This window comes from Meles meles, chromosome 10 (assembly GCF_922984935.1).
Source record: "Meles meles chromosome 10, mMelMel3.1 paternal haplotype, whole genome shotgun sequence".
NCBI classification, from domain to species: domain Eukaryota; kingdom Metazoa; phylum Chordata; class Mammalia; order Carnivora; family Mustelidae; genus Meles; species Meles meles.
The window spans coordinates 6,315,538-6,424,529 of record NC_060075.1 but is presented as its reverse complement, the minus strand read 5'-3'; the positions used below and the strand labels follow the sequence as shown (position 1 = coordinate 6,424,529).

At 56.7% G+C, this 108,992-nt stretch overlaps 7 protein-coding genes across 15 annotated transcripts; 6 read left to right on the top strand and 1 right to left on the bottom strand.

Moving 5' to 3' along the window:
* The first annotated feature begins 1,332 nt into the window (after positions 1-1,332).
* ZNF862 (zinc finger protein 862) lies at positions 1,333-6,680 on the top strand. 2 transcript variants are annotated; one of them, XM_046020049.1, is made up of 3 exons: positions 1,333-2,175; positions 3,710-4,268; positions 6,605-6,680. In XM_046020049.1, exon 1 carries the CDS (start codon positions 1,681-1,683, stop codon positions 2,107-2,109), a length of 429 nt encoding a protein of 142 aa, XP_045876005.1. In that variant the 5' UTR covers positions 1,333-1,680; the 3' UTR covers positions 2,110-2,175; positions 3,710-4,268; positions 6,605-6,680. The 2 variants fall into 2 exon arrangements, with proteins under 2 accessions (XP_045876005.1, XP_045876004.1); XM_046020048.1 differs by lacking the exon at positions 6,605-6,680 and having other exon boundaries at positions 3,710-5,886.
* A 259-nt stretch (positions 6,681-6,939) lies between these two features.
* Positions 6,940-13,027, top strand: ATP6V0E2 (ATPase H+ transporting V0 subunit e2). Of its 2 annotated transcripts, none has more exons than XM_046020051.1 (4): positions 6,940-7,179; positions 8,518-8,565; positions 10,586-10,700; positions 12,617-13,027. In XM_046020051.1, the coding sequence occupies exons 1-3, from the start codon at positions 7,076-7,078 to the stop codon at positions 10,677-10,679; spliced, it is 246 nt and encodes an 81-aa protein (XP_045876007.1). In that variant the 5' UTR covers positions 6,940-7,075; the 3' UTR covers positions 10,680-10,700; positions 12,617-13,027. The 2 variants fall into 2 exon arrangements, with proteins under 2 accessions (XP_045876007.1, XP_045876006.1); XM_046020050.1 differs by having other exon boundaries at positions 11,325-13,027.
* A 6,323-nt stretch (positions 13,028-19,350) lies between these two features.
* On the top strand, positions 19,351-33,420 carry LRRC61 (leucine rich repeat containing 61). 2 transcript variants are annotated; one of them, XM_046020042.1, is made up of 3 exons: positions 19,351-19,643; positions 21,234-21,367; positions 23,799-27,610. In XM_046020042.1, exon 3 carries the CDS (start codon positions 23,837-23,839, stop codon positions 27,041-27,043), a length of 3,207 nt encoding a protein of 1,068 aa, XP_045875998.1. In that variant the 5' UTR covers positions 19,351-19,643; positions 21,234-21,367; positions 23,799-23,836; the 3' UTR covers positions 27,044-27,610. The 2 variants fall into 2 exon arrangements, with proteins under 2 accessions (XP_045875998.1, XP_045875999.1); XM_046020043.1 differs by lacking the exon at positions 23,799-27,610 and adding an exon at positions 31,966-33,420 and having other exon boundaries at positions 19,360-19,643.
* A 174-nt stretch (positions 33,421-33,594) lies between these two features.
* RARRES2 (retinoic acid receptor responder 2) lies at positions 33,595-37,171 on the bottom strand. Of its 4 annotated transcripts, none has more exons than XM_046020046.1 (6): positions 37,086-37,171; positions 35,849-36,046; positions 35,501-35,605; positions 34,499-34,594; positions 34,014-34,139; positions 33,595-33,712 (listed from the first exon to the last, which is right to left on the bottom strand). In XM_046020046.1, the coding sequence occupies exons 2-5, from the start codon at positions 36,020-36,022 to the stop codon at positions 34,023-34,025; spliced, it is 492 nt and encodes a 163-aa protein (XP_045876002.1). In that variant the 5' UTR covers positions 36,023-36,046; positions 37,086-37,171; the 3' UTR covers positions 33,595-33,712; positions 34,014-34,022. The 4 variants fall into 4 exon arrangements, with proteins under 4 accessions (XP_045876002.1, XP_045876000.1, XP_045876001.1 ...); XM_046020044.1 differs by having other exon boundaries at positions 36,994-37,145; XM_046020045.1 differs by having other exon boundaries at positions 37,015-37,142.
* Positions 37,172-52,694: 15,523 nt separating this feature from the next.
* On the top strand, positions 52,695-57,950 carry REPIN1 (replication initiator 1). The gene is given in 4 exon segments (XM_046021263.1): positions 52,695-52,830; positions 53,505-53,702; positions 55,111-56,246; positions 56,248-57,950. Coding segments are annotated over 3 exon segments (1,887 nt in total). The 5' UTR covers positions 52,695-52,830; positions 53,505-53,545; the 3' UTR covers positions 56,842-57,950.
* A 462-nt stretch (positions 57,951-58,412) lies between these two features.
* ZNF775 (zinc finger protein 775) lies at positions 58,413-79,379 on the top strand. Its single transcript, XM_046020657.1, has 5 exons — positions 58,413-61,163; positions 65,221-65,242; positions 70,413-70,482; positions 77,012-78,133; positions 78,171-79,379. The coding sequence occupies exons 1-5, from the start codon at positions 61,033-61,035 to the stop codon at positions 78,608-78,610; spliced, it is 1,785 nt and encodes a 594-aa protein (XP_045876613.1). The 5' UTR covers positions 58,413-61,032; the 3' UTR covers positions 78,611-79,379.
* Positions 79,380-85,079: 5,700 nt separating this feature from the next.
* Positions 85,080-92,305, top strand: LOC123952290 (zinc finger and SCAN domain-containing protein 2). 3 transcript variants are annotated; one of them, XM_046021637.1, is made up of 3 exons: positions 85,080-85,337; positions 87,605-88,464; positions 90,097-92,305. In XM_046021637.1, exon 2 carries the CDS (start codon positions 87,633-87,635, stop codon positions 88,242-88,244), a length of 612 nt encoding a protein of 203 aa, XP_045877593.1. In that variant the 5' UTR covers positions 85,080-85,337; positions 87,605-87,632; the 3' UTR covers positions 88,245-88,464; positions 90,097-92,305. The 3 variants fall into 3 exon arrangements, with proteins under 3 accessions (XP_045877593.1, XP_045877591.1, XP_045877592.1); XM_046021635.1 differs by lacking the exon at positions 85,080-85,337 and adding an exon at positions 85,360-85,499; XM_046021636.1 differs by lacking the exon at positions 85,080-85,337 and having other exon boundaries at positions 85,669-88,464.
* Positions 92,306-108,992: the final 16,687 nt, after the last annotated feature.

Below are 108,992 nucleotides of genomic sequence, written 5' to 3'. Positions count from 1 at the left end.
CCTCTCTCTCTCTGCCTGCCTCTCTGCCTACTTGTGATCTCTCTCTCTCTGTCAAATAAATAAAGTATTTTTTAAAAAAAGGATATGTGTTCAGTCTACCGCACTTTAACAGTGTATGTGATTACATTTTTATTAGTGAATATCAGATACACACATGCACGTGTAACAGATATAAATATATACATGCATCACGTGATCCGCAAGCTGCGGGGTGGCGGTGATGATTCTGGCTGCGGCGCACCGGGCCTTGTGTCAGGCTCTGCTGGGCAAAGACGAGCAAGAAACTACCTCCGCCTTCCAAGTGTCAAGTAGGGAAACAGGGACAATGCGGGACAAAGGGGGCCCTTTGATGAGCAGATGTGCTCACAGGACCCGTGGCACAGCTGATGGGGCTCGTGCGGGAGGCCCTGCTTGTGAGGAGCTGTGTGACCCGCGGGCCCGGGAGCCGCCCTTCTTGCCTCCAACTCCGGTTTCCAGGGGCAGCACCACTGGTCTGTGCAAGCTCGCTGTTCTGCATCTCTTAGTCGGGGCTTACTAGCTCGCAGCTGCTGCGTAGACTCCTTCTTTCTGAGGCTCGTGAGACTTACAGATGTTTAACCTCATTTCTTTGCTGCCTCGAAAGAGGATTAAAGTCACCTGTTTATCCAGTAGCATCTATGGCCAAGGTGGCTGATTAAGCTTATGAGCCGCTGATGTCCCAGGATCGCAGGGGGGCTGCGTGCTGCTGGACCGCTGCACGGACGCCTCGGACCAGGCCTGCGTGGGGATTTATCTCCGCTACTTTAAGGGGACGGAGGTGAAAGAGTCGTACATCACCTTGGCCCCTCTCCACAGTGAGACGGTGGACGGCTACTTTGAGACCGTGGTCTCTGCCCTGGACGAGCTGGACATCCCCTTCCGGAAGCCGGCTGGGTGGTGGGCCTGGGAACCGACGGCTCCACCGTGCTGAGCAGCAGAGGGAGCCTGGTGGAAAAGTTCCAAGAGGTCATCCCCCAGCTGCTGCCCGTCCACTGTGTCGCCCACCGGCTGCACCTGGCCGTGGTGGACGCGTGTGGGGGCATCGATCTGGTGAAGAAGTGTGAGCGACACATTCGCACGGTCTTCAAGTTCTATCAGTCCTCCAACAAGAGGCTGAACGGGCTGCAGGAGGGCGCCGGGCCCCTGGAGCAGGAGATCCTCCGTCTCCAGGACCTGAACGCCGTGCGCCGGGTGGCCAGCAGGAGGCGCACGCTGAACGCGCTCGTCGTGAGCTGGCCGGCCCTGGCAGGGCACCTCCAGGCGGTGGCGGAAGCGGGGGCCCAGACGGGGCACAGGGCCAAGGGCCTGCTGAAGCTGATGAAGAGCTCCCACTTCGTCAAGTTCTGCCACTTCCTTTTGGACTTCCTGAGCATCTACAGGCCCCCGTCGGAGGTGAGCCAGAAGGAGATGGTGCCGATCACAGAGGTGAACTCGGCGCTGGGACCGGCCTACGTAGCCCTGGAGACCCTGCGTCACCAGGCGGGTCCCAAGGAGGACGAGTTCAAGGCCGGCTTCCGAGAGGGGCGGCTGCACGGCATCTCCCTGGACAGACAGGAGGGGGCGGGATAGCGCTTCCAGGCGGACCGGGAGAAGGTGATCGTCACGGGGATCGAGTACCTCCAGCGAAGGTTTGACACAGCCCGGCCCCCGCAGCTCAAGAACATGGAGGTGTTTGACACCGTGGCCTGGTCAAGTGGGCTGGAACTGGCCAGTTTCGGGAACGAGGATATTCTGGCCCTTGCCAGGTCCTTCGAGCTCTCGCTCCCCGCGGGATACAGCAAGGAGGCGCTCCTGGAGGAGTGGCTGGGGCTGAAAGTCACGGGCAGGAACCTCCCGTTCTCCATGCTCTGTAAGAACGCCCTGGCGCAGGGCTGCCGCTTCCCCCTGCTGAGCAGGCTCGTGGCCGTGGTGGTCCGCGTGCCCGTGTGCACCGCCTGCTGCGAGCGGGGCTTCAGTGCCATGAACTGGATCAGGACCGACGAGAGGACCAAGCTCTCCAACGAGGTGATCAACATGCTCATGATGACAGCGGTGAATGGGGTGGCCGTCACGGAGTACGACCCACAGCCCGCCATCCAGCCTGGTACCTGACCTCCTCCGGCCGGCGGTTCAGCCACGTCTACGCGTGCGCCCGAGTGCCGCCCCGCGCCCACGCACGTAAGCACCCGTGACAGGGTCTCCCGGCGCAGGAGAGCAAGGGAAGCCAGTCTGAGCTTCGTGATCCCACGCTGACCTTGAAGTCTGGGACAGTCTGGCAATGGCAGCTGTCACCTGAGGCTTGGTCTCGGGCATCCCCAGTGGGTGCTCCGGAGGCGACCCGTGCTCTCGGCTTCTGATCCAGAGAGGGAGGTGGGGCACGCGCGCGCGCACACACACACACCAGCTGGCAGAGCGTACGGCTAGGAGTGGGTATCTTGCGAGCCACTCTGCCCCAGGCAGGCTCAGATTTTGGCTCTGCTCGCTGCTGCGTGACCTCGGGCCAGCTCACCTTGTTGCGCTTTGGTGTTGCTCCGGCAGAGGGTACAGCATCTGGCACCCTGTGGAGGTCCAGCCCACTGCCCCAAGTAACCGGAGCACGAGACACGTTCTCCGCGGGGCTGGGTAGACTCTTTCGGGAGGGAAGAAGTCAGTGCGGCGGCTGGGTGGTGGAGAGGGCTGGGGCTTGCCGGGTGGGGAGGGGATCCTTGACGAGCGGGGCCTCACTGCCCCCCCCCCCCCCCCCCCCGAGCGCTAGACTGGAGGGCTGGCGTCGGACCTGGCTGGAGGGGAAACTACGTTCCGTGGCAGGTGAGTTACTGGGTCTGAGACAAGACATTTTCCTCTGTCCAAGCAGTCCCGGAAAACCAAAGAGGCTCTCCAGGCTGTTCACGTTTTCCTTCCCAGTGACGGCAGTGAAGTTTCTTCCTTGACACTTTCTTATTTCTGGAAACCTTCCAGCGCTCGTGCTCTCCTGGGCTGCTGCCGGGTCTGTGGTCGGCAGGGGACCGGGTCTCAGGATTGACAGAGGCTCCGCAGGAAGCAGGGTGGCCCCGGCCCCATTGCTGGGCAAGGCGAGGGGCCCAGGCTCGAGGTGGACAGAAGAGACAGGGAGGACCGGCGTGGGGAGGCAGGCGGCGCGCCCTTCACGCACGCATTCGCTGCGTCAGCTGCTCCCCGCGTCCAGTCCCGTGGGGGTGAAGGAGAACACACTCAGGTGTGTTCTCACTGGCGTGGTGGGCTTGGTACCCCTGAAGCAAATAGAGGACACCACCCAGTTTGATAGGATGAGACCCTCCTTCCTAGGCAGGGTTCTCAACCTCTGCACTCTCGGCACTGAGGGCCGGATCAGTCCTTGCCGTGGTGCCTGGCCTGTGCCTGGTGGGATCTTCAGCATCCCTGACCTGCACCCTGTACACCCGCTGGGTCCCCACAGCACTCACCCAGTTGTAGTGACCGGAAGTGTGTCCAGGCATTGCCATGTGTCTCCTGGAGGGCAGAGTCGCCCCGGGTGAGACCCACACCCCAGGGCGAGAGAAGACCAGAGCAGGACTCGAGCCAGCCTGCCGAGAGCGGCCACCGTCCCGTCTCCAGCCTATTCTGTGTGCCGTCCTCACCGAGCATACCTTGGGGTACAGCTGACGTGGGAAAGGAATCGTCATCCAGTCTGTTTTCCCCTCAGTGTAATTGTGGGTTCTCTTTCCTCTCGCACAAGGAGCGGGGCTCAGGAAGGAGAAGACGGGGCCATTCTATATGGAGGAGGCTGTGATCCAGAAGCCACCCATCCCAGCCTACAGGCAGCCAGCGGAGACCCTGAAGGACTGCATTGTGGACCCTCCTGACAGACTCCTGTACCCCCGTACCAGCCAAGAGGCCCCTGAGCTGTCCTGACGGAGAGTTCCCATAGGAGCAGGGCTCCTAGGGATTGCCTTGGAGACCTCCCTGCTGCCCTGCCCCTTGGAATCGTGGTGACAGGCTCTCTGCAGAATCTAGGCTGCCCTAGAATCTTCCTTTGCGGGGACTCTCTAAGTACCAGGAGTGGGCAGTGACAAGACGATTAAGCCCACCTCCCAGAGAGGCACGGGATTCAGGAGCGCAGCCTGTTTACCAAGGCCCCTCTCTAAGCAGCGGTGACCCCACAGCACTGAAACAGGCAGAAAGGTCCCCACCTCAGATTCATCTTCCAGGTGCTTCAGGAAATGATCCTATCAGGAAAGATGCCCCCATGTTCTGGGGGCAAGAGGACTTCTCTGACGTGGGAGAGACTGTTGAGGGTAAGGGCTAAAAGGAGCATCCCAGCCCCGCAGGATGGTGCGGGAGCGTTGCAGGGAGGCAGTGGCACGGAGGAGGTGCCTGGGGACCGGCGGAGGGTGACCAGGCTCTGTGGACAACTGGCCTGGCTCTGGGATCTGTGACTCCGGCTCCATGGCAGACACAGGGAAGCCTCCACAACAGACGGGAGGCTCACAGCAGAGAATTCCTCCCCCTCTTCCCAGGGCCTCCCTTAGGATGAGCCAAGCAAAACCCTTTGCACAAAGCCCTCAAGAGAGACCACTGTCCTGTAGCCCCAGGACCACGGAGGAAAGTCTTTCTGGGGGTGAGCTGCTGCCTCCCACCGGGGGCAGCCCTTCTGTGTGACCTGCACGGGTGCTGGACGTGAGCCCAGGCTCCGGAGGGGCGGACACGTCCACGCTTGCCCCAGGGAGGCTTACTGTCCAGCCCCCGCTCTGGTGCAGGCAGAGGTTCAACCATAATTAATCCCTTCCTCTTTTCTGTGCCTCAATTTCCCTCTCCATGACATGGCAGCAGAGAATCCAAGTGCCTGCTGGCTCCTGGTCTGCGGACGGTGCCTCCAGCTCCCCGAAAGACAGACCTCGGGAAGCACAGAGCGGACTTAGCTGCCTTCAGCCCTTGTCCCTGTCCCTTGCTACCAACGTCCTCACTGTGGGAAGATGTGCTCCCTAAGTATGCCGCTCTTCCCAAAGTTGCTCTGGGACCCAGCCAAGGAATCACTAGGGGCGCTTGTTAAATATGGCCCCCCATACCTGCCTGATCAGATCTGTGGGACTGGGGCTCAGGGATGGTCCATTGTCCGCAGGATCCTCCAGGAACTTTGTGGGTCCACTCAAACTTGAGGACCCCCACCCCATCTCCCCTGCCTCCCAGAAGTGAAGCACTTTCCCTTCCAGGGCAGCTTCATTTTAGGGGCAGGATCCAAGCCTGCTTATCTGGTGGGGATGTTGTGGGGCCTAGGTCCTGCCTTCCCAACCACGGGTGGGAAATGGGGAGGTTAGAGGGAAGGGCTTCTTCGCGCCCCAATTTTCGAGTTTCAGACAGGCCGGCAGTGGTGCTGCATCCCAGCCTCGCACCTGGCGGCCCTGTCCTCTGCTCCAAGTACAAGGTGTCTGGCCCTCAGCCAGCAGTCTGTCCTCCTCCCAGTCCTAAGGTGGTGCTGGGATCCAGTGTCCCCCAGTACCCGATGTTTCCGACTCTCCCTTCCCGCCACCCACCCTCAGCACTTAGCCTTAGTGCCCTCGCCTTCCTGTTTTCAGCTGGGGGCCAGAATTCGCCCTCACTCTCTGCCTTTAATTTAGCCTGTGGAACTGTCTCTCTCCCAGTCCCGTGGTCTGGGGTCTGAGGTATACACAGGCCCCTGCAGCTACAGCTGTGGCCACCCCATCGGCATGGGAGCCCGGCCCTCCCTCCCCCATCCACGTAAGGTTCTATGGGGAGTTCAGGGATCTGCCGGAGGCTAGGTGTTGTGGGTGTGAGGTGGTGGGATGGAAGAGAGAAAGACCCTTCAAAGTGGGGGTTGTCACCCTACACCCTATTCCTAGATTCCAAATTGAGGTGACTTTCTGGCAAGCCTCCTCCTCATGGCCTCTTCCATTCTTTAAGAATCCTCAGAGCACGAGGCCAGTCCCTCCAGCAGTGTTGTGTGTGAGTTCCACACACACAATGCCCTGTGCCACTCCAGGCACGGAGGTGGAGGCCAGGTAGGGAAGCATCCGGCCTCCACATCCATGTACTAAGGAAGAGCGCACTGCCAGCTTTTGAGAAGGTCGGGCCCCTTGGAGAAGGTGACTGAAAATGCTGTCTGTCATAGAGGTTTGCACTATCCACATTTCTCGTGGGGCGCAGGCGTGCTAGCTAATGGCAAAGAGGACTACCCAACTTTTTGTGCAGGGCCCAGGGCTGACATGTGGTGAGCGCCAGCCTGAACTCTGTTTTGTTTCAAGACACTCCCTGCATTTCAAACCCAGGGCCTGGAGATGCCCTTGTTGGAGAGCCGTCCTATTTTTGCCTTGCAAGAAAGCAAGCTGAAGGGCACGGGAAATAGAAGGGGCGAGGCTTTTGCCAGAGTCCGAGCTATGCCTCCACCCTCCTTCCCGTCCTGTAATCTTCATAGCATCTCCTCTGATCCTGGCATCCCCCCACCCCGTAACTGCTGCCCACAGCGTCTGACGTTCTGAATTAACCAGCACTGTAACCGATGGTTGGTTCCAGTAGCCATAGAGACCGGGCGGGAGGGAGGGACCTCAGCCCCCCCGTCCTTGCCAGACACCTCAGTGTAATCTACTCCCGACTTCTGCTTCTCTCTCAAGCACAGGTGGAGTTCCTAGGGTGCTAAGTATTTGGAAGACAGTGGGAAGACTGGCCAATTGCCTGCCTGGTGCAGGTGTCCGTCAGCAAGGGATGCTCAGGGTGATTGGCAAGGGGAGGTCCTCTCCTCTTCTGGATTCAAAGAGGTGCAGATGAGGTTTAAAAAAACCATGTTTGATTCTCAGCATTTTGCTACCTGAATAAAGCTGAGTTTATTTGGACACACGTCTCTGCCCTGTAAGTCCCGCGGGTCAGAGCTTATCAGAAGCTGATCCGAGCTACCTAAACCCGGCGGCTCGGAAGGCCCGCCCCCGCCGGAGAGACGCGCTCGCGCCTGCGCGGGGCCGACTGCGCGCGCTCCCGTGCGCCGCCGGGTCCTGCTGCGCATGCTCGGCGCCCACCGACCGTCTGGGACCCCGCGCACCCGAGTGTCTGCGGTTCGGCGCTGCACCCCAGCCTGAGCATCCCGCGCCTGGCCATGACGGCTCATTCCTTCGCCCTCCCGGTCATCATCTTCACCACGTTCTGGGGGCTCATCGGCATCGCCGGGCCCTGGTTCGTGCCCAAAGGACCCAACCGCGGGTAAGGATGGCGCGCGGGCCCGGTCTCCCTGCGGACCCCTCCCCGGGCGGCGGCGGGCGCTGCAGCGAGCGCTGGGCCGAGGCCTGCCGGGCGCCGCACTCCTGCTGGTCTGCACTGGCCGCGCGCAGTTCGGAACAGGCGCGCGGTCGGAGCCAAAGGGCAGAGCCCGTGGTGCTTTAGAAAGGTGGAGAGCCGACTGTCACGGGAGGCAGTTAAGGCCCCCTCCTCCTGTAGCCGGTGATGCTGGAGGCCGTGGCTGGCGTCTGATACGGTTTGCCCACCCCTCGCCGGCGGTGACCTTGAGCGAATGTTACCCCTTCAAGCCTCGCTTCCTTCATAGGTAAAATGATGCTGTACCTGCCTTCTAAGGCTGCTGTGAGGGTTACCCGAGATAATGCTTGCAAAACTCTTACCAGCCCGTCGCACGTGTTATGCATCGAATAATTTTTAGCGGGTATTATTGTTTTTTGAAGGGCCTTAGCAGATTTCTCTATCTGTTGCACCGCTTATCAGCGTCTGCATCATTTTACCCTCGGTTAGGAAGTGCTGTCTCCTCTTGATTACAAGTTCCTCTGGGTGAATTGTCTCCTTCGCCACGGTAGATCCACGAGGCTTAGTAATGTGGAAGGAATGGATCAAATGTAATTTTCTGGCACTTTCAGGTGCTTTAGACCAGGGGTCCTGGGGCCTGGTCTGGATTAGGTTTAGCTTTGGCTGGAGGCCGCTTGGACATATGGGCGAGGTCTCTGGTCTTCAAGATCTGCGGGGCCCAGGGTCCCACCACGTCACTTTGCGAACCATTTTAGTCTCTCCCCTCTCCTGCAAACCCTGGTGAGTTCTGTCTAACTGAAGTCTCTCCTGCTGCATTTTAAGCTTCTGTCTCCAGTCCTCTTTGTGTGGACACAGGTAGCTAGTTCCTGCTCCCTTTACCACTAACCCTGCCTCAGAAATGGCTCACAGGCTCCTTGCCTCCTGCCAGCTTCTGTGTTCCATCCCCGTGCCCCATGAAGTTTGCATTCCAGAGACCACAAATGCAGCAGGGTGGGTGTCTCCATCTCCATGAAGATGGAGAAAGCGTGGGTGTGGAGAAGGAGATGAAGGGAGTTCGCAACGCAACTTGGGTGTGGGCAAGATGTGTTTCCCCTGAGGTGACCCTTGGAGTTTTTATCTTCCGTCTTAACAATTCTCACCCTGAAGAGAACTCAGCCTCCTGTGTTCAGCGGCATCAGGAAGGGGCAGGAAAGGAGCCGACCCCAGGAGCTCTTTCTCTGGCTCCGGCCAGGCCTGTCGAGGGTTCTGGTTCCACCCATCCTGACCTGCCTGTCCCTTCCATTGCAGAGTGATCATCACCATGCTGGTGGCCACCGCCGTCTGCTGTTACCTCTTGTGAGTACTACTCCCCGGCTCACAGTCGTCCCTCCTCTCCCTAGCCTCCTCTCCCCTCTGTCCTGGTGGTGACAGATTCCACTTCTTCTTTTTTTTTTTTTTTTAATATTTTATTTATTTATTTGACAGAGAGAGAGGTCACAAGCAGGCAGAGAGGCAGGCAGAGAGAGAGGGAGAAACAGGCTCCCCACTGAGTGGAGAGCCCGATGTGGGGCTCGATCCCAGGACCCTGAGATCATGACCTGAGCCGAAGGCAGAGGCTTAAACCACTGAGCCACCCAGGCGCCCCCAGATTCCACTTCTTAAAGGCTGAATCCATAAAGCCTGGGAAAGAAGGTGGTTTGGTATGGCAGAGAGAGCGATGGGCTGGAAATCGTGGGCTCTGGGGTCCGCTTACGATTGTGTCACCTGAACAGGCTTTGTCCAGTCTGTAGGCTGCAGTGGGCCAGCTCCGTCTGGGCATCAGAATCTCCTGGAGAGAGTGTAAAATGCAGCTTTTAGGCCCACGCCCTAGACCCACCCAATCACAGTTTGCAAAGGTCTGCACTTAGGAGTCCGTATTTTTAATACCTGCTCCTGGGTGTCTGTGACACAGCCAGTTTTGAACCACCAGATGGGCGGGGGTCTTCTAACTTGGGACAGGGTGGCCCTGGGGATATCAAAGGAGAGTTCCAGGGGATCCAAGGACCTGGACAGAGTGAGGGAGTCCATGTTCAGGTCCCGAATGTCCAGATATTCTCTTCTTAAACTACCATTCACCAAAGCCCCTCCCCCGTTACAAGAAAGGACACCCCTCCTTCCACCCAGGCCTTTCACGTCACCTTGTGTTTAAGTCATCCTACCTGCCAACCCAGGGAATAAGGCCAAGTTCTGGTTTTGAGGGAAGCCCCTCCCGTGGTCAGTCAAGCCACGTGACCCCTGTATGGCTTCCCATCGTCCCGGGTCTCATCCACTCTTTTTGTGGGTTAGGCTTGACATAGCTGGGGTGTTCTGAATTCCGAACAGTCAAAATAGGACAGGTAAGAGTGATGAGCTACTGATTCTTCGAAAGGTGACACATTGTTTTAAAGTAACTGGAATAACAAATCGATAAACGAAAGCGCCTGGAAAATTTCTCAAGACTGCCAAATTCGTCAAAATGCATAGCTCAAGGCCCACCCTTAAAAACAGTACGTGACTGCTTTCAGATTTGGGTTATGTTTTGTAGTTAAAACCTGTTTTATAGGGGCGTCTGGGTGGCTCAGTGGGTCAAAACCTCTGCCTTTGGCTCAGGTCATGATCCCAGGGTCCTGGGATCGAGCCCCACATCGGGCTCTCTGCTCAGTGGGGAGCCTGCTTCCCTTCCTCTCTCTCTGCCTGCCTCTCTGCCTACTTGTGATCTCTGTCTATCAGATAAATAAATAAAATCTTTAAAAACACACAAAAAAACTATTTTCTCTAATTGGATCACGAACCATTTATTCCTATTAGCTAGTTCTCTCCTTTCACTTTATCTCATGTTAACGATTTTCGACCTCCTATTAACAACAAAAAAATGAAACTTGTTAAAAGTAATGACGACTCTGAGATGTGCGCTCACACACGGGGGAGGAAGTGGACGGGTTTCACGGTTCTCCCCAGACCGAGCATCTCTGAGACCCACTGTGCTGTTTCTCGGTCCTTCGGGGATTGGCAGAACGTCCTCATCGGTCCCAGGGAGGGCCTCGGAGGGGCTGGGGTTTGCTGGCTCAGAGACCGGGACGGAGCAGGTGGTGGCTGGGAACCGGCCCGTGCTCGGGCTCTGCACGATTACAAATACTGAATGGACATCTGGGGAAAGGAGGCTGGCTTCTGAGCAGGGGCACAGAGGTGGAAAACGGGGGCAGCTTAAGAGAAAGCTGCACTAGAAATTACGTTTGCAACACATCAACTCGGGGATAATGCCGAGGACAAAACCCGTGGCTGGGTTGGCATGTGACCAGAGGCAGAGGGCAGGGTCCTGCCGCGTCCTGGCTCACCCTCACTGTGCTGTCCCTGGCAGCTGGCTCATCACTATCCTGGCTCAGCTGAACCCCCTTTTCGGGCCGCAGCTGAAGAATGAGACCATCTGGTACGTCCGCTTCCTGTGGGAGTGACCACTGCCGCTTCGGCCCCAGGTACCAGGGGGGCCCAGGCCGTGCGGGTGGGAAAGGGGACTGAGGTGTGGGAGAAGAGCTGGCAGGGCAGTCATTAGAGTTCCTGTTCACTTCATTTTATTTTGTTTTTTATTTGAGAGCGCCCGGCCGGGGGCGGGGCGGGGGGAGGCAGAGGGAGAAGGAGTAGCAGGGAGCCCTCTGCAGGACTCGATCCCAGGACTCTGGAATCATGACCTGAGCCCCCAGGTGCCCTAAGAGTTCGTGCTCAGATTCAGGCACTCATTTACTGGACGAGAAAAGACAAAGACACAGAGCACCTGATACTGTCCCCGCCTGGCGCCATGCAAGGCGTCAGGGACTGAGGGAAGACCAGGGTCCTCGGGCGGCCGGTCAGGCCGAGCCACGGTGGTGGGTCCGCGCACTGCAGACGGGGTGGGGGGGGCCAGGGTGCAGCATCTCTTCTGGATGAGGGAGCGTTGGGGCACGGGGCCTTGAGACACTGACCGGAGAGAGGGACATTTGAAGTGGGCCAAGTGGCCGAGGCAGAGGCAGGGACAAGGAAGTTCTCCAGGGAGGACGTGGGAAGGGGTTGGGGGGGGGTCTCCACAGCCAGGAGGTGACCTCTTCATGTGATGTGCTTTTCAGGTGCCCCAGCTCCCTGGATGACTTTGGCTGTCCTGTCCCCGGCGACCCCTTTGTCCCCACCCTCACAGCTGTATCTGGGTCCCTCCCTGGCTTCCTCCCCTGGGACCTGCCTGGTTCCAGCAGCTCCTGCCTTCTCCATCCGGTCTGGGCCTCGGGAAGCCCGGAGCTGAGTCAGGCTGGAGCAAAAGACACCAGCCCTCAGACTCCCCCTGCTCCTCCCAAGGAGACCTCGGGCAGGAGCTGACGGGGGTAGGACTTGCCTTTTACCAGTGAGGCAGCCTGTCCTGTGGAGAAGCGGTGTCCAGCCGGGATGCGCCAAGCCCGGGTCGGGCTGGACCAGGGAGAAAGCCCCGGACGGGGAGTCCGCTGGTTCCCATCAGCTCCGCCACAGTCCTGCTATACGACTCCGGGCAGCATCTCTGTGACGCAGAGAGACCCAATCGGGGTGTCGCAAAGGCCTTTCCTGGAATTCTTTAGTTTTCGGACACAGATAGATGTGAAATTTCTTAAAAAGCTGAAGTAACGGAAAAAACACTCACATGCAAAAAGCAACATAGTGATTTGGATCAGGATTGAACCCAATATGTTTAGGATTCTTTGTAGTCCTAAAGTCACTTAAATGGGCTTGCCAAGAAAGCTCTATCTCCTTAGAATATCCTCTCCCCCCTGCCTCCGTCCCTCCTCTGTGGGGAAGCTCCGTGCTGTCTGGAGCTGTCTGAGTCCCGCCCCAGGCCTGGAGTCCCTCACTGGATGGCAGGGGAATGGGTTTCAGAGCCCCCTCCCCCGATTGGCAGCAACTATGTCATCTGGAGTCAGGCTGAAGAGAGACAGGCGTGGATGAGCTTTGGGTGCCCCTGTGGCCCTCTGGGCCCGACCTGGCCCCTGAGGCCCGCACCAGACCTGTCCGCCCCGGAGCGGCTGGGCTCTGTGCTGGGAAGGGGAGGGTGGCGGAGCGCCAGCGGACGAGGTCTGGAAGGCAGAATGTGCAGGCACCAGACCAGAGGGAACGCAGGACCCCCACCTGTGCCCTCCTCCCAGGAGATTTGCAGCTGAGACATCAGGCACCCGCACCCCGACCCCTGCCGCATTGCCCCCCCCCCCGGGAGAAGACACCAATCTTGAATATTTATTGACTGTATTTATGTGATTCACGTTCCATTTAGTGGGCATTATCTTTGGAACAGTGGTCAGTTGTGATGCGTCTCACGTAGATTTCTTGGTTCTGGGCTTGGCTGGTTGCTCAGAACTCTGACTGGGGCCTCCCTTTGACATCCCACTGCACCCTCTTTCAGACTCCCTTCCTGTCCTGACCTCTGCGGGCCTCCTGGAGTGGGGGATGTTGAGTCTGGGTGGTCCTGAGAACCTGATCGCGTCCGGTGGCTCATGAAGGTGGCCAGGTCCTGGCTGAGGCCGAGTTTGCTGGCTGCCGTGCCCCTGTCCACCCGGTTCCCACGTGCTCAGTGGGTAGATGGGGGACACGGGGATGAAGGCTTGGAGCTGCGGTCTGGATCGTGGACACTGAAAATGACGTTCTCCTGAGACCTGGAGGAGAAGGTACGGCCGTCGCGGCTTCTGCCCAGAATCAGTCCTGGCAGAAGGAAGACACAGGAATGTTCCAGTAGGACTCTGACCCCCACTCATCTGTACCCCAGATACAGAGCACGCAGCCCCTGAGCCTGGGCAATAAAGCAGGTCCCCAGATCTCCAGAGCGTGGCCTGCCTCATTCCTGAATACCTGAACGCACACACCTGCCTGCTCCCGGGCAGTGACCAGCCACCTGCAGGGGGCTAGAACCGAATGAGCAGAAAGGACTGGCTCTCCGGGGCCGGGGAGTGCAGTTCACGATGTGGGGGTGGGGGTGGGGGGTGGATAAGAGGTTTGGGGGTGGGGAGGCATGGGGACAAATGAGGGACTAAACCATCAAGAGCCTGGACACTCTGAGGAGCTTGCATTGATCCAAAAGGCAGTGCAAAAACACGAAAGGGTTTTAAGGCAGGGGAGTGACATGACCCTATTTGATTTCTAGGATGATCTCTGTAGGGTGTTCCATGGACAGGAGCCTCTTAATAGGGTGCCTGGTGAGACGACGGAGGCGAGTGGGCTGATGGAAGGTCTGGTTAGGGCTGAAGGTAGCCAGCCTGCGGGCTGTGGGAGAGGGGGAGGCAGGGATGGGTGTGGATGGCTCCGGGCTGGGGGCCCTATGGGGAGCGATAGAGCAGGAGGTCTCTGGTCCTGGTGGCTGGCCAGGCTCCATGAGGGGCCACAGAGGAGCAGGTCTCCAAGAGGAAATGGTGGCCTACGGTTCCCTTTGTCTCCTGGCAAGTCAGGTGCACCCCGGGCATCCACGTGGAAATGTCCAGTGAGCTCCAGTCGGGTGGGAGGAGATGCTGGTCTTCAGCATAAAACAATGCGGTCCCTGCGGCCACAGGGTGGAGTGCAGTGTGAGACAAGGCCGGAAAGGAGCCTTCAGGGACACCAGCGATGGGGGACAGGCAGATAAAGATACAAGAGGTCCTCAAGGATGCAGGGGAAGACCTGGGTGCCTGTAACTGTCACCGAGTTCCCAGAAGTGATTCAAGAGGAGGGAAGGTCCCAGGCATCAGAAGGCCCCCTCCCAAGAAGTCAAGGGGGTGGAGAGACAAGTGACAATGGGACCCTCGGAAAGACCTAGGGACATAAAGGGAATGATACAAGGAGGGGACCTTCTTGGGTCACCTTTCCTGGGTCCCTGCGGGTCAGGCCCTGGGCCTGGGGACATACCCTGTAAGGCTGTGTGGCATCTCCCCGCTGCTACTGTAACTGAAGCTAGGCTGGGACCCCTGCTGTCCCTGCGATTCCCCCTTTAGGGCCTCAGGTCTGGGATGCTGAAGATCACTGGCCCTGGGGCCCCGGGTTGGGTACGGGGGGTGGCGACATGTGGTTGCTTCCCCCACTCGGTTTCCCTTTCCTGGCTTCTCAGTTTCGCTGGGATGGGATGCTGCAGCTCGACTCAGACCGTCCTGGGAGGTGTATCTGTCCCTCTGTTCAGGTGGAGTCCTGGGGAGCGTCCCCTGCTCTCTAGGCCACCTCTGAGCAGCTTGGGGCTGGCAGCTCCTTCCACAACTCAGTGACTTTCCCACCGATTCCTTCCTTTCTGCCTGCGCAGACATTCAGGGACAGAGGCAAGCAGCCCAGACTGTGGGTGTGCGGCTTCCTACCACGATCTGGTGCTCCCCCCACCGCTTGGTGAGGACTGCGTTCCTCTCAATGCTTCCAGCCCCACACCCACGGCAGAAAGTGCAAGGTGAGCAGGAATTGTCCAACATAAACACAGCCAGACATCAGTTAAAGCCGTGAAGGCAGGTGTTATTCTGTAACTGCTGGCAGCAGGGAGATCCGAGATCAGTCCCATCTGTGCTGAGGTGAGGGGCAGTTAAAGGGAGAATGAGGGAGGAGGGAAAGGGGGTAAAGCGGGGGCTCAGGTAGAGTCGGGAAAGTGGGAAATCACAAAGGGTTGGTCAGTGGAAGGGCCAAGAGGTCAGCTGTGTCTCCCACAGCCACTGGACCGAGGCCTGATCCTTCCTGATTTCATTTTGGAGGAAAGAAGGACATCACTAGATTGCAGGAGATCCATACGCGGATGTCTCACAGGGACAGAGGAAGGATTCAGGATTGGAAGCGTTTTTTTTAAGTAAATAAGAAAGGGCAGAAGGTCAGAGGTCTGTGGTCGGGTACTGGCTAGAACGGACAGTAAATTCTTCTGACAGCCCAGAGCTTTTTCAAACAGGAGCCCAGCGGGGCTAGGCTGTCCCAGAGAATCCAGCCTTGGGCTGCCTGGAGCCATGCCAGGCTGGCTGAGTCTGGGCATGGGGTCTGGACAGAAGCACTTGTGCTGAGATGCCGTCTGTCGCAGTTTCAAGCACCCACCACCACCTGCCACCTGAATGGCACCGATTAATGTCAGCCTCAGACAGAGACGCTTGGAGAACTCAGTCGAAGCATAAGAACCCTACAGATGGGCGGGGGCAGAGAGTAGGACAACCCTGCACCACACTTCGTGGCAGAGTGGGGAGGGAAGCAGCCTCAGAGACCGCCCTGGGACGGGACAAGCCTGGAGAGAAGACCCAAGGCGGCCAGGGTAAGCGAAGCTGCACTCACAGAGGGTGGCCGGCAGGGGGCAGTGCTCCAGCGAAGGATCGACACCTCCAGAGACGTTCATGCCACCACGGGCAATGCCTCCAGCCTTAGAAGGGGGCTGGTAGTGAGTGGCAGGGACAATTCCCCAGAGGAGATCACAGCCTGGGTGAAATGTCCTTCAGGGGTATGTAAGCGCCACCACGGCCCATGTTTACTGAGCAGTTGCTTCGTGCCAGGCACTGCTTGGGAAAACCAAAGGGCAAGGAGCTAAGGAAACTTGCCAGCTTGATGCTGCTCTGATGCCAGCCTTCCAAGCCATCTCCCACCTCGGCATCCCTGAGAGATCAGGCCTATTCCAGACTGTAGCAGGGACGCCATCAGCCCAGATTCAGAACAGGGAAGAGGAGGTACAAACGGAAGTGTACCTTTACCACAGGCCACAGAGTCACCTCTCCTTGATGAAGACTCTCACGTGAGCCCCTTGGTGAGTTTTAGTTGCTTGGAACGGAATCAGGACAGTTGGTAGCAATGGGAATGTGAGGAGCAGAAGTGAAAGCCAGTGGGAGGGGTTATAAGCTCCATGTCTGTGTGCTGGGAAATGACCTTTGTTTATAAACCTTGGGGTTTCCCAGAACAAAGTCAGTTGGCAGCCACCAGAGGTTTGCTTCACATGCAGTAGCAGAAAAGTGAGGGCAGATGGCCAAAGTCTAGCCTAACTCCAGCCACGTTCTGTTCGTGAACCTGCCATCGAATGCCAGGATCCAGCCAGGCAGCGTACAGCAGAGTCTCTGGGGATGGAGTGATGGTCCCAGACTTGTCATATGCACTCCGGGTGGTTCTTAGGCAGGCCCACACAGGTCTGGGGGCCAGAGTTTTTGAATCAGGATGGAAGATGATCCACCTAAGAGCATTATCTGATATGCTTGAAAATGCAGATTCCTGGGTCCCATCCCATCCCAAAGCCTGCTGGTTTAGAATGTCACAGAGGAGATGGGATTTTGCATTTTAAACAAGCCTCCCAAGGGTTCTTGTACTAGCTGAAACCCTCTAGGACAGGGTTTCCTGACCTCGGCCCTCCCCATAGTTCGGGCTGGGTAACTTTTTGTTGGGGCAATGGCTACTACCCTGAGTTGAGGATGTTTAGCAGTACCCCAGACCTCTACCCACCAGATGCCAGAAGACCCCTGCTCCCAGCTTCTGGTTGACAACCATCTATATGTCTAGCCATTTTGAAATGGGGGCAAAGTCCTCCCCACTCCTGTATTGAGAACAAGTACTCCAGAATCTCAACCACTCAGGGAACTGAAATACTTTTTTTAAGATTTTTATTTATTTATTTGACAGACAGAAATCACAGGCAGAGAGGCAGGCAGGGGGCGGGAGCAGGCTCCCCAGTGAGCAGAGAGCTGGATGTAGGGCTGGATCCCAGGACCCTGGGATCATGACCTGAGCCAAAGGCAGAGGCTTAACCCACTGAGCCACCCAGGTGCCCCGGAATTGATACATGTTAATCAGTTTAGCAACCAAGAGCTCTTGCAGAGGGGGATTGGAAAGTTTGAGTGCAGCTGGTATCCTGAGCTTCGGGTGTCCTGTGAGCCTTTCCCAGCAGGACCTGGAGCTCCTGACTTGGAGACCACAGCCTGGGGAGAAGGACGCACTCAAACTTTAGGGGATTCTTGGGGATCTGAGCAGAACCTAATTTCAGTGCTGTGCAGTCCAGCAATAAGCTGGTGGCTCATCAGAGGCCAAGTGAGTGGGGGAGCTCTCGTGTTGCACTGAGCCCAGCAAATGCTTGAGCTCACCCTGCCAGCATCTTCCCTGAAAACCATAGGTGGGATGTTTGGAATGGATATTGTCAGAAACTCACAGGAACTATCGCCTTGGCTCCTTAACCTCGGGATTAAGTACTGTGACAACAGCAAGGCTCTTCCCTTCATCTGAAAAGAGGTCAGTCTTTGAGGTCAAGGTCAGCCCTGAAAAAGACCTGGGAGACCCTGAGGTGGTAAATCTCTGTACCAGGCCTTCTGTGGCTCACATAGCAGAAACATTGGGCCTGGAAAGATAAATGCAGATGCTGTGGCCTTGACCAGTTGTGATACCAGGTGCAACAGCTGTGTCCTGGGTCTGTAGGATTTGATTCAGCAAGCATCCTTCTCTTTATTTTTTCTGCCCAGCCTCCCAGAAGCCCTTCACCTTGCTTGAGCGGCTCAGCTCGGCATCAAGGTTGAGAATGCACAATCAAGACCTGGGGGGCCTGGGTTCAAATTCCTATTCCACTGACGGTTAGCTGAGTGCGAGTTTATCTTTAGGATCTTCAGTTTTATTGCTCAGCTAGTATATAAAAATAGGGCCTGCCTCATTGAGACTGGGAATAAGGGCCAAGAGAATAGATCAAAAAGTGACTGGTTCACCAGTAAGTGGGAGCCATAAATCACATTATTTTATATACGTTAGCTCCATGCCGCTCTTTACTCCGCCAGGATCTCAGCCGCCTTTGCCTGTTTTGTTCCCATCAGGGACACCATGCTGATCCACTTTGTGGAAACGGAAGTGGCAAGCACTACGAGCCCTCTGATATATAAGATAGGACCCGGGAATTGAGGGCCATGAAACCTGGAGCCTGTTTGTGTTATCTTTATTTGTTTCCTGCCAAATGCCCATGACCTAATTTACACATGCAGTATCAATGAAAACACTAAAGATCGGGGGGGGGGGGGGTGGTTGGAGGTTACTAGAATACACGTGCTTATTCTAAAGTTCTCAGAACTGGGTAGTTCAGTCATAACCCCAGGGTCCTGGGATCCAGCCCTGCATCCGGCTCCCTGCTCGGTGGGAAGCCTGGTTCTCCCTCCCCCATTCCCCCTGCTTGTGTTCACTCTCTGGCGGTGTCTCTCTCTGTCAAATAAATAAAATCTTAAAAAAAAAAAAAAAGTTCTCAGGAAAAAATAAGCATGGCAAGAAATAACCAGGAAATTACTGAAAAAAAAAAAAAAAAAAAAACAACCCACAGTATTAAGGAGGATACTCCCAGATATTTGAAAGTATGATATAGTGATGATTCGCAGAGCCACAGAAATGAAAACAGTGCAGAGAGACATCTCTGAGGCACAGAAAGAATCAAGAAAGATTAAAAATGCTTCAATAAAGCATAAAGATGAGTACTCTCGTTGCAGAGGTCCTGATTTTAGCCCAGCCTGGAGGACTGGCCCAGCCTGGACTGTACTTGCTTGGGGCCAGATGAGGGGCACTGGGAGGAGGGGGCAAAAACCGAGACCACCCCTGGGAAGATGGATAGGTAGGACTGCCCAGGCCCGATAGTGACCCCGCCTCCGTCCTTCTATCCCTCTGACTCTAGAGGTGGAAAGCAGCTCAAGGTAGTCCGCGAGACAAGACTTGGGCACTTTGGTCGGGGGAAGGGTCCGCCTCTGATCAGCCCAGGGAACGCGGCCTCTGTGCCCCTTAACAATTCAGTCTGGGTAGGTGGTGGAGAGCGCCCCAGGGCACATGGGGACGCACGTCCCCTGGTCTGTGGACGATGCCTTCGCGACATGAGCAAGCAGCGGGAAACTGCCCGGGGAGACACCGTGAGAGGGAGACACCCTGGGAGGGCTTCCCGTAAGGCCGGGTGAGCCTTCCCGGCTGGAAGAGACTCGGAAGCAGGACCATTACGGTTGTTGCGGGCCCTTCTGTCTGTGCGCGCGCACCAGCCGCGGATCGCCTTCGGACAGAGTCCCAGGGCGCAGGGAGCCCGGGTCGGACAGGACCTTGGCGGTCGGTTAGTGGGGGAAGACTAACACCGCTAAGCCAGCGCCATTACATTAGTACTCAGGCGTCCCAGCCTCGGTGAGAAGGACGCGCGACTTCCGGCTGTACAGCCCCCGCGAGCCCATCGCTTCCGGCCGCGGCCGCCGCGCCTGCGCATTGGGGGCTGCCCCACCCCCACCCGCCGAGGGCGCGTACCCTCCGCAGGCGGGGGTGGGTGAGGGTCTCTCCCGGAAGTAGCCCCTGCGCGTCCCGGAACCCGAGCTCCTTCCCCCGGCTCCGAGGGGCCTTTGGCGCCTTCCCGAGGGTCCCGCGGTGGCTCTCCCGGGGGAAACGCGGTGGCCGGCGGAGTGGCGGCCGGTCACTGCCGGCCGCGGTGGGGCAGTCGGCTGCGGCGGGAGCCGCACCTGGTTTCGCGTGCCTGGTCTCAGCGGGCCCAGGTAAGCCGGGGAGGGCGCGTTTCGGCGCCACTTCACGGACGGGGGCGCAGAGGCTCGGGGGACCGGGGCGCCCAGGCCTGCCCCGCCCCGCGCCTGGGACGGCCCGGCTGTGTCCCTTCCAGGCCAGCCGCCTGCCAGTGCCCAGTGCCCTGCGCCTAAAATACTCCGGGTGAGGCAGCCCGTACTGGCCAGTGGTTCGTGGCCAGCACCGCTCTGTGCCCAGGACAGCCGCGGAACACTCGATTCCGTGTTTGGGCTCCCTAACAAGCCTGGGAGGTGGGTGCTCTTGTCCCTGTGGTGTGGCTGGAAAAGCCGAGGCGCGCTGGTGCCGGCTCCGAGCTGTTGGGTGGCCGCCAGGATTTCAGGCCACGCACACCGGCCGCGGACCTCGTGCTCTCGCTCGGTTATAAAGCAGCCTCACGGAAAAGGGCGAAGGCTTCTCCTGGTGTGTGCTTTAAGGCGGGCCTCATGTTATGTCGCTTTTGCATAATGTGAATTCGAGTGATGCACCCTTATTACTAAAGACAGGTCACATAGGGTTTGCATGTGAGTCAGATCCCAAAACTACGTAGTGGTTTTCTCTACTCTTTTCCTTCCGCATGTGCCTGTCCTCCCATTCTTCTCCTCACCACCCTTCCTCTCCGCACAGCTGAGTGCGTGAGGGCATGAGAAGCCGGGACTGGAGGGCCCAGCAAGCCCTTTGCAATGTCGTGGGGTCTGGGATGGGTAGACAGTGCAGGAGCTGAGACAGGAGGGGGCCTGCCGATTCCGCTGGGCGGTGAAAACTCAGAGAAAGGTGTGGGATGCCCTGGGTGGGCCCAGCTCTGCTCAAGGCTTTGGGGTGAGGCAGGCGCGGGAGCGATAGAGAGTGACTCCTTTCCATCCGGCCGTGCACATGGAAGAGGGAGGCCAAGAGTGCTAGTCCGTGCAGCCAGCGCTCATGTAAGTGCCGGGGCGCCTCCCCTCTCGGGCTCAGCCAGCACGTTGCTGCCTCCAGAGATGGATTGCTTCCCCTTGGAAATCTGTAGGCTCCAGAGCAGGGACTGCCTCACTTCTCCCCCAGCCCGCACTCGAGGGCTTTCCTGGTGCTACAGTCTGCCTGCCTTCGTTGCTCTCCGAAAAACTAGATTCTTTCTTGTCTCCAAAGATAAACCCGCTCTCCGCCCGTGCCCTACATCCCTGACCTCTATCTGGCACATGTACTTGCAAAGGCTTGTTCCAGAAGAACCTCACATTGGTGTATTCAAAAGTAAACTGTGTTAGTAAATGGAATCACGAGAGAGTCCTCTCTATCCCCTGGTTCTCCTTCACCTCAGAACTCAAGCATAGTCGGCCTCCTGACTAGCTCTCCGGACTGTCCCTGCTGCCCCCCATCCTGCTGTCACCTGCTCCCGTCCTCCTCCCCCCTGCCTCCCGGGACCCCGCGGCCGCACTCCTGCCTGCTGCCTGCTGGGTACCCCGGGGGTCTCCGTCTTGTAGCTGTCCTCCGATGTGCATTTGTCCTCTATGGTGAGAAATGTCACCAGGAACTTCTTACTGATAAACTACTGGGGTTTGGGAATGATTTTCTTTTCAAATTTTACATCTTAGGTTCATGGGACACACCTATGCGCCTCCGTGGAAGGGAGAGTGGCGGTAGGACTGTTGCTGCCGGTGACTGCACAAGACTCAGCCTCTACCCAGGGAGTCCGTCAGGAGTTGGGGCTCCTGGAGCGTAGCCTCGGGTAAGTGGTCCCTCACAAGACAGAATCTGAAGTCCCATGTCATAGATTCGGTTTATCTGTAGGTCAGCCTGAGGCCTGGCCTCCATGGCACCACACACCACTTGCCTTGCTCTGGCGCCAAGGGCCCCCTTCAAGTTTCGTCATGTCCTGAGCCCCGAGCACCAGTGGGGCGCTTCCTCTCCTGTACTTGTGCCTTTAGGGCACAGTGCTGGCTGTGGGCGGGCCTCAGATGATTTCTTGTTCAGCAGTCGAGTGAATCGGGAGTATTTGCAGAAAACAGGTGTGCTGATGGGACGAGGCTAATTGGAGAAAACGGGATTGGCGTGGCCCCAGCTGCAGCCCTAACACACAGGTTTGTCCCTTTCCTTGGCCGTCCCCAGTGAGGCGGGTCTGGTGCGGGCCCGGTTTCCCCAGCCTGCTGTGCGTTCTCCGTGGGGATGCCGCCCACACGCTACTTCTGGAGGCCTGTGGCCAGCTCTGCTTCTCCGCTCTGCCACGGACCATCAAACTCCCACTCTGGCTCTCCAATTCTTTAGTCCTAAAATCAGAGCTGAGGTCAGCCTGCTCCAGTTCTGACATCTCAGGGCATGTGTGGGGCTGGGATGGTGTCTCCCACTTCAGTGGAGACCTCGTCTGGCCCCTCCACAGTGCCCCATGGCGGTCAGACGTCTGGTGTGGCGCCTGAGTTCCTGGGCACTGGGCTTGAGGTGATGCCTCTGGTCCTTCGGAGACAGGGGCTCAGCGTGAGCCTCACGTTGCCCACCCTCCTCCACGGGCAGAATCTTCCTGGCACTGCTTCAGTGGGCTTGTCGCCTACGAAGGCGGCCTGCCCTCCCTCCTGATTCTTCTTAATGTTTAACAGCACTCAGTGTCAGAACGTACTGATTCTGAATTTTCCGGTTGAGTCTGTCATTCTGGCGTAAAGAGAAGAATCCCACTTGCTTTCCGATGTGTGTGGTGGGGCTGTAGGTTATCTTCCGTGGAGTCTCCCTTTGTCCAGAGAAAGGCATTGTAGCACTGGGCCTTTCCTTTCCTTTCTTTTCCACGTACTTCTCTCCTGACTTCTTCGTGTCCCTTTCCTGTCCGGCCAGAACCTGCATGTGACCTAATCTCGAGGAGAACGAGCAAGGGAAGGGAGTTCAGGTTTATGCCTGGGCTTGGGGTCGAGCATCTGGGCGAACAGCTGTCCCGTCGACACGATTGCGGTGACCGCAGGAAGAGCAGGTGGGAGAGGGAAGCTGAAGAGAGGGCTCTGAGCCAGACACAGGCTCGCGTCAGGGTGCCAACGGAGCCCCAGGCTGGGAGGGCATGCAGGATGAGCAATGGGGCAGGAAGCCTGGGCAACAGCAGGAAGGAACAGGCGGGAGAAAGAGGAACCAGCCCAGAGACTGCAAAGAATTTGTAGGTGAGAGGAAAACCAGGGACATGAGGTGCCCCAGGGCCGCAGGGAGATGGGGTTCCAAACGGAAGACATGGCCCAGCGTGCTGGTGCCTGCCGGGGAGTCCATTGGAGGAGGCTGGTGGCCTTGTCAGGGCAGCGTCAGGGAGCGGCGGAGGCCAGAGCCAGACGAGCAGGCTTCGAGGGGCGTGGGAGGTGCGGAAGTGTGCGCAGCCCTGCAGGAGTCTCTGGGACAGGCAGAGGGGCGTGACAGGACCCTGAGGACGTGAGTCGCTGGCATTAGGGGCTGTCCTGTCCTGTGCTCCTGTCCCGTGTTTCCTGGTGCAGACTGACTTCTAGAAAAAGAATTTCAAAAGATCTAGCAAGGCCACTGGCTGCGTCACTGCCTAGTATCTAGCGCCAGGACCTGTTTCTGCCCTGCTGGGTGACAGGTACAGCCCAGGGGGTGGGACTCAAGAGACCTAGGCTCTCCTCCCTCGGCCTGAGCTTACGGCACCCGGCGCCTGCTCTTCTTCCAGGGAAACCTGTCCCACTTCTTGGCCAGGGCAGTCCCCTCCTTGGGGTCTCACAGCTGCAGTTGGTGCTCTTGGCAGCTCGAGCTTTCCATGGTGTGAGCTCGACTCTTTGCGTCTGTCTTGCCAGCCAGCCTGGAGGCCACGCGCACACGGGCTTTGCCTGTTTTCTGGTATATCCGCAGCAAAAGAAACCAGCCGAGTGTGCCCGGTTCTCTGTAAACATGGAAAGGAAAGAGAGAAACCTGTTAGCTTGGCCCACATAGACGTTGAGCCCGCTGAGGTTCAGAGAGCTGTGGGGATTCCTGTCCGGGCCGCCCTGTCCGGTCTGCAGGAGTGAATGCCAGCCTTCACCAAGAGTGTTACGGCTTGAGAGTTTTGTCCTGGGACTGGTTTCCCAGGATCTCCCTACGCCTGCATCCTCTGCTCGCTCCTCTCCCCTCCAGCCTTGCCTTCCCCCTCGTGGTCCCCAAAGCCGAGCAGGGCAGCTGAGAGCCATTGTCTTCATCTTGCTTTGCAGCCTGGGCCCATCTCCTCATTTCCCCCAAGCTCCCAAGCATGTTGCCAGTAGAAAAACTCGGGAAGCCCCACAAGAGACGTACACGTTCAGGCTCAATGGGCCAGGAGCCGCCTCTCTGTGCTGACTCCTCCGTGACTGGACCCAGGAGCCCGGCTGCTCCCCTGACTTCTCCTGGCTCCAAGTTTCACACCAGAGCTACCAATACCGCTCACGGACTTGGCTGGGGTGCTGTGGGGTGCCTGCTGGAGACGGAGGTTAAGCTAGAGTTTGTAGATCCAGAAGAGAGGGCTGTCAGTGGCCACGGGAAACCTGGGTCCTCGGTCTCCCCGAAAGGGAGTGGACGGGGTCAGCCTCTACAGAGGAAGAGACCTCACCCCCTCCCCAGTTCCTCGTCGGTCCCGTCACTTGACCAGGTGTTCCTGGAAGAGCAGGAAGAAGGCACCCCGGGCCTCCACGTCTGCAGCAGGAAGAGAAAAGCCTGCTCCCGGGGGAGTCCCGATCTTCATGCCTTGGCCTCCCGCGCGAAGTGCCTGCCCGGCCCTGAGTGGAATAAGCCACAGGGAGACTCTGGCCTCTGTAGCCTCAAATCTGTGCTTGGGCAGGAGAAGAAGCCGGAGAAGAAGGCGTCCAAACAGAAGACGCGTGGACAGAGAGAGGATGGGGAGCCTTCGCTAAAGAAGTCGAGCGACCAAGCGCTCAGCCCGGGCCAGGCCCCCGCGGCCGCAGCGCCGGTGCAGGCGGCCGGTCTGGACAGGTCCGAGGTGGGCCAGCCCCGTGAGAGCGAGAAGGTGAAGCAGGCTGACGTCCTCATAGCCCATCTGGCCAGGGAGGTGCGCCGCCTCAGGAGGTGGAAGAAGAGGCATTTGCTCGCTGCTGTCGGGGAGCCGTTGTCCCCCGAGAGCCTCCAGAAGCCGCCATGCCTGAAGAAGCTGGTCAGAATTCTGAAGGCAGAGGCCAAGGGCTGGGCTTTCCCCAGGCAGGCCCCCGGCCGCCTGGACTCGGCGGGGCAGAAGCCGGCGTCCGACATCAGACGGCTGTTTGCCGCTGACTGCACGAACGTCTGCCACGTCGCCTGCCCTTGCTGTCATGCTAGCGTCCCACAGGGCAGATGGAAGGGCCATTTCCAAACCTCAGGCCTGCTCTGTCACTTGGCGGGTAAGCACGGGCTGGAGAGAGCGAGAAGGCCGGCCGCAGCCAGCCCGGAGGAGAAGGGGGCAGGGACCAAGGAGAAAAAGCACAAGGGCCTGCCCGTCAGCGCCAAAGGGCTCCCGTCAGCAGGACACGGCCCCGGTGCCTCCACTTCGGGAGACAGTGGCCAGCAGCTGGCCCTGGGCAGGCCTGAGCCACTGTTCCTGGCTTCGGCGCTCTCGCCTGCTTCCGCCAAAGATGAACCTGCTGCTCTCCCGCTAGTGGTCACGGAGGGCCAGGGTGGCCCCTGCACCCCCAGCCCGCCCCGAGCCCAGGCCTGGAACCACAGCATCGCAGAGCTGCTCTGTAGCCTGGCCTTGCCGCTCTCCTTTGTTTCGTCCGCGCCTTTCAGAAGGTTTATGGCCCAGGCGGACCCTTGCTACCGCGTGCCGCCTCCGGCCTTCTTCTCCAGTACCGCGCTGCCTCTGCTGCACGCGGCCGTGGACGAGCAGGTGTGTCGGGAGATGCGGCGGGCCGAGGGCGGCTGCATCCACCTCACCGTGTCCGCGGCCGCCCCGGACTCCGCTGGGGACTACGTGGCCGTCACTGCCCACTGGGGGGCAATACGGCCGGGCAGTCGGCAGGGGGCGTCGGAGAGCCCCAGGAAGCAAGCCGTGCTCTGGGTTCGAGGCCTGTCCCAGGAGAGCACCGCGGAGGAGAGGCAGCGGGAGCTGCGGGAGCAGGTCAGCCTGTGGCTCAGCCGCACCTCCCTGCAGCCGGGCTTCCTGGTATCGGGCAGCTGCCCCAGCCTGGAGCAGGCCGTGAGGACGGAGGGCTACACCCACCTCCCCTGCTTTGCCCACTGCCTCGACTCCCTGGTGACAAACTTCCTGTGTCACCATCAAAGCGTCCAGATCATCCTGGGGACGGTCAGGGCCCTCTGCAGTCACTTCCAAGGCTCCGCCAGGGCCCGGCTGCTGCTGACGCAGCTGCAGCGGCGGTGCGGCCTCCCGGCCCAGCAGCCCTTCTGGGAGCTCTCAGACCACTGGGTGTCCACCTTCCGCCTGATGGAGTGGCTGCTGGGGCAGCAGCGGCCGCTGCGGGAGTACGAGGAGGAGCACCAGCTGGGCAAGGCCGGCTTGGCCCTGTCGGCCGTGTTCTGGAGCCTGACGGACAGTCTGGTCACGCTTCTGCGGCCCTTCCAGGTGGCAGTCCGGGAGGCGAGCGCGGCACGGGCTTGTCTGAGCCAGGTGCTGCCGCAGCTCCGCTTCCTACACATCTTCGTGGAGCAGGCGCCCCGGCACTTCGAGGAGCAGGGCGGCGTGGAAGTGGGGGCCGCCGCGCGGCTGGCCAAGGGCCTGGCCCTGCAGCTCGCCACAGACCAGCAGCTCAACGAGCTGTTCCACCGCAAGGAGTTGGTGCTGGCCACCCTGCTTGACCCCCGCTTCAAGGGCCGGATCGAGGCCATCCTGCCCGCAGAGGCCGACATCGACCACTGGAAGCAAGTTCTCGTGTACAAGGTGAAGGAGATTATGGTGTCTGAACACCCCTTGCCTCCCTCGTCCTCTCCACACGGCCCCCAGACCATGCGTGCAGGCGACACCCTGAGCGGTGGCAGAGCCAGGAGCCTGGGGGCCAAGGGGAGAGGCCGGAAAGAGCCCTCGCGGAGAAGCGGCTCTGGGTCTCTGCTGCTGGGCCGGAGGGAGAGGAGCTTGCTGGAGCAGCTGGAGAGCGTGGGGCTGCTGGCGTCCACGAGAAGCGGCGCCTCCCTCGCCACCGAGAGCCACCTGGCGAGCGTCATCGTCAAGAAGTACCTGCGTGAGAATGAGACGATCGGCGCCCAGGAGGACCCGCTGGTCTACTGGGAGAAGAGGCAGGAGGTCTGGCCGGCCCTGGCAAGACTGGCGACTGTCTATCTGTCTTGTCCCCCAACAGGGGCCTTTTCTGGAAGTGTCTGTGCCTCCCTGGGCAGCCCTGCTCTGGTACAGCACAGCACGCCTCTCCCAGTGGGGACCATCGAGCATCTCCTCTTCCTGAAGACCAACCTGGAGAATTTCCCCAACTACACCGCTCCTCCCCTCCTCTTCCCCCGGGAAGACCTGGCCGAGGGGGAATAGGCCGGCGAGGCCGACCTCTGCCTGACTGCCTGAAAGTCTGCCTGTGGGAGCGCTCTGCCCGGGCTCGGAGGGGAGAGCAGACCGTGCACTCCAGGCTGTTAGACGGGGGTGTCTGAAGTCCTAAAGCTGCTAGAAGGGGTGGGGACAGTTTCTCAGTTCTTGACAGGTTGCCTTTTGCCTCCAGGGAGATGATGTTTTCCGTCCAGCCATCCCTTAATTTGTTTCCAGCAGTTTGGGCATTGAAGAGGTCACGTCTGTCAGGAGGTGACTGAATCGTCCTGCGCTCTAAGCCGCAGTGCCCTCTGCCGTGTGGGTGGGCAGTGAGAGCCCGTGCAGCTTGTCTCTGTACGTGACATGCCCTTAAGGCCCTGCCTTCTCCAACAGCGGCCAGGGACGAGAAGAGGTCTGGGTGCTGGCAGGTGGGAAATCTCAGCCAGCAAGGGTCCGGTAAGCTGGGCAGCCTTTTCTGCAGTTGGCTTTCACTGTAGAAGAAAGAAGCATGCCCTAGAGCAGCCTTGTTAAGAGGGAAGCTTATACACACACACACACACACACACACACACTCACTCTCTCTCTCTCTCTCTCTCTCTCTCTCTCACACTGGTCTTCTTGGGGTCGGTACTTCCTTGTGGATCCCAGAGTGGCCAGAGCACCCCAGCCGATGGGACTGTCCAGCCAGGACAGCTGATGAAACCGTGGTTGGTTTCCAGACTGCTGGAGGCCCTGGGCTTTCTTCTTTTCTACAGTGAAAGCGGTCTCAGGAAGAGCTTCGTTTATCCCCCCCCGCCCCCCGCAGCACCCACACCTCCCTGCTTCCCCGGTCACTTGCCAAGTGTACACCCCCCACCTGGAAGCAAGGAGGGACGCGTATGAGACCCACCGGAGCCAGACAGCCCAGAGGGCCTGCAGGGCAGGGTCGGAGCCGGTGGGGTCGGGTGAGGAGAGACGGAAAGGGAGAGGCCGGAGGATCAGGGCAGGCCTGTCACCCCGCACACGACACAAGCCAGGCTCTCCTTCGGTGCTCGGGCGCCAGAAGGGTGGCAGTCAGAGGGAAGGTCAGTAGGCAGAGGTGGGGCAAGGCCCTTGAGGCCCAACTTGCTCTTGGGCCCTGGCTGTGGGGGCCAGCCCAGGACTCCTGTCCCCTCACCTCCCTTGGAAGGGTCGGCAGTCCTATGTCTCTATGAGTAATTCACAGTAGGACTTTTGGAAGTCACCGAGGATGTAAGGAAGCGAGCAGGAAAAAGTAACCAGAATCCTTTCACTTGGACAGGCTTGGCAGGAACTGGACATACTTCTTTTTTTTAATCTTGGGATCATATCCTCTGTCCTGTTGACGATGTTGTAATTTCATAATTACTGCATTTTCTTTCTTCAATAAAGCTTTGTAAGATCCTGTTTAATGGAGTAGCGTGATTTAAAGTCTGGCCTCTGGGCGCCCCCCACCCCCCAGCTGTTCCAGAGCCCCCTGGGCAGGAGGTGAGGCTCGTCTGGGGGAGGGGCCTGGGCTGCGGCTGCACCTCTTCGCATCCCCAACTCAGTCCAGTACAGCTGGTGGGGAGATCAGAGTGGGGCCTTGGGCTCTCCCCGTGGCTCTCAGACACACGGCGTCCCATACCTCTTTCTCTCATTCTGACTCCGCAGGCGGGGTGGGAGGCAGGAGTGTGAGGTGCCCTAAAGTCACCCGGGGGGGGACATGTTGCTCCTGGTCCCCTGAGCTCTTCCTGCTGTGGTGTCCCTGAGCCGGCTCTGCAGTGCTGGCCGGCGAGGAGGGCTAGGTGGCAGGCCTGGCAGCACATGGGAGTCGGGGGAGTGGAAGAGGGTGCCCGAGAAGCGGCTGGGCCCAAGCAGTAGCTGTTGGGGTGGCGGTGGGGCCATGCAGTTTTGTCCCCAGGGGACATTCGTCAATGTTGGGAGACATTTGAGTGTCATGGCTTGTTGGTGGCCTTGCTACTGCCCTCTTGTGGGTGGCAGACAGGTGCTGCCGAGCATTCTAGAAGGCACAGGATAACCCGCGTGACCAAGACGTACCCGCCTTCGATCGGCCGAGGAGATAGGGGCCCTGCTCTGCACCGTGCGTGGGGGAGGGGCACGGCCAGAGGAAGGCTCTCCAGGGTCCCCGCAACAGCCGGTGACTGAGCACTTGAGGCTGCTCCGCTTTGGCCACCTCTCCCCGGGACACAGCCCTGGCCCGCCCCGGCCGGCTCGTGGATGTCGTTTTCCGGCCCACTCCCTAGGGAGGTAAACTGAGACTCAGCGAAGGCAGCCCTGAACAAGGGAAGACGCATCCTGAGGAAAGCCGAGCATCGGCTGTGCCCTCGTCATAGTCTCATCCACGTGACCAAGCCCTGCCGGCAGACCCACGTGGGACCAGGAGCTTCTGTGCACTCCTTTCCAGGGCGGGACCAGGACAGGAGGACTCGGTTCTCTCCAGAGGAGCACGGAAGAAGCCGAGTGTGAAGGAGCCGTCCACCTGGCGGGGCCTGCCCTGTGTTGCCGGCCCGGGTGGGAGCTGGGTGTGCGCGGCAGGCTGGGCGCTCGGTGGTGCCCGCACCTGCCTGCTTGAGGTGTGCAGATGGCGGGTGAGGTGGGAGCGGGAGCGGAGGTCCCTCGGCTGGAGCATCCGTGTTTCCCCTCGGTGACTGTGCGTTGCTGTCCCCGGCGAGCGCCCAGGCAGGAGGGCCGCACCCAGCCAGACGGGGCTGTGGGGCGGGGAAGGCCCGATTCGCAGCGAATGTGCTCTTGGCTCTTCTGTTTCCTCTTCTGCAAAAAGCGTTCCTCCCGGTTGCAATGTGGGGAGCACGCACAGTTCCCTCCCCACCCCCTGCCCCGTTCTGGTCCCCTTGCCCTTTCCCGCACGCGGCCACCTCCACCCAAACGGTCCCTGAGGTCCCTGAGGCGGTTCCTCAGGGCAGCACTCCCTGACCGTCGTGCTGGAGCTCTGGGCTTGCCACTGCCTGGCGCTGCTCCACCCAGCGGTGTCGTCTCGCTCCAGTGGGCATTTTCACACTGTCCCTCGCTGTGTCCTCGCCCGCCTCCATCTGGCTGCTCGTCGGCGCCCTCCTTTCAGCCTCATAAAGGTTGGCGTCCTCTCAATGCTGGCTCATGGCTGCTCCTTTTCACGGGACGCCAGGGCCTCCTGACCACTTTCACCCCCAAAATAGCGTGTGGCTGGGGAGGCTCTGCGTCGCCCTGGAGAGAGACCTGCAAACACTTGAAAAGGAGATCTGTGTTCCCCGAAGAGGCAGGCCCAGTGCGTCACCCACTCCCACTGGGCGCCTCTGCAGGTGACGCTGGATCCCTTTGGCCGAGAGCTCCAGGCGCCTCCTCGGCCCGATGCCCACGGTCACCTCAGCTGGACATCGTCTTGCCCCCTGCCTGTCCTGTGTGTCCCACACGCATCCAGTGATGTGACTGGGTCCCTGGACTCTGGAGAGCGCCCCTCTGCGGCACTCACTACCTTCGGTGCGGTCCGTGTGTCTGCGCATTTACAGCGTGTGTCTCTGTGGATTTACGGCGTGTGTCTCTGCGCATTTACAGTGGCTTCTGGTGCCCGGTGCCCGCCTTGCGCCCCTCCCCACCGCGGGCAGCAGTTTCAACCCCGCTCGCTGCTTCCAAGCGCCAGCAGATCCCGTTCAAACACAGCGACCCAGACTTCTCAGTGGATGTCTCGCATTGCTTTTGGAAAGAAATGAAAGGGTGTTGCAGACTAGAGGGGAGCTAGGTTAGGACATGGGGACCCCGTTCTCAGGGATGGGGGAGGGGGCCGAGGGAGGGGGAGGAACTCTGGGCCTGGATTCCTTGGAGAAGGAAGTAAAGAGTGGTGTGGATTACGTAAACGCGGGCTTGGGACTCTCTGATACCTTGGAGCCCCGGTTTTATAAACAGCGGGAGTGGACAGCCCCGTGGTTCTTTGCGTCAGTCTGCAGGGCTGGGAGGCTGCCACTTGGCGCAGAGGTGCCTTCTTGTTCTCCTCTCTGCTGAAACCTTGACCCTTCTGTGGGCGGCGTTGCTTTCCCCCAGGCCTCCGGCCTCGCCTAGCACCTGGCATGGCCTAGCACCTGGCTTCATGCCGCCCCCCACAGCCACTGGTGCCTGGGAGGGCCCTCCCACCCCTGCCTTTCTGGAACCTAGGTGCTAGCCAGGTCCTTCCTTCCAGCATGCATGGCTTCTTTGCCTGGCCTTGGGCCCTGCTTGCCTTCTCTGGTAACCCTAGCCGTGCTGCCTGGCACGCAGGGACTGCCGCCCTTCTGTTGGCGCCAGAGCGAAGAGCTGCTGTGGCAGGCGCTGGGGTCGAGGGTGGGCAGCGGCAGCCTCGGGACTGCCCGTGCTGCCACCTCCTCGGGGGGCCTTTGCTGGCCGTTGCCTCCCTCCTTGACCTTAGTCTCCCCACCTTGGGCAGAGAGCTGAGCCTCCAGGCCCCCCGACCGCAAGCAGAGGTTACAAGTTGGCCCACACAATCCGGAAACCATTTTGAACTCATTGCTCATGTTAAAAAACAGATGAGTGGAGAACATTTTTGAGAGAACAAGTGAGGCCCACTGTGCTGTCTTTTGCGTCTACCTGTGGAGGGAAACAGAAGAGGTTGTTGATGGTGGTGACCTGTTCGCTTATTCAGGAATTCATTGAAGTTCAAAAGAAACACCTTACAATTGATAAGGAGAGATCATGAGCAGGTACTGAAACAAAGAGATTTTGCCTCCCCGTGCGGATACCGAAAACGGGAAGAATTAGTCCTGTGGTCCCCGGAATGCCATCCAGTATGGCCGTAGCTGCTGGATCCTGTCTGGGGCCCCCCTCCCTTCGAGGGCTCTGTGTCCTCAGGCAGGCCTGGCCGGGCTGGCCACTCATGCTGTCCGCGTCCGCAGCACGGCTCCGCAGGGGCTCAGGGGAGGCTGTCTTATGGTGTGATTGTCTCCCCGTAGGACCCCGCTGGCCCTCAGGCAGGGCTGTCGGAAGCAGGCCTCCGGCGCTGGCCCAGGCGGAGTGGATGGTGCCTTTCTCAGGGCGAGCCGTCAGCCGATCCCCCGTGGCATCCGTGTCCCCGTGTTAGAACTGCCGGGGCCTCCCCTCAACTGACTTCATCCGATGGAGTCGCAGGGCGAGAAGCCGGCCGAGGCCGACGGGGTGCGCGTCACACCCCAGCTGCTCAAGTCTCGCTCGGGTGAGTTCGCGCTGGAGTCCATCCTGCTGCTGAAGCTTCGGGGCCTGGGGCTGGCGGACCTGGGCTGCTTGGGGGAGTGCCTGGGGCTCGAGTGGCTGGACCTGTCGGGCAACGCGCTCACGCAGCTGGGCCCGCTGGCCTCCCTGCGCCAGCTGCTGGTGCTCAACGTGGCCGACAACCGGCTGACGGCGCTGGAGCCTCTGGCCGCCTGCGAGAACCTGCAGAGCCTCAACGCCGCGGGCAACCTGCTGGCCACCCCCGGCCAGCTGCAGTGTCTGGCCGGCCTGCGGGGCCTCGAGTACCTGCGGCTGCGGGACCCCCTGGCCCGGCTCAGCAACCCGCTGTGCAGCAGCCCCTCGTACTGGGCGGCCGTCCGAGAGCTGCTCCCCGGCCTCAAGGTCATCGACGGGGAGCGCGTGACGGGCCGGGGCAGCGAGTTCTACCAGCTGTGCCGGGACCTGGATAGCTCCCTGCGCCCCGGCCCCGGCCCCAGCCCCGGGGCCGCCGAGGCCCAGCCCTGGGTGGAGCCGGGCTACTGGGAGTCTTGGCCCCCCCGGAGCAGCTCCATCCTGGAGGAGGCCTGCCGCCAGTTCCAGCACACCCTGCAGGAGTGCCACGACCTGGACCGCCAGGCCCGCGACAGCCTGGCCCAGGCCGAACGGGCACTCAGCCCTGCCGGCGCTACCTCGTCCTTCGTGTTTTGAGTGTGTCCGCGGTCTGCCTCTGCCCCCCTGCAGCCCCGGCTCTTTGTTTCTCTGGGTTCCTAAGAGCAGCCCCCCCTCTTCTCCTCCTTCGGGAAGATTCCACAACCTTCCTGCACATAGTTCAAGGGCGCACCTCCCCAGTGGCCTCTAGCCGGGTAAGGGCCCTGCTCAAGCGGCTCGCGCAGCATGAGGCCGTCCCGCCATCTCCACCGTGAGCCTGGGGAGGAGGCCCCGGGAGGAGACGGTCTACAGCCGCAGCCACCCCTGGCCGGAGGCTCAGTGGGAGAGAGTTGCTTCCTCCTAAAGCTAGAGGTGAGAAAGGCAGGGAGGGGGTGCGCGCTGGCCCAGCAGGTCCTGGGAGAGGAAGTGGCAGAGCCTTGAAGCTGGCGTTCGCCCACCTTGTCCTGGTGACCCCCTGCTGCAGCGGCCCATCCTGTGTCACCCCGGAGCCCTCGCTGCCTGTTCTCACCCACGTGGATCCCTATTAAATCTGTCTGTTCTAATAAGCGTCACTGCCTGTCATTTTCTGTGGGTGAGCTTTGCTTTCCTGACCATGAGCGCTCGAAGGCAAGACGAGGTCTCTGCGGCCCCTGGTCTCTCCTGCTCCCGCTGCTCTGCTGCTCCTGCGAGACCTCACTCCTGCAGCCGAGCTCAGGGGACGGGCGCATGCAAGAGGACAGAATGAGTCTGGGAGAGCAGTTTATTGGCTCGGGGATAATGGGCTCGTACTTCCTCGGCTGGGGGACAGCAGGTCGGTGTTGCACTGGTCAGTTCCTGCAGCTGTCCGGGAAGCGGGACAGAATTCTAGAGGGAAAGAGAAAGAAACCCACGTTTTTAGGTGTGAAGGAGGCTGTTTGGGTCCAAGCTCTTTTCCCAGGCTCCGAATCCTTCCCTCACCGCCGCCCTCAGCCCCGCACCGGCCCAGTCTCCAGCCCCAAACGCGCAAGTGCTGTCCCAGCTCAGTTCTGTCGTCCCCATCCTTCTTCTTTCCACCCCCCCACCTCCCCACCTCCCCACCTCCCCACCCTCCCACCCCTCCCACCCCCCCCACCCCTCCCACCCCCCCCACCCCCCCCACCCCCCCCACCCCGTCCTGGGCACCTACCGTCGGGCCTCAGCTCGGGGGCAGGGCCTTGAAGAAGGCAAACTGTCCTGGGAAGTAGTAGCTGTGGGGGTCCTCGCCTGCGCGCTCCACCCTGCCGCACTGAGCCTCCTGGTGCTCCTCGGGCTCCTGCCAGCGGTGGCAGCTGCTCAGGCCCGGGGCGCCAGCGGGTTCCGGGGAGGGTGTCCCCGTGGAGAGTACCCCTGGGGACGGTGCTTGCGTCCTCTGTGGCACCCACCTCCACATCCCTTGGGGAATAGCGGGGCCAGGCCCAGAGCCCCTCCTTGCCCCTCCTCACCCCTCCTACCCTCCTCATCCCTCCTCACCTCTTCTCACCCTTCATCTCCTCTCTCCGCATACCCCCATGCCCCTTCTTGCCCTCTGTGCACCTCAGTCTATGCTTCGGGCCCTGACCTCTCCCACAGGACCAGCTCCTCCATCTTCCCAGCCCCTTCCCCAGCCTCCCCACCTCCCCTGCCCACTCTTACCCCGGGAGCCTGCGTGTGTATGGGGCAGTGGACCATCCGGCCGAGGACTTTATCTGCAGAGCTCAGTTTGATGCAGGCCAGGCATTTCCGCTTCCTCTGGGGAGGGGGGCATGGGGCCGGGAGAGGAAAGGGGTCAGGGCAGGGGTGCTGCCCCAGCAGGGTGGAAGCTGGGGGCTGCCTGCGATGGGGACCGGCTCCCCTGGTGGGTCCTAGAGCAGAGGGGTGAGGGGTCACGCAGGCCAGCTGGCTCCAGGCGCAGCCCCCCTGGGGACTGGGAGATTTCAGGCAGCGAACGTGTCTGTGGGCAGGACTCCTTCCCCAGATGGGTTCTCCCCGCCTGACTTCCACTTCGAACCACTGCGCTGCTCTGTTGCATTTATTTGCTTGTTCTTAAAAGGCTTGATATGGACGCAAGTGTCCTCACATGAAGTCTGGAAAGTCACTGATATAATCCAGTCTGTCCCTTAACAGTGGGAGGGAACAGGCCCTCAGAGCACCGCCCCCCCCCCCCCCCCCCCCCGAGTCACAGGCTGGTGTGTGGAAGAGCAGGACTGGGGACTGCCCACAGCCGCAGGTATGTCCCCAAGGGGGCTAGTTAGAGTCAAGCCCTGTGAGGAGTCAGCCTGGGCTGGGCCATCTCTCCTGGAAGCCTCACCGAGAGTGGGGAATTCACCAGGCCTGGGGTGAGGGCAGCCAAACCCCCGCCCAGGGCTTCCTCCACCACAGACCCGAAGCCCGAGAAAGCCCGGACGGGAGGGGGACTCTCTCTGAAGAACACATGTTCTCAGAGTAGCCCAGCCCAGGCCACCCATGGCGTCACAGGCCCCGACTCAGACTGGGCCAGGTGAGCTCCCGGAGCCCGCAGGACCACTGCTCCAACTGGGGCTTCTTGCTGGCTCTTTCCTAAACCTCTGTCACAGACCCCCGCCCTGAGCAAATGCCCCATCTCACTCTCTCTCTCTCTCACACACACACACTCACACACACAAGACTGCAACTCACCCCGTTGGGCCTGATTTTGCACTCCGCTTTTTTCCAGTCCTTCTTCCGGCAGCTGGTCTGCTGGAGCTTGAATTCCAGCCTCACAAAGGTCCCTGCAGGGAAGGGCTGCCCGCAGACAGAGAAGGGCCAGCAGCCAGCTGAGCTCGCAGAGCAATCCCGGGTGCGACCCGTCCCTCCTCCCCAGCCCCCCAGGAAACAGCTGAGAAGGGGGCTGCGGTGTTGGCCTCTCCCTGGAGAACCGGGTGTTCGTCGAGCCCAAGGGCTTGGGCACCTGCTTCCTGGGAACGAGAGTTTCCGGCCCTGAGCCCCGTCCCGCCCCAGGCGACGCCGCTTGGCGCTCACGCTCACCGTTTCCGTGGCGCTGTCCACGCCGGTCTCCCTGAAGGCCCACTGGACGGGCGGGTGCTTGTGGAACTCTTCCAGGGCCACCTGCAGGCCGCGCTGCTGCGCTGCCGTGAGCTCGGCTCTGCCCAGGCCCACCGCGCCCAGACACAGGGCCAGAGGCATCAACAGCTGCCACATGGCGTCGCGTGGGTCTCCCCGGCCCTGCCGACAGTGTTGGGTCCTCAGCTCTTCATGCCAGCCCGTGGTGCCGCCAGCAACCTGGCCCTGTTGCTGGGGGGGGAGCGCGGGGGGGGGGGGTGCCTGACAGGGCTCCGGGCTGGGCTTGGAGGGCCAGAAGGTGGCCCTTCGGTCGAGATCCCCCTGGTATTCCCCTCCCTGCCTCCCTGCCCCCCCACTGTTCCCTGGGCCCAGCTCGGCCCATGTCCCATGTTTGGCCTCCTCCCGGGTAGGTGCTGAGTTGGCTTTTGTCCTCAGGCCAAAAGCCTGGAAAGCCCTCCTGTTGCCCACTCGTACCCTCCCCCCAACCCTTTCTGGCCCATTCCTTTTCCCCCACTTTACCTCTGATCCCCTTTTCTGCCCTTTGCTCTCAGAGCCCCCCTTCGGCTTCCCTACCTCAGCCTCTCCAGGTCTGCTTCTCCCTCAGCACTCCGGAGCCTGCGGGCTCCTTCCCAGTCCTGGGAACCCTGCCCCCCCCCTTCTTCCCCCAGGCTAACTCAAGGGGGAGGGTCAGGATACAGAATGGAGGCCAGCTGGAGTCTGAATATTTTTGGGAGGACGCAAACACAGGGGAGGGGCCCAGAGTCGGTGGGAACCGGGAGGATGCTTAACCCTCCCTGTGCTGGGGGCCGCTCCTGATCACTGGCCCTACCCCTGACCCCAGACCCCGGAGTCTCACCTCGGCCCCACCATGGCTTTCTTCGTTAGGCAGCCCCTCCCTCCCTTAACTCCTTTTCTGGGACCTTCTCACCACCCCTCTCCTAGACTTCCTGATCCTGTCCCCTTATCCATGGCTGGGGTTGCCTGAGTCATGGACTCCCCCCAAAAACTCTGTGTGTACTGGTGGTCTTAGGACCAGAAAGCTACAGATGTGGAAACGGAGGTCCCCTCAGGGAGGGATCTCAGGCTGTTGCCTTAAAACAAGGACTTACAGACGGGTTGAGAGAGCTCACCCTTGGAGCTGCTCCCTGTGGCTGGTCTTCTTCCACCCAGCTGCCTCCCCGGCCCTCTCTCCCCTCCTCACCTCTTCTGTGCCTCAGGGTCTCTGCTTCCTGCAGCTGACTCGGCCAGGCTGTCAGCCACTTCCTGCCCCCTCCACTCCTCCTGGTCAGCCCCCACCTCCTCCCACTCCCACCCCTTGGGCCCCTCCAGCTCCCAGCCTGCCCAAGGCTCCTCCCTACCCCATTAGGACCGGCCTCCTGGCAGCCAGCCCTCTGAGACCTCCCTCCCATCCACCCACAGGCCTCCCAGCTGCAATCTTGCTGCCAGACCTTGACTCCGACCCTGGCTGACTCTGGCTGACCCTGGTCAAGCCTGGCCAAGCCGCCCTCCCCTCCCCCTCCCTCTTCCCCTCCCTCTTCCCCTCCCCCTGACCAAGGAGCCCAAGCACGTGGTGGTCTTGGCCTAGTTCTCCTCCATGGGATATGGGGCTGCCATGCCTGCCACCCCACCCCCGCCCCAGTCCCGCCTCTGTAGGGCCGCCTTCTTCTTTGGCTCTCCTGAGTGACCAGTCCCCAGGATCCTCAGACACACATTTCAGGACATTCTTCCCAGAAATACAGACATCTTCAAACCCCATGGGACCTCGAGGAGTCATTTGACCCCTTCCCCTGCTTCCCAAGCCCAAAAACCACACCAGGAAGGAAGGCCTCTCTGTCAGAGTGGATTCTGGTGTTCAGCAACCCCTGTATCACAAGCACACACGGTCAGTCTTGATCCTGCGTGTCTCATCCTTGCTGGTGAGAAATTCAGGGCTCTCACGTGGGCTTCCAGGAGCCCGCAGGCTCAGAGGAAGGGTGTGATGGAATTAACAAAGCTAGTGTGGGATGGGGGGGACCTGTCCAAATACTGCTCAACTCCCGTGCATCCTGAGCAAATATGAGTGGGCTTGGGGACTCCGTGGGCCGGGAACCAGCCTGGCCATTTTTCCGGCCCCAGGCCCTAAGCTAATTGTCCAAAACAGGGTCTCATTTACCTTCCCGAATCCCTCGTGACTGATGGCCCAGTGTTTGGCACAGATTTTCTCCCTGTCCCTATTCACCCCTGCCATGGATCTCCACATGGAGCTGGCAGCTTCCTTTGCAATGTGCCCTGGGGGCACCAGAAAGACCCTGGGCTGCAGGGAGCTCGGACAGCTACCGTGGTTCCTTCTGTGCCGCCTTGTAGAACGCATCCTGCATCTCATCCCTGGTTGTCTCCTCTCCCATCTTCTTTCTCCTTGTGAGTTTATACCACCTTATTCATTCACCATTGTTCTGACAGCGCTTTGGGAAGGAAGGAGTAGGGATGGACATGTGGGTGTGATCTGTCATGTTTATTCAGAGTCTATGAGTTACTAAAGAAGAAAAATCACTATCTCACTACCACATATACATATATATATATGTAGTAGTGAGATATATATATATATATATATATATATATAGTGCCCCTAAAATTCATATGTTGTGGTCATAACCCCAAGTACCTCCAGAATGTGACTGTGTTTGGAGGGTTGGACTTTAAAGAGGTAATTAAGGAAAAAATGAAGTCATATGGGGAGATTGGGATGACTGATCCAATATGACTAGGGTCCTTTATTTATTTATTTATTTATTTATTTATTTGACAGAAAGAGACCACAAGTAGGCAGAGAGACAGGCAGAGAGAGATAGAGGGGGGAAGCAGGCTCCCCGCTGAGCAGAGAGCCCGATGTGGGGCTCCATCCCAGGACCCTGAGATCATGACCTAAGCTGAAAGGCAGAGGCTCCAACCCACTGAGCCACCCAGGCGCCCCCTAAATGGCCTTTTTTTTTAATTAAATTTATTTATTTTTTTCAGCGTAACAGTATTCATTGTTTTTGCACAACACCCAGTGCTCCATTCAATACGTGCCCTCCCTATTACCCACCACCTGGTTCCCCCAACCTCCCACCCCCGCCCCTTCAAAACCCTCAGGTTGTTTTTCAGAGTCCATAGTCTCTCATGGTTCGCCTCCCCCTCCAATTTCCCTCAACTCCCTTCTCCTCTCCATCTCCCCATGTCCTCCATGTTCTTTGTTATGCTCCACAAATAAGTGAAACCATATGATACTTGACTCTCTCTGCTTGACTTATTTCACTCAGCATAATCACTTCCAGTCCCGTCCATGTTGCTATAAAAGTTGGGTATTCATCCTTTCTTTTTTTTTTTTTAATAAACATATAATGTATTTTTATCCCCAAGGGTACAGGTCTGTGAATCATCAGGTTTACACACTTCACAGCACTCACGATAGCACATACCCTACCCAATGTCCATAACCCCCTCCCCCTCTCCCAACCTCAGCCTTCTTTTTTTTTAAAGATTTTATTTTATTTATTTTATTTTTTATTTGACACAGAGAGAGATCACAAGTAGGCAGAGCTGCAGGAAGAGAGAGAGAGGAGGAAGCAGGCTCCCCGCTGAGCGGAGAGCCCGAAGCGGGGCTCGATTGATCCCAGGACTCTGGGATCATGACCCAAGCCGAAGGCAGAGGCTTGACCCACTGAGCCACTCAGGTGCCCCCTCAATTGCCTTTTTGAGAATAAACATATGAATCCTGTATTTTATCTGGAAAAAATATATAAGAAATCATGATGCCTTTTGTAATGTTTTGAGGTGGCAGGAAATGAAACTTGGATTTTAATCAGTGGCCATATCTTAACATTAACAGGGTGGCTCAGCGGGGGAAGCTTCTGCCTTCGGCTCAGGTCATGGTCTCAGGGTCCTGGGATCCGGCCCCACATTGGGCTATTTGCTCGGTGGGGAGCCTGCTACCCACTTCTCTGTGCATGCTGCTCTGCCTACTTGTGATCTCTCTCTCTCTCTCTGTGAAATAAATAAATAAAATCTTAAAAAAAAATAAATAACGGGGCACCTGGGTGGCTCAGTCGTTAGGCATCTGCCTTCGGCTTAGATCGAGATCCCAGGGTCCTGGGATCAAGCCCTGCATCAGGCTCCCTGCTTGGCGGGAAGCCTGCTTCTCCCTTCCCACTCCCCTTGCTTGTATTCCTGCTCTCACTGTGTCTCTCTGTCAAATAATAAATAAAATCTTTTTAAAAATTAATGTACCATTAACATTTTAAAAATTATAATAACTCAAGAAAATTCAACAAATTGGGGAGGAGCAAGATGGTGGAGGAATAGGAGACCTAAATATCATCAGCTCCCAGGAGTTTATTTTTTTTTTTTAAGATTTTATTTATTTATTTGACAGAGAGAGATCACAAGCAGGCAAAGAGGCAGGCAGAGAGAGTGAGAGGGAAGCAGGCTCCCTGCAGAGCAGAGAGCCGGACGCGGGACTCGATCCAGGACCCTGAGATCATGACCTGAGCCGAAGGCAGCAGCTTAAACCACTGAGCCACCCAGGTGCCCCAGCTCCCAGGAGTTTAGCCAGATAGTTATCAAACCATTCCGAACACCTACAAACTCAACAGGAGATCAAAGAGAAGAAGAGCAGCAACAATAGGAACAGAAAAGCGACCACTTCCTGGAAGGTAGGACGCACAAAGTGAATCTGAGGCAACATTTGGGAAGAGAGACTGTGGGGAAGGGGACCGGTTCCTGGCAAGTGGTAGAGAGGTGAAGCACAAAATCAGAACTTTTAGAAGTCCACCCCACTGAGAGATGTCGCTCCAGAGGCTAAGTGGGGCATGGAACCCTTGCAGGACAGTGTGGTTCAGGAACTGTGGGGTCACAGAAAGACTGGGGGTGTCTGAGTATGGCAGAGCTCCCAGGTATCGGAGTGGGGAAGCTGACTACAGAGACGGAGCTGAGGTGGGGGCTCTCAGCTCGGGGTTACCTTAAACCATGATCCAAGGCACATTTGGGCCACTGCTCTTCAAGAAGGGACCCCAGAAGTGGCAGATCTGGGGAGATTCCCTCCTTCCTCCTCCAGGAGGAGTGGTGGGGGAGCACACTGAAGGAATCAGCTGGATTTGAGACTTGAAATGGGGCCGCGTGCCAGAGATAGAAATGCCTGGTTGCAGGCCAGGTGAGCACAGAACATGGCCAGAGACCAGGGAGACAGGAGGGACTGACTGCTTTTAACCACGAGTCTTTTTTTTTTTTTCCAAAGATTTATTTATTTGACAGAGAGAGATCACAAGTAGGCAGAGAGACAGGCAGAGAGAGAGGAGGAAGCAGGCTCCCCGCTGAGCAGAGAGCCCGACGTGGGGCTCGATCCCAGGACCCTGAGATCATGACCTGAGCTGAAGGCAGAGGCTTAACCCACTGGGCCACCCAGGCGCCCCTAACCACGAGTCTTGTAGATAAGTAAGAAGAAAGGCAAAATATGTCTGGTCACGTAGTACATGACCTATAGTTGAGCAAGACCAGACAAAAGGGATTGTCTAACTAACTGCAAGTGCTCTTCAGGGAAGGGGAGATAACAGAAAGATGAAGCAGGCAGCGTTCCATCTTGAGCAGCCCAGGTGTTCCCAGCTGCTCGGCTTCAAGGATGTATCATTCTCTCCCACAGAGGCCTGTTGCTAGTACATGTTTTTCTTAAGGCTATCTTTAAGCATGCTTGGTGACTAGCTAATTTCTCATGGGTTATATTTTAAGTAATACATTGTTCTGAGGGACTGTTACAGGGAACAAGCATCAAAATCCAGAAGGCACAGAGAATCCCTCTCAGAATCAATAAAAATATGTCCGCATCCCATCATCTAATAGTAAAACTTACAAGTCTCAGTGACAAAGAGAAAATCCTGAAAGCAGCTTGGGACAAGTGGTCTGTAACATACGATGATAGAAATATTAGATTGGAAGCAGACCTATCCACAGAGACTGGCAGGCCAGAAAGGACTGGCATGATATATTCAAAGCACTAAATGAGGAAAATGTGCAACCAAGACTATTATATCCAGCTAGGCTGTCACCGAAAATAGAAGGAGAGATAAAAAGCTTCCAGGACAAACAAAAATTAAAAGAGTTTGCAAACACCAGACCAGCCCTATGGAAAATATTGAAAGGGGTCCTCTAAGCAAAGAGAGAGCCTAAAAGTAACAGATCAGAAAGGAACAGAGATAAAATACAGTAACAGTCATCTTACAGGCAATACACTGGCACTAAATTCATATCTCTCAATAGTTACCCCAAATGTAAATGGGTTAAATGCCCCAATCAAAAGACACGGGGTACCAGAATGGATTAAAAAAACAAGATCCATCTGCAGGATATGGTGTCTGCAGGAAACTCATTTTAGACCCAAAGACACCTCCAGATTTAAAGTGAGGGGGTGGAAAATAATTTACCATGCTAATGGGCATCAAAAGAAAGCTAGGGTGGCAATCCTTATATCAGATAAATTAGATTTTAAGCCAAAGACTATAATAAGAGATGAGGAAGGACACTATAACATACTCAAAGAGTCTGTCCAACAAGAAGATCTAACAATTTTAAATATCTATGCCCCTAACATGGGAGCAGCCAATTATATAAACCAATTAACAACAAAATCAAAGAAACACATCAACAACAATACAATAATAGTAGGGGACTTTAACACCACCCTCACTGATATGGACAGATCATCCAAGCAAAAGATCAACAAGGAAATAAAGGCTTTAAATGACACACTGGACCAGATGGACATCACAGATATATTTAGAACGTTCCATACTAAGCAACAGAATACACATTCTTCTCTAGTGCACATGGAACATTCTCCAGAATGGATCACATCCCCTGGGTCACAAATCAGGTCTCAACTGGTGCCAAAAGATTGGGATCATTCCCTGCATATTTTCAGACCACAATGCTTTGAAACTAGAACTCAACCACAAGAAGAAAGTTGGAAAGAACTTGAATACATGGAGGCTAAAGAGCATCCTACTAAAGAATGAAAAGGTCAACTAGGAAATTAAAGAAGAATTGGAAAAAAATTCATGGAAACAAATGAAAATGGAAACACAACTGTTCAAAATCTTTGGGACACAGCAAAGGTGGTCCTGAGAGGAAAGTATGTAGCAGTACAAGCCTTTCTCAAGAAACAAGAAAGGTCTCAATTACACAACCTAACCCTACACCTAAAGGAGCTGGAGAAAGAACAGCAAAGAAAGCCTAAACCAAGCAGGAGAAGAGAAATAATAAAGATCAGAGCAGAAATCAATGAAATAGAAACCAAAAGAACAGTAGAACAAATCAATGAAACTAGGAGCTGGTTCTTTGAAAGAATAAGATTGATAAACCCCTGGCCAGACTTATGAAAAAGAAAAGAGAAAGGACCCAAATTAATAAAATCATGAATGAATGAGGGGAGAATACAACCAACACCAAAGAAATACAAATAATTATAAGAACATATTATGAGCAACTATACGTCAGTGAAGTTGACAATCTGGAAGAAATGGATGCACTCCTAGAGACATATAAACTACCAAAACTGAACCAGGAAGAAAGAGAAAACAGACCCATAACCCGTAAGGGGATTGAAGCAGTCATCAAAAATCTCCCAACAAACAAGACCCTGGGGCCAGATGGCTTCCCAGGGGAATTCTACTAAACATTTAAAGAAGAATTAATACCTAGTCTCCTGAAACTGTTCCGAAAAATAGAAATGGAAGGAAAACTTCCAAACTCATTTTATGAGGCCAGCATTACCTTTATCCCCAAACCAGACAAAGACCCCATCAAAAAAGGAGAATTACAGACCAATATCCTTGATGAACATGGTTGCAAAAATTCTCACCAAAATACTAGCCAATAGAATCCAACAATACATTAAAAGGATTATTCACCATGACCAAGTGGGATTTATTCCTGGGCTGCAAGTTTGGTTCAACATCTGCAAATCAATTAATGTGATATAATACATTAATAAAAGAAAGAACAAGAACTATATGATAATCTCAATAGATGCTGAAAAAGCATTTGGCTAAGTACAGCATCCTTTCTTGATCAAAACTCTTCACAGTGTTGGGACAGAGGGCACATAACTCCATATCAAAAAAGCATCTATGAAAAACCCACAGTGAATATCATTCTCAATGGAAAAAAACTTAGAGCTTTTCCCCTAAGGTCAGGAACACAGCAAGGCTGTCCACTAGTACCACTGCTATTCAACATAGTACTAGAAGTCCTAGCCTCAGCAATTAGACAACAAAAAGAAATTAAAGGCATCTGAGTCGGCAAAGAAGACATCAAACTCTCACTCTTTGCAGATGATATGATACTTTATGCGAAAACCCAAAAGACTCTACTCCAAAACTGCTAGAACTCATACAGGAATTCAGTAAAGTATCAGGATATAAAATCAATGCACAGAAATCAGTTGCATTTCTATACACTAGCAGCAAGACAGAAGAAAGAGAAATTAAGGAGTTGGTCCCATTTAGAGTTGCACCCAAAACTGTCTGATACCTAGGAATAAACCTAAGCAAAGAGGCAAAGAATCTGTACTCAGAAAACTATAAAGTACTCATGAAAGAAATTGGGGAAGACACAAAGAAATGGAAAAATGTTCCATGCTCATGGATTGGAAGAGCAAATATTGTGAAAATATAAAGCAATCTACACATTTAATGCAATCCCTATCAAAATCCCATCAATTTGGGGCACCTGAGTGGCTCAGTGGATTAAGGCCTCTGCCTTCGGCTTGGGTCATGATCCCAGGATCCTGGGAACTGTCTGTCAAATAAATAAATAAAATCTTTAAAAAAAAAGGAAAAGGGCGGTGGGGTGATGGACATTGGGGAGGGTATGTGCTATGGTGAGTGCTGTTAATTGTGTAAGACTGATGATTCACACACCTGTATCCCTGAAGCAAATAATACATTACATGTTTATTTTTTTTTTAAGATTTAATTTATTTATTTGACAGACAGAGGCAAGTAGACAGAGAGAGGGGAGGAAGCAGGCTCCCCGCAGAGCAGAGAGCCCGATGCGGGGCTCGAGCCTAGGACCCTGAGATCATGACCTGAGCTGAAGGCAGAGGCTTCAACCCACTAAGCCACCCAGGTGCTCTGTTAATTTTTTAAAAGGAAAAAAAAATTCAGCAAACTAATAAAAGGAGTTTGCATCTTTATGAAGTACATTTAAGCAGTCAGCTTCATGGATGTAAAAATATTTTCTTTCTTTCTTTCTTCTTTCTTTCCTTCCTTCCTTCCTTTCTTTTCTTTCTTTCTCTCTCTCTCTTTCTTCCTTCCTTCCTTTCTTCCTTCCCTCCCTCCCTCCTTCTTTCTTTCTTTCCTTCCTTCTTTCTCTTTTTCTTCAGTATTTTCTTAAATCCAAGTGGTTGGAAGGCAGATAGATACCAGGCTGGACGTCTGTCAGATCTCATGGAGTCCAGTAAGCCGTCCTGGGGAACCCACCGCTAGATGGGGATGGTGAGCACAAGCGAGGCCCTTCAAGTGCCCAGTTTCTCAGCCAGTGTTTTCAAGTAACAGGCTGTGGAATAATTATTATTTTGGGACAGACAGAGAGAGAGAGAGCAGGAAGGGACAGAGGGATAGGGAGAGAGAGAATCCCAAGCAGGCTCCACACCCAGTGCCGAGCCTGAAGCAGGGCCCACCCAGTCTCACAAGCCTGAGATCATGGTCTGAGCCAAAGCCAGAGTCAGAGGCTTTAACTGACTAAGCCACCCAGGCATCCCAGGGTGCCTTTTTGATTCCTAGTTTAACCATAGAACTTCTTTAGCTCCGTCTGACCCATAGATCATGCTCATTCGGTTAGAACCGCACACCAGAGCCGCACAGATAAGCAGCAGCAGCCCCACCGGGGAAGGCAGTTAGAGCAGTTCAGACGCCGTGAAATCACATACTTTCCAAATGTGCATTTTAGAATTTATTTTATTTTATATTAGTTGTCAGCTCTAGTCATTTAATAGAATGTTACCATGTAGCAGGTATTGCTGCCATTTCTAATAACGTCCCCAAATAAACCTTCTTAAACCACATAAGCGGTAACTCTCTACTCGTGTTTTAAGACATCTGGAGCAAACCACTTCTGAGAACATCTGAGACGGCACCGGCCAACTCGGAAGGCAGCGCGTGTAGCTGTGAGCCCGATTTGGCCTTGGAACCCATGCGGAGGCTCTGAGCCAGCGGGCGCGACACATTTGCAGACACCTGCTTCTGCTAAACGGTGAAGGCTTCGCAGAGATTCGGTTTTAGAATTTCCGTGGTGTTTCCCAATCAAGCTCGGTTTTCGTAGATTTTAAACCAAGGATGGATACACATGGGGCTTCTAACCCAACTTCAGAATTAAGTTGACGAAGATACAACCCGAAGCCAATGTGGAGTAGAAAAAGACATAGCATCCGAGGAACAGAAGAGATTTGACCTCAAACGGGTAAACATGGACATCTCTAGGTAAAGTCAAGTGCCTTCTCTCTTGGCTGAGACGCCACAACGGTTCGTTGCCGCGTTTCCTGGCGGCGTATGGTCCTGAGAGCAAATCACCAAGCAGTGGTAAACGTGGTCTCCGGAGTGTCGGGTGCCCTCCTTCCCCTGAGCAACGGTCCCCCTCAGAGCAGGGGTTCCTCAAAGGTCCTCGCATTCCTGTCGTTCTAGAATAATGTTCCAGATAAAAGAATATGTTGAAGGCGCTGCTCCGAGTCCTTGAGAACAGCCCGAGTCCTCAAAGGAGGAGAGTTAGATTCAAGTTTTCTTCTAAATGTCTTCTTCTTTGCCTCACTCACATACCAACTGGAATTTTCCTATGAGGAAGAGTATTTTTCTCTCACCCTAAGTTCTGTCAGACTCCCATCATCCGCTTAACAAGCAGGGAGGAGAGTTTAAAGTTTGTGGGGAAATGATGGTCCAGACCTCATGCAGGATCCAGTTCGCTCCCGGTGGGCTCGGGGTCTCGCATTTGCTTACCCATTTGGGCCCCAGGCAGTTACCGAGTTCCCTTCCCTGTGGACCTGACACCTTTCTAGAGGCTGGCTGCAGGGGAAAAGACAGGCCAGATCCCTGCTTTCGGGTGACATGAGCCACACGCGACAGTACAGCCGGGTAGGGGAGCTAGAAGGGGAGCCAGGAGGAGTGGGTGGTGGGCTGATGACGACCCTAAGCCCTGCTCGGGTCCAAATGTTTGCAGTCTGGGTTGTCCCCGTCTATGGCAAAGGGCACTGCACATGTGAGTTGGCTGAGAACTTCGAGATGGGGAGATCATGCTGGGGAACTATAACAAAAAACAAGATCTCCTACCAACCCAGGAAAGCTCTCTGCAAAGGCAAAAGAGAAGGAAGGCAGTTGTATTATCCAATAAGCATGAAAGCAGAAGGGACCCACATCACGGGCCATTCGCTAAGAGATTAGGAAAGCAGGCGGAGGTCTCCCCCTGTGACACAGCCCAGCAGACCAGACACAGCCTGCCACCAGATAGAGCGGAACTCGTCCTCAGGCAAGAGGACTCCCCCCGCCCCCCATGGCGCTGTTTGTCACCCGGAGTGCATCCTCAACTCACCTGGCCATGGGGTGGCCGCGTGTGTTTGCTAATTGCCCTTCTCCCAAGGAGCAGTGCGGTCTCTATCCTTATGCCGGGAGACGGCTCTGCAGCCTGGAGCCTGGTGACCTGGAAGTCAGCCTCTCCCTTGGTGTTTATGTTTCAAGGAGGCGCCTCCCAGGGCCTTGGGCAGAGGCCTGGGTTCTAAAGCCGGCAAGCCGGCAAGAGGCTTGTGTAGCTTTTGAAAAGCTTTCCAGGCCTCTCTCAAAGGGGCAGAGAGAAATTCACGATGACAGCTTTTCTCAAGTAAATGCTCTAAGGAAGGGGTGGGGGAGAGAGTCTTCCTTTTTGCACCAGGGAGAATTAAAACATTTGTCTCGGTTTTAATTTATATTTGTCCTCAGAGTTAGCCTGGATTGTCTGGGCGGCCCCTACATGTGATCACAAGTGTCCTCATGGAGTGGGAGAAGGACTCCAGCAGGGACAGAGGGGACAACTGAAGGGACGTGCTGGCCTGGAAGACGGAGGAAGGGGCTGTGGGCTTGGGTGCACAGAAGGCAGCTCTAGAAGCTGTAAGAGGTGAGGGGACCAGATCTTCCCTAAGAGCCTCCAGAGCGAACACAGCCTGGCCAACGCCTCCGTTTCTGCCCGGACTGATTCTGGACTTCCGGCCTCCGGAGCTGGAAGAGAATGAATGGTGCGGTCTTGAGCCACCGGATTTGTGGGCGTTTGTCACAGCAGCCACGGGAAACTCCTGCAGGTGGGCACTGCGGACAGGAGCGAGGCTCACTGGGAAGCACGTTTTGAGAAGAGGATGCTTGAGCCCGAATCTGAAGAAAGTGATGAGCGAACCCTATAAAGATGACCAGGAAGGGCTTTCTAGGCAGAGGGAACAGCCACTGAGAAGGCCTGTGGGGGGACCTGGCTACCGTGGCTGGGCAGTGACCTTGGGGTGCCCAGTACAAAGGTGGGTGCGGTCAGACCAGTTGGAACCTCAGAGGTCCCAGCAGCCGTCTGCGAGGTTCTCGAACCGAACTGTGCCGTGTTTCGGAGGGCCACACGGGGTGGGGAGTGGGGAGGAGGGGATGTGCCTGGGGCGGCCTGAAGGGCTGCGCAGGGCTGGGGGCAGGGGGCCCAGGCATTGGCCTCACCGCAGCAAATCAGATCTCTACCTGGTTTCCTTTCGACCAACCCCGTGCTTTTCCTTTTAGAAAAAGACCCTTGGAACTAGCTCTGCGACAGCAGAGTCAGGTGCAGCCGTCTGGGGTGACATCTGTCTGGGGCAGCTCTTACAGGCTGACCTGGCCACGTGCAAAGAGGAGCGCTGGGATCTTTTCCTGAGGAGTTTCCACATGACCCAGCAAGGTCCCTTCGCCAGAGGTGCGGGCCGGGGACACTCGGGGTCTTCCTCAGCGCGCGTGGCGGCTGCTTTCTCCCCAGGTCTGTGCCTGGAGGGCTCAGGATGGAGCGCTGCCTGAGCCCCTACGTGGGGCCAGCAGGCGTGGCCCCCACACAGCTCAGCGTGGGACCTTTCTGCTTCCTCCCCACACTGCCGGGGAACTCCTGGAGGGAGCTCTGCGAGGCTTCCCGTCCACCTTCAGGATGCCCTCTGAAGCCGGACTCAACATTTGGTAGTAGCATTAGAGTGAACTTCTCTCTTCTTTCTGGCTTCCTGCTCTCCTCCAGCTTTTCAACAGTCATCCATTCGAAGTTTATCAACAAATGCTTGGTTTCATTTCATATTAAGTACTACCCCAAGAAAGATTTCCATCGCTAAACTGGGCTGAGAAGTCCTCTTGATGTCCCTCCACGTTGTGGGAAAACAGCGTTTTCCGTTTCTCTGTGGCTCACGATGAGGCCCCGCACATGGCCGGTGGCAGAGGGCGGGCACTGACTCAGTATTTGTTGGCTGTGCAGTGAGCCCCACGGGGAGGCCTGGGACTGGGCATCTGTGAGGGGTGGGGGCGGTTTGCCCTCTGGCAGGTGCGGGACTGCTTCCAAGCTGTACTCGGTCCTCTTCAGAAGGAATTTCTGGGGACGTTACTCCCCTCATCCCCATGTGCCCAACTACTCTGCCATCTGATCCAGTCGTGGGGGCCAGGCACCGGGGGAGGGGAAGAGGATCCTCCCAGAGCCCCCGCCCATTTTTGCTGCCTGGTAAGTCCTCTACCCTGTACAGCCCTACTGTTCTCTGGCAAGCAGGTCAGAGCTGAGACAGTCTCCACTGGGTTAGGCCGATTGGCTGGTTGCTGTACCATTCCCCCATATCCTCCTCTAAGGGATACTGAAGGGCAGAGTCCCAAATACCAAGGCCTGGAATTCCTGGCTGGCAGGAAGGCCTGGGAATCCCTCCTGTGTTCCTTTCCCTTCTGCAGAGGGAAGGCCCTATCCCTTGCTTTGGCCAAAAGAGGAAGCTACAGCAGGTGGCTAACTCCCGATTGGGGGGGCGGGGGAGACACGTCTAGTGGGGGCCAGAGAGTGAGGGAGTAGTTTGTGGGCTTAAGTGAGAACGGGTTCCCAACAGATGAAGATACTCAGGGGGTCCGCAAAGCAATTCCCCTTGGAGGTGCCTGCGGGAAGGAAGTGTTAGATGTGCCGCATTTACTCCGGAGCCCATAGGAACCTCACATTTATTCTGCGCGGGGCCCAGCACTCTGTGCTTTTCCCACACGTACAGCTTCAGTGGCGAAGAGTAGGGCCGGTTTCCTATCAACCCCTATCTAGCTGTGTGGCCCCGGGGAAATTCCTCCACCTCTCTGAGACTCCGTTGTTTCATTTGTAAAATGAAGAGGAGAAGAGTAGGTTTTCTAGGGTGGTTGAGAGGTTTAACGGAAATGTGTGTGTGAGGAGTTTATCACCCACCAGGCAACAAAAATTGTCTGACACAACAGAAAGACTCCCTACATCTTAACTACCTTACTAAGTATTTAGGTAAAAACTAGACTATCTTACCGGCACCTGAGTGGCGCAGTTGGTCAAGCTGCTGACTCCTGAACTCAGCTGACTCTTGATCTCAGGGTTGTTGAGTTCAAGCCCCCATGCTGGGCTCCACCCACGCTGAGTGGGGGAACTACTTATCAACCAAAGTATCTTCTAAATGCGCTCATAGACAAATCCATTCTTCTGTAGCCATCAAACTGGACATGCATCGTACAACATGCTATATGCTATGGACCCGATCTGACAAAAGTTTTTCTTCTCATGTTCGTCAATTTTATCACATAAAAAGTATACAACTTATACATTTAATCTACAAATAGAAACCTCACTGTGAGAGATAAAATAAGACCTGAACAATTGGGGGACAGGCATCTTCAATCTCTTCAAATGGATTTTAAAATATTGACAATATTTTAAAATATTTGACAAATTCTAAAGTTTATTCAGAAGAAGAAATGAGTGCTGGGGGCGGGGGAGGAGTGTGTGTGTAAGGGGAGTACTTACACTATATTAAAACTTACTTTCTGTGATAAAAATACACACATAAAATTTAATTTGGGGTGCAGGGCTGCACTGTATATGACACCAAAGGCATAATAGCCTTTTACTTTATAAGATATGAACCCCCAAAAATGTGAACTAAAGCCAAGTTCCCCACTTTAAAAAATGGACAAATAAAGTGAGCAAAGGGACATAAGCAAATCCACAAGAAAATACAAAAAGGCAATAAATATGTGAATAAACAAGCCAGCTAACTAGTAATCTAGGAAATGAAATTCAAAACAACGGGAAATAATGACTTTAAATTTGAAAAAAACAGGCTGCGTTGTCAAGGATATGGAAAAATGAGCATTCTCAAGGGAAAGCTAATAAATTTTCCTGGAAGATAATTTAGAAAGCATTTTAAAAATATACTTTGCCTGTGATCCATCAGTTCCCCACTCCTCAGATTTTAAAATCAGACATGCGCAATAAAAGATGAATCTCTAATGATATAGAAAACCAAGAAAGTTTACTTGTACATTTATGCTGCCATTAAGAATCATATCACAAGAGAGTATCTTTAAAAAAATGGGAGAAAGGGGCGCCTGGGTGGCTCAGTGGGTTAAGCCGCTGCCTTCGGCTCAGGTCATGATCTCAGGGTCCTGGGGTCGAGTCCCGCATCGGGCTCTCTGCTCAGCAGCGAGCCTGCTTCCTCCTCTCTCTCTCTGCCTGCCTCTCTGTCTGCTTGTGATCTCTCTCTGTCAAGTAAATAAATAAAATCTTAAAAAAAAAAAAAAAAAACGGGAGAAAACTCACAATACTGATAGTGAAAAAGGCAGAATACCTTTTTTTTTGCAACATATTATCCCAATTACGTCAAATATACATAGATAAGTATAGAAAAAAACACCGGAGGAGACATACCAAATTTGAAATGTATTGACTCTAGGAACTAAAAGTATGAGAGATTTTTACATTCTATTTCCGACAGAACTGGTGCAACAGATCTAAGTGTTTCAAAAATGAATGCACGATTAACATCGACTTTGTTGAAAAGTGTAAAAGTACACGACAGCGTCCTAGCCTGGAAAACCCAGGAAGCGTTCGGTTCGCAAAGCCGCGGCCACCTGCTCGGCGGTGAGTCACGGGCGCGGGCTCGCACCTGCCTCCCCGCTCGCCGCCCGGCGGCCGCGCAGTTCCAAGCGACATGGCCCGCGGCCAGGGCGGCCCCCGGGCCAGGCCCGCGCCCCCGGCCAAGGGAAGCCGGGAACGCCTGCTCGCGGTAATTTCTGGAACAGGGGCATCTCTTTCTAAAGTTCACACGGTCGGGCCTTTCCTTTCTCCGCTCGTGATCAAGCCGGAAGGCAGACTCTCGGGGGCATCTCGTGCTGCAGCGCGGCCGGGGGTCGAGGTGGCCGGCGGCGGCGGCCGCACCCGTGGACGGGTGGCCCCAGGGCGGCGGGCGCCCTCTCGGAGGAAGCCAGCGAGGCCGGGCCCAGCCGAGGCACCGCGGTCCGGCCACGCGGTCGCGCAGGGACGCGCGTCCTCCGTAGGGACAAAGGGTCGGGAAACTTGAACCGGGCCCGTCCCGGAAAATCCGGGCTGCGGTCGCCATGGCGACGGAGCCGGGATCCCGGCGGCCGCCCCCGGCCGGGCCCGCGAGAAGGCGCTGGGAGGGGGGCGCGGAGGGGACCGGCCCCGCCGCCCGCCCCGCCCCGCTCCGCCCCGCCCCGCCCCGCCCTCCGGCCGCGGCCGCCGGCCCCAGCCCGCGACTGACCCTCGGCAGCTCCTGTAGTCACGTGGCGCTGGGAACCGGCGGGGGGGCTGAGCCCGGGCCTGGCAGTTGTGAACTCGAACCTGGCGCTGTCGCCGCGCGGGGTGGGGAGCGCGGCCGCCGGCGCCGGCGTTCCGGCCTCATGGACGCGCGACGCGCCTCCGCGCACCCCGCCGGAGAGGTTCGTCCCGGGCAGGGCGCGGGGTTCCACGCGGGCCCGAGGCGGGCGGCCCTACCTGCCGGGCGCGTGACTGTGTGCGCTGTGTTGGGGGGGGCAGTGCTGGACCGAATGGGGGGGGGCGAGCCCGCGCACCTGCGCACAGGCTCCGCGAGGTGCGCTCTGCGTGGGGACCCGACAGGGCCCACTCGGAGTGCGCGGAGCCGTGTGTCCGCGACGTGGACGGGGGACACGCGCGTAAACAAAAGGGGCGTGTGGGGTCTCCACGACCTTTTGCCATCCAGAGACGCAAGGGGATTGTGCCCGAGACCTGGCCACACTAGCTCGCCCTACGCAGCCCCTTGGGAACGGGGCCTGGAATTCCTGTTGGGAGGAGGGTGGGGGAAGGGGAGCCAGCAGGGATTCCAGAGTTCCTGCCATCGGCCGGCCTTTGGCCATCAGCATGGAGAATTCATGCTGTGACCTTACCCGTGGAGGAAATGACCCCCAAACGCTGTCGTGTACTTCCTTGGTGAAGGGGGCACATTCATTGATTAATCCAGTATCCATTAAGGTCACTCGGCCGCTCCGGGTGTGGGACTTGGATGGGGGAGGGGGTGGTGACTGGCGAGGACACAAAGATGACTGCTCTGGAGGAGCTCAGAGCCTCATGCGTGTTTTCTCTCCCCTCCCCGCAGGTAAGGCTGGCCTCTCTGCACTCAGAGGTCTGAGCTCTGCCATGGGGGTAGGGGTGTCTTTACTGCTGCAGTTTTCTCTGACATCTGGGGGCTACCAGAGTGTGGGCCGAAGCCGGCACTGCAGCCGCAGAAGTATCCCCAGGAACATCCCCAGGAGGGGCTGGAAAAAGCCTCATCTCCAGCTCCACGGTCTCCAGGGTAGAGTCTGGCCTTCTTTGTTGGGTTCCTAAACGGTTCCACAGCCCCAGTGCTCAGATCTCCTCATCCTGGAGGAAGGAAGTCACCTGTAGGGGGGAAGGATCCCCTTCCCATACCAGCGTCTTCCCTGTGCTCAGTCTGGCCATGGGGAATGAGTCATGTCTGAGCTCCTGGAGAGGAGTCCGGCACTAGGGAATTGAGGAGGATGTGTCTGGAGCTTGTAAGCCGGCAGTGAAGGTCCATTAGGAGGCTCCGCACCACCCACTCCTCAGTGGCTGCAGGAAGCTCTCCTTGAGGAATCTGGGTTCCCGGGCACCGTGGAAGAGTGGAATGGGGGGCAGCCTCTGGTGGGGTTGGGGCATGACCTGGCAGCGGACGGGGATTACAGTCTTGTCTTGCCTCTCCTTCTCTTGCCCTGGTAGTGATCCCTACCACCCCAGGGGAGATAGGGATCTGGGCCCCCAAGGGTAGTCAGTTGTGGGTGTTCTTGGATTCGGGAGAGCTCTCCTTCTTGCGATGTCCTAATCACAGGTGTGGGTAGAGGAGGGCAGGCAGGCAGAGTGTGGGCACAGTCTGGACAGGCCGTGGCCTGACCCGTAGCATCTGGCACTCCTCTCCTGTTCCCCAGAAGCGCTGCTGTCTCCAGCTCTCCGGCTTCCACCCTGAGTGACTGAGCTCACAGAGACCCAGAACGCTCGCTCCCCTGTGGTGGGATCAGAGCCCAGGAGAGGATAAATAGGATAAAGGCCGTGGGAGTTTCTTTCTGTGGGAACTTTACAAACCCAGGTGCAGAGGCAGGAGCACTGGACTGGGAGTTTAGAAGGCCTGTTCCCCGGTCTGGGTTCCGCTTTTGGTTTACTGTGTCCACTCGGGCAAGCCCCCTCTCTCCTTTTTATGCCTCAGAGTAGCTTCATCTGTCAAACTGGGAGCTTCATGTCTTGTCCTGTCTCACTGTTGCTGCGAAGCTCAGATGTAGCGGCAGGAAATAGAAACGAGCAGGGGGCAGCCGGGAAGCGCTTGTAGAAAGCGAAAAGCACCAGAGGGAGAGGTGACCATGTTTTCTGATGAGTCTCAAGGCAGGAATATTTGTCCAGCCCACGCTGGAGTGTTTATTCCATGCCCAACACGGGGTGACTGGCATGAGGGGGATTCCAAGAAGTGTCAGAGTTCCTCCCTTCTGGTAGTTTCCAGGGTTAGCAAATACTTAGTAAATACTTAAATGTACTTGAAATGGCATCTAGAAGGGCAGGATTGAAATGATGTAGAGCAGACAAGGAAACAGAACAGTCCAGATTCAAGGGCTCTAGGAGTTCAGAGGGATGAGCTCCTCTCGGGCCTAGGGTCAGCCAGGGAGGAACCGGGGCAGGGTAAGGTGATCTCCAGAGTGACACTGCTTTTCCACCCTCAGCAGAGGAAGAACCCATGCTGGAACGGCGCTGCAAGGGCCCCCTGGCCATGGGTCCCGCCCAGCCCAAGGTCCCTGGGCCCTCCCAGAAGTTGCCCCAGACCCTGGAGAAGGAGCCCCACGGGCTGAGGTTACAAGGCACTTCCGTGGCCCAGTCGGGTGGCCAAGCCCCCAGTAGGGCCCATCGCTGTGCCCACTGCCGAAGGCACTTCCCGGGCTGGGTGGCCCTGTGGCTTCACAGCCGGCACTGCCAGGCCCGGCTGCCGCTGCCCTGTCCTGAATGCGGCCGTCGCTTCCGACACGCGCCCTTCTTGGCCCTGCACTGCCAGGTCCACGCGGCTGCCACCCCGGATCTGGGCTTCGCCTGCCACCTCTGCAGGCGGACCTTCCGAGGCTGGGTGGCCCTTGTTCTGCATCTGCGGGCACACTCGGCGGCAAAGCGGCCCATCGCGTGTCCTGAATGTGCGAGACGCTTCTGGCGGCGGAAGCAGCTTCGAGCGCACGCGCGGAGGTGCCACCCCCCAGCCCCGGAGGCCCGGCCCTTCATATGCGGCAACTGCGGCCGCAGCTTTGCCCAGTGGGACCAGCTAGTCGCTCACAAGCGGGTTCACGTAGCCGAGGCCCTGGAGGAGGCAGCGGCCAAGGCTCTGGGGCCCCGGCCTAGGGGCCGCCCGGCCGTGACCGCCCCACGGCCTGGCGGAGACGCGGTCGACCGCCCCTTCCAGTGCGCCTGCTGCGGCAAGCGCTTTCGGCACAAGCCCAACTTGATCGCCCACCGCCGCGTGCACACGGGCGAGCGGCCCCACCAGTGCCCGGAATGCGGGAAGCGCTTCACCAATAAGCCCTACCTGACCTCACACCGGCGCATCCACACCGGCGAGAAGCCCTACCCGTGCACGGAGTGCGGCCGCCGCTTCCGCCACAAACCCAACCTGCTGTCCCACAGCAAGATCCACAAGCGGTCCGAAGGGGCGGCCCCGGGCGGCCCCGGCGCGGGGAGCCCCCAGCTTCCGGCCGGCCCCCTGGAGGCCTCGTCCGAGCCCCCAGCCGCCGAGGCCGCGCTGAAACCCGCCCGGGAGCGGGCGCCCGAGCCTCCGCCCGAGGACCCCGGAGCGCCCCCGCCCGCCGCGGCCGCCGCGACCCCCGTCCCTGTTCAGCTGCGAGGACTGCGGCCGGAGCTTCCGGCTGGAGCGCTTCCTGCGGGCGCACCAGCGGCAGCACAGCGGCGAGCGGCCCTTCGCCTGCGCCGAGTGCGGGAAGAACTTCGGCAAGAAGACCCACCTGGTGGCGCACTCCCGGGTGCACTCGGGCGAGCGGCCCTTCGCGTGCGAGGAGTGCGGGCGCCGCTTCTCCCAGGGCAGCCACCTGGCGGCCCACCGGCGCGACCACGCCCCCGAGCGGCCCTTCGTCTGCCCGGACTGCGGCAAGGCCTTCCGCCACAAGCCCTACCTGGCGGCCCACCGGCGCATCCACACCGGCGAGAAGCCCTACGTCTGCCCGGACTGCGGCAAGGCCTTCAGCCAGAAGTCCAACCTGGTGTCCCATCGGCGCATCCACACGGGCGAGCGCCCCTACGCCTGCCCCGACTGCGACCGCAGCTTCAGCCAGAAGTCCAACCTCATCACCCACCGGAAGAGCCACATCCGGGACGGCGCCTTCTGCTGCGCCATCTGTGGCCAGACCTTCGACGACGAGGAGAAGCTCCTGGCCCATCAGAAGAAGCATGACGTCTGAGCGGGCAGGGGCTGCGGAGGCCAGGGTGCGGGGGGGGGGGGGTACCCTGGGCGTCACTGACGGGGGAGCGTTGCCGTGGCCTGGGCTGCGGGTGGGGGGTGGGGGGGCTTGTGTTGCTGCTGGTGGAGGCCAGGGATGGGAGAGCAGCCAGTGAGCTGCGCCCTGTTGGAGAGGGAGGTCCAGCCCCCACCCCCCTCCCCGGGCACCAGGGAAGCGGCTCGCAGAGCAGGGGACTCCGGCCTCCAGCTGGTGTTTGCTGAGGTTCCGTCCTGACTGTCCCATGCCCTGGACAAGTAGCAATAGCAGCTCCGCCTGCCCCTTCGCGCCCTCCAGCTGGAGGGGCCACCAGGGGCCAGGAAGACCCTTCCCCTCTGGTGTTAACGCCTTAATGTCCTTGTCTTTTATTATGAGTTCCTTCAGCTGTTTTTTTTTTTTTTTGGAAGTAGGTGTGGCGTAGTCCCCTAGTAAATGAGCTCTTGGGAGGAAAAGTGGACCGGCTGGATACACCCGGGAGAACCTGCTGGCCTTGTTAGACGTCAGCTGGGCCTTTTCCAGCTCGGAGAGGTGAGGCGGCGCTGCTCTAACCTGTCCCACCCTGTCCCCTTCCTCCTGCCCCTGCGTAGGCACTGGGACTCAGAGAGACCCATCTACCGTTAGTGCTCAGCTCCACTTCCCCTCCCTGAGATCAACGCAGCACCCTCCCATCACTTAGACCAACCCCTGGCTGTCAGCAGCCCCCTGTCCAGGCTTTTGTCTGAACACCCCAACCCTCCACTCATTGCAGAGCTCAACATGGTGGGAAGGACTGTCCCGTTGATCATGGAGGGTCAGCTGACAGGCAGAAAGGGGCGAGTTTCCCTTTACACATTTCTAGGTCATGGATGCCCAGCCTCTGCTTGAACGCTTAGGTGACAGGGAGTCCCCACCTCCTGAGACCCTGGTTCTATTGTAGGATAACTCTGATTGTTAGAAATTCTTCCTTATAATGAATGGAATCTGCTTTCCTGTAATTTCTACCTATTGGGTCTTGTTCTGTTCTCTGGAATGAAACAGAACAACCACTTACCCTCCTTTTCAAACTAGAGAATAAAGATTTGGTTTTAGAGCTGGTGGCTGAGTGTTCCTTGCTCCTGGGGAGCTGTGTAGTTTGAAAGAGGAGCAGGGAACTCTGCTCTAGGATGGGGGGGTGCAGAGGAGGAGTGTTGGTAGCGGGAGGAGTGCCCTCACCCGAGCTCCTTTGCACCTTACTTGCAGTTCTTTCCCAGGGGAGGCCAGGCGCACCCTGTGGGTGAGGCTAGTTCTGCAGGGACTTGGCTTTCTGTGGGGTCAAGTGGGACCTGGCTGGGGCCAGTTACCCAGAGGAAAAGGTCTGATCCGAATGTCCCAGAGTGCCTTCCTGGCTGGCCTGCTGATGCTTCCCTGCACTGACTGTTTCATACACATCAGAGTGCCTGTTCTTGACACGTATCCGTAGGCCCTTTTCCTGCCAGTTTAGTGATTTCGGCATAGATCCAGCCTGTGCACACCATGTATAATAACCACCACGGTTTATGGGAGCCATACCACGTGAAGTTTACTTAAGTGATCTCACATAATCCCCGGTTGGGAGGTACTCCTCTTTTACAGATAAAAACATTTGCTCCAGGTCATGTAACTGGCAATCCCAGAGGCAATTTAAACCCGGGTCTCTTGACTCCTGGTCCCGAGGCTCCTGACCACCACCATGTGCGTGCTGGGTGAACGGAATATGCTGCTGCTTTGGTGAAGATAATTCTTAAATGCCTACCATGCCTGGTGTTGTGATGGCAACTAGGGGTTTGCCAAGATGAGACCTTGTCCTTACCTCCATGAGGCCCAAGTCTGGACATATATGTGTACACAAATAATGAGCGGAGGGAGGGAGATAGGGGTGAGTGGCTTGTGTAGGATGAAAGCAGATAGCTTCCAAGTTTATTGGTTGAAGCCACTTCATGCCTTCATGGAGCCACTTAAAACCCTCTATAGTTAATGGTAAATTATCTTTCAGAGACTAGAAGCATTGATTCAAGAAAGCCACACATCAGTATGTCTCTTTAAGAGACCCCAGGGATTCAAGGGAAGGGAAGCAGTGGTTTTTTTGGGGGGCAGAAAGGTAGGTCAAGGTCTGGGGCTGATAGGCGGGGAGCAGGAGCCAGGTCCTCCGGCATCTAAGGTTTGTACTTGGGGGTTGGGGAAAGGATAAGGACGAGGGAATGTGACCCGGGTTTCTGACTTTGAAGGATGACCCTTGAAGGAAATGCTTGGGGGTGGGGAAGGCGGGCATTGTGTGTCCATTCACGCTGTGCTGCGCCTGCTTTTGGGCGGAGATGGTGAGGAGAGGTCCAAAGTTCAGGGGAAGGCACAGAAGCGGCCTTGAGGAGGCTGGGCAAGCTGGGACAGAGTGAACTTGCCCATGGGTCCTTCTGGTTCCCTCAGAGGACCTGGTGGTTCCCAAGTCCTTGCTCAGCATGGCACACGCTGACAGCAGTCTTGAGGGAGAAACTGCTCAGGTTGGAGGGGTCAGTTCTGCTGACAGGAGCCACACTTCTGAGGTGTCCAGGTTGCCCCCCACTTTTTCTAATACAATGACAAAAGAAGTCAGTTATCTTGTCAAAATTTAATAATGCAGCCATATATTTTTTAAATGCAGAAGTCTTTCATTCTCCCCCCTCCCCCACCCGTTCGGTCTTTTCTCTTTTTTCTTAATGAAAATCGGACCCCAGATGTGCTTCATTCTTTCCGTCCTTGAAATACCCTTGGTCATGAAATGCCAATCTGGAGGAAGTCTTTCACTCTGTAGAGGAAACGTGCCCAAGGCAAGAGAGTTTTCTCACTCACGACCAGTGACAGATCTGGAACTAGAATACCGGAATCCCACAAGCCTTTGGTAAACCTCCAGTAGGTATTCTAGAAAATAAAGCGATGGCCCGGATTCTTGAAAAAGTTGATGGCCTAGTGGCATCGGGCCTCTGTGTAGGGTTTTATACTTTATACATATTTCTATAGACGATAGAACCAATTTGGGTCCTGCAAAAGTCAGGAAAGGTAAGTATGTAACTAGGAAATTACTCTTTTACAGGTAAGTCAAAGTCCAGAGACAGAAAAACTGCACGAAAGTTAGTGGCAAACCCGACAGGATCTCAGTCGGGCAGGGTCTATTGTCCTGAAGCCAAACAATAGCTGGGCCACGGCAGTGCCTCGGAGGCGGCTACTGATTCGCTAGGACGAGGCCCGCCAGCTTCACAGCCTGTGTCCCAGGGAGAGGCCAGCTCTGTCTTTATCAACCCCCAGTCCCGAAGGCAGTTTCTCAGCAGCTCCAGAGAGAATCCTACCAGTGGGAGCTGACCCAGCGGGCTGGAGGAGCGGTGTGAGGAACCTTGTTGGCATAAAGGAACATTTGCTTCCAATGAGTGCGGGTAGAAGAGAAAATTCTCTTTTCCGGAGATGTCCAGGAGCAGGAGCAGTCAAGACCCTCCCTGGAGTGTCCCCTGCTGGGACACTCCACCCAGGAACGTGACCTCTTCAGACCGCTGCTTCCTGACGAGAAAGCCAGGGGGGTGGGTGTAACGAGGTCTCGGTGTGTCTCTCTCACAGAGACCCCAGGATCGTTTATCGGGCGCCCACGACGTGCCCCGCGCCGCTGGGGGTGCGGACGACGATTTCTCTCGGGTCGCGCGAGATCAGTACAACAGCTTCTCACCCTAACACTTGGTGTACCAAGTGCCACCATGTCACATGCACACTCGAGTGTGAGCGCCAGAGCGGGCTTCGTGCGTCCTGTCCTCCCGGATCGCGGCACCGAGAGCGGTGCGGGCGCGTCCTGAGTCGGACGGAGAGTTGCGGAACGACAGGATCCATCGGAGAGCGCGTCCAGAGCCGGAGGGAGAGCGCGGCGGAGGGGAAGAACGGGGTGCCGCGGCGCTGTCCGGCCACCACCGCGCCGCCTCGCCCTCGCTCCTCCGCCCCTCGGAGCCCTGGACTCCACTCGCGCGCCAGCAGCCAAAGCGTTAACGCCGCGCGGGGCCCCGCGAGGCCCAGCGGGCGGCGGGGTCAGCCCGCCCACCAGGGCTATTGGCTCAGGAGAACAAAGGGGCCGCCCCGCGGGCTTCTCCGATAGGGCGGAGCTGGTCATCTGAGCGGCGCGGCCAATCAGACCGCGGGACGGCCCCGGGGATGGCTAAGCCCGCTAGCCAATCAGGAGGAGGCGCCCGCCCCGCCTGTCCCGGGACTGGCGGGGCCGGAGAGCCCAGTGCCCAAGTCGCCCGGGGGTGGCAGTTCCCGTTAACCTTAACCACAAAGTCAAGGTATTTATTCCCGTCCCCTCCCTCCGAGTCCCTCCGAATCCGGGCGGGAGGGGCGTGCGGAGGGACGGACCATGCTGTGGTGCCAGGCCGGGCCCGCTCCTCCCGCGCTGCCTCCACCCACCCTCGGGCTGGCGGCGGCCTCTGGGGTCTCGGGGTCCCCTGAGCTCCTGGCGCTGAGGCCCCGAACTTTCCCGACCCCCACACAGCCCCTGGGGAAAGGGGCCCGGGTCGTGCGTGGGAGAGGGGGCTGCAGGCCCGGGCAGAGAGCAGGAGGGGGGGCGGTGAGAGCGGAAGGGACGGGGTGGTGAGCGGAGGGCTTGACCCCTGGTCCCTTCGGGCGCGTTCTGCCCAAGCGCTGTCCCTGCGTTCGGGGCTGTGTCAGCTGTGTCGGAGAGACCGAGCTTCGGGAGGGCAGGAACCCCAGGGCTCGCCGCACGGTGACACAGAGTAGCTGCTTAATAAATGATTCAGTGAGTGGCATGAAGATTGCGAGGGCGAACAATGAGGGGGAAGCGCCACGAAATTGGAAGTGCGTGTGCCTGTGCGTGTTGCGGGGAACTCCGTTCCAGAAAAATGGGCACAGGAGTCAGGACCTCAGTGGGGGTGGGGGTAGGAGCTGGGGGCTCCTCCTAAAGGTGGAGGCTAACAGAGATTCTGCCTCCGGCAGTCCTTCGGGCAGGGTGGAGCCTGGAGTGTGTCGGGGTCAGGCTGGGTGTGGTCAGAGCCCAGGAGCTTGAGATCCGCTCACGTCCAGGCTCCACGGCTAGCTGCTCTTTTTGGGGTCCCTGGATTCATCTGTAAAATGAAGAGATTAGAGGGTATTAGTCTCCCTTCAACTCTAAGTTTCCATGATTCTGTGCTTCTAATCCGTTTTGGACTTAAATTTCTGTATTGTGTTTCTTTACTACAATTTTTGTTCATGGTTTACAGCACAGGGGACCTTGGGCTGGGTTTTGGGGAGAGAGAAACACTCCATGTTAAGATGTTTACAGTCTTGTTGCGGAGACACATAAATTATTATTATCCCAATAAATTATTATTATCCCATGTACGTGGTATCAGTGGTCACAGGTATCAGTGGGTACACAGGTCAAACAGAGAAGGGCCCCTAACTGAGCCTGGCATATCCAAAAAAGGCTTCCTGCTCAGAGCGGTCCCTGATCTAGGCTGGGCAGAGAAAAGCTGGGCAAGAGTATTCCAAGACCCGTCACAGGCCAGCCGAGATGTTGCAAGGTCAGAGAGTCACGTGTTGGGACGATGGGGAGCTGGGAGGCAGGAGAAGCGAGCAGAGGCGGGTTCTAAATGGTCTTGCCAAGAAATTTTTAGCTGAACCTGAAAGTGCTGGGGACCCACTGGGAAGTATTTTGAGCAAAGTAGTAACATGTCCTCATTGTAATTTGGGGGAAATTGCTTTGAGTTCTGGGTGATGAATGGATTACGGAGGGGCAAGATAAGCTATAAAAACTGGTACAGTCTATGGGCAAGAAGAAGTGAGGCCTGAACTGGGGGGGGTGGGCAGTGGGAGATCCTGGAGGTGTTAAAAACAGCATGGGTACAACCTTACCCAGGTGTGCGCTGTGACGGTTGTACTCTGGGTAGTGAGAGGGGGTGGTGGATTTGAGAGGCCTGACGAAGACCACTGTCGCCCCTGGAGAGGCAGGGGGTACCCAGGACAGAGTTCTGAGCTTGGTGCTGGTGGGCCAACCCCATGCACCTGCCCCCTGCCCCCCATGAGGGTTAAGCTGAGGAATCCAAGATTTCCTAGTGCAGCGATGGCTGGGAGGGATGAGTGTGGTCAGAGTGTGCAGAAGGAGACCTCAGTCTAACTCTTCATGAGGCAAGGGAGATCACCTCTGGGCTTTGCTTTCCTCATCTGGCAAGCGGGGGGTTTTGGGGGCAGGACACTCCTTACCCTTTCCAAGCTCTAAGGCGTTGGAAAGTGTTTATGAATGAGAAGGTGACAGCTGTTCAAAGTGTTGTGAGCAGTTCGTTTCATGTCTTGCCTTCAGATCGGGTCATAGGGGTCCCCAGGCCCTGGCGGGCTCCTGAGTCTTGGACCTTGGGGCTGAGGAATGTGGGTACTGCTCTTTCCTCTAAAGGGAGATGGGGGAGCAGAGCCTGGTCACGTGGAGGCCACTGGTGAGGGACAGATACAGGGGTAGGGAGGGGAGGTGGGGCAGTCCTAGCAAAGGGGTGAATGTTGGACGTGCGGAGACAGAAGTGCTGTAAAGAGGTGCCTCGGAGATGGGCCTGGGGTTACGTCCTGGACCTCTGGGAGGGGGGCAGGCATGGTAGGATAAGGCCGCTGCCCCCACTGCCGGCGGACCTGGTTCCCAGGTGATGCCGGTGGAAGCAGCCTGAGGTCATTGAACTGGAATGTTCTTACCGGGGCAGCCCTGAGGTACAGTTCTCATGATGTGGGCGGCAGGGAGGGGGTGACCTAGAAGTAACTCGTCTTGCACTTTTGAATGTTTCCCACTGTTTTCCCCCATGCTTGAGAGCACAGGTCTATCCGAAGGAATATGTGTTAGTATTTTCCAAACAATAATTTAAGAATTTCTATGGCATGATGGCCCGTCCTTTCCCCTCGCTCCTCTGACCCCTGTCCTAGGACTGAGGGCCGCAGTGTTTGGGAGACCGAGGTCTGAAGGTGCTGGAGCAGAAGAGGCAGAAGGGGCAGGGCTCGGAAGAAGGGCCGTAGCGGGAGGTGCGCGGGACCCCTGGTCCAGTGCTGAGTGCCATCTGGGGGAAGCCGGAGAGGACAGGGGCGTTCTGGGGGAGCAGGGCGGGTGAGGGGAGAGGAAGATGGGGTGGAGGCCCTGGAGGGGTGGGGAGTCTGGTGGGAGGCCCAGAAGGACCTTGGGCCTGCTCATGCCTGGCGGGGGGGGGACAAGGTGGGCCTCCAGGTGGTGGCGGCAACACTTCCCTGGTCTGAGCCAGGGCCTCTGGGCCTGCTTGTTTGTCTGTGGGCCCAGGGGCCATGTGAGACGGGAAGCAGGTCTCCTGGGCCCCGGTGGCAGCTGCACTGTGTTTCTGATGACATTTTAAAGCCACTGGTATGTGTATCCTCCGTGAGAGGAAGGTTGGAAGTGTGGTATGTCCAGGGGCATGACAGAGGACAGACTGCCTCCTTCCCCTCAGTGAAGCTGAGGCTTTGAGCCTCAGGCCAGCAGAAGCATCCAGAGCTTCGAGTCCAGCCCCCCTGCCTGGCGCTCAGGGCCCCCAGCGTCCAGCCCTGCTTTCCTTACCACCGTCCACTCAGCCCCCTCCACTCCTACCCTGCGAGGCACACGCATGTCGCCCAGACCCCCACCCCCCAGGGCTGTTGAGGGTCCAGTGACCTATACAGGGAGCTGTGTGTGGCCTTGAGATGGTCCCAGCAGGAAAGTCCACACACACCCTCTTCCTCCTGCCAGGCCCGCTCACATCGGGGAGCAGAGTTTGGGGTGACTGTGTAGGGTCTGGGGGCCTCTGAAGATTCCAAAGCAGCTGGGGCACCTAACAGGTGACTGTCCCCCCATCACTGCCTCGCTTCTGGCTCCGAGTTCCCTTTCTTGGAGCAGGGGCAGCGGGGAGCGCAGCGGAGTCCCGCGCAGATGCGTGTTCCCGGGCTCACGGGCGCACCACTCGGGTCGTGCTCCTGTGGCTCGCGCCTGCACGCGCTGGTGTCTGGCTCTGCAGGTGGGTCTGCAGGTTTCTGAAGGTCTCAGCTTCTCTGTACTTTACGTACAGTTTTGCAGCTCTTCCCTTACGTGGGAGCGTCTGTGTTTTTGCCGCTCTGAACCTTGCTTGCTTACCTGTGCTAGATGTTAGCTAGGATTGTTTCCGGATGCGTCTGTGTGTGCGTTTAGCGTTCGCACCGGTTTCTTCTCAGATGCCCATCCCTGCGTACTGTACCTGAAACACCACTGATCGTGACTGTAGTTGGATTCCCCGGCGGAATACACCAGCCCCCGTCCCTAGATGGTTGTCATCAGTGACCAAGGGCTGGGGCCAGAGGAGCCCTCTCTTCACTCCTCCACTCACTCATTTGTTCATTCTTTCATTCATTCTACAGATACACCTTGGAGATAGCGCAGGTTCGTTTCCAGACCCCTGCAGGAAAGCAAATACTGCGCTAAAGTGAATCGAGTGGATTTTGGGTTTCTCGATGCATGCGAGTTTTATTTACACGATACAGTATCTGCTGCGTGTACGACAGCCGTATGTCTACACCGACAACGTAACATGCTTTTGTTAAAAAATACTTCATTGTCCGAACGTGCTGTCCATCGTATGGCCTGTCCGCAGGTCATAATCGCTGATCACAAATCCCCCTAGGAAATATAGTAATAACAAAAGAGTTTGGAATAGTGTGAGAATTACCAAAATGTGACACAGTGACAGGAAGTGAGCAAAGGCTGTCGGGAAAAATCGCGCCACTAGACTTGCTCCGTGCAGACCGGCCACAAACCTTCAGTTTGTAAAAAAAAAAAATGCAGCATTTGTGAAGGGCAAGAAAGCCGGGTGTGGTTGTGAACGGAGCAAGGCCCCTGTCTGCCCGGAGCCCGCGGTCTAGCTCAGCACCGTCCGTGGGGCTTCAGGAACCTAGGAACGTCCTGGCTGTCCTTGGGGTAGCTCATGCTCCGTGAGCCGTTGAGCGGTTGAAATGTTGCCAGGAGTGATGGAGAATCTGAATTTAAAAGTTGACTTATGTAAATTTGAATAATCACGTGTGGGTCTAGAAGCCAGCCTCCAGAAAACAAGGGATGGGTTGTTTAAGGTTTGGTAAGTCCCGTACTTTCTTCTAGGAGGCGACATGGTCCCCGAGAAGGAGCTCTGGTGGGGCCAGGTTGACCCCAGTTGGGTTCTGGCTCTCTTTCTTACCAGCTGTGTGACCTTGGACGAATGGTTTAACTTTTCAGAGCTGTGGTTCCTCAGCCATAGTCAGTTGTGAAGGAGGAAATGGACAATGCCTGCTAAGTGTTTGGTGCGCAGCCGTGCTCAGCGGCTAGGGGTTCTCTCCCTTTCCATACGGGGGTCTTGGCTGAGCGCCCTTCTTTCCATGGCCAGATCAGTATCAAGATCTCAGGGCTGCCCCCCATGCCCCTCAGTAAGTGAGGTTAGGAGCAGCAGAACCTGGGTCCCTAGGGAGCACTCTGAGAGCACCCCCCACTGGGGTCAAGCCTGAGTGGGGCCACCCACTTACAAAGGCTGTCCTGAGCCACACTCTCGAGTCTGGGTCCCTGGGCGTCTGACCTGCGTGAGCCCGCGCGGTGGGTCAGGCAAGGAGGTGAGAAGCAGGGCCTGACTGCAGGGAACCAGAACTCCCAAGGAAAGAAAGCGGGGAGTGGGCCAGGCAGATTAGAGCGATTAGAGCATGGCGGCGGGGGGGGGGGGGGGGGGGGGGGGCGGTGCTGGGGGCTGGGCCATGCGCTTGGACAAGACGGGGTCAGAGCAGCTGCGGGGTGGGAAAGATGTGGCTGATGGAAAGGTGGACCATTCAGGACGCACGGCGGCCTCGCTGGTGTGGCAAAGGCGGTCAGCTTGACGTGGAAGGAGCGCTTGGGGAAGAGGACCCCTGCCTGCGGTCTCCTGTGGGGGCTCGGGGGCTGCTGGTGTAGGGGAGCAGCGGTGCCTGTTGAGGGCCTGGGTGTGGGCGCGGTGGGAGCTCGTGGCTGAGGAGGGCCTGGGAGCTGGGCCTGTGGGCCGTGGTTTGGGGGGAAGCTCCCCCTCCCAGCCTCAGCGCCTGGTGGGGGCGTGGTGGGGCCCGTCCCCGCTCCACCAGTGACAGGACACATGAGGTGTCATCCACTTCCACTGTCCCGCCCGCGGCCTGCTCTGTGAAGGCCCTGCTTGGCCGGTGGAAGAGTTCCAGGGGCCTGTGGCTGGGAGGGTGTGGGGAGACATGAACGCGTCCCTGTGCTGCCCCTCCTGTCTGCGCCCCGGCTGCTGTCCACTCCCCTCCCTGCCCCCAGGATTCTAGCAAAGCCGCTTTGTTACCTTCCCCTGCCCCCAGACCTCACCACCTGCTGCAGTCCTCCCTTTGTCAGCAGCTGCCCCCACCGCCCCCCCCCCCCCCCGCCTCTCTCAGAGGGGGCTCCCGCCCCAACTGCAGCCTCACCGGTGCGGGCAGGCCCAGGCCCAGAGCCAGATGCCCGGAAGGGGGAAGTGACCAGGGCCTTGTCCCAAGACCTAGCCCCTGTGTGTGTCCCACCCTCCGTAGAACTTGCTGGGCCAGGAGGGGACAGGTCGCTGGAGGCGGGGGTGTCAGGCCAGGCAGCCTTCGGAGACTCAGTGTGGGCACCGCGGGGGAGCCGGCTTGGCCCTGTTGCCTTCTGTGTGGGCAGGGGCATTTTGCTGGGCAGCCTGCATGCCAGGCCAGGTCGGGGGAGCCATGGGTCAGGGGCGCGGTGAGTGGCAGCCGGAAGGGGCCTGCAGGGCAGCGTAAAGGGCAGAGGCAGAAGAGGGAAGGGTGGCCTGGCTGACCTGCAGACACGTGGCCACACGCAGACACTCCCCTCTGTTCCGCTTTCTCGGGATTTTTGGCTGTAGGACACCTGCCGGCCCGTCTTCTAGAGGCATCCCACCTGAGCACACGGCGGGAGGTGCCCTCAAGACATGGGGGCCTGCCCCCCATTCCTGTCTTCTGTGCCTCTCCTATCCCCGGCCCTCTCATTTCTTACTTCTTCTCCTTGGGCCCACGGGGGTCCCCTCCCCTCTGTTCCCATTCTTGTGCTGACTGGGACCACCCTGAGCCCTGGTGTGGTGGGGACAGAATGCCCAGGGACACAGGGAGCTGCTCTGTAGCTCACTGTGAATTACTCAGCAGGAACTGAAGCCTTCCTGCCACCAGAGCTGGCTTATAGGTCGTAATACCCCCCGGAAGACAGAATGGATCAAGTAGGACCCATTTGATTGGGCTCCAGAGGCCCCTTGTGTCGTGTTGGTGTTTTGTGAATAAGGTCAAGGCCCTACCCTCTGTCCTCACCCTGAACTGTGGCCCTGGCCTCTGGACCCTTTGAGTTTTCCTGAATTAAGGTGGCCTCCCCCTTGGCCAGTCCTTTGAGCGTCTTTAGGAGGACATCGAATCTCCAGTGGGAGAGAGGCCTCCCCGAGGTGTGGGACACACAGTAACCTGGCAGGAAGAGGTGGCATCAAGGCCCTCCTGCTGGGCCTTTCCCTCCCCTCTTCTCCCTGCCTGCTTTTTCTCTGCACCACAAGCGGCTTTTAGCGTCTGTAAGAAACCGCAGTAGGGGCGCAGAGCAGACCCCTGGTGGGGAAATAGAATTGAAAATAAAATCTGCTCCCAACTCTGGAAACCTCCCCATAAAAGGAGAGAAAGACAAGTTTTTTTTTTGTTGTTTTTTGTTTTTTTTTTTTTAAATCAAGTAAGTATGAAAGCAGATAGAAATGCGCACAAGAGCTTAGGAAAGCAGGAGGCCGTCCTGTGTCGCTGCCGCCCACCCCCCAGTGACACAGCCCAGCAGCCCAGACATAGCCTGCCACCAGAGAGAAAGGAACTTGCCCTCAAGCAAGAGGACTCCCCCGATGGCACCATTTGTCACCCGGAGTGCATCCTCAACTCACCTGGCCATGGGGTGGCCGCGTGTGTTTGCTAATTGCCCTTCTCCCAAGGAGCAGTGCGGTCTCTATCCTTATGCGGGGAGACGGCTCTGCAGCCTGGAGCCGGGCGCCCGGTGGAAGTCAGCACCCCCCTCCCCCTTGGTGTTTACATTTCAAGGAGGCGCCTCCCAGGGCCTTGGGCAGAGGCCTGGGTTGTAAAGCTGGCAAGAGGCTTGTGTAGCTTTTGAAAAGCTTTCCATGCCTCTCTCAAAGGGACAGAGAGAAATTCACGGTGACAACTTTTCTCAAGTAAATGCTCTAAAAGAAAGGGTCGGAGTTTCTTTCCCTTTTTCCCCAGGGAAAACGATTTCTCTCTTTTTAAAATTCATATTTGCCCTGATGCCCTGATCTTGGTAGGGCCTAGATTCCTGGCGTGGGTCCCTGCACCGGCCCCCCCCCCCCACAGTGGCTGTTGGAAGGGGACCTGGGAAAGGGGAGAGGGGATGCCCTTGGGATGGGGTTTCCTGAGGGCCTGAGGTGGAGAGCAAGAGCAGACTTTCTGCGAGGTGGCCAGGAAGAGAGAGCCCTGAGGGGCCTGGAGGAGCCCCTTGGTAGCAGCGGGGGGAGCTGAGCACCTGGGCTATGGGGAACACATGGCCGGATCCTCACTTGGGCCTTGGCGAGTGTGGGCACGAGGGGGTACAGGTGTGCGAAACAACCTCAGGAGAGGCAGCCCACGGCACCCAGTGCAGAAAATGATGCCCCTGCCCCCCACGCCAGTTCAGGTCAGCGGGCCCAGCGGTCAGGCCACACACCACCACCGGAAGCGCCCTCGGGGCGGGGGCTGTCTCCCAGGCCCGGGGCATTCAGCAGTGAGATGATGTGGGGGGGGGGGTGGGACACGGACGCAGACACGTCCATACTGTGTCAGGTGGCGAAAAGCATTGCGGCGGAATACGAAGTGGGGTTAGGGTTGTGACAGGGAGGGCCACTCGGAGGAGGTGGCATTGAGGCGGAGACTGAAAGGCGAGGGCCACGCAGTGATCTGGGGAAGAGCCGCCGCCCCCCCCCCCCCCCCAGCTGACCTGTTCCGGACAATGAGCCAGTTAGGACGTGTCCAAAACCTTGAACATTAAAACAAGGAAAAAAGGTGAGCCCTGGAGGGATGAACTCTTTCCTGGGGTCCCCCAGAGGGCCTGTATGTGATCCTGTGTGCAGTAGGGACCGGAGGGGACCTTGAAGAAGAGGGGCCGGTGATTTTGGAGGGCCAGCCCTGCCTTTCCGGGCATCTCCACCATCACTCAGGTGGGTCTCCGGGCTTAGCTGGGTTTCCTGGGGTGCATCTGTCACCCCCCACCCCCGCTGATGTCACGCCCGCGGGCGTGAGGCTGTGGTCCGGGAGTCGGAAGGGCTGGGGCCTCCTGGGCGCCACCATTCAGCTGCCTCTGTGACTCGAGGCATGTCAGGGGCCCTCCCCGGCCTCAGTTTCCTCCTCCTAAAATGGGAATAATGCCTGTTTGACCTGCCTAGCAGGTATGTGTGCCAGTTTACAAAAGCCTCGAACTTCCGGCCAAGGTCGGGGACAGAGAAGCTCTTGATAAAGAGGGAAAACGTTCTGGGAGATGGCGGGGTCGGGGGTGGGGGGGCATTTGGTCCTTGTCCCACTGGCCAGCTCTCCTTCCTCTGCCCCCTTCTCCCCCACAGATAGCAAGGCAAGCGCTGGTGCCCGGGAGGCCTCCGCCGATGGAGTGTGGCCTGGCTGGTGAGAGCACAGGTAAGGGAGTGCAGGGACAGGTGGGATCCGGCTGCGGCCTCCTCTGCCAGGCCCTCCGCCAGGCCCGTCTTCCCCGCCCTGCCCCCTGTCCTCCCCCTGAGCGTGAGGTGCTGCCCTCACTAGGAGCCTGTGCGCTGCTGAATTGCAGAGCGGGACTAGGAGGTAGAAGGTCACGTTGAAGAAAGCAAAGAAGACAGACTTCAGGAGCTAAGAAAATGACCAAAGGCCATGGGGCCTTGCTAGGCAGAGGGTATGTGTGTGCACCCGTGCAGAAAGCCAGGCCGGGAGGGCGAGGGAGGCGTTTGCTAACTGTGGGTGGTCACGCTGACCTAACACTGAAACCCAGACCTCCGGGTAAGACGGTCCCTGTTGGGTTTTGATCAGGAAAGTGCCTTCGGTTTGGTCCATGGAAGCTTCCTGGGGTCACTCTGAATTCATGGACCGTGGGGAGGAAACCGCCAGGCAGATGCTGCTGTGAGCGGACAGGCCCATGCTCTGGGCACAAGGCTCCCAGCGCCCAGCATCGCTGGCCCCCGCAGCACCCTGCCGCCCAAAGGCTCTGGGCCTGGGAGAGGGGGCAGGGCCCGTCCCTGGGAATGCCGCCCCTTGGCTCAGTGACTCTGGTTTCTTTACTCCCCTCCCCTCCAGGGGCCTTGCCCCATGGACCCCAGAGCCCCAGCCTTCCCAGGATAATCACCGCAACGAACCCAAGATGGGGACAAGCATCGGGCAATAGGGGAACAAAGGAATGAGTCATCCAGCTCGGCGGGGGCGGGGCAAGACATGGACACCGCGCATCCTGGGGACCGGGTCCTGACACAGACTTTAGGGAGCTTAGTCACCCCACTTCCCAGGCCAGCTCCCCACCACTGCCATGTCAGTTTGAAGCCTGGGAACCCCCGTGAGGTGTGTGTGAGAGAGCGAGAGAGGCTGATGTTACCATAATTAAAGTAAAACCGAGGACAGGTGGTTCCAGACGTTTTAGCAGAAGGAACTTTTTCCCAGGGAAACACAAGTAGACTCCTGATTCAGGCATAAGAGATGGGGTCAGCCAGGGCCCTCTTCCCCACCTCCGGCAGCTTCTAAGTTACCCTGGGGTCTTAGGGAAGAGGTCGAAGAACACTGGCTTTGACCCTGGACGACGGAGGCAGTGGGATGCTGGGCGCCCCTGGGGTCGCGGCCCCATTCTTGCCAGGTCCAGGCCTTCCACTGCTCCCAGCACCTGCCGGCCAGCCTTACGGGCGGGGGGGGCGGGGTGGGGGGAGACTCTTTCTGGATGGCCAAATTTTTCAGATAATTATGAGCTTACCTCTTGAAGCACCTTTTAATTTCTGTTTATGTGTTTTTTCTTACTGTGGTGAAATATGCACAATGTGAAATTGACCATTTTAACCAGGTTTTAGTGCAGGAGCCAGTGGTATAAGTACCTTCCCACGGTTGGCACCACCACGACCTCTAGGACATTTCCATCGCCCCAGAAACTGTCCCCATTGAGCACCTTTGTGTTTTATCTGAACCATTTAGAATTTTTTAAAAAAATTTATTTATTTATTTGACAGTGAGAGATCACAAGTAGGCAGAGAGGCAGAGAGAGAGAGAGGGAAGCAGGCTCCCCGCGGAGCAGAGAGCCCGATGTAGGGCTTGATCCCAGGACCCTGAGACCATGACCTGAGCCGAAGGCAGAGGCTCAACCCACTGAACCACCCAGGCGCCCCACCATTTAGAATTTAAAAAAAAATTATCCCTTTTATGATGACAGAGGAGCCGAACCTTTGTTTTAGGACTCCTTCGGCAGGCAGGCCAAGGTCTGTTTTCCTTGTGTTAATAGCTGAGCCCCGAGGGAAGGTATCCCTAAGGACCGAAGTCCCCGTGCACGCGTGTCAGAGGGACCTACACACACACAACCCAGTCACTTGTGTTTGCTCTGGGCCTGATGGCAGTGGACAGGAATGTTCTCTGGGCTTTCAGCCAGGCCCATCTTTTTGGCTAGAGACGGTGAGACTTCCCAGCCATCAGCCATGCATGGGGTAGTTCAGTGGTAGAATTCTCGCCTGCCGGCCATCAGCCACCATGATGAACATCAAGGTCAGGTTTAATCAGAGCAAGGCAGTGACTTTTGTGGGGCTCTGGGGCATAATTGGGAGCCTGTCACTTGGGGACAGCGATGCCCCGCTCACCTGAGTATATTTTGGGTTCACGACCCGACTGCTAGTGTGGACACCTAGCCCGTTAAGTACTTGGTCTGGCCAACATTTCAGGGCATCTAAAGAAACCCGCTGATAGTCAAGTACACTCATTACAGTTGGGTATTCAGTTCCTGCCAGTGTGCAGTTTGAATCACCACTTTGATCTTCAGGTGATGACTCCTGCTAAAATGATTTCTCACAACCAAGCACCTGGGGAGGCCTCCTGGGGGTCGTTTCGCCGGGAGGAAAACTGGCCTCTCACAGGTACTTTCTGGGCCCCCACCCTACCACCCCATCCCCGTGGCCACCCCATCTTCTTCCGTGGCCTCATGGTGGCCAGTGAGGCTGTGGAGGGGGTGCTGGGCTCTTTGGCTCCAGAACCCTCCAGGTTCTAAGTGAGGTTTTTCTTTTTATTTCTTAAAACATTTAAAAATTCTTATATTTGAATATTCTCAAAAAATTTGAACAATGCAGATATTAAGATTTTAAACTTCTAATGTTTGAATATCCTCATACAAATTCAACAGTGCAGATAAAGTGGGGGTCCCCTTGGCTTCTCCCATCTAGCGCGTTATTGTCTGCATCGTCTGCAGGGCGCCCGCCGCCAGGCTTCGGTGTGGGTCGTCTGGCATGTGCATATGTCTGTGCGTGGAGAGCCTGCGTGTTATTTTTCATAAATTGGGTCAGATGACTGATCGTTGTTTTCCAGTTTTTTTTGTTTTGGTTTGTTTTAACACATTTTGGGACTCTTCACATCCACGTATGTATATGGCTCTTTGGCGTTTCTCTTCGTTGCCGTCTACTGTTCCATCTTACGAAGGGAGGGATCATTTTGTGGAACTGTTACTGATGTTACTAATCAGACTGGCCTCCTGCTTTTGCTGATTACAACTAGCACCGCAGTAAAAACTTGTGGACAGTCCTCTGCGCGGTCCTATGTGAGGATTTTATTAGGATGAACACCCGGAGGGAAACTGTTGGGTGGAGGAAGTGGCAGTTTCGAGACATTTGTAGTTTTAATAGGCACCGGCAAATTGTTTCTCCAAGAAGTCAGAAATAGCTCATGCCCCAGCACACGCATGTACACACTTGTTCTCCTCGGTTCTTTCCGGGTGCTAGGGACACCTGTTTGCAGGTTTCTGTGTCGACAGAAGTTTTCAACTCCTTGGTGAGATTACCCAGGGGAGTGATTTCTTATCGAACGGAAAAAGTACGTTTCCTTTTTCAGCCAAATTCTTCCTTTCTCATTTTTAGAATTTTCTGGACGGTGTATGCACATCAGAAATTTTGTAATTCACTTAATTAGGATTACACTGAATTTAAACATTGTTTTGGAGTGAAGAGCTTCCTTCCTTCTCTAGGACGGTGATGTAGCTACCCTTTTAGTTACATTTTCTTTATCCTTTCCGTAAAGTTCAATAGTTTCCTTGCTGTAAGTTATGTGTGTATGTTAGGTCTATTCCCACTGATTTTTATAGCTTTATTGCCATTTTTTTAAAAAAAGTTATGTGTTTTTATGTTTTTAATCTGGCAAGCTTGCTGAAACTTTTTTTTTTTTTTAAAGACCCATTTATTTATTTTGAGGGGGCGGGGAGGGCAGTGGGAGAGAGAGAATCCTGAAGCAGACTCCCTGCTGAGCGTGGAGCCCGATGCAGGGCTCGATCACAGAACCCTGAGGTCGTGACCTGAGCTGAAATCAAGAGACCACCACTTAACCCACTGAGCCACCCAGGCACCCCGTAAAACTATTTTATTTCTAATATTTTGTCAGTAGATTCTCCTATGCATTCTATGTTAATAATTATCTGCAAATGATACTTTATTTTTCCCTCTCAATATTTATATATATAGTTTTCTTCCCACCCCCGCCCCTTGCTTTAGCTAGTTCCTCAAGGACAGCGTTGAAGAGTGGCAATGACCATGAGCCGTCACCTCATTCCTAACCTAAATGGGCTTCTAATCCCTTGCCTTGGGCTATAATATCTGCTGCGGTTTCTAGTATAGGTTCTGTGTCAGCCTGAGAGTTTCCTCATAGGCCTGGTTTGCTGAGAACTTCTTCTTTCTCCCTCCATCCCTTCTTCCTTCTCTTCCCCCAGAAATGATGTTGGACTTGATCATATGACATTTTTACATGGATTGAGATTGTGTCAGGTTTTTCCTGTTTAGAAAGTCAATGTCATGAACATATTGAGCCATCTTTGCTTTCCTGGCTAAGAGCCCAGCAAGGTCGTATGTTGTTCTTTTAATGCTGCTGAACTTGCTTTGCCAATGTTTTGGCTTGTTTGTTTTTGGTGTCTGCTTTCAAATGCTAAACCTATCATTTCCTGCCTGCTCTGCCCTTGTCTTGTTGACCCTGGATCATGCTAGCTCGTGGGCTCCCCTCCTCCCTCACAGTCACTGTAAGCTTGGGATAATGCTTCCCTTGGAGTTTTAGTAAAAACTGTTCTTTTTTTTTTTTTTTTTTTTTGAGATTTTATTTATTTATTTGACAGACAGAGATCACAAGTAGGAAGAGAGGCAGGCAGAGAGAGAGAGGAGGAAGCAGTCTCCCGGCGGAGCAGAGAACCTGATGGAGGGCTCGATCCCAGGACCCTGGGGTCATGACCTGAGCCGAAGGCAGAGGCTTTAACCCACTGAGCCACCCCTGTAAAAACTGTTCTTATACTTAAGGGGCTTCTTCCCATTTTCGAAGTAGAAGGTTAGCTTTCTTTTCTGTCTCTTTTAGGACTTTTCTTTCTTTTTTTACCCCCTCTTCTTGACTTAGTTTTGTTAATTTATATGGTCTCACTGACCCATCCATTTTATATAGATTTTTCAAATTCATGCTACATTTATGCATTAGTATTTTACGATTTTCAGAATCCTTTTTATATCTCCATGTTTCCTTTACCCTGTAGTCTCTGCATTTATCTGTTAATTTCTTCTTCCTACCTCCCTTGGGTTTATTTTGTTGTCTTTTAAATACCAGAATTTATTTAGAGTTTCTCTTTTTTGTTCCCAACTGTTTCATTTCACATACTTTTTACCAAATGTAAACTTTTTGTTGAAGTATAACAGAAAAGTGCACAGATCACAGTATACATTCATATAAAGAGAACATGGGCGTGAAACCAACACCCAGATCGAGAGGGGGAACAATGGGGCACCTGGGTAGCTCTGTGGGTTAAGCTTCTGATTCTTGATTGTGGCTCAGGTCCTGATCTCAGAGTGGTGAGATCGAGCCTGTTTAAGATTCTCTCCCTCTCCCTCTGCCTCTGCCCTCCACTGCTGGGCTCTCTCTTGCTTAAAAAACCAAACAAAAACAAAACCACTGCCAGTCCCCCCCGAGGCCGCCTTTCCAACCACAGCGCGGCCTCTAGGGCTGCAGTCATCTTGACTTCTAACTCCTCCTTTAGTTTCGCCAGCTTTTAACCTTCCTACAGATCCCACAGTCTGTCTGTCGTGCCTGTAGCAGGCCTCTCCCGCCACGGTGTGGGGCGGTGAGAAAGGGGGACAAAGCATCCCCCAGTAGAACCCAGCTCGCTTTGAGAGGTAGTGTCCGGTAGTGGGGGTGGGGCACTCCTGAGACTGAAGTGGGCGGGGCTTAGGGCAGGACAGCACCTCTTCTGGGTGCTCCGACCTTTCCGACCTACTTTATTGTTCGTGGTTTTGTTGAAGAAAGGTGGAGTTGCCCAACAGCCAAGGTGGAGGAGGGTGAGGCGCCTGGCCCGGTGGCTGCTGCCACAGTGACCGTGGCGGCGAAATGGAGCCTGGTCACCCCACCATGGGGACACTGGCCATGCACTCGCTCACCAAGCTTCCGGCGCATGGATTCCTTTAGAAAAAGAATGAGAAGCCTTTGGGGCGCCTGGGTGGCTCAGTGGGTTTAAAGCCTTTGCCTTCTCAGCAGGGAGCCTTCTTCCTCCCCTCTCGCGGCCTGCCTCTCTGCCTCCTTGTGATCTCTGTCTGTCAAATGAATAAATAAAATCTTAAAAAAAAAAAAAAAAAAGGAATGAGACGCTTTGAAGCTTGGCCATTTTCTGCTTGTTCCTGGGTGGGAAGACCTTCCCTGCATCTCGGGGCCTCCCGGTGGAGAAGGCGGGGCAGGGGGTGTGGCCTTGGAGCAGCAGCTTCTCTTAAATTCTGGTACTGTTCCTTCAACACATCCCAAACAGCCTTTCTCTGTCCTTTCTACCGTCCCTACTCTCCTCTTTCTGCCCCCTCGCGTCCTCCTGCACTCTCTTCCACATCCTTTCCTCCCACCGCATTTTCTCATTCATTCATTCATTCCTGGCATTTGTTTCCCTCCAGCCCAGGGGGCAGTGAATGACTCTCCCCGTCCTTTCTCCCTTTGCCTCTGGCAGGAGATGGGCTGGTGATGAAGATCAAGCAGGAGAAGCCGGAGTGGTTGCTGCAGACGCTGGGGCCGCAGGCTGTGCTTTCCGAGAAGGATAAAGAAAACATCTTCCGGCAGCAGCATCAGGGCCTCCCGCCATGCCAGACCATGGGGAAGCCTCGGGCCTTGGGGGGACAGGAGGAGACTGGGGGTCCACGGTGGGCCTCTCCCGCTGAGCAGGCCGGGGGGCTGGCAGGCCGGGCTCTTTCTAACGGCGAGGGTCACTTCGTGTGCCTGGACTGCGGGAAGAGGTTCAGCTGGTGGTCGTCGCTGAAGATCCACCAGCGCACCCACACCGGGGAGAAGCCGTACCCGTGCGGCAAGTGTGGCAAGAGCTTCAGCCAGAAGCCCAACCTGGCACGCCACCAGCGGCACCACACGGGCGAGCGGCCCTTCTGCTGCCCCGAGTGCGCGAGGCGCTTTAGCCAGAAGCAGCACCTGCTCAAGCACCAGAAGACCCACTCGCGGCCCCGCACCCACGCGTGCCCCGAGTGCGCGCGCTGCTTCCGCCACCAGGTGGGCCTCCGCATCCACCAGCGCGCGCACGCCCGGGACCGCCAGGGCGCCCGCGCGGGGCTGCAGGAGTTGCTGCGGGACGCCGCCGCCCGCCGGGGCTGTCGCCTGCGGCCCGGGCCGCCGCGGGGCCGCCCCGAGTGGGCCTGGCTGGGGCTCTGCCAGGGCTGGTGGCGCCAGGCCGGGGCCCGGGCCGCGATCGCCGCCGCCGCGGGGCCGGGCGAGCAGCGCCAGTTCATCTGCAACGAGTGCGGCAAGAGCTTCACGTGGTGGTCGTCCCTGAACATCCACCAGCGCATCCACACGGGCGAGCGGCCCTACCCGTGTCCGGAGTGCGGCCGCCGCTTCAGCCAGAAGCCCAACCTCACGCGCCACCTGCGCAACCACACGGGCGAGCGGCCGCACCCCTGCCCGCACTGCGGCCGCAGCTTTCGCCAGAAGCAGCACCTGCTCAAGCACCAGCGCACGCACCTGCCCGGCGCCCAGGCTGCGCGCTGCCCCAGCTGCGGCCAGAGCTGCCCGAGCCGCGCGGCGCTGCGGGCCCACCAGCGCGCACACGCCGCCCCCGCCGCCCCCCGCCGCCGAGCAGCCGCGCCCCGGGCCCGCCTTGCGAGATGAGGCGCCGCGCTCCGAGCGGCAGGCCGAGGCACCCTCGGGCCTGTCGGCGCCGCCGCAGCCACCGCGCGACCCCCAGCCGGCCCGGGGCCCGGGCGGCGTGCCGTGGGGCCGGGCGCGGGCGGGCCTGAGCGCGCCCGGCGAGCCTCGCCAGTTCATCTGCAACGAGTGCGGCAAGAGCTTCTCGTGGTGGTCGGCGCTCACCATCCACCAGCGCATCCACACCGGCGAGCGGCCCTACCCGTGCCCGGAGTGCGGCCGCCGCTTCAGCCAGAAGCCCAACCTCACGCGCCACCGGCGCAACCACACGGGCGAGCGGCCCTACCTGTGCCCCGCGTGTGGCCGTGGCTTCAGCCAGAAGCAGCACCTGCTCAAGCACCAGCGCGTGCACCGGGGCGCCCTGGAGCCCACCCCGGACGCCAAGGACCCGGCGCATTAGTGCGCCGTGGGGGCGGGAGGGCACGTTTGAGGGGCCGCGGGGGCCACGAATGGCGGTTTTTACAACCCTCAGGGGTAGAACCCGGTGAAAGGGTGATTTCCTCCAGGCGCTGAAGGCTAGAGGACAGAATTCCAGAAGCATCCCCAAGGGGACAGCCCCAGGCGGGGCTGAGGAAGGAGGTAGGACGATACGGATCTCACTCCGGAGCCTGGATGTGGCCCTCGGTCCCTCAGACGCGGAACCCAGTCCCCAGACCCCGGTGAGGGTGAGGGGGCTGCGAGGGCTGCGGAGAGGCTCCCCAGACTGTCTCATGCAGGCTGCCCACCGCCAGAGGCCAGGCTCCAGGGGGAGTTTTAACAGACCGTTGGGAAGGATGGAAGCCAGCGGTGGTGGCTGAGGAGGGCCTGGCGTGGTCCCAGTGCCAAGGACAGGGCCCGGCACTTAATGGCCATTCACTGTATTTTTGGAGAGTGAATGGGTTCCCAGGTGGTTCTTTGCCCCGAGTGCCCCAAAGCCCAGGGTCCTGTCATGGCGGGCGGGCCCTTGGGTCTGTACGCGTGTGGTGGCCCCTCGGAGTGTAAGAGGGGCGGCGGCAGCTGAGGCTTGGTAACTTGGGGAGGGCCCTGCAGCAGGAAAGAGCCGCGTGTGCTGCTCCGACTTAGCAGCCCAGGGGCGCTCCCCGCGGCCGGCGCTGACTTGGGTCTTTATCAATGCCAGTGTTGCAGAAGAGAAAAATGAAGGATTGACTGTCTCACGTGGCCTCCTTGTCCTTTGTAAGCCTCCCTTTTGGAACCCCGAGTCTGAGCACGCACTGCGGTATCCTCAGGACCAGGCCCAGCGACCTTTAGGCCCGAGCCGAGCAGCTCCTCACGCCTGGTTCATGCTGGGAGTGGACGGCAGTGTTCTCTTGCCCTCTCCAAACCAGTCTGGTATCTTCCCACATCCCTCCTCAACCTCTGCCCACCGCCACCCCCCACTCCCCCTCAGAGGCCCCTTCCAAAGCAAGGTGCTGGGCCCTGGTGCTGACAGGAGGGCCCATGGCTCCAGTCTGGGCCTGTGTCCTTGGCGGGTGTCCTCCCACGGGAGGGGAGGGAATTACCAGAGAGCTGGGTGGTGGGGTATTAGGGTTTGGCTGGCCCGGAGGTGCAAGGGAAAAGCGGGGACCGTAGCATTCTCTAGGAGGAACCACATCTGCCCGCGCCTCCCAGGGGCCCAGCGGCTTCTCTGAACTCGGGGAAGTGCGGTCTCCTCCAGGAGCTGCCAGATTTCATCTGGCCTCTGGTTGGTCGGTCACCACTTTCTCAGATTCTGTTGAATTCCTTTCACGCAGCAGGGGCTCTCCTTGTTGTAACATCGCAGAAAGACCTGTGGGGGCGAGCCGGTTTGCCCAGGGGACACAGTGCCAGGAATGGGTAGCGCTCAGCCGGGTGGCCCACTCCTGGGCCTGGGCTTGGTTACATCACAAGCCCTGCTGTGAACTGTACCCCTGGGCCCGCTGTGCCCCGTGGTTGCCGTCCGTGTGAGAGCCGGGCTCGCAGTCCAGCGAGGTTTCTTCTAGGCCCTAGGTGCTCTCCTGCCTTCCCGGAATGCCCGTCCCCTCCTGCAGCTGCTTTCCCAGGCTGCCCTGCGCGGGGAGGCCCAGTGCCCCGGGTCTCAGCACAACCTGCTTTACACATGGGCCATTTGCATCTTCCACTTTGTCGCTTAGCAAATCCTGAGACCCAGTCAAGCAAGCCTGCCGCCTCCAGGAAGGCATCCCAGAGTACCACTCCTGCATCGGAGAGCTGCTGTCCGCAGGGATAGACCTGCCAGACCCCGGAGCCCCGGGGATTCAGGTGCCTGAGGGGCAGCGCAGACAGCCGCTGAGGATCTCAGTCAGGTGGGACTTTCTGTACCATTGAAGGTGTCCTCATCCACAGATGGCCTCTGTCTAATGACCAAAGCAATCCAACAGCTGTTTTGGCAGGACTTGGGGTTAATGAGGCCTAAACGCAGCTTTCTTCCCCGTGCCAATAATATGAGAAGGTTTGTTCACTCGCAGTGACTGATGTCACAGATGGGTGCTTTGGGTCACAGGGGGGACGGGGCCACACCCATCAGAGTGAAGAATTACTGAGATGCGTGTCCCCTTGACCAGGTCAGGGGATGGTAACACACTGGTTCACGAACAAGCCTACTGTGTGCCAGATACCTGGGCCCCCGCAACAAACGGGACTTAAGCAACAGATACTTATTTCTCACAGTCTGGAGGTGGGGAGTCCAAGATCAAGGTGCTGGCGATCCGGTTCCTGGTGAGGGCCTATTTCCTGGCTTGCCCATGACCGCCTTCTCCCTGTGTCCTCACATGGCAGGGGGACAGAGGAACATGCCCTCTTGTATCTCTTCCTTTTCTTGTAAGGGCACTAATGTCATCAAGGAGGATCCCAGTCTTACAACCTCCTAGAAACTTCGTTGCCCCCCAGAGGACCCAGGTCTGAATGCCATTACATCGTCGGGAGGGAGCCAGGGCTTCAGTCTATGAATTTGGGGCGGGGGACACAATTCAGCCACTAGCAACCACGGTCCCTGACCTTGAGGAGTTGCACCTTCATGGGAAGTCACTAACACACACGTAGCTCAGTCAGCTCTTGAATAAATTGTCCAGCTCCATCTCCCTGACAAAGCTTTGTTGTTCACTATGTCATTTGGCCTCACTGTGAGGTCAGTGACCGTGGCCGGGGCGTACTCCAGGGAAGAGGGGATGCTGCGGCCCACCAGGTCACGTCACAAACCCAAGGCAGGCCCAGGCCTCCTGTTAGCCAAGCTCTTTCCATTGCCACAACCAACGGCTTTTCCAACGGCGGCCTGGCATTGTCGACTTTAATTTTCATCCCCCTTCGTTGTAAAATAGTAAAACTAGGCCAGGGAGTGCTTGGGAAGAGGCATGTCGTAAAATCAGAGAGGAAGGTCAGATCTGTCTCAGGGGGTTACAATCCCAAATACACTAGAACATGCGGAGAGAAAAGGGTTTCACAGGTGAACAGGAAACAAACATAAGCGGATCAAGATTGTAAAGGCCTTCTGTCCTGTCCACCCCCAGGTAAGTGCAGGACTGCGGTGGGATGCACGGGCCAGAGGAGCTTGGCGGACCTGGGGTTCCCAGAACTGCCGGCGTCATCCCTGTGTTCCTTTGTTAGAAGCAGGCTGGGAGCTAAGAAAAATGACCCAGGAACTGGGGAAACAGTGGTTCTTTGGCAAGCAACCTAAGCCTCGAGTCGGCCAGCAAGCTGGCAGCCGCCTCAGGAGGATGGGGATTCCTGCTTTTCAGCCCCAGCCCTGGGGAGCTGCCAGAGGGAGAGGCTGGGAGGCCCATGGGCAGGTGCACGGATGGGGTGCGGGGGGAGAGCGGGACCAGCGGAGACTTGGCAGACAGCACCTAGGGGAGTGGAGGATGCTTCTGAGAACGTTTCCTTTTATTCTTTAAGTCGTTTGGTTAAAATATATATATACCCTTGACCTTTTGGCAAGAGGAGGAGAAGTGTTGGGGCCAGAAACAGTATGTTGTCATACGTCACTGCTCTCACTGGATCGTGGCAGAGAAGAGAGGAAAACGAACGGCATCCCGCAGGTTGTCCCTTGGGTTAAAAAGAGAGTAGTGCCTCTGAGGTTACTCAGACCGGAAGGGGGCAGTGCCCTAGACAGGCACTGTCCGGGAGAACTTTCTGGGGTGAGGAACATGTTCTGTAACTGTGCCGTCCCAAACCACAGCCATCAGCCACATGTGCCTACCGAGTACTTGAAGTGTGGCACGACAAGCTGCGGAACTGAATTTATGTGGGCGCAAGTTTCGTATGGAAAGAGAAGCACAGGGTTTTCTCCAAACGGAGCTCCATCCCATAAGAAGGAAGTCTCCACCGGTGTTAGGAGGCCAGCTGCAAATTAAAGGACTTGGCTGAATTGATCCTAGGTCACATCTTGGGTCTTAAAGTCAAGGAGAGAGAACTTTGGAGTGGATGAGACCTTGTACCCACAGTCCCACGTCTCCAGCCGTGCATCGGCCGGGTCGCCCAGCCCTCGCTGCCAGGGCTCTGGCTTTGCTTGCAACCCCTCATTCCTTACGCTGCATCAGCATGCTGGCTGACGGCTGGCAGCTGTGGCCTATGGATATGTGTCCATTCATTTGCCAGAGGTCAGCTGAGGGCCTGTTAGATGCTGGGCCCTTGGGATCCAGAGATGCCGGAAACACAGCCCCTGCCCTTTGGAGCCCACGACCTGGTGGGAAAACAAAGGTGTGCTGAAGAGCAGTTTGAAGCCAGAACACCGTGCTTTGGAAGGGGGCGTGTAGTGATCCCTGTCCGATTAGGGGAGATGGGAGGAGTGAGTCAGGAGGGACGCGGTGACCCAGCTGAGTGGAAAACCCTGGGCATGCCGCCCAAAGCAGGAGGAGCTGGAGGAAGCCCAGGTTGGGATGTGCGGGAGCCGCAGTCTGGGGCTGGCCGGGGAAGCACACGGGGGAGCGGGGAGACTGTCCATCTAGCATGCCCCCACCCCCCGCGTGTGGGAGAGAGGAGAGCAGGGTCCCTGCCAGGGCTCCGCTGAGCTGTCCACACCTCTGTCCACAAGGGGGCCACACGCCTGCTGTTCTCTGGGATGCTTTGGCTGGGAGCAACCTAGGCCTTTGTTAGGGTCCAACATCCAGCTGTCACATAAGCCTCATGGAGTGGTGGGCCCCACCTGGATGAAGAAGCATGGCTTCGTTTGCAGAAAGGCTCCCCGTCTCCATTCAGTTGTGCCCACCACAGCACATGCGAACTGCGGGGGGAAATGTGTTATGTGTGTGTGTGCGTGTGTTGCGGGGGGTGCGTGTGTATGAAACCGGAGAGATGAAGTGGCTCAGAAGAACTCAGTCATTGGCAGAGCAGAGACTGGAGGCCTCGCGGAGCCTGGGGGCCCTGGGAGCCCTGGCTTCTCGGCATCGCCCACTGAGACGGGGTGGGGTTTAGGGGCTGTTGCCTCCCTCCCACGCCCGTCCCCCAGCTGTGTGCCTTGCGGCTTTGGCATAGCTTACTTAGAAAATGCTGCTAAAAACATGGGTGATATCTTCGGGTGCATCGTTGGTTTTGTTTTTGAAAAACCTAGTCATTCACTAAGTGTCCCCATTTCTCCTGTAGCCTGTAGAAGGGAAGGAAGCCGGTGGCCCTTGGCAGCTGACAACTTTTGTAGCAGGAGCTGGGCAGGTGGGAGGCGTGGCTGTTCCGTGAGCAAAGCTCCAGCGCCTGGGCAGAGGGTGGCTGTGGGTCCTCAGGGGTTAGGGGGTCCTTTTGGCAATGTCATGAGAACATCTGTCCTGGTGGGTTCGTTTCTTTTGGCTTCTCAGAATTCCCTCCCTGGTGCCTCAATCTTAAATGTCAATCTCCTCGGGATGTCTAGCTCGAGAAGCCCCGTTTAGCTCAGTGCGCTGCCACGGGGCGGGGGCTGCCTCATGGGGCCAGGAGGCCTGTGTCTGCCCAAGCCCCTCCTCAGGGTTGACGCCACCCCAGCAGCCACGCCCACCATCTGTTGTAAGATGCTCTGCCTGGCCCGCCACCTGGCAGCTACCAGGGGCCACAGAGAAAAAGGCTACTTGATAGTCCTCTAGTACTTTCCACTTAAAAAAGATCACTTTCCCTTCTGGCCTCTTTATCTGTGAAGTGTAAATTCGAAAGCACATTTTTTTTTTTTTAACGTTTGACAAGCTTATTTCCAGCCACGATCATTGCATCCTGCTTCTGTTTGGGGGTCTAGGTACCAGAGTGATGCCGGGCAGGCTGGGCAGGCTGGTGGGCCTGCCTTCCCGTCCGCCTCGGTCACTTAGGGCTGCGGGTCTCCAGGGAAGCTGCACCGTCTCAATTTTCTTTTCTTTTCCCATCTATAAAATAGGATAATGATACCCATGCAACCTAGATGGCACCTGTTATTGGAAGGCTCCCATGAGATAATACATGGAAACGGCTTTGTAAAAAGACAAGTAAGGTATAGGTAAGGGGTGTCATTATGGAAGGACAGGTGAAAGCTGGGATTCAGCCCAGTCCTGTCACGGGGGTGTCATCGGTGGCTCTTTTGTGGGGTATCTTCGGCTTGAGCGGAATGGGTGCAACGCAGAGAAGGCAGGGACAGTTGGGGTGTTACTTCTTCCGTGTCCCCTGGCGTCCTGGTGGCATAAGCCTGGCCAGAGGGTCGGGGGTGTGGTGGGGGAGACTTTGGCAACAAGGTCAGTTCAGCTCCGGCAGTTGCTATTCTGCCCCTGCGATGGCTGTCTGCCACCCACGACCCCCGGCTCCGAGCGGCTCCGCAGCAGCCTGCCTTCACCCCCGCTTCTGCCGTCAGCGCCCCCACACCCCGCTCCCTGGGCTCTGGGGGCCAGTCCGTGGGCCTGGCCAGGCCAGCGCGGCTTTAGGATGAGGGAGGTGAGGAAGAGGCTCGAACGGCCGGCTGGGGGCCTCGGACGATCCTGACATGGGAATGGCTGAGGCCGGGGGCCCGGGAGCTTGGGGTGTCTCGCCCCGCGGGGCGTTCTGCCCCCGAACCGGATCCCGCCCGGTTCCCTCTCCTGCCCGGGCGGGTGCAGCGCTCGCAGCCCTGCTTTTTCCGCCAGCCGGGTCGTTGGCGAGTTAGACCTCCCAGCCTCACGGGGCTGCTGTGCGGCTGCGGCGACGCTGGCGACTGCGGCGCTGCGGAGGAGACGGACAGGCTCGGGAGGCGGCGCCATGTGAGTCCCGGGCCGCCGGGGCTGGGGCCGCGGCGGGAGATTACCGTATTTATCGAGGCCGGTGCCGGACCCTTGGGGGCGGGTCACTGCGGGCGCGCTACCGTATTTGCCGGGAGCCGCGCAGACCCTTTCCTGGAGCGGGGAGCGCCGCGACTTAATTACGTATTTATCCGGGGTTGCGTGATCCTCCCGGGGGTGCTGCGGGAGCTGGGGGGTGGGTTGCCTCCGCGCCCCGAGGGAGCCGGGGCTTGCAGCCGGTCGGGGTGGGTTGCGGCAGCAGGGTGGGAGGCCTACGTATTGTCGTGGGGGCGAGTTTGCGGCGCAGAGTTTACCATATTTCTCCAGGGTCGCTCGGGCCACGGGAGTTTGCACGGTTGTGTGCGGAGGTCGGGTGGGTGGGGTCAGCTGTTTTGATTCATGCAGCTGTTCCATAAAAACGGCGGTGCGGGAGGCTGGCCGTCTTTATGGGGGCGAGGGAGAAGGGGCGCGGGAGTCCCTGCGGGAGAGTTACCGTATTTGCGCTGGGCAGCGCAGACTCTAGAGGAAGGAGCCACTGCGGGAGACCGGAGGAACAGGGGCGCAGCCTGGGCTGTGAGTGCGGGAGGGGATGGAGGAACTTGGGGGAGAAAAGGGGGCCATTGCTTTAGACCTTCTCCGTAGTCGGGGGCCTTACTCAGGGATTTGGCTGGGGAGAGCCCGGAGGCTGCCTGGAGACAAGGCCCTGCTGAGTCTGGCCAAGAGGACTGTGACGGTCTGTCTTTGCAAATGTCAATGCAGCTGGCTGGGGAAAGCCTTGTGGGTGGGGTCTGCTGCAAGTAGCACTTGTCCCCTTCTCCAGGGTGAGTGTGTGTTCCACGCTGGCCTGAGGGGAGGGGGAGACAAAAGGGGGATCTTGGAGATCCCACTCTGCAGATAGGTCCACTGAGGTTGTAGCAAGCAGTGAGATCTGGAAGGGTGGAGAAGGCCTGCGTAGAGGTCTAGGTCCCTGCTGGGGATGGAGGGCTGCAGGGGAGGGCCCCCCAGCCTGCTCTGGAGCAGGCCTCCGTGTTCTGCAGGAGCCCTAGGTTTTTGGGAGGACAGGGAGGTGGTGGCGGCAGGCAGTGACCTCCTCCAGGAGCAGTGGTGCTTTGGGTGTCTCTAACTCTGTGGAGGCCAGGAGAGAGAGAGAGAGAGAGAGAGAGAGAGAGAGTGTGTGTGTGTGTGTGTGTGTGTGTGTGTGTGTGTATTTTGAGGGGAGTTTAGTTTATGAGCAGCTGGTTCATTGAAAATAGCTTTTGCCATTGAGTCAGGGAACTTAGGGCCTAGTCCTGGCTCACCTTGTGTGACCTTGGGGGAGTAAGCTGACCTCAGTTACCCCATCTAGAAAGCAGGGCTCACAAAGGCCCTGCTCCTTCCCCAGGGTTGCTGTGAGGACAGTGGCAAACTATTCAAGAGGAACGCAGTGCCCGGGGAAAGAGAAGCCTCAGCAGAACCAGCATGAATGGGATAGAGCAGAACTTGGGGGTGTTTGTGGAGCACTGGGCCAGGCATCTGTATCCTGGGGATGCCAAGAGGAACCAAGCTGAGACCAGCTCCTGGGAGCTTACACTCCCTTTCAGGGATTTGCAAACCTTTCAGGGGCAAGCCTCATTCAGATAAACACAGAGCTGCTGCCTTTAATGCTTAATTGAGATCACTTTCAAGTTCACAGGAGGTTTTTGTTTTGTTTCTTCTTTTAAGCTTTTCAAAAATATCTCCGGCCCACAGCGGGACCCCACCCTTCTCCTTGAGATTCTAGTTGGAGAGAGAAGCCCTAGCCAGGGGCAGGCTGACTTGTAATACTAGAAGCCCCCGAATGTTACCTATCGGCATTTATCCAATGTGGTGTGGCGGGCACAGTGCTTGGTGGGGGAGATATGTGCCTCCTTGCGGCAGGCACAGGGCCAGGAGACAGAGGGGGCCTGACCTGCATGCCTGTGGTGACTCGGGGTCATGCTTGGGCCATAGGGCTCAGCAGGGGCTGGAGGGGTCGGGAAAGGCTTTGGGGAGGAGGAAGCACTCGATAAAGGCCTTCAGGAGGGGCAGGCTGTGATTAGTGGGTAGAGCAGAAAGAGGGGCGTTCCAGCCGGGAGACGCCGGCCTGAACAAGACCGCCCGCCGAGGGGACCGATGCCGACGCTGTGGGCAGACAGTGCAATGTCCTCCCCGAGCTTGGGGGCCGGCTCAGCCTTGGATGCTCCCCCACCGCCCCTCTTCTGACTCGTCTCTCTCCGCTTCTGCCTCCCCAGGGGCTGGTGACTGCGGCTGGAAGCGCCCATGACAGAGCTGGCGTCCTCGGGGGGCGGGTCCCCTGCGGGGGACGGGGAGGAGGGCCTGGGGGACGAGCGAGGCCTGGTCATCCACCACCCCGCCGAGGAGCAGCCCCACCGCTGCCCGCTGTGCGGCCAGACCTTCTCGCAGCAGCCCAGCCTGGTGCGGCACCAGAAGGCGCACGCGGGGGGCGGCCGCGCGGCCGCCTTCGTGTGCCCCGAGTGCGGCAAGGCCTTCAGCGTCAAGCACAACCTCGAGGTGCACCAGCGCACGCACACCGGCGAGCGGCCCTTCCCCTGCCCCGAGTGCGGCCGCTGCTTCAGCCTCAAGCAGAACCTGCTCACGCACCAGCGCATCCACAGCGGCGAGAAGCCGCACCAGTGCGCGCAGTGCGGCCGCTGCTTCCGCGAGCCGCGCTTCCTGCTCAACCACCAGCGCACGCACGCGCGCATGCCCGCGCCGCACCCGCGCCGGCCCGGCGTGTTCGGGGAGCGGCGGCCCTACTTCTGCGCCCGCTGCGGCAAGAGCTTCGCGCGCGAGGGCTCGCTCAAGACCCACCAGCGCAGCCACGGCCACGCGCCCGACGGCCCCGCGGCCCATTTAGGCCGCGTGCTCTGATGCGCCGCGGGCCCGCGGCCGCCTGGCTCCGGCCCCGGAGAGGAGCCGCGGCCCCCGTTCTGGACGCGATCGCTGGAGACGGGGAGGGCTGGCTCGGAGGCTTGAAGGAGTGGGCCGCTGCCCGGCCTGGGACGCCTCCTCCCGTGTCTTCTCCACCCTCTGGCTGGCCTCTGGGCCTCTGCGTTGGTTTTCCTCCTCATGCTCAGCCGGCCTAGAGTAGGTGAGACCGAAGGGCCACCCGGAGCCCCTCTCAGGCCTGGGCAGGGGTTGGGGGGTGGGGGAGAGGGGGACAGGCAGGAGAGTTGGGATGCCCTGGACTCTGGGGCTACGACTAGCTTCTCACTGGATCTTCATTCCCACAATGTCAGAGTTGGAAGCCACCCGGAGAGGGCCCCTCTCCACAAGGCCCAGGCCACCCCCAGCCCCGACGGCCTCCTGGCCCCAACACTTACTGTCTGGGGTACTTGAGAAGTCACATCACGTCATGACTCAGTTTTTTCATCTGTAAGTTGCATTTAACAAGGGCCTTCTCCCTGGGAAAGTGTGAGGATTGTAGTTAAACATTACCAGATAAAAGAGGATGACCTCAATGCTCCAGAAACTTCTGTTGAGCACCCCGGTGTGTCCCAAGTGCTGTGCTCTTGAGAGGAGGTACAGACACAAGACCCTGGGGGGGGGCACTTATTACCAACACGGGGGTTGCAGGCTCTCCTAAGGGACAGAGTATAAAGTGCTCTGGGAGGTGGGGGAGGGAATTGGTGTCCCCAAGGCAGTCTGATGGCTTAAACTGGGTTCTGGGGATGAATACAAGTTCTCTAGGGAGGGCGAAGGTGGAGGGTCTCTGAGGTAGGGGTCAGATAGAGGAGGCTCGTATTTGCCCTACAAAGGACCTTGCGGCCAGGGAGAGAGGACACCAAGCTGTTTAATGAGGAGAGCTTGGTGATCCCAGACATGCAGCTCAAGGAGAAATGGAAGCACTGTGGGGACAGCTCAGAGTGGGGCAAGCAGAAGCCTTGAGGGTTGTGGGGTTATCTGGGCAAGAGAGAATGAGGCCCCTAGCTAAGAGGCTTGACCAAGGGGAGAGCCAGTTCTGGCCCGCAGGCCCCTGATTCCAGGTCAGTGCTCCAGAGCACAGGCTTCTTGAGCCATTTAGCAGGCGAAGAAACTGAGGCTCGGCCAAGCTTGCTCCAATCTCCCTAAGTGCTTAGCGGTGGAGGAGCGCAAGCCTGGCCCCCAAGACCCTTCGTCTCTACCGCACTGCCCGCGAGGGAGGCTCCTGCTGGTGGGAACGTGGAGGATCGAGGGTAGGGGACTGGGACTGGAGACCAGGTGGTAGGATCCTGGAGAGGGGTGCCCCTGGGTGGTGTGGGGGTCTGGGGGGGCATGGCATCCACAGTAGTGGGTTGGGAGGAAGGGAGTGGGGGGTTGGAGGGGACCTGCACTCACAGAGCCCTTGCTCTGTGCCCAGTCTCTGCCACCACCTTGCTAGGTGCAGGAGACCGCTCCCCACCCTCTACCCGTTCTTAGAGCCTCGTGGCTCCTTGGGGGTCAGTGGCCTTCGGCCTGCCACCGGGTGGCCACTGCTATGTGGACGAGTACTTAGTGGCAGAGATGATGAGATTAAACCGGGACCTGAGGCATCTGGAGCTTGAATGCACTGAACTCAAGTTGTCTCAGTGGTAAAATAGACCGATAATCCCAGAGCACTGGCTCGAAGCTCCGGACAAGTGCAGGGTGGCCCAGCTGACAGCTCCCACCCAGCCACAGGTCAGGGGAGGGAGCGGGGAGGGGGCTGGGTAGGGCCGCGTCAGGGCCCGAGACCTGACCCTGGTTTCTTTGTCTCCATGAACAGATGTGGAGTGGGCAGGCCCTCTGAGCGGTGTGTCAAGTATATCCGGGCCCAGAGACAAGGAATGGGACCCTGTGGGGGCCTGCCCACTGGCATAAGGACACGTCCCCTAAGAAGACCTACCTCGGGAGGTGTCCTACAGAGGGGATCCGTGGAGCCTGGAATTGGAGGCGGGTTCTGTGCCCCGGGTGGAAAAACTCCCCCAACCTGGTGGGAGTCACAGCTGGAGAAGAGCTCGTCCTGGCCGCCCGGCCACTGTCCACTCTCCTGTGGCCACAGGGACAACGCCTGTGTGGAGAGCCGGCTTCTCTGCGCCTGCCTAAGAGAACGCGGCGAGTCGTTGGCAGACCTGGTCCTAGGGGCGAAGCCTTGGCCCAGGTGGGACCCATACCTGCAGCAGGCTTCACTCTCAGAGCGACCGTTCTCAGTCCGTGGGAGGCATGAAGCCCTTGGAAAGTCTCACAAACGTTATGAACCTTCTCCCCAGGAAAACACGCATACTCGCGTAGACACGCAAATCTACAAGCAAGTTCAGAGCTCCCGGACACAACCCGTCACTCGTTCTTCACCAGACGTAGAGCCTGGGTTGCTATACAAGTGGCATTTTTCCCTCCCCAGGCCGAGCTTCCCGCCCTCATTCAAGAATAAAGGATTCGGAGGAGAGGACCCTTCCACTCTCTTCTCCTGGACCTGACCGTGCATCAGGCTTCTAGAACCTTTCCTCCCTTCTGCGGACATTGCTGGAGGCTCCCTGGGCTGGGTTTGCTCTTGTCTGGTTTGGGGCTGCTTGTTGTGGCTACCCGGCGTTTGGTTTTTGCCACGCAGCCTGGACTCCGATTTCACTGTAGAGGTGGCGGGGAGAGCTGGAATTTCTATGGATGTGGGGTGAGCATGAACATGTGCCGAGTGTACCTGGGGGAGGGATCCTGCTTCCAGCAGCCAAGCCGCCGTGGGCCGTCCCCTGCCGGACCAGGAGTTCAGCCGCAGCCGGACATGGGGTGGAGACGCCCGGGCAGGGAGACCAAGCCTCACTCCTGGGGGCCTGCCAGTGCTCTGGCATGGACAGTGGGACAGGGGTGACGACTTTGGTTTTCCCCCTGAGCTGGTTGGCCTGGAGCTCACTGGCCTCCTCAGAATGAACCACTCGACCTGAAGAGATGTGGGCGATTAGGGCTGGGATGGGTTTTGGATGACAAGTCACCGATCATGATGCCGTTGTATTTAGTGCAATCCTTGGGGGTGGGGAGAGGCCTACAGCCATGGGATTTGGTTTCAAGCCCAGCAATGTAAGTTGTGTGGGTCACAGAGCAGTTGATCTGCTGGGAGTTCCCAGGGCCAAGCTGGATTTGGTCAGGGTTGTCGGGAGGCCTCCCCGGCTCCTGGCCCGGGACCTTGCTGGTCGTGTCTCCCATGCGGTCTGGCACAGAGGGTCTTACGGGTCATCTGCCATCTGCCTCGTACTGATATCGAACTGCTCAGGGGGAGAACAGAGGAAGAGGAGGCAATCTGTGCTCTGGAAGCGTCCATGTGATCTGACCCTTGGCCCGACGGGAGGGAGCCTCGCAGATGCGCTCTCTTCTCTGCTGGTTGTCCTCTCGTCTCCCTTCCCTGGAACTGTGTCGCCCACATCCACTGTTGCCTTCTCTGTCTTCCCTGGAATTGCTCCAAAATGTGGCCCTTCCCCCACCCCGCCGATCCCTCTTCTCCGCCAGGCCCTCCATCCTCGTCCTCTGAACAGTACCTGCGTTGACACGCCATCTCACCCTCGGGGACCCCGGCTTGTCCCTGCGCACGCATGTGGATGTGTGTGTGTTGGGTCTCCAGCTAGACTGTGAGCTCCTTGAGGGCAAGGGATGGGCCATGTCTTCTGCCCAACAGGGTCCAGCACGGGGCTGGGCTCCTAACACTCAGGAAATACTTGTCAGCTGGCTGGTGGGTCCAGTGCTGGAGGCTGTGCGGTGACCGGCGGCGAGGAGGAGAGGACCCGTGAGTTCCGCATGGGTGCATTTTGCTGGGTCACGAGCTGGCTCCCCTGGGGCAGTAATGGCTGTAGGAGCCCTCAGGTCCTCCCCTATCTGGGGCAGCGGGGCGGGAGGGACCCCCGACATGGCTGCACAGGAGTGCGGGGCAATGGTGTCGGGGCTGGGTATTTCCGTTGGCCACGAAGACCGGCCGGGGCTGACCATGTGGAATAAATGTTCCCTCGACATCAGCTGGTGTGACCTGTGGTCATTTGGGGCTCAGCTGGGAGCAGGGTGGTGGCTTCCAGCTCTGCCTCCGTTCTGTCTCGAGGAGTTATGTTCCGTGGTGGCCGAAGGCTGGAGAAAGCGCAGCTCAAAAGCCACAGCATCGCAGCGATGAGTAGCTTGGCCACCTGTCCCCGTGGGTGAGTGACTTCCCTCCTGCTGTTGGCGAGGCACTGGCCCTGATCACAGCCAAGCCTCACCCCAGAACCTTGCTTCTGTGTCCTATTCTCTTTTTTTTTAAGCATTTATTTGTTTGAGAGAGAGAGACAGAGTATGAGTGAGGGGATGGGCAGAGGGCGAGAGAGAATCTCAAGCAGACTCCCCGCTGAGTGTGGGCACCGACTTCAGGCTCCATCTCCTGCCCCTGAGATCATGACCTGAGCCAAAAGTTAAGAGTCAGGGGCGCCTGGGTGGCTCAGTTGGTGAGGCGTCCGCCTTCAGCTCGGGTCATGATCCCAGAACCCTGGGATCCAGCCCTGCATTGAGCTCCCTGCTCAGCGGGGAGCCTACTCTCCTCCCCACTCATCCCTCTCTTGCTATCTCTGTCTTTCTTTGTCAAATAAATAAATAAAATCTTAAAAAAAAATCAAGAGTCAGACGCTCAGCTGAGGAACCACCCAGGCGCCCCTGTGTTCTGCTCTTGGAGTCAGATTTGGGGCATCAATTGTTTCTATCAGCCAAGGAAGGGGCAGTGACTCAAGGAGGGGACTTTGGAACTTGGGTCTGCTGGGGGTCAGTCAGGCAGCACTCTTGTTCAACTCAAGCTGACTAACAACAAAATGGGGATGTGTCGGCTCATGGGGCAGCCGTGCAGGGACTCGATGGTGACAGCCAGGTCCCCAGCCCGTCTATGGCTCTGCCCTTCTTCTTGGGGGCTGCCTCCCCAGCTCGCACACAGGACAGGAAGAAGCCCTCGGCCGGCTGAGTCTCGGTTCCTGCCCTAAAGGTCTGAGCCCTTTGGCGGAGGGCAGTGATCTGAATGGCCAGGCCAGGCCCGCACTGCCACCGAGGGGTCAGCCCCTCCCGGATCCCGTGGTCCGCGAGCCAGTGAAGGGCCGGTTCACCAGGGGCAACCAGAAGGAGAAGCAGTGAGTGGGCTCCCGGTGGGTAGAACGTCGCTCCTGCTCCGACCAGCACCATCGAGCCACCTGGGACCTTGTCCATGCACAGTGGCTGCCCCACTCCAGGACCCGAGTCAGGAGCTGCATGTCAGTGAGATCCGCAGACAGCTGGGTGCATAGGCACTCTGCACCGTCGCTTTCCCTCCGCCCCGAGCTGGCCTTTTGACTCAGACATTCCGTCCACCGTTCTGGGAGGAGATGGAGATGCACACTCCTCTGAGGCTGGCTTGTGGGTGTAGAGACAAGATGCCGCCTCCGGCAGGGTTCAGGACCCGGGCCGCAGCGGTCCCCACCCCATCCAAGGGATGTTTGCAGCACGTCTCCTGACCTGGACAGACGGGCCCAGAAAGTGGCCAGTCCTGGGTGAGGAAGCAGTTCTTCACCCCACTCTGTGGGTCCGCCTCTCCCCTTTGTCTGAGCCCTTTCCAAACATGGCCAGGCCTCAGCGCCCTCACGGGAATGACGCCCAAGCGAGAGGATGTCTGCTACCGATGCTGCTGACGCCACACCAGGTGCCTTTTCCGAGCTGTCGTGAGTATTGGCTGCTAATGGTTCACAGCTGGTCGGCTCTGGGGTGCCCCAGCCAACCCCCGCTGAGGCTGACATGGCAGGGGGTGAGCTCTGGAGTGCAGCCTGGGCTCAGAAACCCCCCGGAGGATCCGAGGACAGCAGTTTCAAGCCGAGACCCCATCACTGGCTCTTTCCCAATCTTGCTTCTCACTCCCCTTCTCCCGAGAGCACGTCTCAATAGTATTTATTCCCCTTGGACGGAATCCTTGTCTCAGGCTCCGCTTCTAGGAAGACCCCAGACTAAGGAAACGTCTTGAAGAATACAGGCTTCAAGTGCTTTGCGCGTGCAAGAGATCATGACAAGTATCTTTATTCAGTTCTGTGTGGGGCCAGTTACCCGTAGGTTTTCAGCGAAGAACTGGCAGTAGATGAACAGACTGGGGTGGCCATCTCCTTCGGGGGGCCAGGTGCGAGGCCCTAAGTGCTGATGTGGCAGCTCCTCACCAGCTGCTCTGAGGCCCCTCCCAGCTGGAGGCAAGGCCCAAGAATCTAGATCAAGGATCAAGGGCTGGTGTCTGGTATTGCTATGTGGCTTTGCAAGACCCTTATAATTTAAAAAATATCTTTTAAAAAGATTTGTTTATTTATTTGAGAGAGAGAGAGTGAGCACAAGTGAGGTAGGGGAGGGGAAGAGGGAGAAGGAGAGAGAGAGCAGGGAGCAGACTCCCCGCTGAGCACAGAGCCTGATAGGGCTTGATCCCGTGACCCTGAGATCGTGACCTGAGCCAAAACCAAGAGTTGGATGCTCAACCCACCGAGCCACCCAGGCGCCCCAAATCTTTGCCATTTTGAACCGCAGTTAATTCTGATGCAGGAAATGAGCCGTGCAGAAGAGCCACCCTCTGAAGTTTCTTTCAGAGATGAAATTCCGTAGTCGCTTCTATTCCGCTTGTGTGGGCTCTTTGGGGCTGCACGGAGCAGAATCCTCCACCTTGGTCCCAACACTGTTCCGATGACCCAGCCACGCCCTTCCTATGGCCACTGCCCTCTCTACTCCAGAGCAGATGCTTGTAGGACTAGAACTTTTTTTCTTTCTTGAGGCGAGATGACTGCAGTTTCTAGCGGCAGAGACAGAAAGACCCCTTGGAGCAGCCCTTTGTTTCTGGAAGGTCATCGGTTAAACCCACATAAAACAAATTCTCTCTGCTCGTCTCGAACTACCTGGGACTTGGGCAGTTTCAAAGGCAGTTGCTTCAAGACAGCATGTTAGCTGTTGTGTTTAATCATAATTATTTTTATTTTAGTTCTTTAAAGGTTTATTTATTTGAAAGGAAGAGAGCAAGCGTGTGCTGAGTGTGGGACCTGGCTCGGGGCTCCATCCCCCCACTGCCCGAGAGCCAGTTGGGCACACTGAGCCACCCAGGCGCCCTCACAATAATCATTGTTAAAAGCTATTGTTAGGCAGAGCCCCTGGGGATAGGGGCCTCTGAAATGTGGGAAGGACCTGAAAGTCTTTCATTTGCTAGGGGACGAGCTCGTCCTTCTCCTTTTCTTCTGGGGACAAGCAGCGTCCTCTGGACATTAAGTTTAAAGCATGTGGGTTCAACAGAGCCTCTGTTTCTAGGAGCAGTGAGAACTGTGTCCGTGTGCGGGGTCAGAGGCGCTCTGGAGGTGGGTGGCATGGGGTGCCCGGGGGTCCTGGGAGGTGAGAGACACATAGGCTGAGGGACAGAGGGGACAGACGGACTTCTCCGCAGGTGAGCGCTCCCAGAAGTCCGTGGGTGTGTGTGTGGTGTGGGGAGTTCTCGGGGTTGGGGAGGGCTCGGTCTTGATGTGAATGTAAGGAGGAGGACACACTGGCCAGCTTTCCCACCTCCTGCCTGGCGCTGGCCGCGGCACCCTCCGCCTTGTCGCTAATGCTGCTTTCTGCCACTGCCCGTGGCTTCCTCGCCTCCTGCCCTGGGTGTCCTTCTCTTTGTCTCACACGCAGAGTCCCCAAGGTGGCTTTTGGTGTGACCAGCCACTGTCCCTTGAGGGAGTCCCTTGGATACAGTCCATTCTCCCGGCATCGCCAACATTGCCAGTGAGCCCTGGGATGGTGCCTGTGGCGCAGGCACACGGGTCCCTATGGCCACTGTCGGAGGGGGGGTGCCCACAGTGTCAGTCGTGGGGGCTTATGAGGGCGTGCCCGAGCACGTGTCCCCAGAGGGGGGTGAACTGACAGGCAATGGGCCATCTTGCTTGTCCAGCCAGTACCCTGCTCTCTCCCTCACTCTTAGCTGGCACATTGTCCATATGCCTTGTGCCCTTTTTTTTTCTTAAGATTTAATTTCTCAGGGCGCCTGGGTGGTTCAGTTGGTTAAAGGTCTCCCTTGAGGTCACGTCACGATCCTGGGTTCTTGGGATCGAGCGCCTCATCGGGCTCCCTGTTCACTGGGGAGCCTGCTTCTTCCTCTCCCTTGGCCACTAACCCCCATTTGTGCTCTCTCTCTCAAATAAATAAATAAAATTTTTAAAAAGAACAGATTTAATTTCTCGTGTTTTTGGTTGATCTCCAATGACAGTATTTGAACGTCATCTGATAGGTCCTTTTCTTGTGTGTAAAGCCCTCAAAGACGCAGGGGAGATATGCAGTTTCTGGGACTGGGGTGTCTGACCCTGGGAGTCCAGGGAACAGGTCAATGGCCTGACTACATGAATGTCCGAATGCCGGCTTCGATTGGATTTGTGCCCTGGGTATAGCGTTGGGGTGGGAACAAAAATGTCATCTGGGGACCTTCTCTCGGTTCCTATTGCCTCCCCGACCCCTGGCTGGAAAGTATTTATGGTCACTTCTCCCTGTTGTCTGGTGAGTATTATAAAATGGGACTGTTTCTTGACTGTCACTGGAGCATATTCAGGAAATCTTAACAATATGAGAAAATCAAGAAATAGGACCAGTGGGGCGCCTGGGTGGCTCAGTGGGTTAAAGCCTCTGCCTTCGGCTCAGGTTATGATCCCAGGGTCCTGGGATCGAGCCCCGCATCAGGCTCTCTGCTCAGCAGGGAGCCTGCTTCCTCCTCTCTCCCTGCCTGCTTCTCTGCCTAGTTGTGATCTCTGTCTCTCAAATAAATAAATAAAATCTTAAAAAAAAAAGAAATAGGACCAGTAAATACAATAGTCCCAATTATTAGGCAACTCTCAAAAAAAAAAAAAACAAAACCCAAAGATTACTGGAAGATCATATTCTGTGAATTCAGTGCGATAAAATTAGAAATAATGAATACAAAATAACAAAAGTTTCTGTGTATTCAAAGACTTAAAAACACATTAATTAAAAAAAACACTAATAAGTCACAGATCACAGAAGACAATGTAATGGACATGGCAAAATATTTATGAATGGATGGTTATGAAAACACTGCGTTTCAAAACGTGTGCCGTACTGGGGCGCCTGGGTGACTCAGTCGGTTGAACTTCTGACTCTTGATTCTGGTTCTGGTGGTGATCTCAGGGCTGTGGGATCAAGCTTCACACGGGGCTTTGTCATCAGTGGGGAGTCTGCTTGAGATTCTCTCTCTCTCCCTCTCTGCCCCTCCCACTCTTGCACTCTCTCTCTCTCAAATAAATAAATAAATAAAAGGGGGGCCATCTAGGTGGCTCAGTTGTTTAAGCATCTGACTTCAGCTCAGGTCATGATCCCAGGATCCTGGGCTCAAGCCCTGCACTGGGCTCCCTGCTCAGTGGGGAGCGTGCTTCTCCCTCTCCCTCTCCCTCTGCCCCTCACCCTGCTCATGCTCTCTCTCTCTTGCAAATAAGTGAATAAAACCTTAAAAAAAAATAAAGAACTTGTGCTGTACAATGAAGTAGTAATTAGAGGGAAACTTTGGCCTTAAATGTACTCATTCAAGGAGAAGAAAGCTTGAAAATCAAAACATGAAGAGCTCAGCTTAAAATATCAGAAAACAATAGAATGTGCCCGAAGAAGAACACAGAAGTTGATAGGGTTGCAAACAAAATACTATTAGAGACTCAATAAAACCCAAACCAATTCTTTGAAAAGACAAATAAAATAGAAAAATCTCCGGCTAAAAAGGGAGAAGTCACATATAAATGATGCTGGAAACGGGAAGGAGGGTGTAGCTATGGGCACAATGCAGATTTTGAAAAATCACAAAAAAATACCACAGTTTATGTCAATTTACAGTCACAGAAAATGGATAATTTTCTAGAAGAACATAAATTCCCCAGAGAGACTTAAACAGTCTGAATATTCCCGTGAGCCGAAGGTAATTGAATCAGTCATCAACTCACCCCACCCCACCCCCAATTCAAGTCGGGGTGCCCAGGTGCCTCTAACTGGGAAGGCGTGTCAACCCCTTGTGAAGAGGGATCACTACAGTCAGTTCCAGAGAACAGGGGGAAAACATTTCCAAACTCCTAATGAGGTCAAGCAAAACCTTGAAAATGAAACCAAACAGGGACAACACAACGAAGGAGGATTTTTTTTTTAGGTCAATGTCGCTTAGGAATATAATCACACAAACCCAAAATAAATATTAGCATATCAAAGTCCTGAAATCTATTGAGAAATATGTCATGGCCAAGAAGAATTTATTGAACAAAGACACGGATTGTTCAACGTCGGAAAAAATCTGTTAGAGAAATATACCCTTCACCAGATAAATGGAGAGAAAACATGGTAATCTCAGCAGATGAAGAAAAAGCTTTAGCTAAGATTCAATGTATTTGTAATTAAAAGCCAAAACCAAAAATAAGTAAATAGGACAAAACCCAACCCAAACGCATCTTTCATAGTTCCCTCTGTTGTCTGTTCCTAGGAATTGTTTCATATGTAATGAAATCTTCTTGAGACCACATTTCAAAGTTAGCAAAGTAGATACGCTGCTTGTAGACATTTCCCTGAAGATTTCTTGATTTCGACTTGGCAGATTTCTTTTGGTATTTTGAATTAAAAATAGTCTTCAGCGTCCTTGTAATTTTACAAAACCCATAGCCCTGGGTGTTGTACCAATGGCTAATGGATACATGGACCTATTTGGGGGGAATTATAGAGTTCCTATCTTTCCATCTTTGTGCGTCCCATAAATGGAGTTATTTCCTTTATAAGGTACAAGATGTATGAGATTCGTCATTTGGCTGAGTATGTGGTTAGGTATCGAGAACTTGAATAAGATAACCTTGTTTACGGGCATAAACGTGCCAGGCATAGTGAATAAGCTATGGAGATCCAACCCACAGTAGAGTATAGACAGCAGTATCGTCCTATAGTTATGGAATGTGATAGATATCGTAGAACTGCAGTCATATTAAAATATGGAAATATATCAAGCAACACATTGTAGACCTTCAGCTTCCACATGTTACGCGTAAAATGTAGTCAAGTAAGGAAATAACCCTAACTTGGGAGCATCCACACGCCAGGCTTTGGTAGTAGAGGCCGATGGGAGAGTGGCGCCCTCTAGTGCACGTTTGGAGAACTGACGTGGAGCGCCTTCGATTTTGCAAGGAGGGCTGTTTCCCCCAAGGTACCGTGGCTGGCCACGTCCATTTAAGAAGGCGCGAGTCAGAGAGCATGGAGGCTGTCAATAAACATTTCTTGAATGAATAAACAGAGCCATGAAGTTTTTCAGAAGGCTCCTTGGAAATGGGTCAAAAGAGCCGACTTGTCAAAGTAAGTTGTCCCCCTAGAGATAAACTGAAGGTTGATGGCTAAGAGAGGAGAGAAGGGAAAATTCCAAGAACAGAAATGTTTTGTTCCTGGTGCGCGTTTCTTTCTTGGTTTCAAGAGGAAATAAGATGGAAAGTGGAGTCTTTTTTTTTTTTTTTTTTTGAGCATTAGCCCAAAAAACCAGCAATCAAAGTTTGCTGCAAATAGCCCAACACGACCTAAGAGGGCATAGCTGTGACGTGGGTTGGTGCCCAGCGTCCCTGGCTGCCCCAGCCTCAGGACCAGAGGGAGGGAAGCTTGCGATGAGAGTGGGGAAAGCAGGGACGAGCTCGAGAGCTGTGGGCTGTTTTCATCTGTAAATAAATCTTCAAAGTGTGGATGCTTTGGTCTAGGGAAGTTTGAGCCCTTACTGGGTATTTGATAATACAGTTTATTAGCTTCTTCTCAGTTATAATTAGGTTATTGTACTTATATTAATAAAGGATCTTTAATTTCAGAGATATGTATGGAATGAAACGCTGCTGGGATTTGCTTCAACCCGGACTGGGTGTAAGGGGTGGGAACCGAGGGGGTGGAGCACAGGGAACAGGTGTGGACAATTTGAAGTCGGGTGACAGGCACCTGGGGGTCCTCTCATTCATTCTATCATTGTTATGTGTTAGAAGATTTCTTAATAACAGCTTAAAGAGTGCTTGCGCTCAATCCTTCCAGCTTTTTGAAATTTCCCTTCTTAAGACTGCTAGCAAAGTTAGTGTTGGTGGGGGAGAAGAAATGTTGGAGTTCAACCTCTGCCCACCATTCGGAAGGTTCCAGAAGGCTCTGGACCATTCTTGAAAAGAGCAACTGTCAAGCAGCCAGCACACACAGCTCACAGCCTGTTTGAAATGGTAATTTGCTGGTGAAGGTCCAAGTAGCCGGGTTTGCGTCCATTCCAGCGCGTGTCCTTAGCAGGCTCTGCAAAGCCATCCCTGAAGGCCAGGAGTCTGGGGGGAGCGCCTGATCCCTGCCTGGCTCAGGTATGGAGGGTGTCCCGTGGCACTCCAGGTGATGTGCCCGTTGCAGCCTGGAGCTGGTGGTTCCACGGTGGGAGGCGCTGAGAGATCTGGAGTCAAATGAGAGGAATGCTCAGAGGCAGACGATGAGAGAGCTGCTCCCACTCTCTGCTCCGTCCTTTGCTTTCACTGGCTTCTGTGGGGCACCAGGGACCCCTCCTCAAATTCAATGTCTGCATACTTCCCCAGCCCCTCCGTGCCTGCTTCCCACTCCTGGGGCTTGGGTTACAATCTAGCATTTATTAGGGACCCCCATGGGATGGGTACTTGCTCACTTACAAGCCTGGTCTCATTCAGTCCTCCCCCCCGCATCTCTGAAGTGGGCTCCACTTCCCCCATTTTACGGGAGACGACGGACGCATGCAGAGTGCCAGCAGTTAGCCAGGGGTGTGCCGTCCAAACAGCAGAGGCAGGACACACACCTCAATCCACCAAGCTGTCATCATGTGCATCAAGGAACACAGGATGCGGGTCTTACCTCCCTTCTAGGAAGGAGGGACCATGCACAGAGTCCTGCGGGCTCCCAGCTGGGAAGGCAGAGCTGGGGTCGGGCCTCTTCCTGCAGCCTTGGGCTTCCTCCTTGGTTTTCCACTCCATGGTTGTCCACACTCCAGAGTGGCCGATGTGAATTCAGAGAATTCTGCGGGCCTTGGTGCTTCTCTGCCCTTTCTCATTTGCCCGCTCTGTCCTTCCCATCGGGGATTCCACACTTGGGGCAGGCAGGGCTCCTTGCCCTGTGGTACGGGACCTGGCCAACTTTCGGTGCCCATTCCTCCCCTCCAGCTTTATCTCTGGCTTTCTGCGTCTGCGCCCCCAACGCCCGCCTGGCCTGCTCTCAGCGCCCCTGAGATCCAGCTTTCCTCCTTCCTCCGCTCACCGAAATATACTCGTCTCGTGACTCATGCCTGAGCCCCTGTTAGGGCTCATGAAAATTCATTCAGGCCAAGGGGTTGCAAGTGACAGTGACTTCATGTACTAACCCTCTGGCATAAAATTAACATTCTAGGGCTCCTGGGTGTCTCAGTTGGTTGAGCAACTGCCTTTGGCTCAGGTCATGATCCCGGAGTTCTGGGATCGAGTCCCACATCGGGCTCCCTGCTCAGCAGGAAGTCTGCTTCTCCCTCTGACCTTCTCCCCTCTCATTCTCTCTCTCTCTCTCTCAAATAAATACATGAAATCTTAAAAAAAATTAACGTTCTAATTAGGCTTTTAATGCCTTAGACCAGAGGCCCCAGGACAGTGTGGTGTTTGGGATGTGGGGGAGAGAGACTTTGGGAGAGAGAACTTTCTTGTGACCCCTCAGGCTGTCGTGTCCTGGGTTCTGCTAGGAGACACCTGGGGGGCAATGGGCAACTTTCAGCCGCCTCCCTGCACGGTGGAAGGTGCATCCGCTCTGGGGTGAGAGGACCTGAGGTTTAGCTGTGGGTTTCTCACAGATGCCCTTTAGCAGGCTGAGGACGTTCCCCTGCATTCCCCGTGTAGGGAGAGTTTTTATTACCAAAGAGCTTTGGATTTTGTCAAATGCTTGTTCTGTGTCTGATCCTGTGGTTTTTGTTGTTTATTCCAGCGATACGGCATATTGGGTGACTTGATTTTAAGATGTCACACCAACCTGGTGTTCCTGGAATACATCCCACTTTTTCGTGGTGTATAATCCTTTTCCTATATTTACGGATTTGGTCTGCTAGTATTTTGCTGAGGATTTGCCTGTCTGTATTTTGCTGCAGATTTGTGTATCTGTATTCATAAGACATATTGGTATGTGTTGTATTGGTACAATCAGCATATGTTGCTCTATCTGTATGTCTAGAGAGAGAGCTGGGGTGTGTGTGTGTGTGTGTGTGTGTGAGAGAGAGAGAGAGAGATGCCTTTGTTTTTTGGGGAAGTATCTTTTATTTTATTTATTTTTTAAGATTTTATTTATTTATCTGAGAGAGAGTGCGCACATGAGCGGTTGGGAGAGGGAAGAAGGTAGAGGCAGAAGGAGAGGGAGAAGTGGACTCCCCCGCTGGGGAAATATCTTTCAAATGTAATAGACCAACTTGGGATGACCGGCTGGTGTAACCGACGAGCGCCAGCAGGTGGCAGCAGAGAGTCCTCCCACCTGGGACTCGCTGCAGCTTAACCTGCCCTGAAAGTTCGTGGCCTTTCCGCCCGTGTTGCACAGTCTCTTAAGGAGAATCTTATGGCCCGGATGCTTCTAATTCGTTATCCTTCTGGAACACATGTAATCAAATATGGGTGTGGTGTGGCAGAAAACATCGTGCGCCAGGTGTCACGACACCCGGATGTCACACCTTTGTGGTTAAATTCATTCATTCATTAATCAATCAATTTAAAAGAAATGGACTTTAAAACTTTTAAAATATTTTTCTAGATTTATTGAGATATTATTGGCACTTAACATACCTAAGTAAAGTGTACAGTAGGATGACTTGATACCTGTGTGTGTTGTGAAATGATTACCACACTCTTTCTCTCACAGAGTTCTCTTATTTTGGTATGTGTGGCGATAACATTGATAACCTACCCTCTTAGCAACTTTCAAGAGTATAATTTGATTATGCTCTGCTTCTTGGAAAGGGTCGACTCTGTCCTTGGCCCCAGAGACAGGCTTGGTGGGGCGTCCCAAGGCCACCACCTGCAAAGGAGGATTTTTATTTAGCTCAGAGTTCTCATGTTGAGTGATTCTTTATTCTCTATCCATATTTGGTCCGTCCGAGCCTTAGCACGAGCCCTTAGCCCACGGAGCAGAAGCACCCGAGTTTGAGAAGCAGGAGGCAAGTGACTCTGAGGTTCTTTCTGGCTCATGGCCGACACCCACCGCACCACCCAAATGCTTGCTGCTGATGTCCCCTTAGCGGACCTAAAGGTCTTGACACCGTGAGGGGTGTCCCCAGGAGAGCTGGCCCCGGGGCTAGATGCCTGCCCATCTGCCCAGCCCCGATATTCCACAGGGAAGGAGGAAGGTGTAGCTTTCCTTCGGGTAACGTCTAGCTGGGATGGAGCGGGGGGTGGTTCTTTAAATGCTCGCACTCACGTCCTTGGTCCCCAAAGCCCCGCATGGCGCTGGATTCTACCATCCGGCCTCCCTGGGACCGGGGATACCAGGAGGATGATATCTATGGGTTGATATCAGAAAATGCTATTCTGGACACATATATAATTATCAAATTATGATGAACCCAGGCGAGAAAGGATTCGTTATGCTTCTGGAACACACGTCATCAAATACGGGTGTGGTGTGGCAGAAAACATCGTGGGCCAAAAGGTCAAAAATACTGGGGGAGGGGAAGGAAGAAGCCGGCAGGATGGGGTTAGGAAGCAGGAAGGGGACTGTGTCCTTGGGGAAGGGAGACAGTTGCGCTTGGAGGTGAGTGGAGTGGTCCCTCCGTCTTTCCGCTCCTCTGTCTCTGTCTGAGGCAGGAAGTCCCAGGGAGCTCCCCTGTGGCACAGGCCCCTTGAGGAGGTTTGGGGCTGAAAGGTGGGAGGCGTTGGTTTCTACCGCGGTGCCTGCTGACATTTGACAGTTGCCAGGCTGGGTCTGGGGACCTGCTATGTACGTGTTTTGGGTTTCTTGGCTTTCTGGCTCCTTTAGAATTTACATTCAATAGAAAACACCAGGATGTCCACGGTTATAGCAATGATCACGAAATCACTGATCTACACCCCAAACTGGGGTCAGGGCTGTGGTGGAGAGAGTCACAGCCAAGAGGTTGGGGCTCACGGTCAGAGGGGACCCGTTTCCTGGGTGCTCGGGGCAGGGGCCTGCGCTGGCAGTGACCTGGGCCAGGCTGTCAGAGTGACACCTCAGAGAGTCTCCAGGCTGAGGCCCAGGGCTCAGCGTGTGGTTCCCCAGCAGAGCCTCAGGCTGGAGGTGAGGGAGGCTGCTGGGTCTCACAGTCTCTGGGTAAAGCTGGACTCTCCTCTCGTAGCCCTTTTCCTCCAGACGCTCATTTTCTGCCCCGCGGGGCTCAGCCCTGAGCTGTGAAGGTCTGACCCGTCCCCTCGCTTCAGTCCCTGCAGGCCAGAGTCAGCAACACCGGCCACTCGTCCCCCAAGCCCTGCTTCCGGCTGCCGCGGAAATTGATTCAGTGATGCACCCAGACGCCTCGCGGCCCCTGATCAGGCAGTGGGTAAGTGCCGTACGGACAGGGTCCTCTGGCCCCTGACAGCTGATGCGCTAGGTAAGAGCTATATCTCCGTCACGCAGACGAACAAACTGAGACCCAGGGTGGCTAGAACCGGCTCCGGTACCCACCGGTGGTGAGAGAGAACTGGTGTTCGGATTCGGGGGCGCGTGACTTTGCCCTGACCCGCCTCTGCTGTCCCCGGGGCCTCTGGGCCCCTGACACTCCTTTCAAGATCCAGGGACCCTCTTGAGTGTCTGTTGACAGTCACCAGCTGATTACCCTGCATGGCCGAGGACTTTGGGGTGACCGTTGCGTCCGTCTCAAGCACTGACCGGGGCCAGCTGCCTGCTAAAGGAGAGCCTCACCGGGGCCCCAAGTTCCTCCCGAGGGCAGGCGTGGCTCCCCGGCATGCAGGAGGGCAGGCTGACCCCGGCCACTGGTCTCCACCTCGAATTCCCTCCCATGGCCACCATCTCCTCAAGTCTCAGGTCCCAACTGAAGGGCCAGGAGCCAGGCCCACTCCGGCCCTAAGAGGACACATCACCTGCTCAGAAAGCTGACATTGGGGGCCAGATGTCCACTTCCTTGTCTGCAGAACAAGTCCCTGGGTATCCCAGCGGCAGGGGCCCCCGGACACCACTGTGGAAGGGTCCTCTGGGGACAGCGGTGCGGCTCCAGTGGGAGCCCAGGAAGCTGGGCACTGGAGGGCACCGTGTGCTCACGGGGTTCCTGCATGCAGCAGCTCGGGGTGCAGTGCGGGGGGGGGGGCTGTGCTGGGTCTGAAGCCCGGGGAGCTGGCCCGGCGCCAGGACCCCAAGGCAAGCCAGAGACAGAATGTGCAACTCCTGGGATACATGTCCAGAAACCCGGAATGGAGGAGTGTGGGCTTTTTCTCATTTACTCCTACATTCATTCCCTCACTCATTCGTTCATCCCCGGATAGGGGTGCTCTCCCTCATAGGCCGGCTTTGTGGCTGCAGCTGGAGTTGCCGCTGGAAGCCAGGGCGGGGTCCTTGCCTGCCGGGAGCTTTCCCCATGCGCAGCGGTGTTCCAAAGGTGGGGAATGACCCAGACACCCCAGAGGAACAGCTTGCTGTGGAGGTCGCGTCACGGCCAAACGCCTTCCCTTTCCATCTCAAGTTCCACAGGATTCTTGCAGTCAAGGACATGCGCAACCGTCCCAGCCACCCATCCCAGGTGCTCTTCGTCTTGTAAAGCTGAAACTCCGCGTCTGTAAAATCATAATTCCCCATTCCCCTCTCCCGAAAGCTTTGCTTTTTATAGGTGAACACATTTGAAGAATTTGGAGAAACTTCTGGGAGAAGAACCAGTGTGAAGCTGTCTCCCCTCACAGTAGCTCTGGGAGGCTGTAAGCTCCGGCACAGGAATTCCCCTTCCCTTTAGGCTGACATGTTCCTTCTCTCTGGGTGGTTTTCTTTACGTTAAAATCCGGTCTCTCACTATCTTTTAACCACTCTTGACCTTTCAGAGGTCTGATACAAACACGCTTTAACCTCCGAAAAGCTGTTTCGCTACCATTATCGATCACTTGCGGCTTAAGAACTTTCTATTTTCACTACTGATTCAGGTCTCTTGGACTCTTGCGTCTGGTCTGGGTAGCTGTAGAAACTTCCAGAAACAATTCAGCTCTTCCATTTCTTTGCTGCCAGCTGAGGTGGAGAGAGAATGGCCATCGCCATAACAAGGGAGCCCTTTGTCTTGCCTACAATTAACACCGCAGGACACAGCCAGCCAGCCTGCAGGACAGCCCTTGGTGCCCCTTCATTGCAAGGGGCCAGCACGGCTCTCCCTGCCCTGTGCTCTGGAACCCCTCACTGGAAGAGGCCATGGTGGGTCTTGTGGAGTGGGGCGGTGGCGTGTGGGGGGTGGAGCGCTCTCCCAGCCGCTTAAGTCATAGGAAAGTGTCTCATGACAGTTCCCCCCCCCCCCCAGGGGAGAAGCAGGAGCACAACGTGTCTGTTTCTGGCGTTATTTCCTGGTCGCCATGCACCGGGTGTCGGGGAGCGGCTCTTCTCCTAGGCCTGCCGGGACCCTTTTCCAAACACTTCGGCCTGCTCAGCCCCTGACGGCAGCAAGGGCGACTTCCTGCTTCCTGGCCAGAGGACAAGGTCAGCCTGGTCTTGCCAGACACCAGCCTCGCCGCCTGGTGCTTGCCCCCTCTGCTGGGTCTCTCCTTTGGAGAAGAAGGGACAGAAAAACGAAGAGTTCAGGAAACAAAACCAAAAATAGCAGCAGCATCAGGGGGAAAAAAAAAACACTCAGAAAACCCCAAACCAAAATACACAGGAAAGAAAACACATTAAGAACTCGCTGGGGGGATCACAGAGTGGGGTTGGGGGCTGCAGCCCAGAGGGGACTCGTGCTCCGCCGCTTCTGCTCGGGCCCGGAGCCCTGGGAAAAAGTCCTGCCAGGTGCCCAGAGTCATTTGCAGGAGGCGCCGCCCTCCCGGCCCAACACCCCAGGCCTAGGGGATTAAAGCCGGGGAGAGTCTGCGACTCTCCATCTTGACTCTTGATCTCTGGGTTGTGGGTTTGAGCCCCACACTGGGTGCCGAGATTACTTGGAAATTGTAATCACTTGGAAAGATTGCTCCTTCCCAAGGTGATCCTGAGTCTAGATAAGACACCGGCAAAATTTGCAGTAAAGGGGAGAGAAATTGGGTGGTAGTCCGAGGGGAGAGCGGGGTAGGGGAGTTTTCTTTTCTGAGGATGAGAGAACACGCCTGGTCGCATGCTGTTGGCAGTGGTCCCGGAGACAGGGGACACACAGATGGCCTCGGGTGAGGGGCGCTTGTCAGATCCGGGTGCCTGAGAAGGGGGAAGAAGAGGGGCTGGTGTACAGTCAGAGGAGCTGGGCTCAGGCCAGGTCGGACAGGTTGGTCGAGGTATTGGGAAGGCAGGTAGAGTCCATGGCACAGCCCAAGGCGAGGAGCGGGGGCAGTGGAGGTGGGGGGAAGGTGGGGTGGGCACGGGTGGGGGGTGGGACTTAGCCCCACCCTTTCTGTTTTCTTTAAGAATGAAGAAGACAAGGTCACCCACTGAGAGGGGATGGGGAGGTAGGCGAGTGTTAGAAGAGAGGGGAAGCTAGGAAGTAGTTGGCTGGGGCAGTGGGGAAGGGCTAAGGCTGTGAAACCCACCCGGACACAGGGGTGACAACCAGAACGGGACAGTAACAGGAACGTGAAGAGAAGCCTGCCAGCAGGTGTGTGTGCCCCCTGCCAGCCACTCCCTCCACGCAGACGCAGGTGTCGCCAGGTGCGTTCAAACTTGAGACCGGTCTGTCTCTACTCCTGCCCCCTCCCATCTCCCCCTTCTTAGAGAACTTACTGTAGAAACCTTGTCATTGCAATTCTTTCTCCGCCCCTTCGAGATCTTTTCAATCTTTTAAAAAGCCTCCTCCCAGTCGACAACCCAGAACTGTCGTTCTCAGGGATGTGGGTGTCATTCCTTTGAAATGTACCCATCCGGGGAGTGGCCCATCTCCCAGTCTCTGTGGGAGGGCAGATGCCTAATTGATGGGGCGCCACTCTGCGGACACACATGGTGACCAGTGTGCCCTCGCGTCCTCCAGCACTCTGCCACCAGCTCACCCGAATCCTTCAAGTCCCTGACCCGAGTGGTCTTCCCTGATGGGTTGGCTTTGTCCAGGGAAGGTTTGCTCCTACCCTCCCCCCTGGGGCTTTGGTTTCTGATCCGCTCTCCCTGGAAGGCTGCAAAGCGAAGTTCTCATCTTTCCGGGAGTGGGGTGGGTGCGGCACAGGCCACAGGGAGCGCATTCGTCCTTGCTTTTCAGTTCTTGCTCTGGCCTTCTAGTTCCTTATTGCTTTAATGCTTCCTGGATGCTTTTGAGAAGACAACAGTTTTATCCTGCTTAATTTCGGTTGTTTCCAATGGGGGGCTGACATGAATACAAAAGGGAAGGAGGAATCAGTCATGACCTTTGGGACTTCTCTGCCTATCCTATCTCTAGTGCCCGAGACTCAGTGTCCCCAAACTAAAGTGCCCCTCTCCCCGCCCAGACATGAGTCTCCCACAGCTCTGTCTCCGAGAAGGCCACCAGAAGGGCTGTGACCCCAGACATTCCACAGCCAATCGGCCTGGGATGGCCGCCAGCCTTTACGTGAATGAGAAAATGGTGTCTCTTCT

Bases quoted from the DNA above. Each gene is read 5' to 3' on its own strand.
- RARRES2 (XM_046020046.1), bottom strand. From the start codon at position 36,022: ATGTGGCAGCTGTTGATGCCTCTGGCCCTGTGTCTGGGCGCGGTGGGC. The intron at 35,606-35,848 runs GTGAGCGTGAGC...GTCTGCGGGCAG, and splicing joins TGGACAGCGCCACGGAAACG to CCCTTCCCTGCAGGGACCTT. The intron at 34,140-34,498 runs GTAAGAGTGGGC...CACCGCTGGCAG, and splicing joins TACACACGCAGGCTCCCGGG to GAGCCCGAGGAGCACCAGGA.
- ZNF862 (XM_046020049.1), top strand. From the start codon at position 1,681: ATGGAGGTGTTTGACACCGTGGCCTGGTCAAGTGGGCTGGAACTGGCC.
- LRRC61 (XM_046020042.1), top strand. From the start codon at position 23,837: ATGTTGCCAGTAGAAAAACTCGGGAAGCCCCACAAGAGACGTACACGT.
- ATP6V0E2 (XM_046020051.1), top strand. From the start codon at position 7,076: ATGACGGCTCATTCCTTCGCCCTCCCGGTCATCATCTTCACCACGTTC. The intron at 7,180-8,517 runs GTAAGGATGGCG...CTTCCATTGCAG, and splicing joins CCCAAAGGACCCAACCGCGG to AGTGATCATCACCATGCTGG. The intron at 8,566-10,585 runs GTGAGTACTACT...TGTCCCTGGCAG, and splicing joins GCCGTCTGCTGTTACCTCTT to CTGGCTCATCACTATCCTGG.
- LOC123952290 (XM_046021637.1), top strand. From the start codon at position 87,633: ATGACAGAGCTGGCGTCCTCGGGGGGCGGGTCCCCTGCGGGGGACGGG.
- ZNF775 (XM_046020657.1), top strand. From the start codon at position 61,033: ATGGCTAAGCCCGCTAGCCAATCAGGAGGAGGCGCCCGCCCCGCCTGT. The intron at 65,243-70,412 runs GTTCGTTTCCAG...TCTCCCCCACAG, and splicing joins ACACCTTGGAGATAGCGCAG to ATAGCAAGGCAAGCGCTGGT. The intron at 78,134-78,170 runs GCCGCCGAGCAG...CCGCCTTGCGAG, and splicing joins CGCCGCCCCCGCCGCCCCCC to ATGAGGCGCCGCGCTCCGAG.